General features: G+C 51.8%; 1 protein-coding gene across 3 annotated transcripts; it reads right to left on the reverse strand.

Annotated features, from left to right (window-relative positions):
- Positions 1-13969: 13969 nt before the first annotated feature.
- Positions 13970-95670, reverse strand: RRAS2 (RAS related 2). 3 transcript variants are annotated; one of them, XM_073545220.1, is made up of 6 exons: positions 95650-95670; positions 45998-46085; positions 17568-17670; positions 17320-17428; positions 16160-16278; positions 13970-14788 (listed from the first exon to the last, which is right to left on the reverse strand). In XM_073545220.1, exons 1-6 carry the CDS (start codon positions 95653-95655, stop codon positions 14701-14703), a joined length of 513 nt encoding a protein of 170 aa, XP_073401321.1. In that variant the 5' UTR covers positions 95656-95670; the 3' UTR covers positions 13970-14700. The 3 variants fall into 3 exon arrangements, with proteins under 3 accessions (XP_073401321.1, XP_073401320.1, XP_073401323.1); XM_073545219.1 differs by lacking the exon at positions 95650-95670 and adding an exon at positions 81087-81326; XM_073545222.1 differs by lacking the exon at positions 95650-95670 and adding an exon at positions 67216-67333.
- Between the last annotated feature and the right edge of the window lie 48509 nt (positions 95671-144179).

Here is a 144179-nt window from a genome sequence, read left to right on the forward strand (position 1 = left end):
CGTGCTCACTGCCTCGTGTCTGTGGGGTTACAATGTCAGTGCTGCGAAGTGGTCCCCAGCGTGCTCCCTGCCTCCTGTCTGTGGGGTTACAATGTCAGTGCTGCGGAGTGGTCCCCAGCGTGCTCACTGCCTCGTGTCTGTGGGGTTACAATGTCAGTGCTGCGGAGTGGTCCCCAGCGTGCTCCCTGCTCCTGTCTGTGGGGTTACAATGTCAGTGCTGCGAAGTGGTCCCCAGCGTGCTTCCTGCTCCTGTCTGTGGGGTTACAATGTCAGTGCTGCGGAGTGGTCCCTAGCATGCTCCCTGCCTCCTGTCTGTGGGGTTACAATGTCAGTGCTGCGAAGTGGTCCCTAGCGTGCTCCTTGCCTCGTGTCTGTGGGGTTACAATGTCAGTGCTGCGGAGTGGTCCCTAGCGTGCTCCCTGCTCCTGTCTGTGGGGTTACAATGTCAGTGCTGCGGAGTGGTCCCTAGCATGCTCCTTGCCTCGTGTCTGTGGGGTTACAATGTCAGTGCTGCGGAGTGGTCCCTAGCGTGCTCCCTGCTCCTGTCTGTGGGGTTACAATGTCAGTGCTGCGAAGTGGTCCCTAGCGTGCTCCCTGCCTCCTGTCTGTGGGGTTACAATGTCAGTGCTGCAGAGTGGTCCCCAGCGTGCTACCTGCTCCTGTCTGTGGGGTTACAATGTCAGTGCCGCAGAGTGGTCCCCAGCGTGCTGCCTGCTCCTGTGTGTGGGGTTACAATGTCAGTGCTGCGTAGTGGTCCCTAGCGTGCTCACTGCCTCGTGTCTGTGTGGTTACAATGTCAGTGCTGCGGAGTGGTCCCTAGCGTGCTCCCTGCTCCTGTCTGTGGGGTTACAATATCAGTGCCGCGGAGTGGTCCCCAGCGTGCTCCCTGCTCCTGTCTGTGGGGTTACAATGTCAGTACTGCGGAGTGGTCCCCAGCGTGCTCCCTGCTCCTGTCTGCGGTGTTATGTTAGTGCTGCGGATCGGTCCCCAGCGTGCTCCCTGCTCCTGTCTGTGGGGTTACAATGTCAGTGCTGCGGAGTGGTCCCCAGCGTGCTCCCTGCCTCCTGTCTGCGGTGTTATGTTAGTGCTGCGGATCGGTCCCCAGCGTGCTCCCTGCTCCTGTCTGTGGGGTTACAATGTCAGTGCTGCGGAGTGGTCCCTAGCGTGCTCCCTGCTCCTGTCTGTGGGGTTACAATGTCAGTGCTGCGGAGTGGTCCCTAGCGTGCTCCCTGCTCCTGTCTGTGGGGTTACAATGTCAGTGCTGCGGAGTGGTCCCCAGCGTGCTCCCTGCTCCTGTCTGTGGGGTTACAATGTCAGTGCCGCGGAGTGGTCCCTAGCGTGCTCCCTGCTCCTGTCTGTGGGGTTACAATGTCAGTGCTGCGGAGTGGTCCCCAGCGTGCTCCGTGCTCCTGTCTGTGGGGTTACAATGTCAGTGCTGCGGAGTGGTCCCCAGCGTGCTCCCTGCTCCTGTCTGTGGGATTACAATGTCAATGCTGCGGAGTGGTCCCCAGCGTGCTCCCTGCCTCCTGTCTGTGGGGTTACAATGTCAGTGCTGAGAAGTGGTCCCTAGCGTGCTCACTGCCTCGTGTCTGTGGGGTTACAATGTCAGTGCTGCGGAGTGGTCCCCAGCGTGCTCCCTGCTCCTGTCTGTGGGGTTACAATGTCAGTGCTGCGGAGTGGTCCCCAGCGTGCTCACTGCTCCTGTCTGTAGGGTTACAATGTCAGTGCTGCGGAGTGGTCTCCAGCGTGCTCCCTGCTCCTGTCTGTGGGGTTACAATGTCAGTGCTGCAGAGTGGTCCCAAGCGTGCTCCCTGCCTCCTGCCTGCGGGGTTATGTTAGTGCTGCAGAGTGGTCCCCAGCGTGCTCCCTGCCTCCTGTCTGCGGGGTTACAATGTCAGTGGTGCGGAGTGGTCCCCAGCGTGCTCCCTGCTCCTGTCTGTGGGGTTACAATGTCAGTGATGCGGAGTGGTCCCAAGCGTGCTCCCTGCCTCCTGTCTGCGGGGTTATGTTAGTGCTGCGGAGCGGTCCCCAGCGTGCTCCCTGCTCCTGTCTGTGGGGTTACAATGTCAGTGCTGCGGAGCGGTCCCTAGCGTGCTCCCTGCTCCTGTCTGTGGGGTTATGTTAGTGCTGCGGAGCGGTCCCCAGCGTGCTCCCTGCTCCTGTCTGTGGGGTTACAATGTCAGTGCTGCGTAGTGGTCCCCAGCGTGCTCCCTGCCTCCTGTCTGCGGGGTTACGTTAGTGCTGCGGAGTGGTCCCCAGCGTGCTCCCTGCTCCTGTCTGTGGGGTTACAATGTCAGTGCTGCGTAGTGGTCCCCAGCGTGCTCACTGCCTCGTGTCTGTGGGGTTACAATGTCAGTGCTGCGGAGTGGTCCCCAGCGTGCTCCCTGCTCCTGTCTGTGGGGTTACAATGTCAGTGCTGCGAAGTGGTCCCTAGCATGCTCCCTGCTCCTGTCTGTGGGGTTACAATGTCAGTGCTGCGTAGTGGTCCCTAGCGTGCTCACTGCCTCGTCTCTGTGGGGTTACAATGTCAGTGCTGCGGAGTGGTCCCCAGCGTGCTCACTGCCTCGTGTCTGTGGGGTTACAATGTCAGTGCTGCGGAGTGGTCCCTAGCGTGCTCCCTGCTCCTGTCTGTGGGGTTACAATGTCAGTGCTGCGGAGCGGTCCCTAGCGTGCTCCCTGCTCCTGTCTGCGGGGTTACGTTAGTGCTGCGGAGTGGTCCCCAGCGTGCTCCCTGCTCCTGTCTGTGGGGTTACAATGTCAGTGCTGCAGAGTGGTCCCTAGCGTGCTCCTTGCTCCTGTCTGCGGGGTTACGTTAGTGCTGCGGAGTGGTCCCCAGCGTACTCCATGCCTGTCTGTGGGGTCACAATGTCAGTGCTGCGGAGTGGTCCCCAGCGTGCTCCCTGCTCCTGTCTGTGGGGTTACAATGTCAGTGCTGCAGAATGGTCGCTAGCGTGCTCCCTGCCTCCTGTCTGTGGGGTTACGTTAGTGCTGCGGAGTGGTCCCCAGCGTGCTTCCTGCTCCTGTCTGTGGGGTTACAATGTCAGTGCTGCGGAGCGGTCCCCAGCGTGCTCTCTGACTCCTGTCTGCGGGGTTACGTTAGTGCTGTGGAGCGGTCCCCAGCATGCTCCCTGACTCGTCTGCGGGGTTACGTTAGTGCTGTGGAGCGGCCCCCAGCGTGCTCTCTGACTCCTGTCTGCGGGGTTACGTTAGTGCTGTGGAGGAACGGTCCCCAGCGTGCTCCTTGCCTCCTGTCTGCGGGGTTACGTTAGTGCTGTGGCGCGTTCCCCAGCGTGCTCCCTGCCTCCTGTCTGCGGGTTACAATGTCAGTGCTGCGGAGCGGTCCCCAGCGTGCTCCCTGACTCCTGTCTGCGGGGTTACGTTAGTGCTGCAGAGCGGTCCCCAGCGTGCTCCCTGACTCCTGTCTGCGGGGTTACGTTAGTGCTGCGGAGCGGTCCCCAGCGTGCTCCCTGACTCCTGTCTGCGGGGTTACGTTAGTGCTGTGGAGCGGTCCCCAGCGTGCTCCCTGACTCCTGTCTGCGGGGTTACGTTAGTGCTGTGGAGCGGCCCCCAGCGTGCACTCTGACTCCTGTCTGCGGGGTTACGTTAGTGCTGTGGAGCGGTCCCCAGCGTGCTCTCTGACTCCTGTCTGCGGGGTTACGTTAGTGCTGTGGAGCGGTCCCCAGCGTGCTCCCTGCCTCCTGTCTGCTGGGTTACGTTAGTGCTGTGGAGCGGTCCCCAGCGTGCTCCCTGCCTCCTGTCTGCGGGTTACAATGTCAGTGCTACGGAACGGTCCCCAGCGTGCTCCCTGACTTCTGTCTGAGGGGTTACGTTAGTGCTGTGGAGCGGTCCCCAGCGTGCTCTCTGATTCCTGTCTTCGGGGTTACGTTAGTGCTGTGGAGCGGTCCCCAGCGTGCTCTTTGACTCCTGTCTGCGGGGTTACGTTAGTGCTGTGGAGCGGTCCCCAGCGTGCTCCCTGACTTCTGTCTGCGGGGTTACGTTAGTGCTGTGGAGCGGTCCCCAGCGTGCTCTTTGACTTCTATCTGCGGGGTTACGTTAGTGCTGTGGAGCGGTCCCTAGCGTGCTCTCTGACTCCTGTCTGTGGGGTTACGTTAGTGCTGTGGAGCGGTCCCCAGCGTGCTCCCTGCCTCCTGTCTGCGGGGTTACGTTAGTGCTGTGGAGCGGTCCCCAGCGTGCTCCCTGACTCATGTCTGCGGGGTTACTTTAGTGCTGCGGAGCGGTCCCCAGCGTGCTCCCTGCCTCCTGTCTGCGGGTTACAATGTCAGTGCTGTGGAGCGGTCCCCAGCGTGCTCTGACTCCTGTCTGCGGGGTTACGTTAGTGCTGTGGAGCGGTCCCCAGCGTGCTCCCTGACTCATGTCTGCGGGGTTACTTTAGTGCTGCGGAGCGGTCCCCAGCGTGCTCCCTGCCTCCTGTCTGCGGGGTTATGTTAGTGCTGTGGAGCGGTCCCCAGCGTGCTCCCTGCTCCTGTCTGTGGGGTTACTATGTCAGTGCTGCGGAACGGTCCCCAGCGTGCTCCCTGCTCCTGTCTGCGGGGTTACGTCTGTGCTGTGGAGTGGTCCCCAGCGTGCTCCCTGCTCCTGTCTGCAGGGTTACGTTAGTGCTGTGGAGCGGTCCCCAGCGTGCTCCCTGACTCCTGTCTGTGGGGTTACTTTAGTGCTGTGGAGCGGTCCCCAGCGTGCTCCCTGCCTCCTGTCTGTGGGGTTACGTTAGTGCTGTGGAGCGGTCCCCAGCGTGCTTCCTGCCTCCTGTCTGTGGGGTTACGTTAGTGCTGTGGAGCGGTCCCCAGCGTGCTCCCTGACTCCTGTCTCCGGGGTTACGTTAGTGCTGTGGAGCGGTCCCCAGCGTGCTCCCTGACTCCTGTCTGTGGGGTTACTTTAGTGCTGTGGAGCGGTCCCCAGCGTGCTCCCTGCCTCCTGTCTGTGGGGTTACGTTAGTGCTGTGGAGCGGTCCCCAGCGTGCTTCCTGCCTCCTGTCTGTGGGGTTACGTTAGTGCTGTGGAGCGGTCCCCAGCGTGCTCCCTGACTCCTGTCTCCGGGGTTACGTTAGTGCTGTGGAGTGGTCCCCAGCGTGCTCGCTGACTCCTGTCTGTGGGGTTACGTTAGTGCTGTGGAGTGGTCCCCAGCGTGCTCGCTGACTCCTGTCTGTGGGGTTACGTTAGTGCTGTGGAGCGGTCCCCAGCGTGCTCCCTGCCTCCTGTCTGTGGGGTTACGTTAGTGCTGTGGAGCGGTCCCCAGCGTGCTCCCTGCCGGGTTACGTTAGTGCTGTGGAGTGGTCCCCAGCGTGCTCCCTGCTCCTGTCTGTGGGGTTACGTTACTGCTGTGGAGCGGTCCCCAGCGTGCTCCCTGCTCCTGTCTGTGGGGTTACGTTAGTGCTGTGGAGCGGTCCCCAGCGTGCTCCCTGCCTCCTGTCTGCTGGGTTACGTTAGTGCTGTGGAGCGGTCCCCAGCGTGCTCCCTGACTCCTTTCTGCGGGGTTACGTTAGTGCTGTGGAGCGGTCCCCAGCGTGCTCCCTGCCTCCTGTCTGTGGGGTTACGTTAGTGCTGTGGAGCGGTCCCCAGCGTGCTCCCTGCTCCTGTCTGTGGGGTTACTTTTGTGCTGTGGAGTGGTCCCCAGCGTGCTCCGACTCCTGTTTGCGGGGTTACAATGTCAGTGCTGCGGAGTGGTCTCCAGCGTGCTCCCTGCTCCTGTCTGTGGGGTTACGTTAGTGCTGTGGAGTGGTCCCCAGCGTGCTCCCTGCTCCTGTCTGTGGGGTTACAATGTTAGTGCTGCGGAGTGGTCTCCAGTGTGCTCCCTGCCTCCTGTCTGCGGGGTTACGTTAGTGGTGTGGAGCGGTCCCCAGCGTGCTCCCTGCCTCCTGTCTGCGGGGTTACGTTAGTGCTGTGAAGCGGTCCCCAGCGTGCTCCGACTCCTGTCTGCGGGGTTACGTTAGTGCTGTGGAGCGGTCCCCAGCGTGCTCCCTGACTCCTGTCTGTGGGGTTACGTCAGTGCTGTGGAGCGGTCCCCAGCGTGCTCCCTGCTCCTGTCTGTGGGGTTACAATGTTAGTGCTGCGGAGTGGTCTCCAGCGTGCTCCCTGCCTCCTGTCTGCGGGGTTACGTTAGTGCTGTGGAGTGGTCCCCAGCGTGCTCCCTGCTCCTGTCTGTGGGGTTACAATGTTAGTGCTGCGGAGTGGTCTCCAGCGTGCTCCCTGCCTCCTGTCTGCGGGGTTACGTTAGTGCTGTGGAGCGGTCCCAAGCCTGCTCCCTGCCTCCTGTCTGTGGGGTTACGTTAGTGCTGTGGAGTGGTCCCCAGCGTGCTCCGACTCCTGTCTGCGGGGTTACGTTAGTGCTGTGGAGTGGTCCCCAGCGTGCTCCATGCTCCTGTCTGTGGGGTTACAATGTCAGTGCTGCGGAGTGGTCTCCAGCGTGCTCCCTGCCTCCTGTCTGCGGGGTTACGTTAGTGCTGTGGAGCGGTCCCCAGCGTGCTCCCTGCCTCCTGTCTGCGGGGTTACGTTAGTGCTGTGGAGCCGTCCCCAGCGTGCTCCCTGCTCCTGTTTGTGGGGTTACGTTAGTGCTGTGGAGCGGTCCCCAGCGTGCTCCCTGCTCCTGTCTGCGGGGTTACGTTAGTGCTGTGGAGCGGTCCCCAGCATGCGCCCTGACTCCTGTCTGCGGGGTTACAATGTCAGTGCTGTGGAGCTTCGTCCCATTAGACGTTACATTGTGCACTTTCCGCGCAGTGGGGCAGTATTAGTGGCTCTCACTATGTGGCAGCATTAGTGGCTCTCACTATGTGGCAGTATTAGTGGCTCTCACTATGTGGCAGTATTAGTGCCTCTCACTATGTGGCAGCAGGTTTGCTGCGGGATCTTTCTACATATGACATATAGTAGATTCTTTGCTGCATTAGTTCCGGTCTCGCCCAGGATTTTGCGCTGTGGCGGAGTCGCGGAGATCAGTGGCGCCCACGTGTCGTGGCGTTACACAAAGCGCTCGTGACCGGCTCACAGGCCGCACGCTGGATGTGACGATTCTCCGCAGACTGGAGATGCCGCCCGGGGCCGAACGCACCAACTTCTGTCCCCATAGAAACCGCTGCACGCCTGATGGGAGCTGATCAGCGCTCAGGGGGTCTGCACCCTCCCCCAATAACGCGAAGATCAGAGCATGTTCCTATAAGATTATCAGTGCGCTCCACAGAGGGAGAGCAGGGCTGAGGGCACAGCTGCTGCAGAACATCTTCTGGAGAGTTTCAGATAAACGTTTTGTGTTCTGGAAGAGCACGGCCTCAGGGCAATGTATGGAGGTGGCTGGCTGCTCGGAGTCATTAGGTCTATGCACTGGTGGTGAGACAGAGGGGCTCATTTAGCTATTGAGCAGCCAGCCCCCTTCACACACCGCACTGACAACATGGCGACTCCTTTCTACAGCCAGGTCGCCCCGTTCTTCACCCGCAGTGCAGAGCAGAGAAGGGGGCTGGCTGACACAACGAGATGAAGACGAGCTGCTGCCGGTGGACCATGCTGACCTACAAGAAAGGGGCACAATCCTCAGCTACCCCAATCCTGGTAACCCCATCATGGCCCTACACCACTAGGATCCAGGGGTATCAGTATGAAAGCCCCATCCTGACCCTCTGCTCCCACGCACCGAGTGTCGGCGACTGCTGTCACATCGCGACCGACAGCAAGAAGCCGCAGGGCAACCTGGAAGCATCCGGGGGCCGAGAGTCTGACTCCCGTCATCTGACGCTGGTGGCCTGTAATGGGCCATTAATGTTGTAGGATTCACTGCTGAGGGTTTGTTACAAGGTATCATTGGAGCTTGGCTCTCAGCAGCCCCGTGGAAGCGCTGCACTCAGCTGACGGACGCTGGAGATGTCACCCGGCGACACCTGTTTCCTCTGATTTAGTCATTCTTATAAACAAACACTGCGGCCCCTGCTGCTGCAAATTGGCCCCTGGGGGCCCCGAAGCAGGTAGTAATGTCAGTCCCTACCCTCTAATTATACAGCCGAGCATGGAAACCTGCGCAGCAGGTGGAGGCACCGAGAGACAGCCAGAGGCACGGAGAGACAACCAGTCATAAAGAGACGGCCAGAGGCACCGAGAGACAACCAGTCATAGAGACACCAGCGGCACCGAGAGACGGCCAGCGGCACCGAGAGATGGCCAGAGGCACCGAGAGACGGCCAGTCATAGAGAGACGGCCAGAGGCACCGAGAGATGGCCAGAGGCACCGAGAGACAGCCAGTCATAGAGAGACGGCCAGAGGCACCGAGAGATGGCAACAGGCACCGAGAGATGGCAACAGGCACCGAGAGATGGCAACAGGCACCGAGAGATGGCAACAGGCACCGAGAGATGGCAACAGGCACCGAGAGATGGCAACAGGCACCGAGAGATGGCAACAGGCACCGAGAGACAACCAGTCAGAGAGACGGCCAGCGGCACCGAGAGATGGCAACAGGCACCGAGAGATGGCAACAGGCACCGAGAGACAACCAGTCAGAGAGACGGCCAGCGGCACCGAGAGACAGCCAGTCATAAAGAGACGGCCAGAGGCACCAAGAGACAACCAGTCATAGAGAGACACTAGAGGCACCGAGAGACGGCCAGCAGCACCGAGACGACCAGAGGCACCGAGAGATGGCAACAGGCACCGAGAGACAACCAGTCATAGAGAGACACCAGAGGCACCGAGAGACAGCCAGAGGCACCGAGAGACGGCAACAGGCACCGAGAGGCAACCAGTCATAAAGAGACACTAGAGGCACCGAGAGATGGCAACAGGCACCGAGAGACAACCAGTCATAAAGAGACGGCCAGCGGCACCGAGAGACGGCAACAGGCACCGAGAGACAACCAGTCATAGAGAGACGGCCAGAGGCACCGAGAGACAACCAGTCATAAAGAGACGGCCAGCAGCACCGAGAAACGGCCAGAGGCACCGAGAGGCGGCCAGAGGCACCGAGAGGCGGCAACAGGCACCGAGAGACAACCAGTCATAGAGAGACGGCCAGCGGCACCGAGAGACAGCCAGAGGCACCGAGAGATGGCAACAGGCACCAAGAGACAGCCAGAGGCACCGAGAGACAACCAGTCATAGAGAGACGGCCAGAGGCACCGAGAGACAGCCAGAGGCACCGAGAGACAGCCAGTCATAAAGAGACCAGTCATAGAGAGACGGCCAGAGGCACCGAGAGACGGCCAGAGGCACCGAGAGACGGCCAGAGGCACCGAGAGACAGCCAGAGGCACCGAGAGACAGCCAGTCATAAAGAGACGGCCAGCAGCACCGAGAGACGGCCAGCGGCACCGAGAGACGGCCAGCGGCACCGAGAGACGGCCAGAGGCACCGAGAGACGGCCAGAGGCACCGAGAGACGGCCAGAGGCACCGAGAGACGGCCAGAGGCACCGAGAGACAACCAGTCATAGAGAGACGCCAGAGGCACCGAGAGACAGCCAGAGGCACCGAGAGATGGCAACAGGCACCGAGAGACAACCAGTCATAGAGAGACGCCAGAGGCACCGAGAGATGGCAACAGGCACCGAGAGACAACCAGTCATAGAGAGACACCAGAGGCACCGAGAGACAGCCAGAGGCACCGAGAGACGGCAACAGGCACCGAGAGGCAACCAGTCATAGAGAGACACTAGAGGCACCGAGAGATGGCAACAGGCACCGAGAGACAACCAGTCATAAAGAGACGGCCAGCGGCACCGAGAGACGGCAACAGGCACCGAGAGACAGCCAGAGGCACCGAGAGATGGCAACAGGCACCGAGAGATGGCAACAGGCACCGAGAGACAGCCAGAGGCACCGAGAGATGGCAACAGGCACCGAGAGATGGCAACAGGCACCGAGAGATGGCAACAGGCACCGAGAGACAACCAGTCAGAGACACACCAGAGGCACCGAGAGACGGCCAGCGGCACCGAGAGACACTAGAGGCACCGAGAGACAGCCAGAGTCACTGAGAGACGGCCAGAGGCACCGAGAAGACCAGAGGCACCGAGAGATGGCAACAGGCACCGAGAGACAACCAGTCAGAGAGACACTAGAGGCACCGAGAGATGGCCAGCAGCACCGAGACGACCAGAGGCACCGAGAGATGGCAACAGGCACCGAGAGACAACCAGTCATAGAGAGACACCAGAGGCACCGAGAGACAGCCAGAGGCACCGAGAGACGGCAACAGGCACCGAGAGGCAACCAGTCATAGAGAGACACTAGAGGCACCGAGAGATGGCAACAGGCATCGAGAGACAACCAGTCATAAAGAGACGGCCAGCGGCACCGAGAGACGGCAACAGGCACTGAGAGACGGCCAGAGGCACCGAGAGATGGCAACAGGCACCGAGAGACACCAGAGTCATAGAGACACCAGAGGCACTGAGAGATGGCAACAGGCACCGAGAGACGGCCAGCGGCACCGAGAGACGGCAACAGGCACCGAGAGACAGCCAGAGGCACCGAGAGATGGCAACAGGCACCGAGAGACAACCAGTCATAGAGACACACCAGAGGCACCGAGAGACGGCCAGCAGCACCGAGAGACGGCCAGCGGCACCGAGAGACGGCCAGCGGCACCGAGAGACGGCCAGCGGCACCGAGAGACGGCAACAGGCACCGAGAGACAACCAGTCATAGAGAGACGCCAGAGGCACCGAGAGACAGCCAGAGGCACCGAGAGACAACCAGTCATAGAGAGACACCAGAGGCACCGAGAGACAGCCAGAGGCACCGAGAGACGGCAACAGGCACCGAGAGGCAACCAGTCATAGAGAGACACTAGAGGCACCGAGAGATGGCAACAGGCACCGAGAGACAACCAGTCATAAAGAGACGGCCAGCGGCACCGAGAGACGGCAACAGGCACCGAGAGACAGCCAGAGGCACCGAGAGATGGCAACAGGCACCGAGAGACGGCAACAGGCACCGAGAGACAGCCAGAGGCACCGAGAGATGGCAACAGGCACCGAGAGATGGCAACAGGCACCGAGAGACAACCAGTCAGAGACACACCAGAGGCACCGAGAGACGGCCAGCGGCACCGAGAGACACTAGAGGCACCGAGAGACAGCCAGAGTCACTGAGAGACGGCCAGAGGCACCGAGACGACCAGAGGCACCGAGAGATGGCAACAGGCACCGAGAGACAGCCAGAGGCACCGAGAGATGGCAACAGGCACCGAGAGACAACCAGTCATAGAGACACACCAGAGGCACCGAGAGACGGCCAGCGGCACCGAGAGACACTAGAGGCACCGAGAGACGGCCAGAGTCATAGAGAGACAGCCAGAGGCAATGAGAGATGGCAACAGGCACCGAGAGATGGCCAGAGGTACCGAAAGACGCTAGAGGCACCGAGACAAGAGGCACCGAGAGACGGCTCGAGACACGCCTAGAGGCACCGAGAGACGCTAGAGGCACCGAGAGATGGCAACAGGCACCGAGAGACGCTAGAGGCACGGAGAGATTGCTAGAGGCACTGAGAGATGGCAACAAGCACCGAGAGATGGCAACAGGCACTGAAAGATGCTAGAGGCACCGAGAGACAGCCAGAGGCACCGAAAGACGCTAGAGGCACCGAGACGGTAACAGGCATCAAGAGTTGGCAACAGGCACCGAGAGACAGCCAGAGGCACCGAGAGATGGCAACAGGCATCGAGAGACAGGCAACAAGAGACAGCCAGAGTTAAGTGACAGACGGAGAAACTGCTACTGTGGGATCAGGAGATACTTTGTTACATTGGACAAATGACATCTCTGCTGTCAATGAATGGAAAAATCATTTATTACATCCTGCCTAAGAAACACAGTGTTTTATCTACAGTGGTGCGCGACAGCCGAGGGCCCGTTACAGTGGTGCGAGACAGCAGAGTGCCCGGTACAGTGGTGCGCGACAGCCGAGGGCCCGGTACAGTGGTGCGCGACAGCCGAGGGCCCGGTACAGTGGTGCGCGACAGCCGAGGGCCCGGTACAGTGGTGCGCGACAGCCGAGGGCCCGGTACAGTGGTGCGTGACAGCCGAGGGCCCGGTACAGTGGTGCGCGACAGCCGAGGGCCCGATACAGTGATGCGCGACAGCCGAGGGCCCGGTACAGTGGTGCGCGACAGCCGAGGGCCCGGTACAGTGGTGCGCGACAGCCGAGGGCCCGTTACCGAGGAGCGCGACAGCCGAGGGCCCGTTACCGAGGAGCGAGACAGCCGAGGGCCCGGTACAGTGGTGCGCAACAGCCGAGGGCCCGGTACAGTGGTGCGCGACAGCCGAGGGTCCGTTACCGTGGAGCGCGACAGCCGAGGGCCCGTTACCGTGGAGCGCGACAGCCGAGGGCCCGTTACAGTGGAGCGCGACAGCCGAGGGCCCGTTACAGTGGAGCGCGACAGCCGAGGGCCCGTTACAGTGGAGCGCGACAGCCGAGGGCCCGTTACCGTGGAGCGCGACAGCCGAGGGCCCGTTACCGTGGAGCGCGACAGCCGAGGGCCCGTTACCGTGGAGCGCGACAGCCGAGGGCCCGTTACCGTGGAGCGCGACAGCCGAGGGCCCGGTACAGTGGTGCGCGACAGCCGAGGGCCCGTTACCGTGGAGCGCGACAGCCGAGGGCCCGGTACAGTGGAGCGCGACAGCCGAGGGCCCGGTACAGTGGAGCGCGACAGCCGAGGGCCCGGTACAGTGGAGCGCGACAGCCGAGGGCCCGGTACAGTGGAGCGCGACAGCCGAGGGCCCGGTACAGTGGAGCGCGACAGCCGAGGGCCCGGTACAGTGGAGCGCGACAGCCGAGGGCCCGGTACAGTGGAGCAGGATGGACCCTCAGCTACTACAATACACAAACATGTAGAGATTCACTCGCTCTGGTATTCATTAGCTTTAGGCAGCGTTCACACCGGCAATGCAGTTTTGGTCCAAACAGGTGCAGTGTTTATTGCTTTCCACAGGTGGCCCAGCACCAAAACAATACCATAAACAAAAATCCCGACCTTGTGCAGGCGGTATCTAAACAGCATTGACCCAGACTACTAACATACGACTGAGCTACCCCCAGCCGAATCCACAACAGCTATTGTCTATAGCAACGAGTGATACTTGCGGTTCTCTGCACACGGACTGTGCAGTCTCCTCTCAGCTCCAAGACACCTCCAGTCTGCTCTGCTTCCCCAGCAGACTGACACTTTTGCTGGTCACTCACACACTCGCCTCTGCTCAATATGTGGGAGAGCGCCACTCCATGAAGCTACTTTATGGTTCTTAGCAAAACTCTACAGGTGCATCTAATCAAGACCCTGCAGAGCTGGGATGTAACCTTGTCCTTCCCAGCGATGCTGCACAAGGCAGCAGCTGACCTGCTCCACCGTGTCTCAACAGCTGAGGTTCTGTGTTACAGAGTCATAAAGTAGTTATAAGCCATGAGCCTGGAGAACAGGGCAACGGACAGATTTGTGCAGCTCCTACGTTCAGTTCATACGGGAATATCTAGACTGATACACAGTACCAGACCCTCAGCTGAGAGGACAGGACCGAAGCAGGATGGGATTACCCTTTGGTTGTGACACAGGACAGTTCGTTATCACAATGTCTCCGAAACTGACACACTGTAACAAATGATCAGGCCGGGTTATATTGGTGCTGTACAGAGGACTGTCTGGAACGACACACTGAAACAAACACATGCTGTGTAATACACAACTAATTAAAACATAAAAATAAAATATTGTTGGAAAGTTGCAGAACGGATAACACGACCACTAGAGGAAGGAATCCGGGGTCTGCTCGTGTCCAGGGAGCGCGCCCCTCCTGTCACCGTGTGAAGCAGAACTGTAATACCAGACACAACTTGTTACTAGAAGGGGCGCTATTCAGGAAAAACTAACCCCCTTCTTTAATATTGGACAACATATAAGACTAAAAACGGATGTCGCCCATAGGACGCAGTGGGAATCACACAGCCGCCCGGGCGGAGCGGCGTCACTCCAGCATGTAACCAGTAAACTTTATTATGATCAGAATTTGGCAACGGATAAGACGCTCACCGCCCGCGTACGACGCCACACTCGCTCCTCCCGGGCAGAGTTCAGATCAGGCACTTGGTTTCTTGACCGCCATCTGTTTCGGCGGCTCGAGGGCGAGTGACATCACGGTACGTGGCTGACGGAAGGGCTGCTACATTACCGCTAGGAGAAGGCGGAAATAGTGGCACGGTGAAAAGCTGCCACGGACCCTCCACCCAACCACGTGCCAGCGAGCCGCCCCTGCGCCTCGGACAGCTCCAATACCAGCACAGGGAGATAAAACTACCACCGCCAGCTTTTAAAAAAAGGACACTTAAAAACGGATTCTTGGCCGATCAAAACCGGATCCTGAAAGTGAGAAGTGAACATGAAAAAAGTGGAAAAAAGTTAAAAGTTCCCAGTGGATATTGGGTAAGTCGCGGACACGTGCCACACACTGCGCCCTGCTGTCAGACCGCCGCCGCGGATAGAAAGAAAAAAAAAATCACAGCAATAGATTAAGAAAAAAAAATTCCGATTCGTGGCGAGTGACGCTGCGGAGGAGGTGGATTTCTGGGGAGACCTGCTCTCTCCTGGGTGGGGGGGCAAGGCTTCGAGGGACCGTCCAGTGTCCGGAGTCTCGTGGGCTAAGGCTATCCTGGTGACATGTACCGGATGGAGGAGACGGGGCCCCGACATCAGCACAGCCACGGACAGGCCTAGACAACCGCGCAGTGGCAGCCCTTCTTGTCCTTCTCCTTCCGCGTCGGCTCTGGAGACGGAGGACATTCCTGCTCCTGAAACTTCCTGTGGAGAGAGGAACATTCTCTGTGAGCTATGCACAGACGGGACACATCTGATTTGTTTCCACAGCAGTCCCATGTGCTCATGATCTCTGCTTGCTGTCTTACATCCTGAGATGCTTACAGCTGTGGGTTTGCTCCAGTTGCATCAGTCTGGACAATCGTGAGGTCATAATTCAGGCTGACACAATGTAACAAGCCATCAGGACTGGAGTCATGTATTCTGCCTGTTTAGCCCACAGTTCACACTGATACATTGTAACCAGAGTAGGGCGGGTGGAGGACTCCGGTCTATTGGTCAGGTCGGGAGTCTCGTGAATCTCTTACCTTCTGGGATTCCCGCTGTGGCTTCTCATTTTCCGCCATCACCTGAGCGTCACACTGAAATAATGACGTTGTGTCAGTCTGGCTAATGGAAGGCGCGACGGGGACTCCAGAAGGTCAAAAGTTTGCGAGCCCCCCCATCCAGAGAATACTGAGTGAGCCGACAGACCAGAGTCCCCTACAGCGGTCTGCCCAGCGCTGACCGTACAGCTCCGCCATGGCGGAGCACGACCAGCGACAGCAAGCAGAGATTGTCACAATGGTAAGTAATGCACCCAGCCAGTCTGTTGTGTAGAGGCCGGACCCTGTATGACCCAGGGATGAAACACCATAAACCGGTGAGGAGTATCGGTGCCTGCGCTGCCTGCCGCCTCCTCCATCTGCAGCCGCCTCCTCGCAGCCTCTTCCTGCTGCGCTGCCTGACGCCTCCTCCGCCTGCCGCCTCCTCCACCTGCAGCCACCAGCTCGCAGCCTCTTCCTCGGCCTGATATTCCTGCCGCCTCCTCCACCTGACCTGCCTGCTCCGCCTACCGCCTCCTCCACCACTACCTGCCGCCTCCTCCATCTGCAGCCACCACCTCGCAGCCTCTTCCTCCTGAGCCTCCTGCTGCCTCCTCGGCCTGATAAGCCTGCCACCTCCTCCACCGCTACCTGCCGCCTCCTCCTTCTGCAGCCACCACCTCGCAGCCTCTTCGGCCTGATATGCCTGCCACCTACTCCACCGCTACCTGCCGCCTCCTCCGCCTGAGCTGCCTGCCGCCTCCTCCACCGCTACCTGCCGCCTCCTCCTTCTGCAGCCACCACCTCGCAGCCTCTTCGGCCTGATATGCCTGCCACCTACTCCACCACTACCTGCCGCCTCCTCCGCCTGAGCTGCCTGCCGCCTCCTCCACCGCTACCTGCCGCCTCCTCAATCTGCAGCCACCACCTCGCAGCCTCTTCCTCCTGAGCCTCCTGCCACCTCCTCCACCGCTACCTGCCGCCTCCTCCATCTGCAGCCGCCTCTTCATTCTGTGCTGCTTGCCGCCTACTCCTCCACCTGCGCACTCACCTCACTACCCGCACTAGTTCATGGAAGGCTTGATCGACATTCATCCGGATTTTCGCCGACGCCTCCATGTACGTCAGTTTCAGCTGCCGCGCCAACTGGTGCCCTTCCTCCTGCGTCACCTGCCAGAACAAGAGCAGACGGCGCCGGACGTAACTGAGTGACCTGTGGACTTACCCAGCACACCGGAGCTCAGGCCAGAGTGCACCCCCAACACCACGCACCCACACAAAAATCCAGGTACTAGGCCCCCTCTGTAGCTCTGGGGGTGTAGCGGGTCTCTGAGTCCACGGTGCATTTCCGCCGGCCGAGGACCGCTGCTTTACAGATAACTATGCAGTGTAAGCAGCTGCAGTCACCCGACAAACAAGCAAAACAAGCGCTCGTCGGGTGAAAGGCCTTTTGTGTAAGAATAAAAGTCACAGTTCTCGGCAGCGCACAGTGCGGTTGTAATCAGTATGTGCTGCCGAGAACAGTGATCGTCTTTGTGGCTCATTATCGTCTGTGTATTATTAATAGTCCTGTCCCCGTAGGAACCGCAGTCGGCCGGTCTACATAGGAGAAGAAGCTACCGACGTTCGGCCAGGAAACAACTCATTTCCTTATACGGAGGGGCTGCGATAAGAAGGACCCCCTATAATATTCACACCACAGCCTTTACAAAGAGCAGACTGGACGGTGGAAGACCCCCTGGGCCACACCATCCCTCTCCGGAGTCTGTGCGGCACAGTGTGTATTTTCCACACAGCAGCTCTCACCTTACAGGACCCCGTGCACAACACGCAGACGCACAGCTGCGGGATACTGTACCGCCCTATAAGGCTTCACTTGAGAAGAAAGCATGGGTTAAGGGTAATGACTACTGATCGCCCCAATACTGCACCCATGGAGGGGTCAGTAACCCCTTTCCTGCACCCATCATACAGTGCCGCCACCAGCTGGGGAACATCAGGACTAGGCGTCCATGTGACGAAATCGCTTCCATCGTGCCCTCATTACAGAGTCTCCCAGTATAATGGACTCCAGGTACGAATCTATAGAGCCCAAGTGTCAGTCTTGAGTGTATATCTGAGAGTCATGAACCAGGAGGCTCAGGATGAACAGAGTCAGACGTCCCTCACCCGCCACTGACGCAGGGTCACTGAGTGCGGGGGCAGCCGTACCTGTCTCTGCTGCTCCAGATCCGCCTTGTTCCCAACCAGGATCATAGGAAACTCATCACGGTCCTTCACTCGGAGGATCTGTCTCTGGAATTTGTAGATTTCCTCAAAACTGAAAAACAAAAAGAAATCTTCATTATAAGGAGATAAACTGAGCTGGGGAGAAAGATGAAGAGACGGACTGCGGCTGCTGACAACTCGTCTGCGAGCCCGGTGAGAGTGGTTGTCAGCTGCCCCCGGTCTGGACGCACCTTCCCCGGTCTGTGACGGAGAACACGAGTAAGAAGCCCTCGCCGGTCCTCATGTACTGCTCCCGCATGGCTCCGAACTCCTCCTGCCCCGCCGTGTCCAGAACTGGAAGACACAGAGCAGCGTTAGTCAGGTGTGAGTGCCTGCATACACAGGATATACACCCGCATACAGGTGGCCGGGTCCAGCACAGGGTACTCACTGCCTGCATACACAGGATATACACCCGCATACAGGTGGTCGGGACCAGCACAGGGTACTCACTGTCTGTATACACAGTATATACACCCGCATACAGGTGGTCGGGTCCGGCACACGGTACTCACTGCCTGCATACACAGGATATACACCCGCATACAGGTGGCCGGGTCCAGCACAGGGTACTCACTGCCTGCATACACAGTATATACACCCGCATACAGGTGGCCGGGTCCAGCACAGGGTACTCACTGCCTGCATACACAGGATATACACCTGCAACCAGGTGGTCGGGACCAGCACAGGGTACTCACTGCCTGCATACACAGGATATACACCCACATACAGGTGGCCGGGTCCAGCACAGGGTATTCACTGCCTGCATACACAGGATATACACCCGCATACAGGTGGTCGGGACCAGCACAGGGTACTCACTGCCTGCATACACAGGATATACACCTGCAAAAAGGTGGTCGGGACCAGCACACGGTACTCACTGCCTGCATACACAGTATATACACCCGCATACAGGTGGTCGGGTCCAGCACAGGGTACTCACTGCCTGCATACACAGTATATACACCCGCATACAGGTGGCCGGGTCCAGCACAGGGTACTCACTGTCTGCATACACAGGATATACACCTGCAACCAGGTGGTCGGGACCAGCACAGGGTACTCACTGCCTGCATACACAGGATATACACCCACATACAGGTGGCCGGGTCCAGCACAGGGTATTCACTGCCTGCATACACAGGATATACACCCGCATACAGGTGGTCGGGACCAGCACAGGGTACTCACTGCCTGCATACACAGGATATACACCTGCAAAAAGGTGGTCGGGACCAGCACACGGTACTCACTGCCTGCATACACAGGATATACACCTGCAAAAAGGTGGTCGGGTCCAGCACAGGGTACTCACTGCCTGCATACACAGGATATATACCCGCATACAGGTGGCAGGGTCCAGCACAGGGTACTCACTGCCTGCATACACAGGATATACACCCGCATACAGGTGGTCGGGACCAGCACACGGTACTCACTGCCTGCATACACAGGATATACACCTGCAAAAAGGTGGTCGGGACCAGCACACGGTACTCACTGCCTGCATACACAGGATATACACCTGCAAAAAGGTGGTCGGGTCCAGCACAGGGTACTCACTGCCTGCATACACAGGATATATACCCGCATACAGGTGGCCGGGTCCAGCACAGGGTACTCACTGTCTGCATACACAGGATATACACCCGCATACAGGTGGCCGGGTCCAGCACACGGTACTCACTGCCTGCATACACAGGATATACACCCGCATACAGGTGGTCGGGACCAGCACACGGTACTCACTGCCTGCATACACAGGATATACACCTGCAAAAAGGTGGTCGGGACCAGCACACGGTACTCACTGCCTGCATACACAGGATATACACCTGCAAAAAGGTGGTCGGGTCCAGCACAGGGTACTCACTGTCTGCATACACAGGATATACACCTGCAAAAAGGTGGTCGGGTCCAGCACAGGGTACTCACTGCCTGCATACACAGGATATATACCCGCATACAGGTGGCCGGGTCCAGCACAGGGTACTCACTGTCTGCATACACAGGATATACACCCGCATACAGGTGGCCGGGTCCAGCACAGGGTACTCACTGCCTGCATACACAGGATATACACCCGCATACAGGTGGCCGGGTCCAGCACAGGGTACTCACTGCCTGCATACACAGGATATATACCCGCATACAGGTGGTCGGGTCCAGCACAGGGTACTCACTGCCTGCATACACAGGATATACACCCGCATACAGGTGGCCGGGTCCAGCACACGGTACTCACTGCCTGTATACACAGGATATACACCCGCATACAGGTGGCCGGGTCCAGCACAGGGTATTCACTGCCTGCATACACAGGATATATACCCGCATACAGGTGGCAGGGTCCAGCACAGGGTACTCATTGTCTGCATACACAGGATATACACCCGCATACAGGTGGCCGGGTCCAGCACAGGGTATTCACTGCCTGCATACACAGGATATATACCCGCATACAGGTGGCCGGGTCCAGCACAGGGTACTCACTGTCTGCATACACAGGATATACACCCGCATACAGGTGGTCGGGTCCAGCACAGGGTACTCGCTGCCTGCATACACAGGATATACACCCGCATACAGGTGGCCGGGTCCAGCACACGGTACTCACTGTCTGCATACACAGGATATACACCTGCAAAAAGGCGGTCGGGTCCAGCACAGGGTACTCACTGCCTGCATACACAGGATATATACCCGCATACAGGTGGCCGGGTCCAGCACAGGGTACTCACTGTCTGCATACACAGGATATACACCCGCATACAGGTGGCCGGGTCCAGCACAGGGTACTCACTGCCTGCATACACAGTATATACACCCGCATACAGGTGGTCGGGTCCAGCACAGGTTACTCACTGTCTGCATACACAGGATATACACCTGCAACCAGGTGGTCGGGTCCAGCACACGGTATTCACTGCCTGTATACACAGGATATACACCCGCATACAGGTGGTCGGGTCCAGCACAGGGTACTCACTGCCTGCATACACAGGATATACACCTGTAACCAGGTGGTCGGGTCCAGCACAGGGTACTCACTGCCTGCATACACAGGATATACACCTGCAACCAGGTGGTCGGGTCCGGCACAGGGTACTCACTGCCTGCATACACAGGATATACACCTGCAACCAGGTGGTCGGATCCGGCACAGGGTACTCACTGCCTGCATACACAGGATATACACCCGCAACCAGGTGGTCGGGTCCGGCACACGGTACTCACTGCCTGCATACACAGGATATATACCCGCATACAGGTGGTCGGCTCCGGCACACGGTACTCACTGCTTGCATACACAGGATATATACCCGCAAACAGGTGGTCGGGTCTGGCACACGGTACTCACTGCCTGCATACACAGGATATACACCTGCAACCAGGTGGTCGGGTCCAGCACAGGGTACTCACTGTCTGTATACACAGGATATACACCCGCATACAGGGGGTCGGGTCCGGCACACGGTACTCACTGCCTGCATACACAGGATATACACCCGCATACAGGTGGTCGGGTCCGGCACACGGTACTCACTGCCTGCATACACAGGATATACACCCGCATACAGGTGGTCGGGTCCGGCACACGGTACTCACTGTCTGCATACACAGGATATACACCCGCATACAGGTGGTCGGGTCCGGCACACGGTACTCACTGCCTGCATACACAGGATATACACCTGCATACAGGTGGTCGGGTCCAGCACAGGGTACTCACTGCCTGCATACACAGGATATACACCCGCATACAGGTGGTCGGGTCCGGCACACGGTACTCACTGCCTGCATACACAGGATATACACCCGCATACAGGTGGTCGGGTCCGGCACAGGGTACTCACTGCCTGCATACACAGGATATACACTCGCATACAGGTGGTCGGGTCCGGCACACGGTACTCACTGCCTGCATACACAGGATATACACCCGCATACAGGTGGTCGGGTCCAGCACAGGGTACTCACTGTCTGCATACACAGGATATACACCCGCATACAGGTGGTCGGGTCCAGCACAGGGTACTCACTGTCTGCATACACAGGATATACACCCGCATACAGGTGGTCGGGTCCAGCACAGGGTACTCACTGCCTGCATACACAGGACATACACCCGCATACAGGTGGTCGGGTCCGGCACACGGTACTCACTGCCTGCATACACAGGATATACACCCGCATACAGGTGGTCGGGTCCGGCACACGGTACTCACTGCCTGCATACAAAGGATATACACCCGCATACAGGTGGTCGGGTCCAGCACAGGGTACTCACTGCCTGCATACACAGGATATACACCCGCATACAGGTGGTCGGGTCCAGCACAGGGTACTCACTGTCTGTATACACAGGATATACACCCGCATACAGGTGGTCGGGTCCAGCACAGGGTACTCACTGTCTGTATACACAGGATATACACCCGCATACAGGTGGTCGGGTCCAGCACAGGGTACTCACTGCCTGCATACACTGGATATACACCCGCATACAGGTGGTCGGGTCCAGCACAGGGTACTCACTGCCTGCATACACAGGATATACACCCGCATACAGGTGGTCGGGTCCAGCACAGGGTACTCACTGTCTGTATACACAGGATATACACCCGCATACAGGTGGTCGGGTCCAGCACAGGGTACTCACTGCCTGCATACACAGGATATACACCCGCATACAGGTGGTCGGGTCCAGCACAGGGTACTCACTGCCTGTATACACAGGATATACACCTGCATACAGGTGGCCGGGTCCAGCACACGGTACTCACTGCCTGTATACACAGGATATATACCCGCATACAGGTCGTCGGGTCCAGCACACGGTACTCAGTCTGTATACACAGGATATACACCCGCATACAGGTGGTCGGGTCCAGCACAGGGTACTCACTGCCTGCATACACTGGATATACACCCGCATACAGGTGGTCGGGTCCAGCACAGGGTACTCACTGCCTGTATACACAGGATATACACCCGCATACAGGTGGTCGGTTCCAGCACAGGGTACTCACTGCCTGCATACACAGGATATACACCCGCATACAGGTGGTCGGGTCCAGCACACGGTACTCACTGCCTGCATACACAGGATATACACCCGCATACAGGTGGTCGGGTCCAGCACAGGGTACTCACTGTCTGTATACACAGGATATACACCCGCATACAGGTGGTCGGGTCCAGCACAGGGTACTCTCTGCCTGTATACACAGGATATATACCCGCATACAGGTGGTCGGGTACGGCACACGGTACTCACTACCTGCATACACAGGATATACACCCGCATACAGGTGGTCAGGTCCAGCACACGGTACTCACTGTCTGTATACACAGGATATACACCCGCATACAGGTGGTCGGGTACGGCACACGGTACTCACTACCTGCATACACAGGATATACACCCGCATACAGGTGGTCGGGTCCGGCACACGGTACTCACTGCCTGAATACACAGGATATACACCTGCATACAGGTGGTCGGGTCCAGCACAGGGTACTCACTGCCTGCATACACTGGATATACACCCGCATACAGGTGGTCGGGTCCAGCACAGGGTACTCACTGCCTGTATACACAGGATATACACCCGCATACAGGTGGTCGGGTCCAGCACAGGGTACTCACTGCCTGCATACACAGGATATACACCCGCATACAGGTGGTCGGGTCCAGCACACGGTACTCACTGCCTGCATACACAGGATATACACCCGCATACAGGTGGTCGGGTCCAGCACAGGGTACTCACTGTCTGTATACACAGGCTATACACCCGCATACAGGTGGTCGGGTCCAGCACAGGGTACTCACTGCCTGTATACACAGGATATATACCCGCATACAGGTGGTGGGGTACGGCACACGGTACTCACTACCTGCATACACAGGATATACACCCGCATACAGGTGGTCGGGTACGGCACACGGTACTCACTGCCTGCATACACAGGATATACACCCGCATACAGGTGGTCGGGTCCGGCACACGGTACTCACTGCCTGCATACAAAGGATATACACCCGCATACAGGTGGTCGGGTCCCGCACAGGGTACTCACTGCCTGTATACACAGGATATACACCCGCATACAGGTGGTCGGGTCCGGCACATGGTACTCACTGCCTGCATACACAGGATATACACCCGAATACAGGTGGTCGGGTCCAGCACAGGATACTCACTGCCTGCATACACAGGATATACACCCGCATACAGGTGGTCGGGTCCCGCACAGGGTACTCACTGCCTGTATACACAGGATATATACCCGCATACAGGTGGTCGGGTCCAGCACAGGATACTCACTGCCTGCATACACAGGATATACACCCGCATACAGGTGGTCGGGTCCCGCACAGGGTACTCACTGTCTGTATACACAGGATATATACCCGCATACAGGTGGTCGGGTACGGCACACGGTACTCACTACCTGCATACACAGGATATACACCCGCATACAGGTGGTCAGGTCCAGCACAGGGTACTCACTGTCTGTATACACAGGATATACACCCGCATACAGGTGGTCGGGTCCGGCACACGGAACTCACTGCCTGCATACACAGGATATACACCCGCATACAGGTGGTCGGGTCCGGCACACGGTACTCACTGCCTGCATACACAGGATATACACCCGCATACAGGTGGTCGGGTCCAGCACAGGGTACTCACTGCCTGCATACACTGGATATACACCCGCATACAGGTGGTCGGGTCCAGCACAGGGTACTCACTGCCTGCATACACAGGATATACACCCGCATACAGGTGGTCGGGTCCAGCACAGGGTACTCACTGCCTGCATACACAGGATATACACCCGCATACAGGTGGTCGGGTCCAGCACACGGTACTCACTGCCTGCATACACAGGATATACACCCGCATACAGGTGGTCGGGTCCAGCACAGGGTACTCACTGTCTGTATACACAGGATATACACCCGCATACAGGTGGTCGGGTCCAGCACAGGGTACTCTCTGCCTGTATACACAGGATATATACCCGCATACAGGTGGTCGGGTAAGGCACACGGTACTCACTACCTGCATACACAGGATATACACCCGCATACAGGTGGTCAGGTCCAGCACACGGTACTCACTGTCTGTATACACAGGATATACACCCGCATACAGGTGGTCGGGTACGGCACACGGTACTCACTGCCTGCATACACAGGATATACACCCGCATACAGGTGGTCGGGTCCGGCACACGGTACTCACTGCCTGCATACACAGGATATACACCTGCATACAGGTGGTCGGGTCCAGCACAGGGTACTCACTGCCTGCATACACTGGATATACACCCGCATACAGGTGGTCGGGTCCAGCACAGGGTACTCACTGCCTGTATACACAGGATATACACCCGCATACAGGTGGTCGGGTCCAGCACAGGGTACTCACTGCCTGCATACACAGGATATACACCCGCATACAGGTGGTCGGGTCCAGCACACGGTACTCACTGCCTGCATACACAGGATATACACCCGCATACAGGTGGTCGGGTCCAGCACAGGGTACTCACTGTCTGTATACACAGGCTATACACCCGCATACAGGTGGTCGGGTCCAGCACAGGGTACTCACTGCCTGTATACACAGGATATATACCCGCATACAGGTGGTCGGGTACGGCACACGGTACTCACTACCTGCATACACAGGATATACACCCGCATACAGGTGGTCAGGTCCAGCACACGGTACTCACTGTCTGTATACACAGGATATACACCCGCATACAGGTGGTCGGGTACGGCACACGGTACTCACTGCCTGCATACACAGGATATACACCCGCATACAGGTGGTCGGGTCCGGCACACGGTACTCACTGCCTGCATACAAAGGATATACACCCGCATACAGGTGGTCGGGTCGCGCACAGGGTACTCACTGCCTGTATACACAGGATATACACCCGCATACAGGTGGTCGGGTCCGGCACATGGTACTCACTGCCTGCATACACAGGATATACACCCGAATACAGGTGGTCGGGTCCAGCACAGGATACTCACTGCCTGCATACACAGGATATACACCCGCATACAGGTGGTCGGGTCCCGCACAGGGTACTCACTGCCTGTATACACAGGATATATACCCGCATACAGGTGGTCGGGTCCAGCACAGGATACTCACTGCCTGCATACACAGGATATACACCCGCATATAGGTGGTCGGGTCCAGCACAGGATACTCACTGCCTGCATACACAGGATATACACCCGCATACAGGTGGTCGGGTCCCGCACAGGGTACTCACTGCCTGCATACACAGGATATACACCCGCATACAGGTGGTCGGGTCCCGCACAGGGTACTCACTGTCTGTATACACAGGATATACACCCGCAACCAGGTGGTCGGGTCCAGCACACGGTACTCACTGCCTGCATACACAGGATATACACCCGCATACAGGTGGTCGTGTCCAGCACAGGGTACTCACTGCCTGCATACACAGTATATACACCCGCATACAGGTGGCCGGGTCCAGCACAGGGTACTCACTGTCTGCATACACAGGATATACACCTGCAACCAGGTGGTCGGGTCCAGCACAGGGTACTCACTGTCTGCATACACAGGATATACTCCCGCATACAGGTGGCCGGGTCCAGCACAGGGTACTCACTGTCTGCATACACAGGATATACACCTGCAACCAGGTGGTCGGGTCCAGCACACGGTACTCACTGCCTGCATACACAGGATATACACCTGTAACCAGGTGGTCGGGTCCAGCACAGGGTACTCACTGCCTGCATACACAGGATATACACCTGCAACCAGGTGGTCGGGTCCGGCACAGGGTACTCACTGCCTGCATACACAGGATATACACCTGCAACCAGGTGGTCGGATCCGGCACAGGGAACTCACTGCCTGCATACACAGGATATACACCCGCAACCAGGTGGTCGGGTCCGGCACACGGTACTCACTGCCTGCATACACAGGATATATACCCGCATACAGGTGGTCTGGTCCGGCACACGGTACTCACTGCCTGCATACACAGGATATACACCTGCAACCAGGTGGTCGGGTCCAGCACAGGGTACTCACTGTCTGTATACACAGGATATACACCCGCATACAGGTGGTCGGGTCCAGCACAGGGTACTCACTGTCTGCATACACAGGATATACACCTGCAACCAGGTGGTCGGGTCCAGCACAGGGTACTCACTGTCTGCATACACAGGATATACTCCCGCATACAGGTGGTCGGGTCCAGCACAGGGTACTCACTGCCTGCATACACAGTATATACACCCGCATCCAGGTGGCCGGGTCCAGCACACGGTACTCACTGCCTGCATACACAGGATATATACCCGCATACAGGTGGTCGGGTCCGGCACACGGTACTCACTGCCTGCATACACAGGATATATACCCGCATACAGGTGGTCGGGTCCGGCACACGGTACTCACTGCCTGCATACACAGGATATACACCTGCAACCAGGTGGTCGGGTCCAGCACAGGGTACTCACTGTCTGTATACACAGGATATACACCCGCATACAGGTGGTCGGGTCCAGCACAGGGTACTCACTGTCTGCATACACAGGATATACACCCGCATATAGGTGGTCGGGTCCAGCAAAGGGTACTCACTGCCTGCATACACTGGATATACACCCGCATACAGGTGGTCGGGTCCAGCACAGGGTACTCACTGCCTGCATACACAGGATATACACCTGCATACAGGTGGTCGGGTCCAGCACAGGGTACTCACTGTCTGTATACACAGGATATACACCCGCATACAGGTGGTCGGGTCCAGCACAGGGTACTCACTGCCTGCATACACAGGATATACACCCGCATACAGGTGGTCGGGTCCAGCACAGGGTACTCACTGCCTGTATACACAGGATATACACCTGCATACAGGTGGCCGGGTCCAGCACACGGTACTCACTGCCTGTATACACAGGATATATACCCGCATACAGGTCGTCGGGTCCAGCACACGGTACTCACTGCCTGTATACACAGGATATACACCCGCATACAGGTGGTCGGGTCCAGCACAGGGTACTCACTGTCTGTATACACAGGATATACACCCGCATACAGGTGGTTGGGTCCGGCACACGGTACTCACTGCCTGTATACACAGGATATACACCCGCATACAGGTGGTCGGGTCCAGCACAGGGTACTCACTGCCTGTATACACAGGATATACACCCGCATACAGGTGGTCGGGTCCAGCACAGGGTACTCACTGCCTGCATACACAGGATATACACCCGCATACAGGTGGTCGGGTCCAGTACACGGTACTCACTGCCTGCATACACAGGATATACACCCGCATACAGGTGGTCGGGTCCAGCACAGGGTACTCACTGTCTGTATACACAGGATATACACCCGCATACAGGTGGTCGGGTCCAGCACAGGGTACTCACTGCCTGTATACACAGGATATATACCCGCATACAGGTGGTCGGGTACGGCACACGGTACTCACTACCTGCATACACAGGATATACACCCGCATACAGGTGGTCGGGTCCCGCACAGGATACTCACTGCCTGCATACACAGGATATACACCCGCATACAGGTGGTCAGGTTCAGCACACGGTACTCACTGCCTGCATACACAGGATATACACCCGCATACAGGTGGTCGGGTCCAGCACAGGGTACTCACTGCCTGCATACACTGGATATACACCCGCATACAGGTGGTCGGGTCCAGCACAGGGTACTCACTGCCTGTATACACAGGATATACACCCGCATACAGGTGGTCGGGTCCAGCACAGGGTACTCACTGCCTGCATACACAGGATATACACCCGCATACAGGTGGTCGGGTCCAGCACAGGGTACTCACTGTCTGTATACACAGGATATACACCCGCATACAGGTGGTCGGGTCCAGCACAGGGTACTCACTGCCTGTATACACAGGATATATACCCGCATACAGGTGGTCGGGTACGGCACACGGTACTCACTACCTGCATACACAGGATATACACCCGCATACAGGTGGTCGGGTCCCGCACAGGATACTCACTGCCTGCATACACAGGATATACACCCGCATACAGGTGGTCAGGTCCAGCACACGGTACTCACTGTCTGTATACACAGGATATACACCCGCATACAGGTGGTCGGGTACGGCACACGGTACTCACTGCCTGCATACACAGGATATACACCCGCATACAGGTGGTCGGGTCCGGCACACGGTACTCACTGCCTGCATACACAGGATATACACCCGCATACAGGTGGTCGGGTCCCGCACAGGGTACTCACTGCCTGTATACACAGGATATATCCCCGCATACAGGTGGTCGGGTCCGGCACATGGTACTCACTGCCTGCATACACAGGATATACACCCGCATACAGGTGGTCGGGTCCAGCACAGGATACTCACTGCCTGCATACACAGGATATACACCCGCATACAGGTGGTCGGGTCCCGCACAGGGTACTCACTGCCTGCATACACAGGATATACACCTGCATACAGGTGGTCGGGTCCCGCACAGGGTACTCACTGTCTGTATACACAGGATATATACCCGCATACAGGTGGTCGGGTCCCGCACAGGATACTCACTGCCTGCATACACAGGATATACATCCGCATACAGGTGGTCAGGTCCAGCACACGGTACTCACTGTCTGTATACACAGGATATACACCCGCATACAGGTGGTCGGGTCCGGCACACGGTACTCACTGCCTGCATACACAGGATATACACCCGCATACAGGTGGTCGGGTCCGGCACATGGTACTCACTGCCTGCATACACAGGATATATACCCGCATACAGGTGGTCGGGTCCGGCACATGGTACTCACTGCCTGCATACACAGGATATACACCCGCATACAGGTGGTCGGGTCCAGCACAGGATACTCACTGCCTGCATACACAGGATATACACCCGCATACAGGTGGTCGGGTCCAGCACAGGGTACTCACTGCCTGTATACACAGGATATACACCCGCATACAGGTGGTCGGGTCCAGCACAGGATACTCACTGCCTGCATACACAGGATATACACCCGCATACAGGTGGTCGGGTCCCGCACAGGGTACTCACTGCCTGCATACACAGGATATACACCCGCATACAGGTGGCCGGGTCCAGCACACGGTACTCACTGTCTGTATACACAGGATATACAGCCGCATACAGGTGGTCGGGTCCAGCACAGGATACTCACTGCCTGCATACACAGGATATACACCTGCATACAGGTGGCCGGGTCCAGCACACGGTACTCACTGTCTGTATACACAGGATATAGACCCACATACAGGTTGTCACAGCGCTTTCCACGCGCGCTGTCCGGCGCGCTCCTGCCCCTCGGCGCGTCCCCGCGCCCGGCCTCCGGCTCCCTGCCCACGGCGCTCAGCCTCCTGGGTAGCTGACGCGCTAGGCCCCGCCCCCAAGGTGGCGGCTCCCACCGCTACATATGGCCGGCGTCAGTCCTGGTAAGACGCCTGATTATCTCATGCGGTGACGCTGTCCGCAGCTTCGCCCTCTGTGTCCTCAGGCCCCTCTTGTCCTCTGTCTCTGCTGCGTGTTGTACCGTGGTTCCTCCTGCCTAACCTCGGTCTGCTTTACTGTGCTCTGCCCTCCCTGTCTCCCTGGTCCTTTCCCTCCTCTGTCCTGCTGCCTACTTCCCTCTCCGTCTCGGTTATTTGCTGTACAGTCTGTATTCATTTGTTTGCTTCTATACATCTACAGCCTCCGTTCCTGTGCGCCCCTGGGTCCCCGGTTCCGCACCCACTAGGTTACTGCCTCACCCTATACGCTGCCTCCTGCTCTCCTACCTCAGTCGTCCCTTTGGTTCCGGCTCTATCCCCTGGAGGTCTGTCCCTAACACTCCCTGTATAGGGGTGGTCCTCACCTGGGCACTCGCCTCTGGGGGCTCTGGAGCCGTGACCCAGAGGGTCCACTTCCAGGTACTTCTTTGCTTTTCCGCCACACCGTAACAGCATAATCAGGCCATGGACCCCGATGGAGCCACGGCCGCTCGGAAGGAGTTAGTCTTTCTTCGGGAGAATCAGAAGCGCATGATGTCCTTCATGAAAACCATGGACTCACGTCTGTCCGCTCTCCAGTCCTCTGACCCTGGAAACGCCGCCCAGTTGGCTGGTCTACAACAAGAGTTGGCGCAGCAGCGAGACACCCAGTCGCAAATCCTCAGCTACATGGCTTTGGTGGACGGTCGGTTGCTCGCCTTGCAGGCGGCTGCATCTGCTCCCCCAGCCGCGGGTTCCCATCCTCCTCCGCGGTTAGCAAAACCTCCCCGATATAACGGAGACGCCAAGTTATGCCGGGGTTTTTTAAATCAGTGCCGTCTCCATTTTGAGTTGCTGCCCCAGCAGTTACCCCTCTGACCGAGCCAAGGTGGCCTTCATCATTTCCCATCTTGAGGGGGACGCGTTGGCTTGGGTCAATCCGCTCTGGGAACATGATGACCCGGTAGTTACTCAGCTTTCCGTGTTTTTGGATACGTTTCGTCGAGTTTTTGACGAACCGGGCCGTTTAGCCTCCACCACTGAGGCTTTATTTAACCTATGTCAAGGTTCTATAACGGTGGGCCAGTATGCCATCCAGTTTAGGACTCTTTCTTCTGACTTAGGTTGGAATAATGAGGCCTTGGTGGGCGCTTTTTGGCGAGGCCTCTCAAGTCGGATAAAAGATGAGCTCGCGGGTCGTGACACCCCCACAGCTCTCGAGGATTGGATCTCTCTAGCGACGCGAATTGACTTCCGCTTTCAGGAGCGTGCCAGGGAGAGAAGGGCTTCTCGTCCACTTTCTTCTATCCGCAGGCCACCCAGTCCTCGACCTAGGAGTCTCCCGTCACCTCCGACACCCGAACCTATGCAGGTGGATCGCCTGAAGCTGTCCGATCAGCGTCGTAGGGAGAGGAGCCTCCACGGTCAGTGCTTCTACTGCGGTAGCGGTTCCCACCTCATCCGAACTTGTCCCGAGCGTCCGGAAACCTTCTCCGCCTAGGCCAGGTAAGAGAGGCCTCCCTAGGTGCACATAATACCTCTCTTCCTCTCACTTTGTCCGTCCTCTTGAATGTTGGTGGGCAGCGGGCTTCTCTGGTGGCCTACGTGGACTCGGGTGCCAACGGGAATTTCATCAGGCTAGAGGAGGTTAATAAGCTGTCAGTTCCCGTCAGGCCCTTGAAAAAACCACAAATTCTCGCCTCCGTAGATGGTCGGCCCCTGCTAGAGATGGTTTCGTTAATTACTCATGAAGTGGTATTGCAAGTAGGGGCGCTGCACAAGGAGAAGATTACGTTTTACGTCTTAGCAGGCATTTCTCACCCTATCCTGCTTGGTCTTCCTTGGTTGCGACTTCACGAGCCCATCTTAGATTGGCATAATGGTAACGTCTTTCGCTGGGGGGAGTCCTGTCGGGCTCGGTGTCTACTGCCGCTGCGTCCCGTAGGTTACCCCCGTCCTTTGCCTGTTCCCCCAGGATTGCCTCCGGTGTACCATGATTTTTTGGATGTATTTGACAAGAGGGAGGCGGAGACTCTCCCTCCTCACCGCCCCTACGACTGCCCCATCGAGCTCGTCTCTGGTACTACTCCACCTCGTGGGAGAATTTATCCCCTCTCTCCAGCTGAGACCCAGGCCATGTCTGAATACATCCAGGACAATTTGGCCAGGGGTTTCATTCGGAAATCCTCATCCCCTGCTGGAGCAGGCTTCTTTTTCGTAAAGAAGAAGGATGGGTCCCTGCGGCCATGCATCGATTATCGTGGCTTGAATCGTATCACAGTGAAGAATAAGTATCCACTACCTCTCATCTCTGAACTTTTTGATCGCTTGAAGGGGGCACGAGTATTTACCAAGCTTGATCTTCAAGGGGCCTACAACCTGGTTCGGATACGCTCTGGGGACGAGTGGAAGATGGCATTCAACACGCGGGACGGGCACTACGAGTATTTGGTTATGCCCTTTGGACTTTGCAACGCACCAACGGTGTTCCAAAAACTCGTAAATGATGTCTTCAGAGATCTTCTCTACACCTGTCTCGTAGTCTATCTAGACGACATCTTGGTTTTCTCTTCTGATCTGGCCACACATCGCCGAGACGTCCGTCAAGTCCTTCTACGTCTCAGGGAGAATCATCTCTTTGCCAAGTTAGAGAGATGTCTCTTTGAGCAAAGGTCCTCGCCTTTTCTTGGTCTTATCGTTTCGGACTCGGGTCTGGAGATGGATCCTGCGAAAGTCTCGGCAGTTCTCAATTGGCCACGTCCTTCCGGAGTCAAGGCAATTCAGCGGTTTTTGGGCTTCGCCAATTATTATAGGCAATTTATCTCTCATTTCTCGTCTTTGGCCAAGCCCATCTCGGCTCTTGTCCGCAAAGGGGCCGATCCCAACCACTGGCCCTCTGAAGCTGAGGCGGCCTTCGCGGCCCTGAAATTAGAATTCGCCAAGTCTCCGGTACTTCATCGCCCGGATGACAGCAGGCCATTTATCCTCGAGGTGGACGCATCCTCGGTGGGAGCTGGAGCAGTTCTCCTGCATAAGTCTTCCTTGGGCCGCACCCTTACATGCGGCTTCTTCTCCAAAGCTTTCTCCGCTCCCGAACGTAACTATGCCGTTGGTGATAGAGAACTCTTGGCCATTAAGATGGCTCTTGAGGAATGGCGTCATCTTCTCGAGGGTGCCCTCCATCCGTTCATTTTTACGGATCACAAAAATTTGGCCTATCTTCAGTCCGCCCAAAGGCTCAACCCTCGACAAGCCAGATGGTCGTTATTTTTTGAAAGATTTGACTTTGAACTCCACTTCCGACCCGGGGAGAAAAACATCAAGGCGGACGCTCTTTCACGGTCCTTCCAGTCGGTAGACAAGGAGGAGGGTCCAAACCATATCATTGACCCTGCCAAGGTCCTTACCGTGGCCCCAGTAAGGCTGATCTCCCCACCTTCTGGTAAGACCTTTGTTCGAAGTGGAGATAGATTAAAGGTTCTACGGTGGAGTCACTCTTCAAAATTCTCTGGACATGCCGGAATTAGCAAGACTCTCTCGCTGGTCTCCCGCCATTACTGGTGGCCTTCGCTTCATAGAGCTGTTCAAGATTTTGCTCACCAAGACGACTGGGCCTCTCTCCTTCCTTGGGCGGAGTTCGCCTACAACAACTATCCTAGTGAAGCCTCCTCCAAATCTCCCTTTTTTGTGGTTTTTGGTCAACACCCAGGCATTCCTCTCCCCGTGTCCCCCACCTCGGGTGTGCCGGCGGCAGATTACTTGTCCGTGGACTTCTCTCAGATTTGGAGGGAGACCAAAGGGGCCCTTGAGAATGCCAGCCTCAGAATGAAGCGTTATGCCGACAAGAGGCGACTAGACGTTCCCCCGTATCACCCTGGGGATAAGGTTTGGTTAGCTTCCCGGTACATCAGGTTAAAAATCCCCTCCTACAAGTTAGGCCCACGTTACATTGGTCCCTTTGAGGTCTTAAGTCGGATCAACAACGTGGCTTACAAGTTGAGGTTACCCGCCTCACTTAAGATTCCCAACACCTTCCATGTGTCTCTCCTTAAACCAGCCGTGTTTAACCACTTTCATCCAGCACCCGCTCTAACCTCCCAACCATGAAGCTCGGATAACACCTTTGAGGTGCGGGATATTTTGGCTAGGAAGACTGTTAGAGGGAGAACTCTGTTTCTGGTTGATTGGAAGGGTTTTGGCCCCGAGGAGAGATCATGGGAACCCTCAGAGAATATTGATGCTCCCCACATCATGAGACGGTTCCTCTCCAACATTAGGAGGAGGGGGCGTAAGGAGGGGGGTACTGTCACAGCGCTTCCCACGCGCGCTGTCCGGCGCGCTCCTGCCCCTCGGCGCTTCCCCGCGCCCGGCTCCCTCGGCGCCGAGTTCCTGCCCACGGCGCTCAGCCTCCTGGGTAGCTGACGCGCTAGGCCCCGCCCCCAAGGTGGCGACACCCACCGCTACATATGGCCGGCGTCAGCCCTGGTAAGACGCCTGATTATCTCATGCGGTGACGCTGTCTGCAGCTTCGCCCTGGGTTACTGCCTCACCCTATATGCTGCCTCCTACTCTCTTACCTCAGTCGTCCCTTTGGTTTCGGCTGTCGCGGCTCTATCCTCGGGAGGTCTGTCCCTAACACTCCCTGTATAGGGGGTGGTCTTCACCTGGGCACTCGCCTCTGGGGGCTCTGGAGCCGTGACCCAGAGGGTCCACTTCCAGGTACACCTTTGCTTTCCCGCCACACCGTAACATAGGTGTTCGGATCCGGCACACGGTACTCACTGCCTGCATACACAGGATATACACCCGCATACAGGAGGTCGGGTCCGGCACACGGTACTCACTGCCTGTATACACAGGATATACACCCGCATACAGGTGGTCGGATCGAGCACACGGTACTCACTGCCTGTATACACAGGATATATACCCGCATACAGGTGGTCGGGTCCGGCACAAGGTACTCACTGCCTGCATACACAGGATATACACCCGCATACAGGTGGTCGGGTCCGGCACACGGTACTCACTGCCTGTATACACAGGATATACACCCGCATACAGGTGGTCGGGTCCGGCACACGGTACTCACTGCCTGCATACACATTATATACACCCGCATACAGGTGGTCGGGTCCGGCACACGGTACTCACTGCCTGTATACACAGGATATATACCCGCATACAGGTGGTCGGGTCCGGCACAAGGTACTCACTGCCTGCATACACAGGATATACACCCGCATACAGGTGGTCGGGTCCGGCACACGGTACTCACTGCCTGCATACACAGGATATACACCCGCATACAGGTGGTCGGGTCCGGCACACGGTACTCACTGCCTGCATACACAGGATATACAGTGGGGGCAAAAAAGTATTTAGTCAGTCAGCAATAGTGCAAGTTCCACCACTTAAAAAGATGAGAGGCGTCTGTAATTTACATCATAGGTAGACCTCAACTATGGGAGACAAACTGAGAAAAAAAAATCCAGAAAATCACATTGTCTGTTTTTTTTCATTTTATTTGCATATTATGGTGGAAAATAAGTATTTGGTCAGAAACAAGCAATCAAGATTTCTGGCTCTCACAGACCTGTAACTTCTTCTTTAAGAGTCTCCTCTTCCCTCCACTCATTACCTGTAGTAATGGCACCTGTTTAAACTTGTTATCATAGAATCGTAGAGTTGGAAGGGACCTCCTGGGCCATCTGGTCCAACCCCCTGCTCCAAGCAGGATTCGCTAAATCATCCCAGTCAGATGTCTGTCCAGCCTCTGTTTGAAGACTTCCATTGAAGGAGAACTCACCACTTCTCGTGGCAGCCTGTTCCACTCATTGATCACTCTAACTGTCAAAAAGTTCTTTCTAATATCTAATCTGTGTCTCCTCCCATTCAGTTTCATCCCATTGCTTCTAGTCTTTCCTTGTGCAAATGAGAATAAAGTTGATCCTTCTACAATGTGACAGCCCTTTAGATATTTGTAGACAGCTATTAAGTCTCCTCTCAGTCTTCTCTTTTGCAAACTAAACATTCCCAAATACTGCAACCTTTCCTCATAAGACAGGGTTTGCAGACCGGTCACCATTCTGGTCGCTCTTTTCTGAACTTGCTCCAGTTTGTTGATGCCTTTTTTAAAATGTGGCGCCCAAAACTGGACACAATATTCCAGATGAGGTCTGACCAAAGAGGAGTAGAGGGAAATAATGACTTCACGTGATCTAGACTGTATGTTTCTGTTAATACATCCTAGAATTGCATTTGCCTTTTTTGCTGCTGCATCACACTGTTGACTCATATTCAGTCTATATATCAGTATAAAAAGACACCTGTGCACACCCTCAAACAGTCTGACTCCAAACTCCACAATGGTGAAGACCAAAGAGCTGTCAAAGGACACCAGAAACAAAATTGTAGCCCTGCACCAGGCTGGGAAGACTGAATCTGCAATAGCCAACCAGCTTGGAGTGAAGAAATCAACTGTGGGAGCAATAATTAGAAAATGGAAGACATACAAGACCACTGATAATCTCCCTCGATCTGGTGCTCCACGCAAAATCCCACCCCGTGGGGTCAGAATGATCACAAGAACGGTGAGCAAAAATCCCAGAACCACGCGGGGGGACCTAGTGAATGAACTGCAGAGAGCTGGGACCAATGTAACAAGGCCTACCATAAGTAACACACTACGCCACCATGGACTCAGATCCTGCAGTGCCAGACGTGTCCCACTGCTTAAGCCTGTACATGTCCGGGCCCGTCTGAAGTTTGCTAGAGAGCATTTGGATGATCCAGAGGAGTTTTGGGAGAATGTCCTATGGTCTGATGAAACCAAACTGGAACTGTTTAGTATAAACACAACTTGTCGTGTTTGGAGGAAAAAGAATACTGAGTTGCATCCATCAAACACCATACCTACTGTAAAGCATGGTGGTGGAAACATCATGCTTTGGGGCTGTTTCTCTGCAAAGGGGCCAGGACGACTGATCCGGGTACATGAAAGAATGAATGGGGCCATGTATCGTGAGATTTTGAGTGCAAACCTCCTTCCATCAGCAAGGGCATTGAAGATGAAACGTGGCTGGGTCTTTCAACATGACAATGATCCAAAGCACACCGCCAGGGCAACGAAGGAGTGGCTTCGTAAGAAGCATTTCTAGGTCCTGGAGTGGCCTAGCCAGTCTCCAGATCTCAACCCTATAGAAAACCTTTGGAGGGAGTTGAAAGTCCGTGTTGCCAAGCGAAAAGCCAAAAACATCACTGCTTTAGAGGAGATCTGCATGGAGGAATGGGCCAACATACCAACAACAGTGTGTGGCAACCTTGTGAAGACTTACAGAAAACGTTTGACCTCTGTCATTGCCAAAAAAGGATATATCACAAAGTATTGAGATGAAATTTTGTTTCTGACCAAATACTTATTTTCCACCATAATATGCAAATAAAATGAAAAAAAAACAGACAATGTGATTTTCTGGATTTTTTTTTCTCAGTTTGTCTCCCATAGTTGAGGTCTACCTATGATGTAAATTACAGACGCCTCTCATCTTTTTAAGTGGTGGAACTTACACTATTGCTGACTGACTAAATACTTTTTTGCCCCACTGTACACCCGCATACAGGTGGTCGGGTCCAGCACACAGTACTCACTGCCTGTATACACAGGATATATACCCGCATAAAGGTGGTCGGGTCAAGCACAGGGTACTCACTGCCTGCATACACAGGATATACACCCGCATACAGGTGGTCGGGTCCGGCACACGGTACTCACTGCCTGCATACACAGGATATACACCCGCATACAGGTGGCCGGGTCCAGCACACGGTACTCACTGCCTGTATACACAGGATATACACCCGCATACAGGTGGTCGGGTCCAGCACACAGTACTCACTGCCTGTATACACAGGATATATACCCGCATAAAGGTGGTCGGGTCCAGCACAGGGTACTCACTGCCTGCATACACAGGATATACACCCGCATACAGGTGGTCGGGTCCGGCACACGGTACTCACTGCCTGCATACACAGGATATACACCCGCATACAGGTGGCCGGGTCCAGCACACGGTACTCACTGCCTGTATACACAGGATATACACCCGCATACAGGTGGTCGGGTCCAGCACAGGGTACTCACTGTCTGTATACACAGGATATACACCCGCATACAGGTGGTCGGGTCCAGCACAGGGTACTCACTGCCTGTATACACAGGATATACACCCGCATACAGGTGGTCGGGTCCAGCACAGGGTACTCACTGTCTGTATACACAGGATATACACCCGCATACAGGTGGTCGGGTCCAGCACAGGGTACTCACTGTCTGTATACACAGGATATACACCCGCATACAGGTGGTCGGGTCCAGCACACGGTACTCACTGCCTGCATACACAGGATATACACCCGCATACAGGTGGTCGGGTCCGGCACACGGTACTCACTGCCTGTATACACAGGATATACACCCGCAACCAGGTGGTCGGGTCCGGCACACGGTACTCACTGCCTGCATACACAGGATATACACCCGCAAACAGGTGGTCGGGTCCGGCACACGGTACTCACTGCCTGCATACACAGGATATACACCCGCATACAGGTGGTCGGGTCCAGCACAGGGCATTCACTGCCTGTATACACAGGATATACACCCGCATACAGGTGGTCGGGTCCAGCACAGGGTACTCACTGCCTACATACACAGGATATATACCCGCATACAGGTGGTCAGGTTCAGCACAGGGTACTCACTGCCTGTATACACAGGATATACACCCGCATACAGGTGGTCGGGTCCAGCACAGGGCATTCACTGCCTGCATACACAGGATATACACCCGCATACAGGTGGTCGGGTCCAGCACAGGGTACTCACTGCCTGCATACACAGGATATACACCCGCATACAGGTGGCCGGGTCGAGCACAGGGTACTCACTGCCTGCATACACAGGATATACACCCGCATACAGGTGGCCGGGTCCAGCACAGGGTATTCACTGCCTGCATACACAGAATATACACCCGCATACAGGTGGTCGGGTACGACACACGGTACTCACTACCTGCACACACAGGATATACACCAGCATACAGGTGGCCGGGTCCAGCACAGGGTACTCACTGCCTGCATACACAGGATATACACCTGCATACAGGTGGTCGGGTCCAGCACAGGGTACTCACTGCCTGCATACACAGGATATACACCCGCATACAGGTGGTCGGGTCCAGCACAGGGTACTCACTGCCTGTATACACAGGATATACACCCGCATACAGGTGGTCGGGTCCGGCACACGGTACTCACTGCCTGCATACACAGGATATACACCCGCATACAGGTGGTTGGGTCCAGCACAGGGTACTCACTGTCTGTATACACAGGATATACACCAGCATACAGGTGGTTGGGTCCAGCACACGGTACTCACTGCCTGCATACACAGGATATACACCCGCATACAGGTGGTTGGGTCCAGCACACGGTACTCACTGCCTGCATACACAGGATATACACCAGCATACAGGTGGTCGGGTCCAGCACAGGGTACTCACTGTCTGTATACACAGGATATACACCCGCATACAGGTGGTCGGGTCCGGCACACGGTACTCACTGCCTGCATACACCGGATATACATCCGCATACAGGTGGCCGGGTCGAGCACAGGGTACTCACTGCCTGCATACACAGGATATACACCCGCATACAGATGGCCGGGTCCAGCACAGGGTATTCACTGCCTGCATACACAGGATATACACGAGCATACAGGTGGCCGGGTCCAGCACACGGTACTCACTGCCTGCATACACAGGATATACACCCGCATACAGGTGGTCGGGTCCAGCACAGGGTACTCACTGCCTGTATACACAGGATATACACCCGTATACGGGTGGTCGGGTCCAGCACACGGTACTCACTGCCAGCATACACAGGATATATACCCGCATACAGGTGGTCGGGTCCAGCACAGGGTACTCACTGTCTGCATACACAGGATATACACCCGCATACAGGTGGCCGGGTCCAGCACAGGGTATTCACTGCCTGCATACACAGGATATACACCCGCATACAGGTGGTTGGGTCCAGCACAGGGTACTCACTGCCTGCATACACAGGATATACACCAGCATACAGGTGGTCGGGTCCAGCACAGGGTACTCACTGTCTGTATACACAGGATATACACCTGCATACAGGTGGTCGGGTCCAGCACAGGGTACTCACTGCCTGCATACACAGGATATACACCCGCATACAGGTGGTCGGGTCCAGCACAGGGTACTCACTGTCTGTATACACAGGATATACACCTGCATACAGGTGGTCGGGTTCAGCACACGGTACTCACTGCCTGCATACACAGGATATACACCCGCATACAGGTGGTCGGGTCCAGCACAGGGTACTCACTGCCTGTATACACAGGATATACACCCACATACAGGTGGTCGGGTCCAGCACAGGGTATTCACTGCCTGCATACACAGGATATACACCCGCATACAGGTGGTCGGGTCCAGCACACGGTACTCACTGCTTGCATACACAGGATATACACCCGCATACAGGTGGTCGGGTACGGCACAGGGTATTCACTGCCTGCATACACAGGATATACACCCGCATACAGGTGGTCGGATCCGGCACACGGTACTCACTGCCTGTATACACAGGATATATACCCACATACAGGTGGTCGGGTCCAGCACAGGGTATTCACTGCCTGCATACACAGGATATACACCCGCATACTAGTGGTCGGGTACGGCACACGGTACTCACTGCCTGCATACACAGGATATACACCCGCAAACAGGTGGTCGGGTTCGGCACAGGGTACTCACTGCCTGTATACACAGGATATACACCCGCATACAGGTGGTCGGGTCCGGCACACGGTACTCACTGCCTGCATACACAGGATATACACCCGCATACAGGTGGTCGGGTTCGGCACAGGGTACTCACTGCCTGTATACACAGGATATACACCCGCATACAGGTGGTCGGGTCCGGCACACGATACCCACTGCCTGCATACACAGGATATACACCCGCATACAGGTGGTCGGGTCCGGCACACGGTACTCACTGCCTGCATACACAGGATATATACCCGCATACAGGTGGTCGGGTCCGGCACAGGGTACTCACTGCCTGCATACACAGGATATACACCCGCATACAGGTGGCCGGGTCCAGCACAGGGTACTCACTGCCTGCATACACAGGATATACACCCGCATACAGGTGGCCGGGTCCGGCACACGGTACTCACTGCCTGTATACACAGGATATACACCTGCATACAGGTGGTCGGGTCCAGCACATGGTACTCACTGCCTGTATACACAGGATATACACCCGCATACAGGTGGCCGGGTCCAGCACAGGGTACTCACTGCCTGCATACACAGGATATACACCCGCATACAGGTGGCCGTGTCAAGCACAGGGTACTCACTGCCTGCATACACAGGATATACACCCGCATACAGGTGGTCGGGTCCGGCACACGGTACTCACTGCCTGCATACACAGGACATACACCCGCATACAGGTGGTCGGGTCCAGCACACGGTACTCACTGCCTGCATACACAGGATATACACCCGCATACAGGTGGTTGGGTCCAGCACACGGTATTCACTGCCTGTATACACAGGATATATACCCGCATACAGGTGGTCGGGTCCCGCACACGGTACTCACTGCCTGCATACACAGGATATACACCTGCATACAGGTGGCCGGGTCCAGCACATGGTACTCACTGCCTGCATACACAGGATATACACCCGCAAACAGGTGGCCGGGTCCAGCACAGGGTACTCACTGCCTGCATACACAGGATATATACCCACATATAGGTTGCCGGGTCCAGCACAGGGTACTCACTGCCTGCATACACAGGATATACACCCGCATACAGGTGGCCGGGTCCGGCACACGGTACTCACTGCCTGCATACACAGGATATACACACGCATACAGGTGGCCGGGTCCGGCACACGGTACTCACTGCCTGCATACACAGGATATACACCTGCATACAGGTTGCCGGGTCCAGCACACGGTACTCACTGCCTGCATACACAGGATATACACCCGCATACAGGTTGCCGGGTCCAGCACACGGTACTCACTGCCTGCATACACAGGATATACACCTGCATACAGGTTGCCGGGTCCGGCACACGGTACTCACTGCCTGCATACACAGGATATACACCCGCATACAGGTTGCCGGGTCCAGCACACGGTACTCACTGCCTGCATACACAGGATATACACACGCATACAGGTGGCCGGGTCCGGCACACGGTACTCACTGCCTGCATACACAGGATATACACCTGCATACAGGTGGCCGGGTCCAGCACACGGTACTCACTGCCTGCATACACAGGATATACACCTGCATACAGGTGGTCGGGTCCAGCACAGGGTACTCACTGCCTGTATACACAGGATATATACCCGCATACAGGTGGCCGGGTCCAGCACAGGGTACTCACTGCCTGCATACACAGGATATACACCCGCATACAGGTGGTCGGGTCCAGCACAGGGTACTCACTGCCTGTATACACAGGATATACATCCGTATACAGGTGGTCGGGTCCGGCACACGGTACTCACTGCCTGCATACACAGGATATACACCCGCATACAGGTGGTTGGGTCCAGCACAGGGTACTCACTGTCTGTATACACAGGATATATACCCGCATACAGGTGGTCGGGTTCAGCACACGGTACTCACTGCCTGCATACACAGGATATACACCCGCATACAGGTGGTCGGGTCCAGCACAGGGTACTCACTGCCTGTATACACAGGATATATACCCACATACAGGTGGTCGGGTCCAGCACAGGGTATTCACTGCCTGCATACACAGGATATACACCCGCATACAGGTGGTCGGGTCCGGCACACGGTACTCACTGCCTGCATACACAGGATATACACCCGCATACAGGTGGTCGGGTACGGCACAGGGTATTCACTGCCTGCATACACAGGATATACACCCGCATACAGGTGGTCGGGTACGGCACAGGGTATTCACTGCCTGCATACACAGGATATACACCCGCATACAGGTGGTCGGGTCCGGCACACGGTACTCACTGCCTGTATACACAGGATATATACCCACATACAGGTGGTCGGGTCCAGCACAGGGTATTCACTGCCTGCATACACAGGATATACACCCGCATACTAGTGGTCGGGTACGGCACACGGTACTCACTGCCTGCATACACAGGATATACACCCGCATACAGGTGGCCGGGTCCAGCACAGGGTACTCACTGCCTGCATACACAGGATATACACCCGCATACAGGTGGCCGGGTCCGGCACACGATACTCACTGCCTGTATACACAGGATATACACCTGCATACAGGTGGTCGGGTCCAGCACACGGTACTCACTGTCTGTATACACAGGATATACACCCGCATACAGGTGGTCGGGTCCGGCACACGGTACTCACTGCCTGCATACACAGGATATACACCCGCATACAGGTGGTCGGGTCCAGCACAGGGTACTCACTGTCTGTATACACAGGATATATACCCGCATACAGGTGGTCGGGTTCAGCACACGGTACTCACTGCCTGCATACACAGGATATACACCCGCATACAGGTGGTCGGGTCCAGCACAGGGTACTCACTGCCTGTATACACAGGATATATACCCACATACAGGTGGTCGGGTCCAGCACAGGGTATTCACTGCCTGCATACACAGGATATACACCCGCATACAGGTGGTCGGGTCCGGCACACGGTACTCACTGCCTGCATACACAGGATATACACCCGCATACAGGTGGTCGGGTACGGCACAGGGTATTCACTGCCTGCATACACAGGATATACACCCGCATACAGGTGGTCGGGTACGGCACAGGGTATTCACTGCCTGCATACACAGGATATACACCCGCATACAGGTGGTCGGGTCCGGCACACGGTACTCACTGCCTGTATACACAGGATATATACCCACATACAGGTGGTCGGGTCCAGCACAGGGTATTCACTGCCTGCATACACAGGATATACACCCGCATACTAGTGGTCGGGTACGGCACACGGTACTCACTGCCTGCATACACAGGATATACACCCGCATACAGGTGGCCGGGTCCAGCACAGGGTACTCACTGCCTGCATACACAGGATATACACCCGCATACAGGTGGCCGGGTCCGGCACACGATACTCACTGCCTGTATACACAGGATATACACCTGCATACAGGTGGTCGGGTCCAGCACATGGTACTCACTGCCTGTATACACAGGATATACACCCGCATACAGGTGGCCGGGTCCAGCACAGGGTACTCACTGCCTGCATACACAGGATATACACCCGCATACAGGTGGCCGGGTCACGCACAGGGTACTCACTGCCTGCATACACAGGATATACACCCGCATACAGGTGGTCGGGTCCGGCACACGGTATTCACTGCCTGTATACACAGGATATACACCCGCATACAGGTGGTCGGGTCCAGCACACGGTACTCACTGCCTGCATACACAGGATATACACCCGCATACAGGTGGTCGGGTCCAGCACACGGTATTCACTACCTGTATACACAGGATATACACCCGCATACAGGTGGTCGGGTCCAGCACACGGTACTCACTGCCTGCATACACAGGATATACACCCGCATACAGGTGGTCGGGTCCAGCACACGGTACTCACTGCCTGCATACACAGGATATACACCCGCATACAGGTGGTCGGGTCCCGCACACGGTACTCACTGCCTGCATACACAGGATATACACCTGCATACAGGTGGTCGGGTCCAGCACAGGGTACTCACTGCCTGCATACACAGGATATACACCCGCATACAGGTGGCCGGGTCCAGCACATGGTACTCACTGCCTGCATACACAGGATATATACCCACATATAGGTTGCCGGGTCCAGCACACGGTACTCACTGCCTGCATACACAGGATATACACCTGCATACAGGTGGCCGGGTCCAGCACAGGGTACTCACTGCCTGCATACACAGGATATACACCTGCATACAGGTGGCCGGGTCCAGCACACGGTACTCACTGCCTGCATACACAGGATATACACCCGCATACAGGTGGCCGGGTCCAGCACAGGGTAGTCACTGTCTGCATACACAGGATATACACCTGCATACAGGTGGCCGGGTCCAGCACATGGTACTCACTGCCTGCATACACAGGATATACACCCGCATACAGGTGGCCGGGTCCAGCACAGGGTAGTCACTGTCTGCATACACAGGATATACACCTGCATACAGGTGGCCGGGTCCAGCACATGGTACTCACTGCCTGCATACACAGGATATACACCCGCATACAGGTGGCCGGGTCCAGCACAGGGTAGTCACTGTCTGCATACACAGGATATACACCTGCATACAGGTGGCCGGGTCCAGCACATGGTACTCACTGCCTGCATACACAGGATATACACCCGCATACAGGTTGCCGGGTCCAGCACACGGTACTCACTGCCTGCATACACAGGATATACACCTGCATACAGGTGGCCGGGTCCAGCACAGGGTACTCACTGCCTGCATACACAGGATATACACCTGCATACAGGTGGCCGGGTCCAGCACATGGTACTCACTGCCTGCATACACAGGATATACACCCGCATACAGGTGGCCGGGTCCAGCACAGGGTAGTCACTGTCTGCATACACAGGATATACACCTGCATACAGGTGGCCGGGTCCAGCACAGGGTAGTCACTGCCTGCATACACAGGATATACACCTGCATACAGGTGGCCGGGTCCAGCACATGGTACTCACTGCCTGCATACACAGGATATACACCCGCATACAGGTGGCCGGGTCCAGCACAGGGTACTCACTGCCTGCATACACAGGATATACACCCGCATACAGGTGGTCGGGTCAGGAAGACACAGGGTACTCACTGTCCAGCCGTGCGGCGCGCTCATCGATAACGCACTGCTTGGTGTAGGAATCCTCGATGGTCGGGTCATAGTCTGTCACAAAGTAGGACTGCGGAGAAAGAAGAGAGCGGAGCGTCACTGCCAGCATCATGTAATGACCGAGCTCACCAGCAGGAGGCAGCAACACATCAGTCACCTGCAGGAAGTAAACACAATAATGGCAAACATCACTGCCCCATCAGATACACACACTAAATACATTACGCTAGCACATTCATTTTCGTTTTCCATCTACTGACCAGCTAACAGCTGTGCGCTCTCCCGACTGACCCCGCCGGACACAATAGAGACAGGAGCACTTTATGACTTCACGCCACAGAGCTTTAATATCCCCGGACGGCACATAATGAATTTCCCGATCAATCTGCTGTGTCTAGACGAGATCTGTCTGGAAGCAGCGACTGACGGCAGAGGAAAGACACCGATTCATCTACATGAATATATAATACTGCCCCTATGTACAAGAATATAACTACTATAATACTGCCCCTATGTACAAGAATATAACTACTATAATACTGCTCCTATGTACAAGAATATAATTACTATAATACTGCCCCTATGTACAAGAATATAACTACTATAATACTGCTCCCTATGTACAAGAATATAACTACTATAATACTGCCCCCTATGTACAAGAATATAACTACTATAATACTGCTCCTATGTACAAGAATATAGCTACTATAATACTGTCCCCTATGTACAAGTATATAACTACTATAATACTGCTCCTATGTACAAGAATATAACTACTATAATACTGCTCCTATGTACAAGAATATAACTACTATAATACTGCTCCTATGTACAAGAATATAACTACTATAATACTGCCCCTATGTACAAGAATATAACTACTATAATACTGCCCCCTATGTACAAGAATATAACTACTATAATACTGCTCCTATGTACAAGAATATAGCTACTATAATACTGTCCCCTATGTACAAGTATATAACTACTATAATACTGTCCCCTATGTACAAGAATATAACCACTATAATACTGCTCCTATGTACAAGAATATAACCACTATAATACTGCTCCTATGTACAAGAATATAATTACTATAATACTGCCCCTATGTACAAGAATATAACTACTATAATACTGCCCCCTATGTACAAGAATATAACTACTATAATACTGCCCCCTTTGTACAAGAATATAACTACTATAATACTGCCCCCTATGTACAAGAATATAACTACTATAATACTGCTCCTATGTACAAGAATATAGCTACTATAATACTGTCCCCTATGTACAAGTATATAACTACTATAATACTGCTCCTATGTACAAGAATATAACTACTATAAAACTGCTCCTATGTACAAGAATGTAACTACTATAATACTGCCCCCTATGTACAAGAATATAACTACTATAATACTGCTCCTATGTACAAGAATATAACTACTATAAAACTGCTCCTATGTACAAGAATATAACTACTATAATACTGCCCCCTATGTACAAGAATATAACTACTATAATACTGCCTCCTATGTACAAGAATATAACTACTATAATACTGCTCCTATGTACAAGAATATAACTACTATAATACTGCTCCTATGTACATGAATATAACTACTATAATACTGCCCCTATGTACAAGAACATAACTACTATAATACTGCTCCTATGTACAAGAATATAACTACTATAATACTGCTCCTATGTACAAGAATATAACTACTATAATACTGCCCCTATGTACAAGAATATAACTACTATAATACTGCTCCCTATGTACAACAATATAACTACTATAATACTGCTCCTATGTACAAGAATATAACTACTATAATACTGCCCCTATGTACAAGAATATAACTACTATAATACTGCCCCTATGTACAAGAATATAACTAATATATTACTGCTCCTATGTACAAGAATATAACTACTATAATACTGTAATACTGCCCCTATGTACAAGAATATAACTACTATAATACTGCTCCTATGTACAAGAATATAACTACTATAATACTGCTCCTATGTACAAGAATATAACTACTATAATACTGCTCCTATGTACAAGAATATAACTACTATAATACTGCCCCCTATGTACAAGAATATAACTACTATAATACTGCTCCTATGTACAAGAATATAACTACTATAATACTGCTCCCTATGTACAAGAATATAACTACTATAATACTGCTCCTATGCACAAGAATATAACCACTATAATACTTCCCCTATGTACAAGAATATAACTACTATAATACTGCCCCTATGTACAATAATATAACTACTATAATACTGCCCCTATGTACAAGAATATAACTACTATAATACTGCTCCTAAGTACAAGAATATAACTACTATAATACTGCTCCTATGTACAAGAATATAACTACTATAATACTGCTCCTATGTACAAGAATATAACTACTATAATACTGCCCCTATGTACAAGAATATAACTACTATAATACTGACCTCTATGTATAAGAATATAACTACTATAATACTGCCCCTATGTACAAGAATATAACTACTATAATACTGCCCTATGTACAAGAATATAACTACTATAATACTGCCCCCTATGTACAATAATATAACTACTATAATACTGCTCCTATGTACAAGAATATAACTACTATAATACTGCTCCTATGTACAAGAATATAACTACTATAATACTGCCCCTATGTACAAGAATATAACTACTATAATACTGCCCCCTATGTACAGGAATATAACTACTATAATACTGACCTCTATGTATAAGAATATAACTACTATAATACTGACCTCTATGTATAAGAATATAACTACTATAATACTGCCCCTATGTACAAGAATATAACTACTATAATACTGCCCTATGTACAAGAATATAACTACTATAATACTGCCCCCTATGTACAATAATATAACTACTATAATACTGCTCCTATGTACAAGAATATAACTACTATAATACTGCTCCTATGTACAAGAATATAACTACTATAATACTGCCCCTATGTATAAGAATATAACTACTATAATACTGCTCCTATGTACAAGAATATAACTACTATAATACTGCCCCCTATGTACAGGAATATAACTACTATAATACTGACCTCTATGTATAAGAATATAACTACTATAATACTGACCTCTATGTATAAGAATATAACTACTATAATACTGACCTCTATGTATAAGAATATAACTACTATAATACTGCTCCTATGTACAAGAATATAACTACTATAATACTGCTCCTATGTACAAGAATATAACTACTATAATACTGCCCCTATGTACAAGAATATAACTACTATAATACTGACCTCTATGTATAAGAATATAACTACTATAATACTGCTCCTATGTACAAGAATATAACTACTATAATACTGCCCCCTATGTACAATAATATAACTACTATAATACTGCTCCTATGTACAAGAATATAACTACTATAATACTGCTCCTATGTACAAGAATATAACTACTATAATACTGCCCCTATGTACAAGAATATAACTACTATAATACTGCCCCCTATGTACAAGAATATAACTACTATAATACTGGCCCTATGTACAAGAATATAACTACTATAATACTGCCCCTATGTACAAGAATATAACTACTATAATACTGCCCCTATGTACAAGAATATAACTACTATAATACTGCCCTTATGTACAAGAATATAATTACTATAATACTGCCCCCTATATACAAGAATATAACTACTATAATACTGCCCCTATGTACAAGAATATAACTACTATAATACTGCCCCTATGTACAAGAATATAACTACTATAATACTGCCCTTATGTACAAGAATATAATTACTATAATACTGCCCCCTATATACAAGAATATAACTACTATAATACTGCCCCCTATATACAAGAATATAACTACTATAATACTGCTCCTATGTTCAAGAATATAACTACTATAATACTGCCCCTATGTACAGGAATATAACTACTATAATACTGCCCCCTATGTACAAGAATATAACTACTATAATACTGCTCCTATGTACAAGAATATAACTACTATAATACCGCTCCTATGTACAAGAATATAACTACATTAATACTGCCCCTATGTACAAGAATATAACTACTATAATACTGCCCCTATGTACAGGAATATAACTACTACAGTACTGCTCCTATGTACAAGAATATAACTACTATAATACTGCCCCCTATGTACAAGAATATAACTACTATAATACTGCTCCTATGTACAAGAATATAACTACTATAATACTGCCCCTATGTACAGGAATATAACTACTATAATACTGCTCCTATGTACAAGAATATAACTACTATAGTACTGCTCCTATGTACAAGAATATAACTACTATAATACTGCCCCCTATGTACAAGAATATAACTACTATAATACTGCTCCTATGTACAAGAATATAACTACATTAATACTGCCCCTATGTACAAGAATATAACTACTATAATACTGCCCCTATGTACAGGAATATAACTACTATAATACTGCCCCTATGTACAAGAATATAATTACTATAATACTGCCCCCTATATACAAGAATATAACTACTATAATACTGCCCCCTATATACAAGAATATAACTACTATAATACTGCTCCTATGTACAAGAATATAACTACTATAATACTGCCCCTATGTACAAGAATATAACTACATTAATACTGCCCCTATGTACAAGAATATAACTACTATAATACTGCCCCTATGTACAGGAATATAACTACTATAGTACTGCTCCTATGTACAAGAATATAACTACTATAATACTGCCCCCTATGTACAAGAATAAAACTACTATAATACTGCTCCTATGTACAAGAATATAACTACTATAATACCGCTCCTATGTACAAGAATATAACTACTATAATACTGCTCCTATGTACAAGAATATAACTACTATAATACTGCCCCTATGTACAGGAATATAACTACTATAATACTGCCCCCTATGTACAAGAATATAACTACTATAATACTGCTCCTATGTACAAGAATATAACTACTATAATACCGCTCCTATGTACAAGAATATAACTACATTAATACTGCCCCTATGTACAAGAATATAACTACTATAATACTGCCCCTATGTACAGGAATATAACTACTATAGTACTGCTCCTATGTACAAGAATATAACTACTATAATACTGCCCCTATGTACAAGAATATAACTACTATAATACTGCTCCTATGTACAAGAATATAACTACTATAGTACTGCTCCTATGTACAAGAATATAACTACTATAATACTGCCCCCTATGTACAAGAATATAACTACTATAATACTGCTCCTATGTACAAGAATATAACTACTATAATACTGCCTCCTATGTACAAGAATATAACTACATTAATACTGCCCCTATGTACAAGAATATAACTACTATAATACTGCTCCTATGTACAAGAATATAACTACTATAATACTGCCCCCTATGTACAAGAATATAACTACTATAATACTGCTCCTATGTACAAGAATATAACTACTATAATACTGCCCCCTATGTACAAGAATATAACTACTATAATACTGCTCCTATGTACAAGAATATAACTACTATAATACTGCTCCTATGTACAAGAATATAACTACTATAATACTGCCCCTATGTACAAGAATATAACTACTATAATACTGCTCCTATATACAAGAATATAACTACTATAATACTGCCCCTATGTACAAGAATATAACTACTATAATACTGCTCCTATGTACAAGAATATAACTACTATAATACTGCCCCTATGTACAAGAATATAACTACTATAATACCGCCCCTATGTAGCAGACGTGCTTTCTGCGGCATTATCTGAGGACGCTCTGGTCTTATACCGTCTATAGATGTGATCGGCGTCAGCGTTGTCGGCGGCTTCCGTTTTCTGACACAGATTACAGATTATTTCAGGAAAGAGATTAAGATTCCAGAGTCTAATTAAAGTCCCTGTGTGATCAGATCCTGGGGTCTCCGGGGTACGAGGACCCTGAGCTTGTAGCAGTAAACAGCTGTGGTCCCTCCATAGACTCCGTCTGGCATCGCCGGAATGTGGAAGCGAGACGTGAGAGTGGGGAGCGGAGTACAACATCATCTCATCGGCAGGTAGGATAATGATCCAGGGCAGGAGGAACAAGGCAGAAAAAATGCATGCAGCCTACAAAATTGTCAATATAATGACCGCAGCTCTGGAGGTGACTGGAGCACAGGGAAGGCTGTGACTGCAGCTCTGGAGGTGACTGGAGCAGAGGAGAGGATGTGGCCACAGCTCTGGAGGTGACTGGAGCAGAGGGAAGGATGTGACCGCAGCTCTGGAGGTGACTGGAGCACAAGAGAGGATTTGACCGCAGCTCTGGAGGTGATGGGTGCACAGGAGAGGATGTGACCGCAGCTCTGGAGGTGACTGGAGCAGAGGAGAGGATGTGACCACAGCTCTGGAGGTGACTGGAGCAGAGGAGAGGATGTGACCACAGCTCTGGAGGTGACTGGAGCAGAGGAGAGGATGTGACCACAGCTCTGGAGGTGACTGGAGCAGAGGAGAGGATGTGACCACAGCTCTGGAGGTGACTGGAGCACAGGGAAGGATGTGACCGCAGCTCTGGACGTGACTGGCGCACAGGACAAGATGTGCCCGCAGCTCTGGAGGTGACTGGAGCACAGGAGAGGATGTGACTGCAGTTCTGGAGGTGACTGGAGCAGAGGAGAGGATGTGACTGCAGCTCTGGAGGTGACTGGAGCAGAGGGAAGGATGTGACCGCAGCTCTGGACGTGACTGGCGCACAGGACAAGATGTGCCCGCAGCTCTGGAGGTGACTGGAGCACAGGAGAGGATGTGACTGCAGTTCTGGAGGTGACTGGAGCAGAGGAGAGGATGTGACTGCAGCTCTGGAGGTGACTGGAGCACAGGGAAGGATGTGACCGCAGCTCTGGAGGTGACTGGAGCACAGGACAGGACCGCAGCTCTGGAGGTGACTGGAGCAAAGGACAGGATGTGACCGCAGCTCTAGAGGTGACTGGAGCACAGGGAAGGATGTGATCGCAGCTCTGGAGGTGACTGGAGCACAGAACAAGATGTGCCCGCAGCTCTGGAGGTGACTGGAGCAGAGGAGAGGATGTGACCACAGCTCTGGAGGTAACTGGAGCACAGGGAAGGATGTGACCGCAGCTCTGGAGGTGACTGGAGCACAGGACAGGACCGCAGCTCTGTAGGTGACTGGAGCACAAGAGAGGATGTGACCACAGCTCTGGAGGTGACTGGAGCACGAGAGGATGTGACCGCAGCTCTGGAGGTGACTGGAGCACAAGAGGATGTGACCGCAGCTCTGGAGGTGATGGGTGCACAGGAGAGGATGTGACCGCAGCTCTGGAGGTGACTGGAGCACAGGAGAGGATGTGACTGCAGTTCTGGAGGTGACTGGAGCAGAGGAGAGGATGTGACTGCAGCTCTGGAGGTGACTGGAGCAGAGGGAAGGATGTGACCGCAGCTCTGGAGGTGACTGGAGCACAGGACAAGATGTGGCCGCAGCTCTGGAGGTGACTGGAGCAGAGGAGAGGATGTGACCACAGCTCTGGAGGTGACTGGAGCAGAGGAGAGGATGTGACCACAGCTCTGGAGGTGACTGGAGCAGAGGGAAGGATGTGACCGCAGCTCTGGAGGTGACTGGAGCACCGGACAGGATGTGACCGCAGCTCTAGAGGTGACTGGAGCACAGGGAAGGATGTGACCGCAGCTCTGGACGTGACTGGCGCACAGGACAAGATGTGCCCGCAGCTCTGGAGGTGACTGGAGCACAGGAGAGGATGTGACTGCAGTTCTGGAGGTGACTGGAGCAGAGGAGAGGATGTGACTGCAGCTCTGGAGGTGACTGGAGCACAGGGAAGGATGTGACCGCAGCTCTGGAGGTGACTGGAGCACAGGACAGGACCGCAGCTCTGGAGGTGACTGGAGCAAAGGACAGGATGTGACCGCAGCTCTAGAGGTGACTGGAGCACAGGGAAGGATGTGATCGCAGCTCTGGAGGTGACTGGAGCACAGGACAAGATGTGCCCGCAGCTCTGGAGGTGACTGGAGCAGAGGAGAGGATGTGACCACAGCTCTGGAGGTAACTGGAGCACAGGGAAGGATGTGACCGCAGCTCTGGAGGTGACTGGAGCACAGGACAGGACCGCAGCTCTGTAGGTGACTGGAGCACAAGAGAGGATGTGACCACAGCTCTGGAGGTGACTGGAGCACAAGAGAGGATGTGACCGCAGCTCTGGAGGTGACTGGAGCAGAGGAGAGGATGTGACCACAGCTCTGGAGGTGACTGGAGCAGAGGAGAGGATGTGACCGCAGCTCTGGAGGTGACTGGAGCAGAGGAGAGGATGTGACCGCAGCTCTGGAGGTGACTGGAGCAGAGGAGAGGATGTGACCGCAGCTCTGGAGGTGACTGGAGCAGAGGAGAGGATGTGACCGCAGCTCTGGAGGTGACTGGAGCAGAGGAGAGGATGTGACCGCAGCTCTGGAGGTGACTGGAGCAGAGGAGAGGATGTGACCACAGCTCTGGAGGTGACTGGAGCAGAGGAGAGGATGTGACCACAGCTCTGGAGGTGACTGGAGCAGAGGAGAGGATGTGACCACAGCTCTGGAGGTGACTGGAGCAGAGGAGAGGATGTGACCACAGCTCTGGAGGTGACTGGAGCAGAGGAGAGGATGTGACCACAGCTCTGGAGGTGACTGGAGCAGAGGAGAGGATGTGACCACAGCTCTGGAGGTGACTGGAGCAGAGGAGAGGATGTGACCACAGCTCTGGAGGTGACTGGAGCAGAGGAGAGGATGTGACCACAGCTCTGGAGGTGACTGGAGCAGAGGAGAGGATGTGACCACAGCTCTGGAGGTGACTGGAGCAGAGGAGAGGATGTGTCCACAGCTCTGGAGGTGACTGGAGCAGAGGAGAGGATGTGACCACAGCTCTGGAGGTGACTGGAGCAGAGGAGAGGATGTGACCACAGCTCTGGAGGTGACTGGAGCAGAGGAGAGGATGTGACCACAGCTCTGGAGGTGACTGGAGCAGAGGAGAGGATGTGACCACAGCTCTGGACGTGACTGGGGCACAGGGAAGGATGTGACCGCAGCTCTGGACGTGACTGGCGCACAGGACAAGATGTGGCCGCAGCTCTGGAGGTGACTGGCGCACAGGAGAGGATGTGACTGCAGTTCTGGAGGTGACTGGAGCAGAGGAGAGGATGTGACTGCAGCTCTGGAGGTGACTGGAGCAGAGGAGAGGATGTGACCGCAGCTCTGGAGGTGACTGGAGCACAGGGAAGGATGTGATCGCAGCTCTGGAGGTGACTGGAGCACAGGACAAGATGTGCCCGCAGCTCTGGAGGTGACTGGAGCAGAGGAGAGGATGTGACCACAGCTCTGGAGGTGACTGGAGCAGAGGAGAGGATGTGACCACAGCTCTGGAGGTGACTGGAGCAGAGGAGAGGATGTGACCACAGCTCTGGAGGTGACTGGAGCAGAGGGAAGGATGTGACCGCAGCTCTGGAGGTGACTGGAGCACCGGACAGGATGTGACCGCAGCTCTAGAGGTGACTGGAGCACAGGGAAGGATGTGACCGCAGCTCTGGACGTGACTGGCGCACAGGACAAGATGTGCCCGCAGCTCTGGAGGTGACTGGAGCACAGGAGAGGATGTGACTGCAGTTCTGGAGGTGACTGGAGCAGAGGAGAGGATGTGACTGCAGCTCTGGAGGTGACTGGAGCACCGGACAGGATGTGACCGCAGCTCTAGAGGTGACTGGAGCACCAGGAAGGATGTGACCGCAGCTCTGGAGGTGACTGGCGCACAGGACAAGATGTGCCCGCAGCTCTGGAGGTGACTGGAGCACAGGAGAGGATGTGACTGCAGCTCTGGAGGTGACTGGAGCACAGGGAAGGATGTGACCGCAGCTCTGGAGGTGACTGGAGCAGAGGACAGGACCGCAGCTCTGTAGGTGACTGGAGCACAAGAGAGGATGTGACCACAGCTCTGGAGGTGACTGGAGCACAAGAGAGGATGTGACCGCAGCTCTGGAGGTGACTGGAGCAGAGGAGAGGATGTGACCACAGCTCTGAAGGTGACTGGAGCAGAGGAGAGGATGTGACCGCAGCTCTGGAGGTGACTGGAGCAGAGGAGAGGATGTGACCGCAGCTCTGGATGTGACTGGAGCAGAGGAGAGGATGTGACCGCAGCTCTGGAGGTGACTGGAGCAGAGGAGAGGATGTGACCACAGCTCTGGAGGTGACTGGAGCAGAGGAGAGGATGTGACCACAGCTCTGGAGGTGACTGGAGCAGAGGAGAGGATGTGACCACAGCTCTGGAGGTGACTGGAGCAGAGGAGAGGATGTGACCGCAGCTCTGGAGGTGACTGGAGCAGAGGAGAGGATGTGACCGCAGCTCTGGAGGTGACTGGAGCAGAGGAGAGGATGTGACCGCAGCTCTGGAGGTGACTGGAGCAGAGGAGAGGATGTGACCGCAGCTCTGGAGGTGACTGGAGCAGAGGAGAGGATGTGACCATAGCTCTGGAGGTGACCACAGCTCTGGAGGTGACTGGAGCACAGGAGAGGATGTGACCACAGCTCTGGAGGTGAATGGAGCAGAGGAGAGGATGTGACCACAGCTCTGGAGGTGACTGGAGCAGAGGAGAGGATGTGACCACAGCTCTGGAGGTGACTGTAGCACAGTAGAGGATGTGACCGCAGCTCTGGAGGTGACTGGAGCTCTGGAGGTGACTGGAGCAGAGGAGAGGATGTGACCGCAGCTATGGAGGTGACTGGAGCACAGGAGAGGATGTGACCGCAGCTCTGGAGGTGACTGGAGCACAGGAGAGGATGTGACCGCAGCTCTGGAAGTGACTGGAGCACAGGAGAAGATGTGACTCCCGCTGCGATGCTCCTCCATGTTGCTGTCACTATTGGCAGCGGCATCACACGGGTTAATCGTTCGTGATCGGTGCTAGTGCCGATCCTGGATGTTGCTGCAGATCTCACACAGCCGGCACCAGCACCCGATCGCAGCGCCGTACATGTACAGTGCATGTCAAGAAGGGGTTTAGGCAGCGTGTATCAGCTGCCAGGTACCAGCTAACAGGCATCAGCTGACAGGCGGCCAGGTATCAGCTGCCAGGTACCAGCTAACAGGTATCAGCTGCCAGGTACCAGCTAACAGGCATCAGCTGACAGGCGGCCAGGTATCAGCTGCCAGGTACCAGCTAACAGGCATCAGCTGACAGGCGGCCAGGTACCAGCTGACAGGTATCAGCTGACAGGCTGCCATTTCTAAGGAATTGACTCTGAAGAGCGGAATAGAAGGAAAGACCTAGGAAGTCATCAATAGCTCCGACACAGAGAACCGCTGCAGCGTGAACGGGAGAACGGACGATTTCCCGCAGAGCCGCGGAGGCAGACAGGGCGGCAGCCCAACGCTCGATGACATCTACAGCAACAAGCGGCCTCCGCTCTGGAATCCTCCCAGCACCAGGTCTCCCCCTCCATGACATTATAGGGCCCAGGGACTACAGGCAGTGTCAGGTCAGCGCCAGTCTACTGATCACACCGACACCTGGGGACGGAATTTTCAGTTCTGAGTTAATGGTCTGCTCGAGCTCCGGGCGGCCTGTGGGGGTCGGCCTGTGGGGGTCGGCCTGTGGGGGTCGGCCTACGTGTTCATCTGTATGGCTCATCACAGGTCACTGACCGCCCCTTATTTTACATAATGATTATAGTGGAAAAAAAAAGTTGCCTCCTCCAAGATGTCGCCAGCGCTGCCGCATGCCCGCATCTACAATGTGTACATCATTTTTTTATTTGATGGTATCTACAAAAAAACTGTTTGAAAATGGCGCCAGCCGCCTGGCAGTGGCATCTGACAGGTCATTGATCCCCCAGTCACCGGCCCCCTATTTTACATAATTCATAGCTAATATAGTGTTAAAAAAAAAAATCACCTGCAGCAGGAGCCGGAAAACAAACTATCCTCCTCCAAGATGGCGGGGTTCTGTAGCCCCCCCCAATCACGGCCTTCCGTAGCCCCCCCATCACGGCCTTCCGTAGCCCCCCCATCACGGCCTTCCGTAGCCCCCCCATCACGGCCTGCCGTAGCCCCCCCCATCACGGCCTTCCGTAGCCCCCCCATCACAGCCTTCCGTAGCCCCCCCCATCACGGCCTTCCGTAGCCCCCCCCATCACGGCCTTCCGTAGCCCCCCCATCACAGCCTTCCGTAGCCCCCCCCTCACGGCCTTCCGTAGCCCCCCCCTCACGGCCTTCCGTAGCCCCCCCCATCACGGCCTTCCGTAGCCCCCCCCATCACGGCCTTCCGTAGCCCCCCCCATCACGGCCTTCCGTAGCCCCCCCCATCACGGCCTTCCGTAGCCCCCCCATCACAGCCTTCCGTAGCCCCCCCCATCACGGCCTTCCGTAGCCCCCCCCATCACGGCCTTCCGTAGCCCCCCCCATCACGGCCTTCCGTAGCCCCCCCCATCACGGCCTTCCGTAGCCCCCCCCATCACGGCCTTCCGTAGCCCCCCCCATCACGGCCTTCCGTAGCCCCCCCATCACAGCCTTCTGTAGCCCCCCCCATCACGGCCTTCCGTAGCCCCCCATCACAGCCTTCTGTAGCCCCCCCATTCACACCCAAAGCAGATGGGGGGTACCACGGCCCCCCGAGGCTGGTCGCCCCCGACAGGGGTCCGAGGTCTTATTAAGGCGTCTGGATACCGCAGTGACTTGGGACGTTGATCTTTTCCCTCCTGAGGCTGCTCACAGCTGAGGGCTTGTTACAGGGTGTCAGCAGGAGATTTCCTGCACTGATCCACTGTTACGAGCTCCCAGCTGTGCGAGCCATCAGCCGGTTTCTCTGCAGCAGCCAGGAGATTGCACTCCTCAGGGGGTAAGGCCGATTATCAAGAATTGCGCCATCTTGGTGGTCGGCTCGTCGCTCGCGGCCGTCATCTTATGAAATCTGCGCTGACGACAGAAGAAGCCAGAACTAAACAGGTCAAAGGTGAGGACGAGACCCTCAGCACCAAACGACCCACCCGCCAGAGCCCCTCCAGGAAAAACTCTACATGGTGAAGCAGGAGGCTCAGGATGAACAGCTGTATGCACTCTGCTCACATGTTGGAGTACTGCACTTCATTAACACATCCCATTCATGAACCAGGAGGCTCAGGATGAACAGCACTTCATGCCCCTTCACTTGGATTACTGCATGAGGAGCCGGCCGCTCCATCGCCTGGTTAATATTTTCTCGTCTTCTCGGTAACGGATCAATGTTCCAGAAGAGCCGGCGCCGCTCCACAAGGTCACCGCTCAGCCGCCCTAGAAATAACCTGCTCCCCCGACTCCGGGGACCGCCGCCGCTGCCATGATGGCTGTCACCCCACAAGCCAGGACCCCAGGAGGACAGGTGACACCCAAATCACCAACAAGGCTCCAGGCACATACAGATCTGCAACCAGCCCGGGACAAGAACCATATGGTAATGGCAGAATTGTGAATGCAGCTCTGGGTGTGAGTGCAATATAAATAATGGCAGAATTGTGAATGCAGCTCTGGGTGTGAGTGCAATATAAATAATGGCAGAATTGTGAATGCAGCTCTGGGTGTGAGTGCAATATAAATAATGGCAGAATTGTGAATGCAGCTCTGGGTGTGAGTGCAATATAAATAATGGCAGACTTGTGAATGCAGCTCTGGATGTGAGTGCAATATAAATAATGGCAAAATTGTGAATGCAGCTCTGGGTGTGAATGCAATATAAGGTAATGGCAGACTTGTGAATGCAGCTCTGGGTGGGTGTGCGTGCAATATAAGGTAATGGCAGACTTGTGAATGCAGCTCTGGGTGTGCGTGCAATATAAGGTAATGGCAGACTCGTGGATGCAGCTCTGGATGTGAGTGCAATATAAATGGCAGACTTGTGAATGCAGCTCTGGATGTGAATGCAATATTAGGTAATGGCAGAATTGTGAATGCAGCTCTGGGTGTGAGTAGAGAATTTTCAGTATTGAGAAAAATTCATTCATATAAATTGAAGATAAAAACTTCTGAGAAGGAAAACTGTGTAAATCAGGGGGTCTCCATCTAAACCCCAAGTCCTGGCATATGGGGGTCTGTCCAGATCACACGGGTGTTAAAAATGACTGGACAAGATGGCGGCGGGTGAGAGGGGGCAGGTCAGCGAGTGACAGCTGGCAGCACGAGCCCTGAGCAACAACAGCTGCGTCCACCCCAACCACAGGACATGGCGCCCGATGCCGAACATTGGGAACCGGACACAAGGCAAGGGTGGACCCGGCCCGGCTGCAGGCGCTGCTGGCCTCCAATACATCTGTTGCAATCAATCTAAGCCTCCGCTTGCTGTCAGTGTATGTGAGCGATGTACATCCAGGGGCCGAGACCGGAAAGGGGGCAGTGGGGGTTGACAGAGATGGGGGGGGGGACAGACAGAGGCACCTGGGGGGAGGGGTCAGAGACTCCTGGGGGGGGAGGGGGTCAGAGACACCTGGGGGGGAGGGGGGGGGGTCAGAGACACCTGGAGGGGAGGGGGGGGGTCAGAGACACCTGGAGGGGAGGGGGGGGGGTCAGAGACACCTGGAGGGGGGTAGGGGGGTCAGAGACACCTGGAGGGGGTAGGGGGGGTCAGAGACACCTGGGTGGGAGGGGGTAGGGGGGTCAGAGACACCTGGGTGGGAGGGGGGGGGTCAGAGACACCTGGAGGGGGTAGGGGGGTCAGAGACACCTGGGTGGGAGGGGGGGGGTCAGAGACACCTGGGTGGGAGGGGGGGGGTCAGAGACACCTGGGGGGGAGGGGGGGGGGTCAGAGACACCTGGGTGGGAGGGGGGGGGGGTCAGAGACACCTGGGGGGGAGGGGGGGGGGTCAGAGACACCTGGGGGGGAGGGGGGGGGTCAGAGACACCTGGGGGGGGAGGGGGGAGGGGGGGGGTCAGAGACACCTGGGGGGGAGGGGGGGTCAGAGACCATCCTCTGAGAGATTAAGTCTGGACTGATACATTGTAACAATCGCATTATTCAGATGACAGAAGCGGGAGGTCAGGATGATTGTTAGGAGCTGGACGTGAACAAGACCCGATCCTGACGGCGGGCGGAGACCTGACACCGCTACTCACTCGTCAGCACTGAAATGGCCGCACCAAGATGATGTCGGGAATTGTGGAAATTACCGGATGGAGAAGTCAGGGATCTGCAGGAGGTGAAAAAGTGGAAACATTCACAAAACTTCTGTATTATTCAGTCCATAGTCTGAGCCTCGTGCAGAAATCCTGGCACCTCCAGCCTCATGCAGAAATCCTGGCACCTCCAGCCTCATGCAGAAATCCCGGCACCTCCAGCCTCATGCAGAAATCCCGGCACCTCCAGCCTCATGCAGAAATCCCGGCACCTCCAGCCTCATGCAGAAATACCGGCACCTCCAGCCTCGGCTGCTGTTACTGAGGCCATTAATGGTCGTCTGAGGAAGGGTCTGCCATTGAATGTGCAAATCATCAAGATCCTCTGCTGGCAGCTCCTAAGTAATCACCGACCAATGATGTCCCCGATGGAGACAAGACCGGAGACACTACAGCCACGGGAGCGGCTCACAGTAGTATGAGGAACACACAGCCTGGGGTTGTTTTGTGGAAAAGTGACTTCAGCGGATCCTGATGATTTGTACACTTAGCAGCAGGACCTTCCTCAGACGACCATTAATGACCTGCATTACTAATGACTGTGGGGAGCGGGATGAGTGGCCCCAATCCATCCGGGGACCAAGGGAGATGATCCCTACACACCACACAGCTGATCCCAATACAGCTCATCCCTACGCCCCACACGGCTCATCCCTACGCCCCACACGGCTCATCCCTACGCCCCACACGGCTCATCCCTACGCCCCACACGGCTCCTCCCTACGCCCCACACGGCTCCTCCCTACGCCCCACACGGCTCCTCCCTACCCTCCACACGGCTCATCCCTACCCTCCACACGGCTCATCCTACGCCCCACACGGCTCATCCCTACGCTCCATACGGCTCATCCCTACGCTCCACACGGCTCATCCCTACGCTCCACACGGCTCATCCCTACCCTCCACACGGCTCATCCCTACGCTCCACACGGCTCATCCCTACGCTCCACACGGCTCATCCCTACGCTCCACACAGCTGATCTTGCCCCACCAATATCGGACATGTCCTAAACCCAACAACAAGGTAATAATGTGTGACCCCACACCGCGACACACATTCCTCATCCTGTGGAGGCAAGAAATACACCGCCAGAATGTGCACAGATGAGATGGCGCACCAGTAACCAACCACCGCCACCACAAAACGAGGGCTACCAGTCCCGACCACCACAGGACAAAGGGAACCAGTCCCCGACCACCACCACAGCACAAAGGGTACAAGTCCCCGACCACCACCACAGGACGAGGGGTACCAGTCCCCGACCACCACAGGACTTATATTGTGTAGGTTCCCCTCATTGTGTCATCTCTTCCCAGGTAAGTGACGCACCTGACCATCCACATGGAAGAAAAAGGTCTCATTGGACGAGGCGCCATATTACATTGCTACGGTCCAGTTCTGATATTCATGTGTCATTACCGGAAACACCCCCCACAAGAGCAGCAGTATACCGGGACCATCCCCCCCCCACAAGAGCAGCAGTATACCAGGACCATCCCCCCCCCCCCATAAGAGCAGGAGTATACCGGGACCATCCCCCCCACAAGAGCAGCAGTATACCAGGACCATCCCCCCCACAAGAGCAGCAGTATACCGGGACCATCCCCCCCACAAGAGCAGCCGTATACTGGGACCATCCCCCCCCCATAAGAGCCGCCGTATACCGGGACCATCTCCCCCCAGACAAGAGCCGCCGTATACCGGGACCATCTCCCCCCACACAAGAGCCGCCGTATACCGGGACCATCCACCCCCCCACAAGAGCAGCAGTATACCGGGACCATCCACCCCCCCACAAGAGCAGCAGTATACCGGGACCATCCCCCCCCACAAGAGCAGCAGTATACCGGGACCATCCCCCCCCCCACAAGAGCAGCAGTATACCAGGACCATCCCCCCCCCCCCATAAGAGCAGGAGTATACCGGGACCATCCCCCCCACAAGAGCAGCAGTATACCAGGACCATCCCCCCCACAAGAGCAGCAGTATACCGGGACCATCCCCCCCACAAGAGCAGCCGTATACTGGGACCATCCCCCCCCCATAAGAGCCGCCGTATACCGGGACCATCTCCCCCCAGACAAGAGCCGCCGTATACCGGGACCATCTCCCCCCACACAAGAGCCGCCGTATACCGGGACCATCCACCCCCCCACAAGAGCAGCAGTATACCGGGACCATCCCCCCCCCACAAGAGCAGCAGTATACCAGGACCATCCCCCCCCCCCCATAAGAGCAGCAGTATACCGGGACCATCCCCCCCGCAAGAGCAGCAGTATACCAGGACCATCCCCCCCACAAGAGCAGCAGTATACCGGGACCATCCCCCCCACAAGAGCAGCCGTATACTGGGACCATCCCCCCCCCATAAGAGCCGCCGTATACCGGGACCATCTCCCCCCAGACAAGAGCTGCCGTATACCGGGACCATCTCCCCCCACACAAGAGCCGCCGTATACCGGGACCATCCACCCCCCCACAAGAGCAGCAGTATACCGGGACCATCCACCCCCCCACAAGAGCAGCAGTATACCGGGACCATCCCCCCCCACAAGAGCCGCCGTATACCGGGACCATCTCCCCCCAGACAAGAGCCGCCGTATACCGGGACCATCTCCCCCCACACAAGAGCCGCCGTATACCGGGACCATCCACCCCCCCACAAGAGCAGCAGTATACCGGGACCATCCACCCCCCCACAAGAGCAGCAGTATACCGGGACCATCCCCCCCCACAAGAGCAGCAGTATACCGGGACCATCCCCCCACAAGAGCAGCAGTATACCGGGACCATCCCCCCCACAAGAGCAGCAGTACACCGGGACCATCCCCCCCCACAAGAGCAGCAGTATACCGGGACCATCCCCCCCACAAGAGCAGCAGTATACCGGGACCATCCCCCCCCCCCCCCACAAGAGCAGCAGTATACCGGGACCATCCCCCCACAAGAGCAGCAGTATACCGGGACCATCCCCCCACAAGAGCAGCAGTATACCGGGACCATCCCCCCACAAGAGCAGCAGTATACCGGGACCATCCCCCCCCACAAGAGCAGCAGTATACCGGGACTATCCCCCCCCACAAGAGCAGCAGTATACCGGGACCATCCCCCCCCACAAGAGCAGCAGTATACCGGGACCATCCCCCCCCACAAGAGCAGCAGTATACCGGGACCATCCCCCCCCCCCACAAGAGCAGCAGTATACCGGGACCATCCCCCCACAAGAGCAGCAGTATACCGGGACCATCCCCCCCACAAGAGCAGCAGTATACCGGGACCATCCCCCCCCCCCCCACAAGAGCAGCAGTATACCGGGACCATCCCCCCACAAGAGCAGCAGTATACCGGGACCATCCCCCCACAAGAGCAGCAGTATACCGGGACCATCCCCCCCCCCCCCACAAGAGCAGCAGTATACCGGGACCATCCCCCCCCACAAGAGCAGCAGTATACCGGGACCATCCCCCCCACAAGAGCAGCAGTATACCGGGACCATCCCCCCCCCCCCCCACAAGAGCAGCAGTATACCGGGACCATCCCCCCACAAGAGCAGCAGTATACCGGGACCATCCCCCCACAAGAGCAGCAGTATACCGGGACCATCCCCCCACAAGAGCAGCAGTATACCGGGACCATCCCCCCACAAGAGCAGCAGTATACCGGGACCATCCCCCCCCCCCCACAAGAGCAGCAGTATACCGGGACCATCCCCCCCACAAGAGCAGCAGTATACCGGGACCATCCCCCCCCCCCCACAAGAGCAGCAGTACACCGGGACCATCCCCCCACAAGAGCAGCAGTATACCGGGACCATCCCCCCCCCCCCCCACAAGAGCAGCAGTATACCGGGACCATCCCCCCCCCCCCCCACAAGAGCAGCAGTATACCGGGACCATCCCCCCCACAAGAGCAGCAGTATACCGGGACCATCCCCCCCCCCCCCCCACAAGAGCAGCAGTACACCGGGACCATCCCCCCACAAGAGCAGCAGTATACCGGGACCATCCCCCCCCCCCCCCACAAGAGCAGCAGTATACCGGGACCATCCCCCCCCCCCCCCACAAGAGCAGCAGTATACCGGGACCATCCCCCCCACAAGAGCAGCAGTATACCGGGACCATCCCCCCCCCCCCCCACAAGAGCAGCAGTATACCGGGACCATCCCCCCCCCCCCCCACAAGAGCAGCAGTATACCGGGACCATCCCCCCCCCCCCCCACAAGAGCAGCAGTACACCGGGACCATCCCCCCACAAGAGCAGCAGTATACCGGGACCATCCCCCCCCCCCCCACAAGAGCAGCAGTATACCGGGACCATCCCCCCCCCCCCCCACAAGAGCAGCAGTATACCGGGACCATCCCCCCCACAAGAGCAGCAGTATACCGGGACCATCCCCCCCCCCCCCACAAGAGCAGCAGTACACCGGGACCATCCCCCCACAAGAGCAGCAGTATACCGGGACCATCCCCCCCCCCCCCCACAAGAGCAGCAGTATACCGGGACCATCCCCCCCCCCCCCCACAAGAGCAGCAGTATACCGGGACCATCCCCCCCACAAGAGCAGCAGTATACCGGGACCATCCCCCCCCCCCCCACAAGAGCAGCAGTATACCGGGACCATCCCCCCACAAGAGCAGCAGTATACCGGGACCATCCCCCCACAAGAGCAGCAGTATACCGGGACCATCCCCCCACAAGAGCAGCAGTATACCGGGACCATCCCCCCCCCCCCCACAAGAGCAGCAGTATACCGGGACCATCCCCCCCACAAGAGCAGCAGTATACCGGGACCATCCCCCCCCCCCCCACAAGAGCAGCAGTACACCGGGACCATCCCCCCCCACAAGAGCAGCAGTATACCGGGACCATCCCCCCCCCACAAGAGCAGCAGTATACCGGGACCATCCCCCCCACAAGAGCAGCAGTATACCGGGACCATCCCCCCCCCCCCACAAGAGCAGCAGTATACCGGGACCATCCCCCCCCACAAGAGCAGCAGTATACCGGGACCATCCCCCCCCCACAAGAGCAGCAGTATACCGGGACCATCCCCCCCACAAGAGCAGCAGTATACCGGGACCATCCCCCCCCCCCCACAAGAGCAGCAGTATACCGGGACCATCCCCCCCACAAGAGCAGCAGTATACCGGGACCATCCCCCCCACAAGAGCAGCAGTATACCGGGACCATCTCCCCCCCACAAGAGCAGCAGTATACCGGGACCATCCCCCCCCCCCCCCCACAAGAGCAGCAGTATACCGGGACCATCCCCCCCCCACAAGAGCAGCAGTATACCGGGACCATCCCCCCCCCACAAGAGCAGCAGTATACCGGGACCATCCCCCCCACAAGAGCAGCAGTATACCGGGACCATCCCCCCACAAGAGCAGCAGTATTCAATAATGTGATTGATTGTATGTGGCCTCCGGGCAGATTTTCATCGGTTACCCTTGGCAACCAATCACAGGTCAGCTATCATTTCACTGCCTGTATCAGTGAGGTGCAAGCAGTGCTGTGATTGGTTACTACGGATAACAGGCTTCTATTTGCCTCATAATCGAGGTTCGCGGCCTCAGCGCACGTCTGTGCCGTCTACACAAGGGGGCGCTGCACACCGCAGCCGGAATCGGAGTGGAAGTAGGCGGCTCAGCCCCGTATAAGCTCCACCCACAGAAACAGGACTTATGGAAAAAGAGCAAAAAGTCACATTGTTATACAAAAATACACTACACGCGACACCCTCCCCCCCCACACACGACACGCAACACCCCCCCACACACACACACAGCACCCCCCCAACACACGACACCCCCCCACACACACGACACGCAACACCCCCACACACACACACAGCACCCCTCTCCGACACGGCACCCCCACTACACACACGACACCCCCACTGTTACACCGCTCCGCCATACTCACCCGGCCGCCGCTCCCACGCCGCAGCCTCTCTCCACCCGACGGCCGCGGCGGTCACCTGAGACAGGCCCGCGACCGATGCCTTCCCTGCATGCTATGCGCCATAGGCCGCGCCTCCTTCCTGCTTCTTATGCTCCGGCTGTGCCCTGACCCGGAAGCACCTTTGGACCAATGGCTGACCAGACGGGGCCATATCAGGCCGCTTCCCCCTGAGGGAGGCGCCTGATCGTTGTGTTTCCTGACACTCTGGCCTCGCTCCATCGTGCACACTCTGCTCCTGCAGTTCCTGTCTCGGCTGCTCCTCACAGCAGCTTCTCAGTCCTGCTACCCGTGTTCCTGCCGTCCTACTCCAGTCCTGCCTTCAGTGTTCCTGCCGTCCTACTCCAGTCCTGCCTTCAGTGTTCCTGCCGTCCTACTCCAGTCCTGCCTTCAGTGTTCCTGCCGTCCTACTCCAGTCCTGCCTTCAGTGTTCCTGCCGTCCTACTCCAGTCCTGCCTTCAGTGTTCCTGCCGTCCTACTCCAGTCCTGCCTTCAGTGTTCCTGCCGTCCTACTCCAGTCCTGCCTTCAGTGTTCCTGCCGTCCTACTCCAGTCCTGCCTTCAGTGTTCCTGCCGTCCTACTCCAGTCCTGCCTTCAGTGTTCCTGCCGTCCTACTCCAGTCCTGCCTTCAGTGTTCCTGCCGTCCTACTCCAGTCCTGCCTTCAGTGTTCCTGCCGTCCTACTCCAGTCCTGCCTTCAGTGTTCCTGCCGTCCTACTCCAGTCCTGTCTTCAGTGCTCCTGCCGTCCTACTCCAGTCTCAGTCTTACTCCGGTCCATCCTGAGCCGCCCCTCTCGGTACCGGCTACCGTGGTACTCGAACCCCTGGGCCTGCTCCTAACGGTCCCTGTATAGGGGTCGGTTCCACCTGGCAGCTCGCCCGGGGTCCCTCGGTGCCACGGTCCAGAGGGTCCACTCTCAGAGTTCCCGCTCCTGACCACCCGCGCTAACAGTACGATCAGGCCATGGACTCCGCCGGTACTACGGCTGCTACCCAGAAAGAGTTGCTATTCCTACGGGAGAATCAGGGGCGCATTATGTCAATCATGAAGTCGATGAACACCCGTTTGTCGGCCTTACAGGTGGCCGATCCTGGAAATGCCACTCAGCTGGTCAGTCTCCAACAGGAGCTGGGTCAGCAGCAAGATACTCAAACCCGCATTTTGTCCTACATGGCCTCCTTTGATAGTCGCTTGTCGGCCCTCCAGGCTGCCGCTGCAGTGCCGACTCCTCCCCCTGCGTCTACTGCTCCTCCGACGCCCCGCCTCGTTTCACCGGGGATCCCAAGCTCTGTAGGGGGTTCTTAAATCAGTGTAGTCTCCACTTTGAATGGCTGCCGCAGCAATATCCCTCGGACCGGGCCAAAGTGGCCTTCATCATGTCCCATCTGGAGGGAGAGGCCCTTTCTTGGGTAAACCCGCTCTGGGAGCGTGACGACCCGGTCGTTTCGAGTTTCCCGGTTTTCCTGGATACGTTTCGTAAGGTTTTCGATGAGCCGGGCCGGTTAGCCTCTCTCACCGAGTCACTCTTTAACTTACACCAGGGCTCTCTCACGGTCGGACAGTACGCTATTCGCTTTCGCACTATTTCCTCCGAGCTTGGCTGGAATAGCGCAGCTTTGGTGGGGGCATTCTGGTGCGGCCTTTCTAGTAAAATAAAGGATGAACTCGCAGGTCGAGATACCCCGTCCACCTTAGAGGACCTTATCTCGCTGGCTACCCGCATTGACCTGCGCTTCCTGGAGCGCGCTCGGGAGTCAGTGAGAGACAGGCGCTCCTCCAGGTCAGTTTCTCCTTTCACTCAGTCGGCCAGCTCACGCTCAGTCGGATCTTCTTCCCTCTCTTCGGGTGAGCCCATGCAGATAGATCATCTCAGGTTGGCCGAGTTACGTCAGAGAGAGAGACGGGAACAAGGTCTGTGCCTCTATTGCGGTCATTCGTCACACTATATCCGCACCTGTCCTAAGAGACAGGGAAACGACTCCACCTAGGTCAGGTTAGAGAGGCCTTCCTAGGTGATGATGATGATTCCTCTCAACCCCTTACGATTTCTGTGCTTTTGGTTTCAGGAGGGAGGCGTGGTTCCGAGGTGGCCTACGTGGATTCGGGCTCAGCGGGTAACTTCATTCGGCCGGAAAAGGTAGACAAATACCAAATTCCTGTAGTCACTCTATCTAACCCAATTCAGATTGCCACCGTGGATGGCAAACCGCTACAGGTGACCGTCACCTTGGTCACTGAAGAGGTGGAATTGAAAATCGGAGCCTTACATCGAGAGAAGATAGCCTTTTACGTTTTACCTAAGCTCTCTCACGCCATTCTACTCGGTCTTCCATGGTTAAGGACTCATCAGCCTGTTCTCGACTGGTCTGCAGGGGAGATACTCCGCTGGGGGCACCCGTGCCAAGCTCGCTGTCTGACTCCTGTCCGCCTGGCGGCCGCTCCACGGTCACCTCCAGACCTCCCGGGTCTTCCTCCAGCTTACAGCTCCTACGCCGATGTTTTTGATAAGAAGGAAGCGGAGGTCCTCCCTCCACACCGGCCGTTTGACTGCCCAATTGAACTTGTTTCTGGTTCAACCCCCCCAAGGGGCAGAATCTACCCTCTGTCTCCCGCGGAGACCACCGCCATGTCTGAGTACGTCCGAGAGAACCTCGCCAAAGGCTTTATACGGAAATCCTCTTCGCCCGCGGGAGCCGGGTTCTTCTTCGTCAAAAAGAAGGACGGTACTCTACGGCCATGCATTGACTATAGGGGCTTGAATCAGATTACCATCAAGAACAGGTACCCTCTTCCACTCATTCCGGAACTGTTTGACCGTCTCAGAGGGGCTCAGGTCTTTACCAAGCTGGACCTCAGAGGAGCCTACAATCTGGTCCGTATCCGTGCAGGTGACGAGTGGAGGACCGCTTTCAACACTCGAGATGGCCATTACGAGTACCTGGTCATGCCCTTCGGTCTTTGCAATGCTCCTGCAGTCTTTCAAGAGTTCGTCAATGAGATCTTCCAGGATCTCTTGTACTCCTGTGTGGTCGTGTACTTAGACGACATCCTCGTCTTCTTGCCGGACCTCTCGTCCCACAGAAAGAGTGTCCGCCTGGTGCTTCAGCGTCTTCGGGAGAACCGTCTGTATGCAAAGATCGAGAAATGTCTCTTCGAACAGACCTCTCTGCCATTTCTGGGATACATTATCTCCGACGCTGGTCTAAGGATGGATCCCGAGAAGTTGTCTGCCATCCTCAAATGGCCTCGCCCCGTCGGATTAAAGGCGATACAACGATTCCTCGGGTTCGCCAACTATTACCGGCAATTTGTCTCCCACTTCTCCGCGATCACAAGACCCATTTCTGTGCTCACCCGTAAAGGGTCTACTTCCAAGGATTGGTCTCCTGAGGCAGAGGAGGCCTTTCTGACTCTAAAACGGGCTTTCTCCACGGCTCCGGTCCTGCATCGCCCAGAGCGATCGACCTTTTGTACTCGAGGTGGACACTTCCTCGACTGGTGCCGGGGCAGTTTTGTCCCAGAGATCCGCCTCCGGTCGTCTGCACCCTTGTGGCTTCTTCTCGAAGGCCTTTTCTCCATCCGAGTGTAACTACTCGATCGGTGACCGGGAACTTTTGGCCATCAAGTTGGCCTTGGAGGAATGGCGCCACCTCCTGGAAGAGCTGTCCATCCTTTTGTCATCTTCTCGGACCACAAGAATCTGGCCTATCTCCAGTCTGCCCAGAGACTAAACCCTCGCCAGGCCAGATGGTCTTTATTTTTTGCCAGATTTGATTTCGAGCTCCGACTCCGTCCCGGCAACAAGAATTCCAAAGCCGACGCCCTGTCCAGGGTCTTCCAACCACATGAATCCACGGAGGAACCGTCACATATCATTGATCCCACTAGGATCATCACCGTGGCTCCAGTGAACTGGCTTACTCCTCCGCCTGGCAAGACGCTTGTGCCAGAGAATCTCAAGCAAAAGGTTCTTCTATGGGGGCACTCCTCCAAACTGGCCGGCCATGCCGGAACTAAGAAGACTCTTGACCTTATCAAACGTCACTACTGGTGGCCCTCACTTCGCCAAGATGTACTCGACTTTTTGGCTTCTTGTCCATCCTGTGCAAAAAAACAGGGTGCCACAGAGATCTCCATCCGGCTTGTTGCTTCCGTTGCCTGTCCTTACGGTTCCTTGGGAGAACATCGCCATGGATTTCATCACCGACCTACCCCGCTCTGCGGGCTGCACAGTCATCCTGGTGGTGGTGGATCGTTTTTCCAAGATGGCTCACTTCATCCCTCTGCCCGGTCTTCCCTCAGCGCCAGAGCTGGCCGAAATCTTCATTCATCAAGTCTTCAGGCTTCATGGACTACCTCGACGCATTGTGTCTGACCGAGGGGTTCAGTTTACCTCCAAGTTCTGGCGTTCGCTTTGTAAGCTCATGAACGTTTCCCTCGACTTCTCCTCGGCCTACCATCCACAGTCCAACGGACAAGTAGAGCGTACCAACCAGACGCTTACGGGATACTTACGCCACTTCTCTAACGCCCACCAGAACGATTGGGTCAACTTACTCCCCTGGGCAGAGTTCGCTTATAACAACCATGCTGGTGAGTCTTCGGCCAAGTCTCCGTTTTTCATTGTTTTTGGCAGACATCCTGGTGTTCCTCTTCCGATAACCCCTGCCTCTGAGGTACCCGCGGCCAATGCCTTGTCCTCGGAATTTTCTAAGATTTGGGCTGAGACCAACACATCACTCAAGAGATCCGCTGATCAGATGAAGAACTATGCAGACAAAAAGAGGTTGGATTCTCCTCCGTATCGTGTTGGCGACAAGGTCTGGCTCTCCTCCAAATTCGTCCGACTAAAACTGCCCTCCTACAAGTTGGGTCCACGCTACATTGGTCCGTTTGAAATTCTGGGACGTATTAACGAAGTTGCCTACAAATTGAGGTTGCCTGCTTCGCTCCGGATCCCGAACACCTTTCACGTCTCTCTCCTGAAGCCTGTGGTGCTGAATCGTTTCCATTCCTCGCTTGATCTTGGTCCTCAGCCGGTGGGTGCCAACAACATTTTTGAAGTGCAGGACATCCTCGCTGTGAAAAGGGTTAGAGGTAGGACTTTCTTTCTCGTTGATTGGAAGGGCTTTGGTCCTGAGGAGAGATCCTGGGAGCCTCGGGAGAATATTAATGCTCCCCGTATCCTCAAGAGGTTTCTTGTTAACCTCCGGGGGGGCGGCTTAGGGGAGGGGGTACTGTTACACCGCTCCGCCATACTCACCCGGCCGCCGCTCCCACGCCGCAGCCTCTCTCCACCCGACGGCCGCGGCGGTCACCTGAGACAGGCCCGCGACCGATGCCTTCCCTGCATGCTATGCGCCATAGGCCGCGCCTCCTTCCTGCTTCTTATGCTCCGGCTGTGCCCTGACCCGGAAGCACCTTTGGACCAATGGCTGACCAGACGGGGCCATATCAGGCCGCTTCCCCCTGAGGGAGGCGCCTGATCGTTGTGTTTCCTGACACTCTGGCCTCGCTCCATCGTGCACACTCTGCTCCTGCAGTTCCTGTCTCGGCTGCTCCTCACAGCAGCTTCTCAGTCCTGCTACCCGTGTTCCTGGTTACCTACTCCAGTCCTGCCTTCAGTGTTCCTGTCGTCCTACTCCAGTCCTGCCTTGTGTTCCTGCCGTCCTACTCCAGTCCTGCCTTCAGTGTTCCTGCCGTCCTACTCGTCCTGCCTTCAGTGTTCCTGCCGTCCTACTCCAGTCCTGCCTTCAGTGTTCCTGCCGTCCTACTCCAGTCCTGCCTTCAGTGTTCCTGTCGTCCTACTCCAGTCCTGTCTTCAGTGCTCCTGCCGTCCTACTCCAGTCTCAGTCTTACTCCGGTCCATCCTGAGCCGCCCCTCTCGGTACCGGCTACCGTGGTACTCGAACCCCTGGGCCTGCTCCTAACGGTCCCTGTATAGGGGTCGGTTCCACCTGGCAGCTCGCCCGGGGTCCCTCGGTGCCACGGTCCAGAGGGTCCACTCTCGGAGTTCCCGCTCCTGACCACCCGCACTAACACCCACACGGCACCCTCCTCTGACACATGACACGCGATAACCTCCCCCCACACACACACGGCACCCTCCCCCCCCCCACACACACACGGCACCCTCCCCCCCCCACACACACACACACGGCACGCGACACCCTCCCCACACACGACACCCCCCCCCCACACACACACACACACGGCACCCCCTCCGACACGACACCCCCACACACACACGGCACCCCCCCGACACACGACACCCCCACACACACATGGCACCCCCCTCCGACACACGCACACACACACACACGGCACCCCCCTCCGACACATGACACGCGATACCCCCCCCCACACACACACACGGCACGCGATACCCCCCACACACACGGCACCCTTCCCCCACACAGCACCCCCCTCCGACACATGACATGCAATACCCTCCCCCCACACACACACGGCACCCCCCTCCGACACCCTCCCCCCCACACACACACGGCACCCCCCTACGACACACGACACCCCCCACGCGACACCCCCCTCCGATACACGACACCCCCCACGCACACACAGCACCCCCCTGCGATACACGACACGCGATACCCCCACACACACACACACGGCACCCCCCTCCGATACACAACACGCGATACCCACACACACACACACGGTACCCCCCTCCGACACGCGACACCCCTCACACACACATGGCATCCCCCACACACACGCGATACCCCCCCACACACACGCGACGCCCCCCCCCACACACACACGGCACCCCCCTCCGACACATTACACCCCCCACACGGTACCCCCCTCCGACACGCGACACCCCTCACACACACGGCACCCCCCTCCGACACGCGACACCCCTCACACACACACGGCACCCCCCTCCGACACACGACACCCCCCATGCACACACGGCACCCCCCTCCGACACACGACACCCCCACACACGGCACCCCACTCCGACACACCACACCCCCCATGCACACACGGCACCCCCCTCCGATACACGACACGCGATACACACACACGGCACCCCCCCGACACACGCACACACACACACACGGCACCCCCCTCCGACACATGACACGCGATACCCCCCCCCCCCCACACACACACACGGCACGCGATACCCCCCACACACACACACACGGCACCCTTCCCCCACACAGCACCCCCCTCCGACACATGACATGCAATACCCTCCCCCCACACACACACGGCACCCCCCTCCGACACCCTCCCCCCCACACACACGGCACCCCCCTACGACACACGACACCCCCCACGCGACACCCCCCTCCGATACACGACACCCCCCACGCACACACAGCACCCCCCTGCGATACACAACACGCGATACCCCCACACACACGGCACCCCCCTCCGATACACAACACGCGATACCCACACACACACACACTGTACCCCCCTCCGACACGCGACACCCCTCACACACACATGGCATCCCCCTCCGACACGCGATACCCCCCCACACACACACACGCGACGCCCCCCCACACACACACACGGCACCCCCCTCCGACACATTACACCCCCCACACGGTACCCCCCTCCGACACGCGACACCCCTCACACACACGGCACCCCCCTCCGACACGCGACACCCCTCACACACACACGGCACCCCCCTCCGACACACGACACCCCCCATGCACACACGGCACCCCACATGCACACACGGCACCCCCCTCCGATACACGACACGCGATACACACACACGGCACCCCCCCCCCGACACGCGACACCACACACACGGCACCCCCCCCTCCGACACGCGACACCCCTCACACACACACACGGCACCCCCCCCTCCGACACGCGACACCCCTCACACACGGCATCCCCCTCCGACACGACACGCGACACCCCCCCCCCACACACGGCACCCACCTCCAACACCGCATCTGAGGCATTTTCATCTCCCAGGTCTCTATTTGCGGTCAGTGAATGGAAACCATCTACACTCGGATTCTCCTATTCGCTGACAGCGGGAAGAACCTAAACCGGTGAGGAAGATACACAAAGTGCAGCCACTGACGGAGGCAGGACAACTCGGAAGATGGGGGTTATAGTAGTAGTGATCCATGGAGCGAATGGAATGATCCAGAAAAGGATTGAACTACAACTCCCAGCATGGCCACAGACAGAGGTCAGAGCACCGATACCCCCAGACGTGGCGCCAACCACAGCGTGTGCGAAACCAACAGATATGAAAGCGATTGTTGGCCACACCCCCTCATTAGCATAAAAAAAGTCGCTGGAAAATCAGAACACACAAACCAGTAACAACACAAGCACCGGACTCCTGTTCCTGTCGCCCCACGAGCACCGGACTCCTGTCCCTGTCGCCCCACGAGCACCGGCCTACTGTCCCTGTCGCCCCACGAGCACCGGCCTACTGTCCCTGTCGCCCCACGAGAACCGGCCTACTGTCCCTGTCGCCCCACGAGCACCGGCCTACTGTCCCTGTCGCCCCACGAGCACCGGCCTACTGTCCCTGTCGCCCCACGAGCACCGGCCTACTGTCCCTGTCGCCCCACGAGCACCGGCCTACTGTCCCTGTCGCCCCACGAGCACCGGCCTACTGTCCCTGTCGCCCCACGAGCACCGGCCTACTGTCCCTGTCGCCCCACGAGCACCGGCCTACTGTCCCTGTCGCCCCACGAGCACCGGCCTACTGTCCCTGTCGCCCCACGAGCACCGGCCTACTGTCCCTGTCGCCCCACGAGCACCGGCCTACTGTTCCTGTCGCCCCACGAGCACCGGCCTACTGTTCCTGTCGCCCCACGAGCACCGGCCTACTGTCCCTGTCGCCCCACGAGCACCGGCCTACTGTCCCTGTCGCCCCACGAGCACCGGCCTACTGTTCCTGTCGCCCCACGAGCACCGGCCTACTGTCCCTGTCGCCCCACGAGCACCGGCCTACTGTCCCTGTCGCCCCACGAGCACCGGCCTACTGTCCCTGTCGCCCCACGAGCACCGGCCTACTGTCCCTGTCGCCCCACGAGCACCGGCCTACTGTTCCTGTCGCCCCACGAGCACCGGCCTACTGTTCCTGTCGCCCCACGAGCACCGGCCTACTGTTCCTGTCGCCCCACGAGCACCGGCCTACTGTTCCTGTCGCCCCACGAGCACCGGCCTACTGTTCCTGTCGCCCCACGAGCACCGGCCTACTGTTCCTGTCGCCCCACGAGCACCGGCCTACTGTTCCTGTCGCCCCACGAGCACCGGCCTACTGTTCCTGTCGCCCCACGAGCACCGGCCTACTGTTCCTGTCGCCCCACGAGCACCGGCCTACTGTTCCTGTCGCCCCACGAGCACCGGCCTACTGTTCCTGTCGCCCCACGAGCACCGGCCTACTGTTCCTGTCGCCCCACGAGCACCGGCCTACTGTTCCTGTCGCCCCACGAGCACCGGCCTACTGTTCCTGTCGCCCCACGAGCACCGGCCTACTGTCCCTGTCGCCCCACGCGCACCGGACCACACGAAGGCGCGGGAGCGCCGATGTACAGAGCACCATAAGATCTCCCCTGTACCTATATGATTAAGACCCCGGCAGTGATCCTTTCCTCGCTCTCCGCCTGTAAAGGTTCCCGCTCGTTCTCTATTTTTTTATATTTTCTCATGCACTAAATGTGAAATAAACCTGCTACTATAAATTAATCAAGGGTCTGAGAATATTATATACTACATAACCTGCCCGGACTCCGGGCCCACGTCATCGATAGATGGGTAGGTAGCTGGCTTAGTGATAGAAAGCAAAGAGCGGTTATTAATGGGGCATCCTCAGATTGGGCCAGGGTTACTAGTGGGGGACCACAGGGGTCTGTATTGGGCCCCCTACTATTTAATATATTTATTAGTGATCTAGTGGATGGCTTACACAGTAAAATATCAGTATTTGCAGATGATACAAAACTATGTAAGGTAGTTACCACAAAGGAGGACAGTTTGCAACTACAGACAGATTTGAGTAAATTGGAGAATTGGGCTGAAAAATGGCAAATGAGGTTTAGCACAGATAAGTGTAAGGTTCTGCACATGGGAAGGAGAAACAGAGGCTACAATTACTTACTAAATGGGAAACTGCTGGGGAAATCAGACAAGGAAAAAGACTTAGGCATCTTAGTCAATAAGAAGCTAAATTGGAGTGCCCAGTGTCAGGCAGCTGCCACCAAAGCAAATAGGGTCATGGGATGCATTAGAAGAGGTCTGGGGGCACGAGATGAAAACATAATTCTCCCTCTGTACAAATCACTCGTCAGACCACACTTGGAGGATTGTGTGCAATTTTGGACGCCGGTGCTCAAGAAAGACATTACTGAATGTTACGTGTTACAGAACCACTCAGCACCCAGAATATGTTGTGGAGTTATATGTATGTATAATAGGTTCTATGTGAGATGCATGTCCCTAATGCATCAGCCCACAGGCTGCGCCCCTGGGCAGAGGAGACACGATATTCTCCTTTTGTCCGCCCTCCCCCCACCTTTGTAATTTCCACAGTAAACATCGGCAGGCTCCAGCCACCTGCGGCTTTTGTAATCTATGTCTGGCCTGCCGCTTTTCTATTGGCCAGCCCTCTGTATCTGTGTGATATATTCTGTGTCCTGTGAGTAAAGTGTTGTCAGACTGGAAATACGTGGAGAAGCAGTGATCTTTTATATGCGCCCATGTAACCAAGGAATTCCAGCCAGCGTCATTCATTCAGACTCCAGCCAATGCAGAGCGGACCTCCGAAAACACGGGGTGGTACTGAAAGAAGTACCCCAGCTTGGGTAGACCCCGTTACACTGAACTTGAAAGGGTTCAAAGGCGGGCTACTAAAATGATAAATGGAGTTGGTTCACTACAATACCCAGAAAGGTTATCAAAATTAGGTCTATTTACTCTAGAAAAGAGAAGACTTAGGGGAGACTTAATATATATGTACAAGTATATCAGAGGGCAACACAGAGATCTCTCCAATGAACTGTTTGTACCAAGGACTGTGACAAGAACAAGGGGGCATTCTCTTCGCTTGGAGGAAAGACAATTTCTGCACCAGCATAGAAGAGGGTTCTTCACGGTAAGAGCAATGAGGCTCTGGAATTCTCTTCCTGAAGAAGTGGTGATGGCCAACTCACTGAATGAATGTAAGAAAGGAATGGAGGCTTTTCTTGTGAGTAACAGTATAGAAGGTTACGAATAACAGAATATTATAGGTAGATGGGTGACCCAGCTTAGGGGAAGGAATCTTTTTCCCTATGGAGAAAATTGGCTTCTACTCTGTGGGTGTTTTGTCTTCCCCAGGATCAACAATGCAGAACATCTGCACTAAAAATAGGCTGAACTAGATGGACATAAGGTCTTCAGCCTTCAAAACTATGTTACCTGCCCGGACTACGGCCCCCGTCATGGCCCCTGCCCGGACTACGGCCCCCGTCATGGCCCCTGCCCGGACTACGGCCCCCGTCATGGCCCCTGCCCGGACTACGGCCCCCGTCATGGCCCCTGCCCGGACTACGGCCCCCGTCATGGCCCCTGCCCGAACTACGGCCCCCGTCATGGCGCCTGCCCGGACTACGGCCCCCGTCATCGCCCCTGCCCGGACTACGGCCCCCGTCATCCCGCCTGCCCGGACTACGGCCCCCGTCATCCCGCCTGCCCGGACTACGGCCCCCGTCATCCCGCCTGCCCGGACTACGGCCCCCGTCATCGCCCCTGCCCGGACTACGGCCCCCGTCATCCCGCCTGCCCGGACTACGGCCCCCGTCATCCCGCCTGCCCGGACTACGGCCCCCGTCATCCCGCCTGCCCGGACTACGGCCCCCGTCATCCCGCCTGCCCGGACTACGGCCCCCGTCATCCCGCCTGCCCGGACTACGGCCCCCGTCATCCCGCCTGCCCGGACTACGGCCCCCGTCATCGCCCCTGCCCGGACTACGGCCCCCGTCATCGCCCCTGCCCGGACTACGGCCCCCGTCATCGCCCCTGCCCGGACTACGGCCCCCGTCATCGCCCCTGCCCGGACTACGGCCCCCGTCATCGCCCCTGCCCGGACTACGGCCCCCGTCATCCCGCCTGCCCGGACTACGGCCCCCGTCATCGCCCCTGCCCGGACTACGGCCCCCGTCATCGCCCCTGCCCGGACTACGGCCCCCGTCATCCCGCCTGCCCGGACTACGGCCCCCGTCATCCCGCCTGCCCGGACTACGGCCCCCGTCATCGCCCCTGCCCGGACTACGGCCCCCGTCATCGCCCCTGCCCGGACTACGGCCCCCGTCATCCCACCTGCCCGGACTACGGCCCCCGTCATCGCCCCTGCCCGGACTACGGCCCCCGTCATCGCCCCTGCCCGGACTACGGCCCCCGTCATCGCCCCTGCCCGGACTACGGCCCCCGTCATCGCCCCTGCCCGGACTACGGCCCCCGTCATCCCGCCTGCCCCGACTACGGCCCCCGTCATCCCGCCTGCCCGGACTACGGCCCCCGTCATCCCGCCTGCCCGGACTACGGCCCCCGTCATCCCGCCTGCCCGGACTACGGCCCCCGTCATCGCCCCTGCCCGGACTACGGCCCCCGTCATCGCCCCTGCCCGGACTACGGCCCCCGTCATCGCCCCTGCCCGGACTACGGCCCCCTTCATCCCGCCTGCCCGGACTACGGCCCCCGTCATCGCCCCTGCCCGGACTACGGCCCCCGTCATCGCCCCTGCCCGGACTACGGCCCCCGTCATCGCCCCTGCCCGGACTACGGCCCCCGTCATCGCCCCTGCCCGGACTACGGCCCCCTTCATCCCGCCTGCCCGGACTACGGCCCCCGTCATCCCGCCTGCCCGGACTACGGCCCCCGTCATCCCGCCTGCCCGGACTACGGCCCCCGTCATCGCCCCTGCCCGGACTACGGCCCCCGTCATCGCCCCTGCCCGGACTACGGCCCCCGTCATCGCCCCTGCCCGGACTACGGCCCCCGCTATCCCGCCTGCCCGGACTACGGCCCCCGTTATCCCACCTGCCCGGACTACGGCCCCCGTTATCCCACCTGCCCGGACTACGGCCCCCATTATCGTACAACCCTGCCCGGACTACGGCCCCCGTCATCCCACCTGCCCGGACTACGGCCCCCGTCATCCCGCCTGCCCGGACTACGGCCCCCGTTATCCCGCCTGCCCGGACTACGGCCCCCGTCATCGCCCCTGCCCGGACTACGGCCCCCGTCATCGCCCCTGCCCGGACTACGGCCCCCGTCATCCCACCTGCCTGGACTACGGCCCCCGTCATCCCACCTGCCTGGACTACGGCCCCCGTCATCCCGCCTGCCCGGACTACGGCCCCCGTTATCCCACCTGCCCGGACTACGGCCCCCGTCATCGCCCCTGCCCGGACAACGGCCCCCGTTATCCCGCCTGCCCGGACTACGGCCCCCGTCATCGCCCCTGCCCGGACTACGGCCCCCGTCATCGCCCCTGCCCGGACTACGGCCCCCGTCATCCCACCTGCCTGGACTACGGCCCCCGTCATCCCACCTGCCCGGACTACGGCCCCCGTTATCCCGCCTGCCCGGACTACGGCCCCCGTTATCCCACCTGCCCGGACTACGGCCCCCGTTATCCCACCTGCCCGGACTACGGCCCCCGTTATCCCACCTGCCCGGACTACGGCCCCCGTTATCCCGCCTGCCCGGACTACGGCCCCCATTATCGTACAACCCTACCGCACCCCCTGATCTAGAGCCTCAGTCCACATTGCGGACACTAGGACCCAGGGCGGCCGCTCCTCACATTCCAGCACTAGGGCCCCGCGGTCACCCACCTGGATGAACTGGATAGTGAGGGCAGACTTGCCCACGCCGCCGCCGCCCACAACCACCAGGCGGTACTTGTCCTGCACCGCGCCGTCCTTCCAGCCGGACATCCCGGGCCGGGTCCCTCCGACACTGACGTCCGTGCGAGGAGCCACGGCAGCGCTGCCGCTAGGGGGCGGGGCTATGCTAAATTTCGAGAACAGGGCTATAGCCAAAAAATCTGCATATTCCATTATAGGGCGGAGCCTAAAGGGTTCCATCACGAACTAGGGGAGGAGCTGCTTGTCACAGGCTGAAGCCCCGCCTCCAACTCATGCTAAATAGCTGAGAGGCGGAGCTCTGCTCTGTTATCGAGTGCTCCGCGCTCTGCTCCAGCGCCTCAACGCAGCAGTCACATGACCCACGATGACGTCACGGAACGGCTGCCGCAAAGCATCGCGTCAGTACGACGGCAACCTATAGCTGACCTCAGAGCGACGTACGGCGACGTCACAGCTAGGTGTAATGTATATACACAGTGACTGCACCAGCAGAATAGTGAGTGCAGCTCTGGAGTATAATACAGGATGTAACTCAGGATCAGTAATGTAATGTATGTACACAGTGACTGCACCAGCAGAATAGTGAGTGCAGCTCTGGGGTATAATACAGGATGTAACTCAGGATCAGTAATGTAATGTATGTACACAGTGACTGCACCAGCAGAATAGTGAGTGCAGCTCTGGAGTATAATACAGGATGTAACCCAGGATCAGTAATGTAATGTAAGTACACAGTGACTGCACCAGCAGAATAGTGAGTGCAGCTCTGGGGTATAATACAGGATGTAACTCAGGATCAGTAATGTAATGTATGTACACAGTGACTGCACCAGCAGAATAGTGAGTGCAGCTCTGGGGTATAATACAGGATGTAACTCAGGATCAGTAAAGTATGTACACAGTGACTGCACCAGCAGAATAGTGAGTGCAGCTCTGGAGTATAATACAGGATGTAACTCAGGATCAGTAATGTAATGTATGTACACAGTGACTGCACCAGCAGAATAGTGAGTGCAGCTCTGGGGTATAATACAGGATGTAACTCAGGATCAGTAATGTATGTACACAGTGACTGCACCAGCAGAATAGTGAGTGCAGCTCTGGGGTATAATACAGGATGTAACTCAGGATCAGTAATGTAATGTATGTACACAGTGACTGCACCAGCAGAATAGTGAGTGCAGCTCTGGGGTATAATACAGGATGTAACTCAGGATCAGTAAAGTATGTACACAGTGACTGCACCAGCAGAATAGTGAGTGCAGCTCTGGAGTATAATACAGGATGTAACCCAGGATCAGTAATGTAATGTATGTACACAGTGACTGCACCAGCAGAATAGTGTGTGCAGCTCTGGAGTATAATACAGGATGTAACTCAGGATCAGTAATGTAATGTATGTACACAGTGACTGCACCAGCAGAATAGTGAGTGCAGCTCTGGAGTATAATACAGGATGTAACCCAGGATCAGTAATGTAATGTAAGTACACAGTGACTGCACCAGCAGAATAGTGAGTGCAGCTCTGGGGTATAATACAGGATGTAACTCAGGATCAGTAATGTAATGTATGTACACAGTGACTGCACCAGCAGAATAGTGTGTGCAGCTCTGGAGTATAATACAGGATGTAACTCAGGATCAGTAATGTAATGTATGTACACAGTGACTGCACCAGCAGAATAGTGAGTGCAGCTCTGGAGTATAATACAGGATGTAACCCAGGATCAGTAATGTAATGTAAGTACACAGTGACTGCACCAGCAGAATAGTGAGTGCAGCTCTGGGGTATAATACAGGATGTAACTCAGGATCAGTAATGTAATGTATGTACACAGTGACTGCACCAGCAGAATAGTGAGTGCAGCTCTGGAGTATAATACAGGATGTAACCCAGGATCAGTAATGTAATGTATGTACACAGTGACTGCACCAGCAGAATAGTGAGTGCAGCTCTGGAGTATAATACAGGATGTAACCCAGGATCAGTAATGTAATGTAAGTACACAGTGACTGCACCAGCAGAATAGTGAGTGCAGCTCTGGGGTATAATACAGGATGTAACTCAGGATCAGTAATGTAATGTATGTACACAGTGACTGCACCAGCAGAATAGTGAGTGCAGCTCTGGGGTATAATACAGGATGTAACTCAGGATCAGTAATGTATGTACACAGTGACTGCACCAGCAGAATAGTGAGTGCAGCTCTGGGGTATAATACAGGATGTAACTCAGGATCAGTAATGTAATGTATGTACACAGTGACTGCACCAGCAGAATAGTGAGTGCAGCTCTGGGGTATAATACAGGATGTAACTCAGGATCAGTAAAGTATGTACACAGTGACTGCACCAGCAGAATAGTGAGTGCAGCTCTGGAGTATAATACAGGATGTAACCCAGGATCAGTAATGTAATGTATGTACACAGTGACTGCACCAGCAGAATAGTGTGTGCAGCTCTGGAGTATAATACAGGATGTAACTCAGGATCAGTAATGTAATGTATGTACACAGTGACTGCACCAGCAGAATAGTGAGTGCAGCTCTGGAGTATAATACAGGATGTAACCCAGGATCAGTAATGTATGTATGTACACAGTGACTGCACCAGCAGAATAGTGAGTGCAGCTCTGGGGTATAATACAAGATGTAACTCAGGATCAGTAATGTAATGTATGTACACAGTGACTGCACCAGCAGAATAGTGTGTGCAGCTCTGGAGTATAATACAGGATGTAACTCAGGATCAGTAATGTAATGTATGTACACAGTGACTGCACCAGCAGAATAGTGAGTGCAGCTCTGGAGTATAATACAGGATGTAACCCAGGATCAGTAATGTAATGTAAGTACACAGTGACTGCACCAGCAGAATAGTGAGTGCAGCTCTGGGGTATAATACAGGATGTAACTCAGGATCAGTAATGTAATGTATGTACACAGTGACTGCACCAGCAGAATAGTGAGTGCAGCTCTGGAGTATAATACAGGATGTAACCCAGGATCAGTAATGTAATGTATGTACACAGTGACTGCACCAGCAGAATAGTGAGTGCAGCTCTGGAGTATAATACAGGATGTAACCCAGGATCAGTAATGTAATGTAAGTACACAGTGACTGCACCAGCAGAATAGTGAGTGCAGCTCTGGGGTATAATACAGGATGTAACTCAGGATCAGTAATGTAATGTATGTACACAGTGACTGCACCAGCAGAATAGTGAGTGCAGCTCTGGGGTATAATACAGGATGTAACTCAGGATCAGTAATGTATGTACACAGTGACTGCACCAGCAGAATAGTGAGTGCAGCTCTGGGGTATAATACAGGATGTAACTCAGGATCAGTAATGTAATGTATGTACACAGTGACTGCACCAGCAGAATAGTGAGTGCAGCTCTGGGGTATAATACAGGATGTAACTCAGGATCAGTAAAGTATGTACACAGTGACTGCACCAGCAGAATAGTGAGTGCAGCTCTGGAGTATAATACAGGATGTAACCCAGGATCAGTAATGTAATGTAAGTACACAGTGACTGCACCAGCAGAATAGTGAGTGCAGCTCTGGGGTATAATACAGGATGTAACTCAGGATCAGTAATGTAATGTATGTACACAGTGACTGCACCAGCAGAATAGTGAGTGCAGCTCTGGGGTATAATACAGGATGTAACTCAGGATCAGTAATGTATGTACACAGTGACTGCACCAGCAGAATAGTGAGTGCAGCTCTGGGGTATAATACAGGATGTAACTCAGGATCAGTAATGTAATGTATGTACACAGTGACTGCACCAGCAGAATAGTGAGTGCAGCTCTGGGGTATAATACAGGATGTAACTCAGGATCAGTAAAGTATGTACACAGTGACTGCACCAGCAGAATAGTGAGTGCAGCTCTGGAGTATAATACAGGATGTAACCCAGGATCAGTAATGTAATGTATGTACACAGTGACTGCACCAGCAGAATAGTGAGTGCAGCTCTGGGGTATAATACAGGATGTAACTCAGGATCAGTAATGTAATGTATGTACACAGTGACTGCACCAGCAGAATAGTGAGTGCAGCTCTGGGGTATAATACAGGATGTAACCCAGGATCAGTAATGTATGTACACAGTGACTGCACCAGCAGAATAGTGAGTGCAGCTCTGGAGTATAATACAGGAGATAACTCAGGATCAGTAATGTAATGTATGTACACAGTGACTGCACCAGCAGAATAGTGAGTGCAGCTCTGGAGTATAATACAGGATGTAACCCAGGATCAGTAATGTATGTACACAGTGACTGCACCAGCAGAATAGTGAGTGCAGCTCTGGAGTATAATACAGGAGGTAACTCAGGATCAGTAATGTAATGTATGTACACAGTGACTGCACCAGCAGAATAGTGAGTGCAGCTCTGGGGTATAATACAGGATGTAACTCAGGATCAGTAATGTAATGTATGTACACAGTGACTGCACCAGCAGAATAGTGAGTGCAGCTCTGGGGTATAATACAGGATGTAACTCAGGATCAGTAATGTAATGTATGTACACAGTGACTCCACCAGCAGAATAGTGAGTGCAGCTCTGGGGTATAATACAGGATGTAACTCAGGATCAGTCATGTAATGTATGTACACAGTGACTGCACCAGCAGAATAGTGAGTGCAGCTCTGGAGTATAATACAGGATGTAACTCAGGATCAGTAATGTATGTACACAGTGACTGCACCAGCAGAATAGTGAGTGCAGCTCTGGAGTATAATACAGGAGGTAACTCAGGATCAGTAATGTAATGTATGTACACAGTGACTGCACCACCAGAATAGTGAGTGCAGCTCTGGGGTATAATACAGGATGTAACTCAGGATCAGTAATGTAATGTATGTACACAGTGACTCCACCAGCAGAATAGTGAGTGCAGCTCTGGAGTATAATACAGGATGTAACTCAGGATCAGTAATGTAATGTATGTACACAGTGACTGCACCAGCAGAATAGTGAGTGCAGCTCTGGGGTATAATACAGGATGTAACTCAGGATCAGTAATGTAATGTATGTACACAGTGACTCCACCAGCAGAATAGTGAGTGCAGCTCTGGGGTATAATACAGGATGTAACTCAGGATCAGTCATGTAATGTATGTACACAGTGACTGCACCAGCAGAATAGTGAGTGCAGCTCTGGAGTATAATACAGGATGTAACTCAGTATCAGTAATGTAATGTATGTACACAGTGACTCCACCAGCAGAATAGTGAGTGCAGCTCTGGGGTATAATACAGGATGTAACTCAGGATCAGTAATGTAATGTATGTACACAGTGACTGCACCAGCAGAATAGTGAGTGCAGCTCTGGAGTATAATACAGGATGTAACTCAGGATCAGTAATGTATGTATACAGTGACTGCACCAGCAGAATAGTGAGTGCAGCTCTGGGGTATAATACAGGATGTAACTCAGGATCAGTAATGTAATGTATGTACACAGTGACTCCACCAGCAGAATAGTGAGTGCAGCTCTGGGGTATAATACAGGATGTAACTCAGTATCAGTAATGTAATGTATGTACACAGTGACTCCACCAGCAGAATAGTGAGTGCAGCTCTGGAGTATAATACAGGATGTAACCCAGGATCAGTAATGTAATGTAAGTACACAGTGACTGCACCAGCAGAATAGTGAGTGCAGCTCTGGGGTATAATACAGGATGTAACTCAGGATCAGTAATGTAATGTATGTACACAGTGACTGCACCAGCAGAATAGTGAGTGCAGCTCTGGAGTATAATACAGGATGTAACCCAGGATCAGTAATGTAATGTAAGTACACAGTGACTGCACCAGCAGAATAGTGAGTGCAGCTCTGGGGTATAATACAGGATGTAACTCAGGATCAGTAATGTAATGTATGTACACAGTGACTCCACCAGCAGAATAGTGAGTGCAGCTCTGGGGTATAATACAGGATGTAACTCAGGATCAGTCATGTAATGTATGTACACAGTGACTGCACCAGCAGAATAGTGAGTGCAGCTCTGGAGTATAATACAGGATGTAACTCAGGATCAGTAATGTATGTACACAGTGACTGCACCAGCAGAATAGTGAGTGCAGCTCTGGAGTATAATACAGGAGGTAACTCAGGATCAGTAATGTAATGTATGTACACAGTGACTGCACCACCAGAATAGTGAGTGCAGCTCTGGGGTATAATACAGGATGTAACTCAGGATCAGTAATGTAATGTATGTACACAGTGACTCCACCAGCAGAATAGTGAGTGCAGCTCTGGAGTATAATACAGGATGTAACTCAGGATCAGTAATGTAATGTATGTACACAGTGACTGCACCAGCAGAATAGTGAGTGCAGCTCTGGGGTATAATACAGGATGTAACTCAGGATCAGTAATGTAATGTATGTACACAGTGACTCCACCAGCAGAATAGTGAGTGCAGCTCTGGGGTATAATACAGGATGTAACTCAGGATCAGTCATGTAATGTATGTACACAGTGACTGCACCAGCAGAATAGTGAGTGCAGCTCTGGAGTATAATACAGGATGTAACTCAGTATCAGTAATGTAATGTATGTACACAGTGACTCCACCAGCAGAATAGTGAGTGCAGCTCTGGGGTATAATACAGGATGTAACTCAGGATCAGTAATGTAATGTATGTACACAGTGACTGCACCAGCAGAATAGTGAGTGCAGCTCTGGAGTATAATACAGGATGTAACTCAGGATCAGTAATGTATGTATACAGTGACTGCACCAGCAGAATAGTGAGTGCAGCTCTGGGGTATAATACAGGATGTAACTCAGGATCAGTAATGTAATGTATGTACACAGTGACTCCACCAGCAGAATAGTGAGTGCAGCTCTGGGGTATAATACAGGATGTAACTCAGTATCAGTAATGTAATGTATGTACACAGTGACTCCACCAGCAGAATAGTGAGTGCAGCTCTGGAGTATAATACAGGATGTAACCCAGGATCAGTAATGTAATGTAAGTACACAGTGACTGCACCAGCAGAATAGTGAGTGCAGCTCTGGGGTATAATACAGGATGTAACTCAGGATCAGTAATGTAATGTATGTACACAGTGACTGCACCAGCAGAATAGTGAGTGCAGCTCTGGAGTATAATACAGGATGTAACCCAGGATCAGTAATGTAATGTAAGTACACAGTGACTGCACCAGCAGAATAGTGAGTGCAGCTCTGGGGTATAATACAGGATGTAACTCAGGATCAGTAATGTAATGTATGTACACAGTGACTGCACCAGCAGAATAGTGAGTGCAGCTCTGGAGTATAATACAGGATGTAACCCAGGATCAGTAATGTAATGTAAGTACACAGTGACTGCACCAGCAGAATAGTGAGTGCAGCTCTGGGGTATAATACAGGATGTAACCCAGGATCAGTAATGTAATGTAAGTACACAGTGACTGCACCAGCAGAATAGTGAGTGCAGCTCTGGAGTATAATACAGGATGTAACCCAGGATCAGTAATGTAATGTATGTACACAGTGACTGCACCAGCAGAATAGTGAGTGCAGCTCTGGGGTATAATACAGGATGTAACTCAGGATCAGTAAAGTATGTACACAGTGACTGCACCAGCAGAATAGTGAGTGCAGCTCTGGAGTATAATACAGGATGTAACCCAGGATCAGTAATGTAATGTAAGTACACAGTGACTGCACCAGCAGAATAGTGAGTGCAGCTCTGGGGTATAATACAGGATGTAACTCAGGATCAGTAATGTAATGTATGTACACAGTGACTGCACCAGCAGAATAGTGAGTGCAGCTCTGGGGTATAATACAGGATGTAACTCAGGATCAGTAATGTATGTACACAGTGACTGCACCAGCAGAATAGTGAGTGCAGCTCTGGGGTATAATACAGGATGTAACTCAGGATCAGTAATGTAATGTATGTACACAGTGACTGCACCAGCAGAATAGTGAGTGCAGCTCTGGGGTATAATACAGGATGTAACTCAGGATCAGTAAAGTATGTACACAGTGACTGCACCAGCAGAATAGTGAGTGCAGCTCTGGAGTATAATACAGGATGTAACCCAGGATCAGTAATGTAATGTATGTACACAGTGACTGCACCAGCAGAATAGTGAGTGCAGCTCTGGGGTATAATACAGGATGTAACTCAGGATCAGTAATGTAATGTATGTACACAGTGACTGCACCAGCAGAATAGTGAGTGCAGCTCTGGGGTATAATACAGGATGTAACCCAGGATCAGTAATGTATGTACACAGTGACTGCACCAGCAGAATAGTGAGTGCAGCTCTGGAGTATAATACAGGAGATAACTCAGGATCAGTAATGTAATGTATGTACACAGTGACTGCACCAGCAGAATAGTGAGTGCAGCTCTGGAGTATAATACAGGATGTAACCCAGGATCAGTAATGTATGTACACAGTGACTGCACCAGCAGAATAGTGAGTGCAGCTCTGGAGTATAATACAGGAGGTAACTCAGGATCAGTAATGTAATGTATGTACACAGTGACTGCACCAGCAGAATAGTGAGTGCAGCTCTGGGGTATAATACAGGATGTAACTCAGGATCAGTAATGTAATGTATGTACACAGTGACTGCACCAGCAGAATAGTGAGTGCAGCTCTGGGGTATAATACAGGATGTAACTCAGGATCAGTAATGTAATGTATGTACACAGTGACTCCACCAGCAGAATAGTGAGTGCAGCTCTGGGGTATAATACAGGATGTAACTCAGGATCAGTCATGTAATGTATGTACACAGTGACTGCACCAGCAGAATAGTGAGTGCAGCTCTGGAGTATAATACAGGATGTAACTCAGGATCAGTAATGTATGTACACAGTGACTGCACCAGCAGAATAGTGAGTGCAGCTCTGGAGTATAATACAGGAGGTAACTCAGGATCAGTAATGTAATGTATGTACACAGTGACTGCACCACCAGAATAGTGAGTGCAGCTCTGGGGTATAATACAGGATGTAACTCAGGATCAGTAATGTAATGTATGTACACAGTGACTCCACCAGCAGAATAGTGAGTGCAGCTCTGGAGTATAATACAGGATGTAACTCAGGATCAGTAATGTAATGTATGTACACAGTGACTGCACCAGCAGAATAGTGAGTGCAGCTCTGGGGTATAATACAGGATGTAACTCAGGATCAGTAATGTAATGTATGTACACAGTGACTCCACCAGCAGAATAGTGAGTGCAGCTCTGGGGTATAATACAGGATGTAACTCAGGATCAGTCATGTAATGTATGTACACAGTGACTGCACCAGCAGAATAGTGAGTGCAGCTCTGGAGTATAATACAGGATGTAACTCAGTATCAGTAATGTAATGTATGTACACAGTGACTCCACCAGCAGAATAGTGAGTGCAGCTCTGGGGTATAATACAGGATGTAACTCAGGATCAGTAATGTAATGTATGTACACAGTGACTGCACCAGCAGAATAGTGAGTGCAGCTCTGGAGTATAATACAGGATGTAACTCAGGATCAGTAATGTATGTATACAGTGACTGCACCAGCAGAATAGTGAGTGCAGCTCTGGGGTATAATACAGGATGTAACTCAGGATCAGTAATGTAATGTATGTACACAGTGACTCCACCAGCAGAATAGTGAGTGCAGCTCTGGGGTATAATACAGGATGTAACTCAGTATCAGTAATGTAATGTATGTACACAGTGACTGCACCAGCAGAATAGTGAGTGCAGCTCTGGAGTATAATACAGGATGTAACTCAGGATCAGTAATGTAATGTATGTACACAGTGACTGCACCAGCAGAATAGTGAGTGCAGCTCTGGAGTACAATACAGGATGTAACTCAGGATCAGTAATGTAATGTATGTACACAGTGACTGCACCAGCAGAATAGTGAGTGCAGCTCTGGGGTATAATACAGGATGTAACTCAGGATCAGTAATGTAATGTATGTACACAGTGACTGCACCAGCAGAATAGTGAGTGCAGCTCTGGAGTACAATACAGGATGTAACTCAGGATCAGTAATGTAATGTATGTATACAGTGACTGCACCAGCAGAATAGTGAGTGCAGCTCTGGGGTATAATACAGGATGTAACTCAGGATCAGTAATGTAATGTATGTACACAGTGACTCCACCAGCAGAATAGTGAGTGCAGCTCTGGGGTATAATACAGGATGTAACTCAGGATCAGTAATGTAATGTATGTACACAGTGACTCCACCAGCAGAATAGTGAGTGCAGCTCTGGAGTATAATACAGGATGTAACTCAGGATCAGTAATGTAATGTATGTACACAGTGACTGCACCAGCAGAATAGTGAGTGCAGCTCTGGAGTACAATACAGGATGTAACTCAGGATCAGTAATGTAATGTATGTACACAGTGACGGCACCAGCAGAATAGTGAGTGCAGCTCTGGAGTACAATACAGGATGTAACTCAGGATCAGTAATGTGTGTACACAGTGACTGCACCAGCAGAATAGTGAGTGCAGCTCTGGAGTACAATACAGGATGTAACTCAGGATCAGTAATGTAATGTATGTACACAGTGACTGCACCAGCAGAATAGTGAGTGCAGCTCTGGAGTATAATACAGGAGATAACTCAGGATCAGTAATGTAATGTATGTACACAGTGACTGCACCAGCAGAATAGTGAGTGCAGCTCTGGAGTATAATACAGGATGTAACCCAGGATCAGTAATGTATGTACACAGTGACTGCACCAGCAGAATAGTGAGTGCAGCTCTGGAGTATAATACAGGAGGTAACTCAGGATCAGTAATGTAATGTATGTACACAGTGACTGCACCAGCAGAATAGTGAGTGCAGGTCTGGGGTATAATACAGGATGTAACTCAGGATCAGTAATGTAATGTATGTACACAGTGACTGCACCAGCAGAATAGTGAGTGCAGCTCTGGGGTATAATACAGGATGTAACTCAGGATCAGTAATGTAATGTATGTACACAGTGACTCCACCAGCAGAATAGTGAGTGCAGCTCTGGGGTATAATACAGGATGTAACTCAGGATCAGTCATGTAATGTATGTACACAGTGACTGCACCAGCAGAATAGTGAGTGCAGCTCTGGAGTATAATACAGGATGTAACTCAGGATCAGTAATGTATGTACACAGTGACTGCACCAGCAGAATAGTGAGTGCAGCTCTGGAGTATAATACAGGAGGTAACTCAGGATCAGTAATGTAATGTATGTACACAGTGACTGCACCACCAGAATAGTGAGTGCAGCTCTGGGGTATAATACAGGATGTAACTCAGGATCAGTAATGTAATGTATGTACACAGTGACTCCACCAGCAGAATAGTGAGTGCAGCTCTGGAGTATAATACAGGATGTAACTCAGGATCAGTAATGTAATGTATGTACACAGTGACTGCACCAGCAGAATAGTGAGTGCAGCTCTGGGGTATAATACAGGATGTAACTCAGGATCAGTAATGTAATGTATGTACACAGTGACTCCACCAGCAGAATAGTGAGTGCAGCTCTGGGGTATAATACAGGATGTAACTCAGGATCAGTCATGTAATGTATGTACACAGTGACTGCACCAGCAGAATAGTGAGTGCAGCTCTGGAGTATAATACAGGATGTAACTCAGTATCAGTAATGTAATGTATGTACACAGTGACTCCACCAGCAGAATAGTGAGTGCAGCTCTGGAGTATAATACAGGATGTAACTCAGGATCAGTAATGTAATGTATGTACACAGTGACTGCACCAGCAGAATAGTGAGTGCAGCTCTGGAGTATAATACAGGATGTAACTCAGGATCAGTAATGTATGTATACAGTGACTGCACCAGCAGAATAGTGAGTGCAGCTCTGGGGTATAATACAGGATGTAACTCAGGATCAGTAATGTAATGTATGTACACAGTGACTCCACCAGCAGAATAGTGAGTGCAGCTCTGGGGTATAATACAGGATGTAACTCAGTATCAGTAATGTAATGTATGTACACAGTGACTCCACCAGCAGAATAGTGAGTGCAGCTCTGGAGTATAATACAGGATGTAACTCAGGATCAGTAATGTAATGTATGTACACAGTGACTGCACCAGCAGAATAGTGAGTGCAGCTCTGGAGTACAATACAGGATGTAACTCAGGATCAGTAATGTAATGTATGTACACAGTGACGGCACCAGCAGAATAGTGAGTGCAGCTCTGGAGTACAATACAGGATGTAACTCAGGATCAGTAATGTGTGTACACAGTGACTGCACCAGCAGAATAGTGAGTGCAGCTCTGGAGTACAATACAGGATGTAACTCAGGATCAGTAATGTAATGTATGTACACAGTGACTGCACCAGCAGAATAGTGAGTGCAGCTCTGGGGTATAATACAGGATGTAACTCAGGATCAGTAATGTAATGTATGAACACAGTGACTGCACCAGCAGCATACTGAGTGCAGCCCTGTACACGCCCAGGAAGAGGAGGAGCGTCTGTGCTGAGCTCTGCAGGCTGGGGTTTTGCTAAGCTCCTGGGAAGGGAGGTTTTTTTTCCTGCAAGGACTTTCCATCTGCCCCCTTCCCAGGAAAGAGGACTCTCCCTGGGACTGAGCGCCGGGGCTGTGCCCCTGGCTCCCACCCTCCGGCAAGCCAGCTGGGGGTGGGGGGCCTCATCCACCACAAGGAGGCCCAAGGCACAGCCAGCAAGTCCCAGGGATGGGGAAAAAGCGGACCCCAGGGGGCCGCAAGGCTCCAGGGTCCGGGACCCCCGAAGTGAAGGCTGTGGCGGGCCCTTCCCCCGGAGGTGCAGCAGCCGGCAGAGGTGAGGCGGGGCCCCCCCTTAACATCTGGGGCTCCAAGGTTGCGGGAGAGCCAGCTACCACCTACGCCTCCCGCATTCATGCCCACCTCTCCGAGTACGAGGAGGCCGGCAAGCAGCTCAGGAGACTCCGGGGGGAGTTGGAGGGAGCCCGGGTCATCAGTTAAAACAGGCTCCCTGCCTCAAAGAGAGCGGAGGTCACCGCCACGGTCAAGCGGCTGAAAGGGGAGATTCGGGCCCTGGAGGACAGGCGAAGTTCCATCATGGCCGGCAGCGGCCCCTTCCAGGAAAAGCTGCAGAACGAGGACCGGTTCAGGGCCATGGCCGGTGGGTCTCCTGGGGGGTCAGGAGTCCCCATCCAGGTGGAGGAAAGCGAGGAGGAGGAAGAGCAAGATGGCGCCCACACCACACCCGGGCCGCCTCCACCTGAAGACCTGGCGGACACCAGCGTGAGTCAGGTAACATGCAGCGGGATAGCCCCCGAGCAGGTGGCCCTCCCGCTGGACTCCAGTAACGCGGAGGAAAGCGGGAGCGAGGGGGAGGATGGAGGGAGCGGGAGTAGTTCTGAGGGGGGCTGCCTCATCCTTAAACAAGTACGGCAGACTGAATCCCCAGCACGGTTTGGCACGCTGTTGTTTGGGTATGAAGTCTGCCCGGAGGATGAGGCAACCGGGAAGAGGAGAAACAGGAGGCGCAGGCGTAAGGCCTCTGAAGGCGTGGAGGAACAACTGGTTTTTGCTCCTCTTCCCGGGGCCCCTCTGTCCTGCTGTGTGGAACCCGCTACCCACCCCGGCTCGGGCCCTGTGGTGGGTCCGCAGCGAGGGAGCGGGGAGAGAGATGACTGTTGTGACCTGACTGTCGCATCTGGTGACAGTTCAGACCAGGGCAGCGACATGGAGGTCGGTGCTGGTTGTGGTGGTGGTGTCCAGGCTCAGCCCTCGGTGGCAGGGGGGGCTGGCCTGGCACCAGGTAAAGTTGGTACAGCCAGGGCCGCACCTCCGGCGGCGAGTGCTGGGGCTTCTGGACCCCCCACGTACGGATCCGCTAAGTCTGGATCGCTAGTGGGGGTCCAGAAGCCTAGGAAGGGCGAACAGAACATCAAGCAGCAGCTGAGGCGGTGCAAAGTGCTGGTCGCTCCCATGTCGGCGCCTGTGGTGAGAGCGGGGTCTCCGGCACGTCGACCCAAAAAGGGGTCCGTGCAGGGGGCTCCGCCGCCGCTGGGCGACGAGGGGGAGTGGCCGGCCTTGCCTGTCTCAAGTGGTGGGCATGGGGTGGCGGCGGTGGTCCGTGAGGGGGGCGTGGCCTCCCCGAGTGTTGCCCGGCCTGCAAAGGCTGTGGCGTGCGGGGGGGGCATGTCCTCCTCGGCCGTCGTCCCACCCGCTGCGTCTGCGTCGCCCGGGGGGGCGTGGCCTCGCAAGGGGTCGCTGCTCTGCCCGTGGTGGCTGTGGCTGGCGGGGGGGCGTGGCCTCAGCGGTCGCGGCTCCGCCCGCTGTGCTCGCGTCACCCGGGGGGGCCGTGGCCTCGCAGGGGGCCGCGGCTCTGCCTGGGGTGGCTGCGACCGGCGGGGGGGGCGTGGCCGCTGCGGGCCCGCTGCCCTGTGTCCCACCCACCCTTCCAAGTAATGCTGTGCTGCCCCCAAAAGCTGGCGGGGAGTTGTCGGGGTCCCCGGCCCACCTACCTTCATCTGAGGGTGCGGGGACTCTGGCGCTCCCTGGCAAGCCGGCGGCGGGGGTGAAGAAAAGTGCAGGGCAGGGAGCGGTGCCAGTGGCCGTCCCTGCCCAGAGCAAGGAAACCTTAGAAAAAGGAAAAAAAATGGAGCTGAAACCAGGAGCTGCTGTTGCTCCTAGGCCCAGCCAGGGCAGGGTGCATGATGTCATCTGCACTGAGGCATTTAAAGGGGCAGCAGCGCTCCTGGACAGGAGCTGGAGTAGCTCCCAGCAAGAGAGCTCAGGGCCCCCAGCAGGCAAAGAGAGGAACTACACTGGTTTGGGAAATGTTAAAAATGTAAAAAATGTAAATAATGTTGCTATGTTCACCAATAGTGAGAGTGAGTACGAAAGCGGAGTGGACATATTTGAGGAGATGTTTGCTGAAGTGAATGGTGATATGAGTGACATGGATGAGGGAGTGAGTGCTACTGTGAATGTGGGTGAGTGTGCTGGAGTGAATGCAAATAATAAAAGAGTGAATGGGAGAGTGAGTGGGAGGACGAATGAGGGTGCTGGCACAAGTGGTGGGAGGGCTGGCCCGTCTGCCCCCCTGGCCGCAAGACCCCAACATAGTTATGCGGGGGCCGCGGCTGGGGGTCGGGGTGGTCCTCGGGGTGGTCCTGGGGGGGTCTCCTCGCCTCCGGGCTCCAGGGACGGCGCTTTGCACCACCGTTTCCTGGAGGCCCTCAAAAAAGGAGAAAGGTCGATAGTGGTAGAGGGGAGGACAGTGGACTTGTCTTTCTGGATAGAGAGACACGGCCTTGCTGCCTTCCAAAACCAAAGGGAGGGAGGGACTGTTTGGTCTCTCCCCACAGCCGGGCAGGGGCCGCCAAGGAGGAATGTGGTCCGTCTTAGGTGGGGGGGCAGTGAAGCTGTTCCACCTAGGAGCAAGGTGGTGGAGCTCCTCCTTAAGATGGGCTTCGGGGCGAATGACATCTTTGCCCTGATACATCCTTCGGCGTCCCGCTTCTTCGACGTCAGCTTTGTGCGGCCAGAGGGGCTTGAGCTCTTCTGGTCTAACTATGAGCTGGTGCGGGAAGAGCCCGGATGGCGAGACTTCGTTGCGCAAGCGGTGTCTCGCCAAAATTCCGTCAAGCGAGTGACCGTGGTCACTTGTAATGAGTCACTTGCCGGCGTGGACATTATGACGTGGCTTTCCCGTTACGGGGAAGTCACCGAGGTCCCCAAAAAGAACAGGGACGAATTCGGCATCTGGTCGGGGGGCTGGACCTTCATGGTTAAACTGAAGGTTTCCGGCGGCACGGTCACCCACATCCCTTCCTCGGCGTTCCTGGGAAGGGACAGGATCCTGGTCTTCTACCAGGGGCAACCGAAGGTCTGCCACAAGTGCGGCGACCCCACTCACTTCAGCGCTAGCTGCAAGGTACAGAAATGTGCCTTGTGTGGTGGGGTAGGTCATCTGGCCGCCTCGTGTAAAGACATTCGGTGTCACTTGTGTGGTGACCTGGGTCACCCTCTCAGCCGCTGCCCTCGCTCCTTTTCTAATGCCGCTGCAGGCCCGGCGGGAGGAGTCCGTGAGGGAGAAACCTCTGGCGGCGCTCCTGCAGCTGTGGCAGGTGGTGGCGGAGGGGAAGGGGCTGAGGGACCGGTGAGGAAGGGCAATGCCAAGGTGAGGGGCCCCGCGTATGTGCGGAGGCAAGAAAAACGCCATGGGGGTGGGGGGCAGGTGAAGTCTCGGGCAACCGGGTCGATGCCTGCTCCTCCCTCCAGGCCCGTGGCAAAAGCCTCTGAGGTCCTGAGGGAGAGTGTGGTGAGAGAGGAGATCAGGAGGATGGAGAGGGAGGATAAAGCGGCTGACTCGGACGGGTCCTCACAGTATGAAAGTGTTGATGAGGAGGTCCAGGAGCAGCCTACAGCAGCGGGTGGCAAAAGTAAACGTGCCAATCGTAACAAATCGGGGGGGAAGAAGGCTGGCAAGCCTTCAAAATCTCCCCCGCCCCCGACCACCAGGGTGCGCACGGAAGGGCCCGCTGACCCCCCTCTGATTGATCTCTCCAACCGGTTCAGCGTCCTCGGAGGCTCGGATGCTGGGCCGCAAGACGAGGATGCTGGGCCGGGGGTACCACCGGAGGGTCCTTCGGGGGATGGTGGGGTCCGTCCCTCAGGGGGCAGTGTTCCTCCTGGGGGGGGGACAGACCTGGAACCCGGGGGCGAGGACACCGGGGGGGGTGGGATGGACACAACGGGAGCTTCCCTGAAAAGGAAGGTGTCCGACCCCTCCCCAGGAGGAGGTGATAGCAGTGGTAAGAAGTTGGCCATCCAACTCGATCACCCATGATGGCTGAACTCGCCCCGTTGACGCTGGCATCTATTAATGTTGCCAGCATAAAGTCAGATGCGGCTCGCTTCACGGCCTTTGATTTTTTCTCCCGGATTGAGGCAGAAATTTTATTCTTGCAAGAGACCAGACTAACAGACATGGGGGCCATCTATAAAGCACGGAGGGAGTGGAGGTGCGGGCCCTCATACTGGTCTCTTGCGGCCGAGCCGTATAGCGGGGTGGCAGTCCTTTTTAAGACTGCAGCTGTTGAATGCCGACGGGTTACTGAGTTGGAAATGGGGAGGTGCCTGATCCTAGATGTCTTCATGAGGGGACAAGAGCTCCGGCTCATCAACATCTACGGCCCGCAGTCCAAGTGGGACCGCAAATGTCTCTTCCTGAGGATCAAGCCCTTTCTTTTTACGAGCCAGCAGGTGGTCTTCGGTGGGGACTTCAACACCATTACGAGGTCCCGTGACCGGGGGGGTCCCGGAGATCGCCTGGCTTATGATAGCGTCGCGTTGAATAGCATAGCCAGCGAAGCTCGCCTGGTGGATGTCCACATCCGGCACACCCCAGGTCACGGGGGTTTCACCTACCATAGGGGTAGCAGTAGGTCTAGAATAGACAGGTTTTTTTTTGAAGGAGGACGCCATCTTTTCTGCTGTGTCCGCCGTTGAGGTGGAGTTCTCCGATCACTGTCTAATTTTCTTTTCTCTGAATGTTGCAGAGACTCATCGGATGGGAAGAGGGCTGTGGAAGCTCAATTCGTCCCTGCTGGAAGAAGCGGAGGTGAGACAATCCTTCGAGGACTTTCTTCAGAGCCAGGTACCGCTGTTGGATCTCTGTAGTAGTAAGTCAGAGTGGTGGGAGATCTTCAAAAAGCGGGTGGCGGGGTTCTTCCGTCAGCTCTCGAGCCTCAGGAGTCTGAACAGGCACCGCTTGTACCAGGCTCTGGGGAGGAAACTCGAGCAGCTTGTCTCGACTGGAGGTGACCGAGAGGAAATCTCCAGAGTGAAGTCTTTGCTCAAGAGGTGTCAGTATGATAGGCACACATCCTTGGTTTTTGAGAGGGACTTCGGGAAGTACCGCTCGCCCGACCCTTACAGAAACTGTAAGATGTCAGTGAATTGTAAGATGGTGACAGGACTGATCGACAGTACGGGGTCCCTGAACAGATCCAAATCAGGGATCCTGGAGGTGGTCAGATCCTTCTACTCACACCTCTTGGAAAAGAAGGATCTGGATCGGGACAGGATGTCGGCTTTCCTGGCTGAAGCCATCCCTGAGCCAGGGGGTGACCCCTCTCTTGGTGTTTTGGCAGAAGAAATCAGGGAAGAGGAAGTGAGACTGGCCATTGATGGGCTTCGGCCCAAGAAATCGCCAGGTCCGGATGGCTTAACATCCGAGTTCTATAAGACTTTTAGGGACTCCTTGGTCCCCCTCTTGACAGGGGTATTTAATGAGTGTCTCTCCTCGGGCACTCTTCCCGACTCAATGAGGAAGTCAGCCCTCATTATTCTGTCAAAGGGTAAGGATCCGTCCCGTATCGAGAATTGGCGTCCCATAGCGCTTCTCGATACGGACCGGAAGGTTCTGGCCAAGGTGCTGTTTAATCGGCTGGTGAAGTTTGCACCCCGGCTCCTTTCAGGGGCCCAGCATTGCTCTGTTCCAGGCCGCAGTACTTTTAGTGCTGTGCTCGGTGTCCGAGAGGCAGTGGAGCAGGGTAGGGCAGGTCACTGGAAGGGGTACTTGCTGTCATTAGATCAAGCGAAAGCCTTTGACCGTGTCAACCACGAGTACCTCTGGTCCGTCCTTTTGAGGTATGGTCTGCCTGGGAGGTTTGTAAAATGGTTAGAGATCTTGTACCAAGGGGCTGAGACTTTTCCGCTGGTGAACGGTTGGTCAGGTCGCCCTTTTGAGGTGGGTTCTGGGGTCCGTCAGGGCTGTCCGCTGAGCCCGCTTTTATACGTGTTCGCGATCGATCCCTTCCTAAGGAGGGTAGATCGTGGACCGTTGGCGGGAGTCGGGATGGACCAGGCGGGCTCTGGGTCCTCTCTGAGGGTGGTGGCGTATGCCGATGATGTTTCCCTTTTCGTGTCCTCGAGAAGGGAGGCGGATTGGGTCATGTCGGAGGTAGTGCGCTACTCGGAGGCATCCGGGTCCATGATCAACCGGGATAAGTGTGAAAGTCTCTGGCTGGGAGGGGGAGATCCCAGGTTTGATCTCCCGGACACCCTTCCAGGGCCCCAGGCCACCGCCAAAATTCTAGGCATCGAATTTGGCCCCGGGGATTACCCCCAGCAAAATTGGGAGGGCAGACTTAAGATCGCCGCCCAAAAGGTGGACCAATGGAAGGGTTGGTCTTTAACCCTGAGGGAAAGGGTTGCCCTGGCTAAAGGCTTTCTGCTACCTTTATTAATATACCTGGGCAGTGTGTGCATCTTGCCGGAACCTCTCTGGACACGGGTCTATAGCCTGTTCTTCCAATTGTTATGGGGGAATAGGCTTAACCTAATCAAGAGGGAGGTTACATACCGTACGAGGAGACTAGGCGGGTTGGGTATGGTCAACCCGGTGGTGTTTCTAGTAAACACCTTTCTTAAGACTAACATCTCCAACCTCTGGCTAGAGAGGGCTCCTCCGTGGGTAGTCTCCTGCAAGGGTTGGCTTTGGCCTTTCTTCCAGGAATGGGAGACAGGAGGGCAGGTGAAGGACCTACGCACACCTCATGGGCATCTCCCGGCTTACGCTACCCCGGTTCTGAAGGTGATCCGCCGGTGGGGTCTGGGAATGTGGGAAATCAGGACCATGTCGAGGCAATGCCTTGACAGGAGGGTCCTGTTGACACATTTCCAGAAGCCCCTGGCCCTTAAGGATTGCCCAGGCCGGGATCTGGAGGTCGGGCTGGGGCTTTTAAATTCTAAGCGGATCCCCATGAAGTTTTGGGACTTGACCTGGCGCTGCTTCCACGGGAGGCTGTATGTAAAGGATAACTTGAAGTGCAGGAAATCCGATGATCGGGGTTGTCCCCGTGAGGAGTGTGGCGACGTGCTGGAAAGCATGGAGCACTTCCTGCTTCATTGTCCCTTTAATGCAGAGGTTTACAACAGGGTGGGTGCTTCCATATGGGCCTATGGAGCGTTCAGATCCCTGGGTGGCCGGGACCCGTGCACTTTATTCCTAGTCAGTGTAGTGGTTAGGTTCTACACTTGGAATGCACGGTGCCTAGTTTCGACGCGGAAAAAAACCCTCCCAAGGGATGAGGTGGTAGGAAACATCTTGGGTGACCTGGTGAAGGTCCGTTCTTTGGAGTTCGAAAGGTTGGGTGTGAGCAAGGCCTCTTGGCTTTGGAGGGGCCTCTCCTTTTAGAAACGCACTCAAGGGAGAGCTAGCTCCGTGTGAATGAGGGTAGGGATAGCATAAGTTTCACTGGGTGTTAGGGACAGAATTAGGGGCAGATAGGGACAGGCACTGAGGGACAGATAGAGAGTTAGTTATGATAAGTTAGGTAGAGTAGGGGCAGGTAGGGACAGATAGGGACAGTTTTTTTTTAGGGACAGAAGTAGGGACAGTCTTAGTTGTTGAGGGACAGGGTGAATGTGTTAGTGAGGGATGGGGCCTCTAGAACTCCTTTCCTGGTGTTGGGCTGGTGCATGTCACTTTAGCTTTTTGTTTTGGAAGCATGAAATTTAATGGATATTGGGCTTGCAGGCACCAAACTTGGGCCTGTGGCAAGGTTTTTGGAAATGTGGTTAATGCTTATTGTTTGGGTAATATTATCGCTGGTTATAGCAGGTCGTATCTTAGGTGTATAACAAGTGTAGTATGTGCTTTTTGTGTATCTGTACATGTATGCAGTATTGTATGTATGTCGCTAGGATGGTGCTTTTAAAAAAAAAAATAAAAAAAAAAAAAAAAAAGTATATATTATAGTTAGGAAAGGGGGAAGGGGTACAGTCAGGTTGGGTGGGGGTTTCTTGCGGGAGGGAGGGGGGAAGTTTGGACCCTGGAATGGACCCTGAGAAATCAAGGGCCGAAGATCAGAAGGAGATGGCCTGGGAACTACACCAAGGACCATGGGAAATATATAAGGAAATGTAGATACGGGCCATAAACTTTCCTGGACCCTGAGGTGCTGTTTTTTTTTCTGAGGCCATAAACTTTCATGGACCTAGGTGTGGAAAAGGCTACGAACTTGTGGACCTGTGGTGTGGGTGGTGGGAAAAAAAAAAAAAAGGAAAAAGGGGGGTGGTTTCTTGCTGTGTTGAGGGGAAGTAGTTGAGGGTCTGCCAAGATGGCTGTTTTTTCTGTTTAAGGCAGTGGGCCAGAAAAAGTGTTTACTTTCCTGTTTTAAATCCAGTATATAGGAATGAATGGGAGCATGAGTGAAGGTGTGAATGGGGTTGAATGTGAAGGAATGGATTTTTGTTTGTTTTCTTTGTTTTTTTTTTTTTTTGGAGGTTCCTGCTGGGGGTCCCTCAGGCTGCAAAGCCTGGAGACACTGCACTATGTTCTTCAGAGATGGACTGTCGTAAACTAGCATATTTGCACAAGTTTTTTTTTTTTTGTATGTCGGTGTGGTTTATTTTAGTTCATGTATCGTGGTTTTTGATTTCTGGAATGTTGTTTTTGTCTGTCTTATGTATTGTGTTTTTGATATTTTTATAATAAAAGAGATACAGGATGTAACTCAGGATCAGTAATGTATGTACACAGTGACTGCACCAGCAGAATAGTGAGTGCAGCTCTGGGGTATAATACAGGATGTAACTCAGGGTCAGTAATGTAATGTATGTACACAGTGACTGCACCAGCAGAATAGTGAGTGCAGCTCTGGAGTATAATACAGGATGTAACTCAGGGTCAGTAATGTAATGTATGTACACAGTGACTGCACCAGCAGAATAGTGAGTGCAGCTCTGGAGTATAATACAGGATGTAACTCAGGATCAGTAATGTAATGTATGTACACAGTGACTGCACCAGCAGAATAGTGAGTGCAGCTCTGGGGTATAATACAGGAGGTAACTCAGGGTCAGTAATGTAATGTATGTACACAGTGACTGCACCAGCAGAATAGTGAGTGCAGCTCTGGAGTATAATACAGGATGTAACTCAGGGTCAGTAATGTAATGTATGTACACAGTGACTGCACCAGCAGAATAGTGAGTGCAGCTCTGGAGTATAATACAGGATGTAACTCAGGATCAGTAATGTAATGTATGTACACAGTGACTGCACCAGCAGAATAGTGAGTGCAGCTCTGGGGTATAATACAGGAGGTAACTCAGGGTCAGTAATGCAATGTATGTACACAGTGACTGCACCAGCAGAATAGTGAGTGCAGCTCTGGAGTATAATACAGGATGTAACTCAGGGTCAGTAATGTAATGTATGTACACAGTGACTGCACCAGCAGAATAGTGAGTGCAGCTCTGGAGGAAAATACAGGAGGTAACTCAGGATCAGTAATGTAATGTATGTACACAGTGACTGCACCAGCAGAATAGTGAGTGCAGCTCTGGAGGAAAATACAGGATGTAACTCAGGATCAGTAATGTAATGTATGTACACAGTGACTGCACCAGCAGAATAGTGAGTGCAGCTCTGGGGTATAATACAGGATGTAACTCAGGATCAGTAATGTAATGTATGTACACAGTGACTGCACCAGCAGAATAGTGAGTGCAGCTCTGGAGTATAATACAGGATGTAACTCAGGATCAGTAATGTATGTACACAGTGACTGCACCAGCAGAATAGTGAGTTCAGCTCTGGAGGAAAATACAGGATGTAACTCAGGATCAGTAATGTAATGTATGTACACAGTGACTGCACCAGCAGAATAGTGAGTGCAGCTCTGGAGTATAATACAGGATGTAACTCAGGATCAGTAATGTATGTACACAGTGACTGCACCAGCAGAATAGTGAGTGCAGCTCTGGGGTATAATACAGGATGTAGATCAGGATAAGTAATGTAATGTATGTACACAGTGACTGCACCAGCAGAATAGTGAGTGCAGCTCTGGAGTATAATACAGGAGGTAACTCAGGATCAGTAATGTAATGTATGTACACAGTGACTGCACCAGCAGAACAGTGAGTGCAGCTCTGGAGTATAATACAGGATGTAACTCAGCATCAGTAATGTATGTACACAGTGACTGCACCAGCAGAATAGTGAGTGCAGCTCTGGAGTATAATACAGGAGGTAACTCAGGATCAGTAGTGTAATGTATGTACACAGTGACTGCACCAGCAGAATAGTGAGTGCAGCTCTGGAGTATAATACAGGATGTAACTCAGGATCAGTAATGTAATATATGTACACAGTGACTGCACCAGCAGAATAGTGAGTGCAGCTCTGGGGTATAATACAGGATGTAACTCAGGGTCAGTAATGTAATGTACATACACAGTGACTGCACCAGCAGAATAGTGAGTGCAGCTCTGGAGTATAATACAGGAGATAACTCAGGATCAGTAATGTAATGTATGTACACAGTGACTGCACCAGCAGAATAGTGAGTGCAGCTCTGGGGTATAATACAGGATGTAACTCAGGGTCAGTAATGTAATGTATGTACACCGTGACTGCACCAGCAGAATAGTGAGTGCAGCTCTGGAGTATAATACAGGAGATAACTCAGGATCAGTAATGTAATGTATGTACACAGTGACTGCACCAGCAGAATAGTGAGTGCAGCTCTGGAGTATAATACAGGATGTAACTCAGGATCAGTAATGTAATGTATGTACACCGTGACTGCACCAGCAGAATAGTGAGTGCAGCTCTGGAGTATAATACAGGAGATAACTCAGGATCAGTAATGTAATGTATGTACACAGTGACTGCACCAGCAGAATAGTGAGTGCAGCTCTGGAGTATAATACAGGAGATAACTCAGGATCAGTAATCTAATGTATGTACACAGAGACTGCACTAGCAGAATAGTGAGTGCAGCTCTGGAGTATAATACAGGAGATAACTCAGGATCAGTAATGTATGTACACAGAGACTGCACCAGCAGAATAGTGAGTGCAGCTCTGGAGTATAATACAGCATGTAACTCAGGGTCAGTAATGTAATGTACATACACAGTGACTGCACCAGCAGAATAGTGAGTGCAGCTCTGGGGTATAATACAGGATGTAACTCAGGATCAGTAATGTAATGTAAGTACACAGTGACTGCACCAGCAGAATAGTGAGCGCAGATCTGGAGTATAATACAGAAGATAACTCAGGATCAGTAATGTAATGTATGTACACAGTGACTGCACCAGCAGAATAGTGAGTGCAGCTCTGGAGTATAATACAGGATGTAACTCAGGATCAGTAATGTAATGTATGTACACAGTGACTGCACCAGCAGAATAGTGAGTGCAGCTCTGGAGTATAATACAGGACGTAACTCAGGATCAGTAATGTAATGTACGTACACAGTGACTGCACCAGCAGAATAGTGAGTGCAGCTCTGGAGTATAATACAGGATGTAACTCAGGGTCAGTAATGTAATGTACATACACAGTGACTGCACCAGCAGAATAGTGAGTGCAGCTCTGGAGTATAATACAGGATGTAACTCAGGATCAGTAATGTAATGTATGTACACAGTGACTGCACCAGCAGAATAGTGAGTGCAGCTCTGGAGTATAATACAGGACGTAACTCAGGATCAGTAATGTAATGTACGTACACAGTGACTGCACCAGCAGAATAGTGAGCGCAGCTCTGGAGTATAATACAGGAGATAACTCAGGATCAGTAATGTAATGTATGTACACAGTGACTGCACCAGCAGAATAGTGAGTGCAGCTCTGGAGTATAATACAGGAGGTAACTCAGGATCAGTAATGTATGTACACAGTGACTGCACCAGCAGAATAGTGAGTGCAGCTCTGGAGTATAATACAGGATGTAACTCAGGATCAGTAATGTAATGTATGTACACAGTGACTGCACCAGCAGAATAGTGAGTGCAGCTCTGGGGTATAATACAGGATGTAACTCAGGATCAGTAATGTATGTACACAGTGACTGCACCAGCAGAATAGTGAGTGCAGCTCTGGAGTATAATACAGGATGTAACTCAGGATCAGTAATGTAATGTATGTACACAGTGACTGCACCAGCAGAATAGTGAGTGCAGCTCTGGAGTATAATACAGGAGGTAACTCAGGATCAGTAATGTATGTACACAGTGACTGCACCAGCAGAATAGTGAGTGCAGCTCTGGAGTATAATACAGGATGTAACTCAGGATCAGTAATGTAATGTACATACACAGTGACTGCACCAGCAGAATAGTGAGTGCAGCTCTGGAGTATAATACAGGAGATAACTCAGGATCAGTAATGTAATGTATGTACACAGTGACTGCACCAGCAGAATAGTGAGCGCAGCTCTGGGGTATAATACAGGAGGTAACTCAGGATCAGTAATGTAATGTATGTACACAGTGACTGCACGAGCAGAATAGTGAGTGCAGCTCTGGAGTATAATACAGGATGTAACTCAGGGTCAGTAATGTAATGTACATACACAGTGACTGCACCAGCAGAATAGTGAGTGCAGCTCTGGAGTATAATACAGGAGATAACTCAGGATCAGTAATGTATGTACACAGTCACTGCACCAGCAGAATAGTGAGCGCAGCTCTGGGGTATAATACAGGAGGTAACTCAGGATCAGTAATGTAATGTATGTACACTGTGACTGCACCAGCAGAATAGTGAGTGCAGCTCTGGGGTATAATACAGGATGTAACTCAGGATCAGTAATGTAATGTATGTACACAGTGACTGCACCAGCAGAATAGTGAGTGCAGCTCTGGAGTATAATACAGGACGTAACTCAGGATCAGTAATGTAATGTATGTACACAGTGACTGCACCAGCAGAATAGTGAGTGCAGCTCTGGAGTATAATACAGGATGTAACTCAGGATCAGTAATGTAATGTATGTACATAGTGACTGCACCAGCAGAATAGTGAGTGCAGCTCTGGAGTATAATACAGGATGTAACTCAGGATCAGTAATGTAATGTATGTACACAGTGACTGCAGCAGCAGAATAGTGAGTGCAGCTCTGGGGTATAATACAGGATGTAACTCAGGATCAGTAATGTAATGTATGTACACAGTGACTGCACCAGCAGAATAGTGAGTGCAGCTCTGGAGTATAATACAGGATGTAACTCAGGATCAGTAATGTAATGTATGTACACAGTGACTGCAGCAGCAGAATAGTGAGTGCAGCTCTGGGGTATAATACAGGATGTAACTCAGGATCAGTAATGTATGTACACAGTGACTGCACCAGCAGAATAGTGAGTGCAGCTCTGGAGTATAATACAGGATGTAACTCAGGATCAGTAATGTAATGTATGTACACAGTGACTGCACCAGCAGAATAGTGAGTGCAGCTCTGGAGTATAATACAGGAGGTAACTCAGGATCAGTAATGTATGTACACAGTGACTGCACCAGCAGAATAGTGAGTGCAGCTCTGGAGTATAATACAGGATGTAACTCAGGATCAGTAATGTAATGTACATACACAGTGACTGCACCAGCAGAATAGTGAGTGCAGCTCTGGAGTATAATACAGGAGATAACTCAGGATCAGTAATGTAATGTATGTACACAGTGACTGCACCAGCAGAATAGTGAGCGCAGCTCTGGGGTATAATACAGGAGGTAACTCAGGATCAGTAATGTAATGTATGTACACAGTGACTGCACGAGCAGAATAGTGAGTGCAGCTCTGGAGTATAATACAGGATGTAACTCAGGGTCAGTAATGTAATGTACATACACAGTGACTGCACCAGCAGAATAGTGAGTGCAGCTCTGGAGTATAATACAGGAGATAACTCAGGATCAGTAATGTATGTACACAGTGACTGCACCAGCAGAATAGTGAGCGCAGCTCTGGGGTATAATACAGGAGGTAACTCAGGATCAGTAATGTAATGTATGTACACAGTGACTGCACGAGCAGAATAGTGAGTGCAGCTCTGGAGTATAATACAGGATGTAACTCAGGATCAGTAATGTAATGTATGTACACTGTGACTGCACCAGCAGAATAGTGAGTGCAGCTCTGGGGTATAATACAGGATGTAACTCAGGATCAGTAATGTAATGTATGTACACTGTGACTGCACCAGCAGAATAGTGAGTGCAGCTCTGGGGTATAATACAGGATGTAACTCAGGATCAGTAATGCAATGTATGTACACAGTGACTGCACCAGCAGAATAGTGAGTGCAGCTCTGGAGTATAATACAGGATGTAACTCAGGATCAGTAATGTAATGTATGTACACAGTGACTGCACCAGCAGAATAGTGAGTGCAGCTCTGGAGTATAATACAGGAGGTAACTCAGGATCAGTAATGTAATGTATGACTGCACCAGCAGAATAGTGAGTGCAGCTCTGGAGTATAATACAGGATGTAACTCAGGATCAGTAATGTAATGTATGTACATAGTGACTGCACCAGCAGAATAGTGAGTGCAGCTCTGGAGTATAATACAGGATGTAACTCAGGATCAGTAATGTAATGTATGTACACAGTGACTGCAGCAGCAGAATAGTGAGTGCAGCTCTGGGGTATAATACAGGATGTAACTCAGGATCAGTAATGTATGTACACAGTGACTGCACCAGCAGAATAGTGAGTGCAGCTCTGGAATATAATACAGGATGTAACTCAGGATCAGTAATGTAATGTATGTACACAGTGACTGCACCAGCAGAATAGTGAGTGCAGCTCTGGAGTATAATACAGGAGGTAACTCAGAATCAGTAATGTAATGTATGTACATAGTGACTGCACCAGCAGAATAGTGAGTGCAGCTCTGGAGTATAATACAGGATGTAACTCAGGATCAGTAATGTATGTACACAGTGACTGCACCAGCAGAATAGTGAGTGCAGCTCTGGAGTATAATACAGGAGGTAACTCAGGATCAGTAATGTAATGTATGTACATAGTGACTGCACCAGCAGAATAGTGAGTGCAGCTCTGGAGTATAATACAGGAGGTAACTCAGGATCAGTAATGTAATGTATGTACATAGTGACTGCACCAGCAGAATAGTGAGTGAAGCTCTGGAGTATAATACAGGAGGTAACTCAGGATCAGTAATGTAATGTATGTACACAGTGACTGCACCAGCAGAATAGTGAGTGCAGCTCTGGAGTATAATACAGGAGGTAACTCAGGATCAGTAATGTAATGTATGTACATAGTGACTGCACCAGCAGAATAGTGAGTGCAGCTCTGGAGTATAATACAGGATGTAACTCAGGATCAGTAATGTAATGTATGTACACAGTGACTGCACCAGCGGAATAGTGAGTGCAGCTCTGGAATATAATACAGGCTGTAACTCAGGATCAGTAATGTAATGTATGTACACAGTGACTGCACCAGCAGAATAGTGAGTGCAGCTCTGGAGTATAATATAGGAGGTAACTCAGGATCAGTAATGTAATGTATGTACACAGTGACTGCACCAGCAGAATAGTGAGTGCAGCTCTGGAGTATAATACAGGATGTAACTCAGGATCAGTAATGTAATGTATGTACACAGTGACTGCACCAGCAGAATAGTGAGTGCAGCTCTGGGGTATAATACAGGATGTAACTCAGGATCAGTAATGTAATGTATGTACACAGTGACTGCACCAGCAGAATAGTGAGTGCAGCTCTGGAGTATAATACAGGATGTAACTCAGGATCAGTAATGTATGTACACAGTGACTGCACCAGCAGAATAGTGAGTGCAGCTCTGGAGTATAATACAGGAGGTAACTCAGGATCAGTAATGTAATGTATGTACACAGTGACTGCACCAGCAGAATAGTGAGTGCAGCTCTGGAGTATAATACAGGATGTAACTCAGGATCAGTAATGTATGTACACAGTGACTGCACCAGCAGAATAGTGAGTGCAGCTCTGGAATATAATACAGGATGTAACTCAGGATCAGTAATGTAATGTATGTACACAGTGACTGCACCAGCAGAATAGTGAGTGCAGCTCTGGAGTATAATACAGGATGTAACTCAGGTTCAGTAATGTAATGTATGTACACAGTGACTGCACCAGCAGAATAGTGAGTGCAGCTCTGGAGTATAATACAGGATGTAACTCAGGATCAGTAATGTATGTACACAGTGACTGCACCAGCAGAATAGTGAGTGCAGCTCTGGAATATAATACAGGATGTAACTCAGGATCAGTAATGTAATGTATGTACACAGTGACTGCACCAGCAGAATAGTGAGTGCAGCTCTGGAGTATAATACAGGATGTAACTCAGGTTCAGTAACGTAATGTATGTACACAGTGACTGCACCAGCAGAATAGTGAGTGCAGCTCTGGGGTATAATACAGGAGGTAACTCAGGATCAGTAATGTAATGTATGTACATAGTGACTGCACCAGCAGAATAGTGAGTGCAGCCCTGGAGTATAATACAGGATGTAACTCAGGATCAGTAATGTAATGTATGTACACAGTGACTGCGCCAGCGGAATAGTGAGTGCAGCTCTGGAATATAATACAGGATGTAACTCAGGATCAGTAATGTAATGTATGTACACAGTGACTGCACCAGCAGAATAGTGAGTGCAGCTCTGGAGTATAATACAGGATGTAACTCAGGATCAGTAATGTAATGTATGTACACAGTGACTGCACCAGCGGAATAGTGAGTGCAGCTCTGGAATATAGTACAGGATGTAACTCAGGATCAGTAATGTAATGTATGTACACAGTGACTGCACCAGCAGAATAGTGAGTGCAGCTCTGGAGTATAATATAGGAGGTAACTCAGGATCAGTAATGTAATGTATGTACACAGTGACTGCACCAGCAGAATAGTGAGTGCAGCTCTGGAGTATAATACAGGATGTAACTTAGGATCAGTAATGTAATGTATGTACACAGTGACTGCACCAGCAGAATAGTGAGTGCAGCTCTGGAGTATAATACAGGATGTAACTCAGGATCAGTAATGTATGTACACAGTGACTGCACCAGCAGAATAGTGAGTGCAGCTCTAGAATATAATACAGGATGTAACTCAGGATCAGTAATGTAATGTATGTACACAGTGACTGCACCAGCAGAATAGTGAGTGCAGCTCTGGAGTATAATACAGGATGTAACTCAGGTTCAGTAATGTAATGTATGTACACAGTGACTGCACCAGCAGAATAGTGAGTGCAGCTCTGGAATATAATACAGGATGTAACTCAGGATCAGTAATGTAATGTATGTACACAGTGACTGCACCAGCAGAATAGTGAGTGCAGCTCTGGAGTATAATAGAGGAGGTAACTCAGGATCAGTAATGTAATGTATGTACACAGTGACTGCACCAGCAGAATAGCGAGTGCAGCTCTGGAGTATAATACAGGATGTAACTCAGGATCAGTAATGTAATGTATGTACACAGTGACTGCACCAGCAGAATAGTGAGTGCAGCTCTGGAGTATAATACAGGAGGTAACTCAGGATCAGTAATGTAATGTATGTACACAGTGACTGCACCAGCAGAATAGTGAGTGCAGCTCTGGAGTATAATACAGGATGTAACTCAGGATCAGTAATGTAATGTATGTACACAGTGACTGCACCAGCAGAATAGTGAGTGCAGCTCTGGAGTATAATACAGGATGTAACTCAGGATCAGTAATGTATGTACACAGTGACTGCACCAGCAGAATAGTGAGTGCAGCTCTGGAATATAATACAGGATGTAACTCAGGATCAGTAATGTAATGTATGTACGCAGTGACTGCACCAGAAGAATAGTGAGTGCAGCTCTGGAGTATAATACAGGATGTAACTCAGGTTCAGTAATGTAATGTATGTACACAGTGACTGCACCAGCAGAATAGTGAGTGCAGCTCTGGGGTATAATACAGGATGTAACTCAGGGTCAGTAATGTAATGTATGTACACAGTGACTGCACCAGCAGAATAGTGAGTGCAGCTCTGGGGTAGAATACAGGATGTAACTCAGGGTCAGTAATGTAATGTATGTACACAGTGACTGCACCAGCAGAATAGCGAGTGCAGCTCTGGGGTATAATACAGGATGTAACTCAGGATCAGTAATGTAATGTATGTACACAGTGACTGCACCAGCAGAATAGTGAGTGCAGCTCTGGAGTATAATACAGGATGTAACTCAGGATCAGTAATGTATGTACACAGTGACTGCACCAGCAGAATAGTGAGTGCAGCTCTGGAATATAATACAGGATGTAACTCAGGATCAGTAATGTATGTACACAGTGACTGCACCAGCAGAATAGTGAGTGCAGCTCTGGAATATAATACAGGATGTAACTCAGGATCAGTAATGTAATGTATGTACACAGTGACTGCACCAGTAGAATAGTGAGTGCAGCTCTGGAGTATAATACAGGATGTAACTCAGGATCAGTAATGTATGTACACAGTGACTGCACCAGCAGAATAGTGAGTGCAGCTCTGGAATATAATACAGGATGTAACTCAGGATCAGTAATGTAATGTATGTACACAGTGACTGCACCAGCAGAATAGTGAGTGCAGCTCTGGAATATAATACAGGATGTAACTCAGGATCAGTAATGTAATGTATGTACACAGTGACTGCACCAGTAGAATAGTGAGTGCAGCTCTGGAGTATAATACAGGATGTAACTCAGGATCAGTAATGTATGTACTCAGTGACTGCACCAGCAGAATAGTGAGTGCAGCTCTGGAATATAATACAGGATGTAACTCAGGATCAGTAATGTAATGTATGTACACAGTGACTGCACCAGCAGAATAGTGAGTGCAGCTCTGGAGTATAATACAGGATGTTACTCAGGTTCAGTAATGTAATGTATGTACACAGTGACTGCACCAGCAGAATAGTGAGTGCAGCTCTGGAGTATAATACAGGATGTAACTCAGGATCAGTAATGTATGTACACAGTGACTGCACCAGCAGAATAGTGAGTGCAGCTCTGGAGTATAATACAGGATGTAACTCAGGATCAGTAATGTAATGTATGTACACAGTGACTGCACCAGCAGAATAGTGAATGCAGCTCTGGAGTATAATACAGGATGTAACTCAGGATCAGTAATGTAATGTATGTACACAGTGACTGCACCAGCAGAATAGTGAGTGCAGCTCTGGAGTATAATACAGGATGTAACTCAGGATCAGTAATGTATGTACACAGTGACTGCACCAGCAGAATAGTGAGTGCAGCTCTGGAGTATAATACAGGATGTAACTCAGGATCAGTAATGTAATGTATGTACACAGTGACAGCACCAGCAGAATAGTGAGTGCAGCTCTGGAGTATAATACAGGATGTAGATCAGGATAAGTAATGTAATGTATGTACACAGTGACTGCACCAGCAGAATAGTGAGTGCAGCTCTGGGGTATAATACAGGATGTAACTCAGAATCAGTAATGTACTGTATGTACACAGTGACTGCACCAGCAGAATAGTGTGTGCTGCTCTGGGGTATAATACAGGAGGGAACTCAGGATCAGTAATGTAATGTATGTACACAGTGACTGCACCAGCAGAATAGTGAGTGCAGCTCTGGGGTATAATACAGGATGTAACTCAGGATCAGTAATGTAATGTATGTACACAGTGACTGCACCAGCAGAATAGTGAGTGCAGCTCTGGAGTATAGTGCAGGATGTAACTCAGGATCAGTAATGTAATGTATGTACACAGTGACTGCACCAGCAGAATAGTGAGTGCAGCTCTGGGGTATAATACAGGAGGTAACTCAGGATCAGTAATGTAATGTATGTACACAGTGACTGCACCAGCAGAATAGTGAGTGCAGCTCTGGGGTATAATACAGGATGTAACTCAGGATCAGTAATGTATGTACACAGTGACTGCACCAGCAGAATAGTGAGTGCAGCTCTGGGGTATAATACAGGATGTAACTCAGGATCAGTAGTGTAATGTATGTACACAGTGACTGCACCAGCAGAATAGTGAGTGCAGCTCTGGAGTATAATACAGGATGTAACTCAGGATCAGTAGTGTAATGTATGTACACAGTGACTGCACCAGCAGAATAGTGAGTGCAGCTCTGGAGTATAATACAGGATGTAACTCAGGATCAGTAATATAATGTATGTACACAGTGACTGTACCAGCAGAATAGTGAGTGCAGCTCAGGGGTATAATACAGGATGTAACTCAGGATCAGTAATGTAATGTATGTACACAGTGACTGCACCAGCAGAATAGTGAGTGCAGCTCTGGAGTATAATACAGGAGGTAACTCAGGATCAGTAATGTATGTACACAGTGACTGCACCAGCAGAATAGTGAGTGCAGCTCTGGGGTATAATACAGGATGTAACTCAGGATCAGTAGTGTAATGTATATACAGTGACTGCACCAGCAGAATAGTGAGTGCAGCTCTGGTGTATAATACAGGATGTAACTCAGGGTCAGTAATGTAATGTATGTACACAGTGACTGCACCAGCAGAATAGTGAGTGCAGCTCTGGGGTATAATACAGGATGTAACTCAGGATCAGTAGTGTAATGTATATACAGTGACTGCACCAGCAGAATAGTGAGTGCAGCTCTGGTGTATAATACAGGAGGTAACTCAGGATCAGTAATGTAATGTATGAACACAGTGACTGCACCAGCAGAATAGTGAGTGCAGCTCTGGAGTATAATGCAGGATGTACAGTGGGGCAAAATAGTATTTAGTCAGTCAGCAATAGTGCAAGTTCCACCACTTAAAAAGATGACAGGCGTCTGTAATTTACATCATAGGTAGACCTCAACTATGGGAGACAAACTGAGAAAAAAAAATCCAGAAAATCACATTGTCTGTTTTTTTTTTTCATTTTATTTGCATATTATGGTGGAAAATAAGTATTTGGTCAGAAACAAGCAATCAAGATTTCTGGCTCTCACAGACCTGTAACTTCTTCTTTAAGAGTCTCCTCTTCCCTCCACTCATTACCTGTAGTAATGGCACCTGTTTAAACTTGTTATCATAGAATCGTAGAGTTGGAAGGGACCTCCTGGGCCATCTGGTCCAACCCCCTGCTCCAAGCAGGATTCGCTAAATCATCCCAGTCAGATGTCTGTCCAGCCTCTGTTTGAAGACTTACATTGAAGGAGAACTCACCACTTCTCGTGGCAGCCTGTTCCACTCATTGATCACTCTAACTGTCAAAAAGTTTGTTCTAATATCTAATCTGTGTCTCCTCCCATTCAGTTTCATCCCATTGCTTCTAGTCTTTCCTTGTGCAAATGAGAATAAAGTTGATCCTTCTACAATGTGACAGCCCTTTAGATATTTGTAGACAGCTATTAAGTCTCCTCTCAGTCTTCTCTTTTGCAAACTAAACATTCCCAAATACTGCAACCTTTCCTCATAAGACAGGGTTTGCAGACCGGTCACCATTCTGGTCGCTCTTTTCTGAACTTGCTCCAGTTTGTTGATGTCTTTTTTAAAATGTGGTGCCCAAAACTGGACACAATATTCCAGATGAGGTCTGACCAAAGAGGAGTAGAGGGAAATAATGACTTCACGTGATCTAGACTGTATGCTTCTGTTAATACATCCTAGAATTGCATTTGCCTTTTTTGCTGCTGCATCACACTGTTGACTCATATTCAGTCTATATATCAGTATAAAAAGACACCTGTGCACACCCTCAAACAGTCTGACTCCAAACTCCACTATGGTGAAGACCAAAGAGCTGTCAAAGGACACCAGAAACAAAATTGTAGCCCTGCACCAGGCTGGGAAGACTGAATCTGCAATAGCCAACCAGCTTGGAGTGAAGAAATCAACTGTGGGAGCAATAATTAGAAAATGGAAGACATACAAGACCACTGATAATCTCCCTCGATCTGGTGCTCCACGCAAAATCCCACCCCGTGGGGTCAGAATGATCACAAGAACGGTGAGCAAAAATCCCAGAACCACGCGGGGGGACCTAGTGAATGAACTGCAGAGAGCTGGGACCAATGTAACAAGGCCTACCATAAGTAACACACTACGCCACCATGGACTCAGATCCTGCAGTGCCAGACGTGTCCCACTGCTTAAGCCTGTACATGTCCGGGCCCGTCTGAAGTTTGCTAGAGAGCATTTGGATGATCCAGAGGAGTTTTGGGAGAATGTCCTATGGTCTGATGAAACCAAACTGGAACTGTTTGGTAGAAACACAACTTGTCGTGTTTGGAGGAAAAAGAATACTGAGTTGCATCCATCAAACACCATACCTACTGTAAAGCATGGTGGTGGAAACATCATGCTTTGGGGCTGTTTCTCTGCAAAGGGGCCAGGACGACTGATCCGGGTACATGAAAGAATGAATGGGGCCATGTATCGTGAGATTTTGAGTGCAAACCTCCTTCCATCAGCAAGGGCATTGAAGATGAAACGTGGCTGGGTCTTTCAACATGACAATGATCCAAAGCACACCGCCAGGGCAACGAAGGAGTGGCTTCGTAAGAAGCATTTCAAGGTCCTGGAGTGGCCTAGCCAGTCTCCAGATCTCAACCCTATAGAAAACCTTTGGAGGGAGTTGAAAGTCTGTGTTGCCAAGCGAAAAGCCAAAAACATCACTGCTCTAGAGGAGATCTGCATGGAGGAATGGGCCAACATACCAACAACAGTGTGTGGCAACCTTGTGAAGACTTACAGAAAACGTTTGACCTCTGTCATTGCCAACAAAGGATATATCACAAAGTATTGAGATGAAATTTTGTTTCTGACCAAATACTTATTTTCCACCATAATATGCAAATAAAATGAAAAAAAAAACAGACAATGTGATTTTCTGGATTTTTTTTTCTCAGTTTGTCTCCCATAGTTGAGGTCTACCTATGATGTAAATTACAGACGCCTCTCAACTTTTTAAGTGGTGGAACTTTCACTATTGCTGACTGACTAAATACTTTTTTGCCCCACTGTAACTCAGGATCAGTAATGTAATGTATATACAGTGACTGCACCAGCAGAATAGCGAGTACAGCTCTTGAGGATAGTATAGGATGTAACTCGGGATCAGTAATGTAATGTATGTACACAGTGACTGCACCAGCAGAATAGCGAGTACAGCTCTGGAGTATAATACAGGATGTAACTCAGGATCAGTAATGTAATGTATGTACACAGTGACTGCATCAGCGGAATAGTGATTACAGCTCTTGGGTATAATACAGGAGGTAACTCAGGATCAGTAATGTAATGTATGTACACAGTGACTGCACCAGCAGAATAGTGAGTGCAGCTCTGGAGTATAATACAGGATGTAACTCGGGATCAGTAATGTAATGTATGTACACAGTGACTGCACCAGCAGAATAGCGAGTACAGCTCTGGAGTATAATACAGGATGTAACTCAGGATCAGTAATGTAATGTATGTACACAGTGACTGCACCAGCAGAATAGTGAGTGCAGCTCTGGAGTATAATACAGGATGTAACTCAGGATCAGTAATGTAATGTATGTACACAGTGACTGCACCAGCAGAATAGTGAGTGCAGCTCTGGAGTATAATACAGGATGTAACTCAGGATCAGTAATGTAATGTATGTACACAGTGACTGCATCAGCGGAATAGTGATTACAGCTCTTGGGTATAATACAGGAGGTAACTCAGAATCAGTAATGTATGTACACAGTGACTGCACCAGCAGAATAGTGAGTGCAGCTCTGGAGTATAATACAGGAGGTAACTCAGGATCAGTAATGTAATGTATGTACACAGTGACTGCACCAGCGGAATAGTGAGTGCAGCTCTGGAGTATAATACAGGATGTAACTCAGGATCAGTAATGTAATGTATGTACACAGTGACTGCACCAGCAGAATAGTGAGTGCAGCTCTGGAGTATAATACAGGATGTAACTCAGGATCAGTAATGTAATGTATGTACACAGTGACTGCATCAGCGGAATAGTGATTACAGCTCTTGGGTATAATACAGGAGGTAACTCAGAATCAGTAATGTATGTACACAGTGACTGCACCAGCAGAATAGTGAGTGCAGCTCTGGAGTATAATACAGGAGGTAACTCAGGATCAGTAATGTAATGTATGTACACAGTGACTGCACCAGCAGAATAGTGATTACAGCTCTTGGGTATAATACAGGAGGTAACTCAGGATCAGTAATGTAATGTATGTACACAGTGACTGCACCAGCAGAATAGTGATTACAGCTCTTGGGTATAATACAGGAGGTAACTCAGGATCAATAATGTAATGTATGTACACAGTGACTGCACCAGCAGAATAGTGAGCGCAGCTCTTAAGATAGTATAGGATTGTACACTTTGTTGCCGCCGTCTCCTGTTCTTGGATGTTTTATGATTTCATCCTTCAGTTATTCTGTGACTCGTGCACAGCACTGAGATCTTTGTCGGGTATGTGTCTTTTAGGATTTCAGTCATAAAGAGAAGGCTGGTAGTGCAATAAGAGACTGCGCTGCTGTGGTAAAATTCAAGATATCTTTATTGCCAACGCGTTTCCTGAGCCAGTCCCAGCTATCTTGAATTCTACCACAGCAGCGCAGTCTCTTATTGCACTACCAGCCTTCTCTTTGTACCAAGTCCTTGGACCTCGTGCAGACTGCTGCCGCTGTTTTATGCGATTATAGGTGTTGTGACTCTCACAACCCTATCAGGTGAGCCTAACACTTGCTGTGGACTCATCTACTTTCCATACAGACCTACGCATTGGAAGCGCCCTGTCTCCCCCTTTTCTTTTCATAGGACTTCAGTCATTGCAGCTCGGTGATGTCTTTACATCAGATTCTGCTCTGCTGTCGTCATCTTTTGATGTCTCCACCCTGGATCATCTTGCATCGGGGCGCTGCTCGTCTGGCAACTGATCTGAGGTGAAGTCAGGAAGCTTGCAGTGTAGTTACTGAGCATTCATCCCAATTTACATGGGCCCAGTTAACTCACAGAGCAGCCACCCTACAACTTGTGAAGTATTCCTGTCCCCTAGTAGGGAAAGATGGGAATGTGCGCCCACAAGCAGCTCTTCTCTGGGATGAGCAGGAAAGTGAGTCTCCGTGAGTGCAATCACATGTACATGGGCACATATTTGGCATTGCCTCTCACGCTTGTCAGGTGCCCCTGGACCACGGGCTCCTTCCCTGTACGTAACACTAAGGGGGTCCAAGCTCACTCTTTTCCCCGGATTACTTCTGATGGTGAAGATGCCGGGGCCACATTCCTTGCCTTATCTCCTGCAACCATGCCCTCAGTCAGTACCCTTCCACCACCCACGGAATAGGGGAGTAGTAGTATACAGTAGTACACCAACCAGACTAACAAGGTAATACGAACAGGGATAAAGGAAAATGCTAATTATACATATACTCACACATATAACAGAGGCTGGACAGACATCTAACTGGGATGATTTAGCGAATCCTGATTTGAGCAGGGGGTTGGACCAGATGGCCCAGGAGGTCCCTTCCAACTCTACCATTCTATGATTCTATGAATTCATCAGGGAGTGGAGGATGGGGTAAAACAAAAGTAGGAGAAGAAAGGGAATTATCACACACTCAAAACCTAGTAACAGATAAATCCACTAAATGCCTTCTCCAGTAACAACCACCAACAACCTCCAGTCATGCAGCATAAGCTGGCTCTCACAATGAGTGCCAGCCAGGGCCCAGATTATAGAGGAGATGGGAGGGGCGGATAGTGCACAGCTGAGAGCCTTAATGCAGAAAAGCTTCCAGGAGCTCTCAACTGAGCAGATTAACCCCTGCACTGCTAAAATGAACTTACACCATTTAATATGAAGATGAAGTGCTTCTAATCAGTGGAAGAGTAGGAGAAATCAGGCGCTGCCATCTTTTGGCTTCTCTTTGTCAAGGTAAACCCATAACAGTGCCCCTGCCGTGTATGGGGGGGCCCTGGAACCCAGGTGTTGGCTGCAGGAGCTGAAATCGATAATAGCAGAAGATATCCTCTATTTTTCTCCTTTGCATTCATCTCTCGGGCGCTTGCTCTCTATCACATTTGCTCTTTCACCCTTAGGCTGTGTGCACACGCTGCGGATTTAGGTGCGGATTCATCCGCGCGGATTTTGCCCTGCGGTTTTTCATCTCCTCAATGGAGGAGATGGCAAACCGCAGCGGAATCTGTAGAAAGAATTGATATGTTAATTTTTTCTGCGGATTGAAAACCGCAGATAATCTGCGCGGAAAATTCCGCACCGTCTGCACAGCGGTTTTTGATTCCCATAGGGAATCATGGTACTGTACACCGCAGCAAAAACTGCAGCGGGTCCGCAGCGGCCGGAATCGCAGCAAAATCCGCAGCGTGTGCACACAGCCTAACTCTTTGGCTCCCATCTCTTATATGAGGATCATTCTCTCATGCTCACTCTCTTGCTCATTGTCTGCCATGCTTTTTGTGCTCACTGTCTTTTGCTCCCATTTCTCTCTTGTTTTTTCACATCGCTGTATTTTGTGCTTGTTCTCTTACTTTCTTCCCTAAAGGTACTGTCACACTTAGCGATGCACCAGCGATCCCGACCAGCGATATGATGTGGTCAGGATCGCTGGTACATCGCTAAGTGGTCGCTAGTGAGCTGCCACCAGTGGCGTAGAGGGGGGGGGGTCCTCCCCAGGCGGCACATGTGTGGGGGCGGCGCGGCAGCAGCAGTAATTCCTCTCTGTGGGAGAAGCGCGGAGGCACAGTGCAGTGCAACAGTGGGCAGGGAGCAATCACAGCAGCTCCGCTGCCTGCAAGCGGGAATAGCAGGAGCGGAGCTGCAAGGACCCGTCCTGCTTCCTGCCCGGAGGCCGCGCTTCCTGTTTGACACAGAGAAGCGCCGCTGAATGACGTCATCATTCAGAGGCCACTGCTGTGTGAGCGAGGAAGCGCACGCGATGCTGCGGACAGGTGAGAGGAGAGAGGTGGTGTCTGTGTGTATGTATGTCTGTGTGTGTATGTCTGTGTCTGTGTGTGTAGGTTAGCCTGGCCCTGGAGGAGATGGGGACATGAGAAGACCGTGATGGGGAGAGAAGGCCATAATGCCTGGGGTGATGGGAGAAGACAATGATGGGGTGATGGAGCAGGCAGTGATGGGGTGAAGGAGAAGGCAATGATGGGGGTGATGGAGCAGACAATGATGGGAGTGATGGAGAAGGCAATGATGGGGGTGATGGAGCAGACAATGATGGGAGTGATGGAGAAGGCAATGATGGGGTGATGGAGAAGGCAATGATGGGGGTGATGGAGAAGGCAATGATGGGGGTGATGGAGAAGGCAATGATGGGGGTGATGGAGAAGGCAATGATGGGGGTGATGGAGAAGGCAATGATGGGAGTGATGGAGAAGGCAATGATGGGAGTGATGGAGAAGGGAGTGATGGAGAAGGCAGTGATGGAGAAGGCAATGATGGGGGTGATGGAGAAGGCAATGATGGGGGTGATGGAGAAGGCAGTGATGGGGTGATGGAGAAGGCAGTGATGGGGTGATGGAGAAGGCAGTGATGGAGTGATGGAGAAGGCAATGATGGGGTGATGGAGAAGGCAATGATGGGAGTGATGGGGAGAAGACAATGATGGGGTGATGGAGCAGGCAGTGATGGGGTGATGGAGCAGACTATGATGGGGTGATGGAGAAGGCAATGATGGGAGTGATGGGGAGAAGACAATGATGGGGTGATGGAGCAGGCAATGATGGGGTGATGGAGCAGGCAATGATGGGAGGGCGGCACGGTGGCTCAGTGGATAGCCTTGATGTTGTCCTTGGTGGGTTCGAATCCCACCAAGGACAACATCTGCAAGGAGTTTGTATGCTCTCCCCGTGTTTGCGTGGGTGTGGGTTTCCTCCGGGTACTCTGGTTTCCTCCCACATTCTAAGGACATACTAATAGGGAATTTAGATTGTGAGCCCCATCGGGGACAGTGATGATAATGTGTGCAAACTGTAAAGCGCTGCGGAATATGTTAACGCTATATAAAAATAAAGATTATTATTAGTGATGGGGTGAAGGAGAAGGCAATGATGGGGAGAAGGCAAGGGTGGGGGTGATGGAGAGGGCAATGATGGGGTGGTGGGGGAAAAATAAATGATGATGGGGTGGTGGGGGAGGAGGAAATGATGGAGGTGGTGGAATGGGCAAAGATGGGAGTGGTGGGGGAGAAGAAAATGATGGAGGTGGTGAAGAGGGCAATGATGGGGTGGGGGAGAGGACAATGAGGGGTGTGGGGGATTGGGATGGGAGGAAGGGGGACTTAGGAACAGGGGGAGATGGAGGAAGACTATCGTTTATTATGTCTAACACAGTCCCTTAGTATATAGTGTACTCACTATGTCTAACACAGTCCCTTAGTATATAGTATACTCACTAATTCTGTATAACACCATCCTTAGTTACATAGTTTCCTCTTATTATGTATAATACCATCCCTTATTATAGTTATATATGATGCCGTCCCTTATTATATAGCTTCCTCTGCTGTTATGTATAGTGCTGTCTCTTACATAGTGTATTCTTGTTAATTTTATTATTTACAGTGCCCTCTTTTATTACATAGTCCCCTCTCTTTTTAGAAATAAAATGACTGATGATCGAGGAGCCGGTGACCAAACTACCAGTCCATCAGCTCCTCCATTAGAAAGGAATCTTTCCCATGCTCCATTAGCCATCATTGCATTATACAGCTAACAAGACAGGACGGTATTTAATAAAAAACAGGGCTCTATATAATCCAATATGTAAGGTCTGTCACATTATTAAAAATTATTATTAAAAAAGCCATTAGGTCTTCATCCAGCATCATCAAGCTAATACATACATATATATATATAGAGAACTGCAAGAAGATGAAAGTCTAGAAATAATAACAGCAGAGTTAGTAGCAGACTAAAAATTAGATCTTTGAGTGTAGTGTGGGCTCTTCGGATGCTTCCGTGTTGTGAGCTCATTTTCTTGTTCACCTTTGATGTCCGATGAACTCCCTCTGCTGGTGAAAGGAGGTGGTGAAACAGATTTGGATGGGAGAAACCTGTCATCTGAACAGGTGGATTGCGATTGGACATCCGGAATCTCTGAGTGGATATAAGGCAGCCGACACCCTGTAAGGTTGCTGGTGATTTCTCTGCTCCGAGTTCTGGCCTCCAGTTCAGTTCCTGTCTTCTGAAAGCTAAGTGTTGCTCTGTTATTGTTCCATGAGATTTTGTCTGATTTGCTTAGTTTTGTGTTATGGATGAGTCACAGAAGGAGGAAAAAACAAAAATAATAGCTAAGTCCAGAAAACCAGAGAAGTTGGAAGCTATCGGATTGCAGACCCCTGAACCTATCAACATAACCTGCAGTAGCCGTGGGGGGTTCCTACGGTGCCCTAGACCCCTCGATCACAGCCGGAGAACTAAATTAGCCTAAAGACTGAAAGGGGAAATCTAAACTGCCCCAGAGCAGACCCCAACATATAATGACTGTAAAGCAAGATGAAAAACACTAACACAGATAGAAAGATAGGTTGAGCAAATGATGGGGCCCAAGCTAACTAAATAGGACAGGATAGAAAAGCTGCTGTCTGCAATCCGCAAAAACCCTACCCAAAAATGAACCAACAGACTGATAGGAAAAACAGGCCCTGAAGTCGCTAGGCTTCAAAAAGACTATATCAGCACTCAGGTATATTCTGAAGACAGAGCCAGAGATCAACAGATCAGAGACAAAAATGGAATTCAGCTCACCCCCGGCCGGGGATGGCTGAACTCCAAAAAACAAGGCAAACAAAACCAGAACTAAAGTGTACAAAAGGCAGAGCAAACCTTAGCTTTGAGAAGCAGAAATCAGACTGGTCTCCAAGAATCCAGCAGGAAGATCACCAGCAAGGCAGCAGGGCGTCGGCTGCCTTATATCCAGTCATCAGTTCCTGTGACCCAGTCATCATCTACCTGCTCAGCTGTTTGGTAATCAGCCTCACTACCTTCCTTTGCCAGAAGAGGGAGTTCATCAGACCTCACTGGTGAAGGGAAAAATGAACAACAGTTTTGTGTTCAGCCAGCCCGGGCTGGGGCTCTGCTGAATTTCCATTTTTGTCCCTGATCGGTTAAATCTCTTTTGCTCTGTCTTCAGAATATATCGGAGTGCTGATATAGGGATTTTGAAGTCTAGTGACTTCAGGGCCGTTTTTCCTATCAGACGTGTTGGGACATTTTTGGTAGGGTTTTTGCGGATTGCAGCCAGCATCTTTTCTGTCCTTTCCTATCTAGTTAGATGGGCCCCATCGTTTATCTGCCTGTCTTTCTGTCTGTGTTTTCATCTGCTTTTCACCGACAATACATGTTGGGGGCTGTCTATTGCTTTGGGGTCTGCTCTGGGGCAGTTTAGATTTCCCCTTTCTTTCTTTAGCCTTATTTAGCTCTCCGGCTGTGACGAGGTGTCTAGGGCACCGTAGGAACCCCCCACGGCTACTGTTAGTTGTGTGAATAGGATCAGGGGTCTGCAATCCGTTAGCTGCCAACGTTTCCGGTTTTCTGGACTTAGCTTGCATTTTTGTTTTTTCCTCCTCCGGTGACTCATTCATAACAGAATCACCAGCCATACCGCAGATTCTAGGGTACTCAATAGAAGGAAAGAATGGTAAAAAACAAAAAAAAAGGTGTCAGAATTTTTTTTTTTCCCATAAATGTGTTTATTAAACTTTTCAAAATAAGGTACAACAATCCAGAAAGATGATATACATATGAATACATCAGAATATACAGACAGGTAAGATACAACATTGTGAGGAACAAAACAAGCTTGTAATCCTAGATATCTCAAATCAGACACGTCATGTCCATTCACATTTTAGTAACCTTTGGACTAATTATTCTGAGATTTTGTAGGAAAAAAGGCAGATATAGAGAAATAAAGTCAAGAAGAGGGAAAGAGAATAGAGAAAGTGGGTAAGAAATGGGGGAAGGGGAAATAAACCAACCTCGGTCCCAGCTACCCTACGAAAACTATGGAAACTCAGTTAACCAGCCCGGAAACTCCGAACTCTCCTTGAATGTCTCCCAGAGGAACCACATTTGTCCCCGCTCGGTCACAGATTCATCATCTTGAGCCATCAGCGACTCCATTCGGTTCACTCTATCCATCTCAGACACCCACTCCACCGCAGACGGAACCCCTGTCGCTCTCCAGTACCGGGGAATAATTGTTCTGGCCGCTATTAAGCAGAACCTCATAATCCCTTTATGGTTGTTATAGACCCAGGAATCAATGAAAGGAGAGCTATTTAAGGGGATGGCTCACAGCGAACGCCCGTCATCAAGTGAAAGGCTCCAAAAACAGCTTCCCAAAATGGACGTAGAAGACTGCAAGACAACCATATAAGAAGCATAGACCCCTCCTCATTGTCACATCTCCAGCATAAGTTTGAAATTGCAGGATTTATTTTATGGAGGAGCACAGGACACCTATACCAACGCGTTAATATTTTATAATTTTTCTCTTGTGATCTGCAAGATATAGAGGTCTTGTGGGTAAGGGTAAAGATCTTCAGACGGTCTGCCTCAGAGAGGGTGATCCGCAGATCCCTCTCCCAAGCTGTAATAAAGCGGGGGGTGTCAATAGATAACGTTTCCAGGATCAAGCTGTAAAGCAAGGAGACTGTGTGGGTAGGACCCTCCGCGGCCAGCATCAAGGACTCAAATCGGGTCGATGTGTTAAAGGAAATACCCGAAAGGAAGTCCTTCAACTGAGCAAATTCAAGCCAAGATAGCGATTTGCTATGGCAGGTGTCCCGCAACCCCCCCACAGTGGAGAGCCCAGAGAGTCTGTCCGCCACCTTGCCCGGTCTCACCCGACCGACAGATCTCCAGCATAGAAACACAGTCCTGTCCACTGCTGGAGGGAAAGCAATGTTGTCAAACGGGGCCCAGTCTACTCGGAATGTTACAAAGTCTCAGTCTCCCCCGATTTCTATCCCAAAATCTCAACACTATCTGTGTAAGAGGTGGAAAGTCCAAGATCGGGGGCCTAAAATTGGCACCACACCATGGTATCCAGTATAGAGAGCAAGGAGAGAGGAGTTTTTCTAAAATCACCCACTGTTTATGTAAGTCGCTGTATCTCCAGTCAGCTATTCTAGTCAGGAGAATGGCATGATCATAGAATGGTAGAGTTGGAAGGGACCTCCTGGGCCATCTGGTCCAACCCCCTGCTCAAAGCAGGATTCGCTAAATCATCCCAGTCAGATGTCTGTCCAGCCTCTGTTTGAAGACTTCCATTGAAGGAGAACTCACCACTTCTCGTGGCAGCTTGTTCCACTCATTGATCACACTGTCAAAAAGTTTTTTCTAATATCTAATCTGTGTCTCCTCCCATTCAGTTTCATCCCATTGCTTCTAGTCTTTCCTTGTGCAAATGAGAATAAAGTTGATCCTTCTACAATGTGACAGCCCTTTAGATATTTGTAGACAGCTATTAAGTCTCCTCTCAGTCTTCTCTTTTGCAAACTAAACATTCCCAAATCCTGCAACCTTTCCTCATAAGACAGGGTTTGCAGACCGGTCACCATTCTGGTCGCTCTTTTCTGAACTTGCTCCAGTTTGTTGATGTCTTTTTTAAAATGTGGTGCCCAAAACTGGACACAATATTCCAGATGAGGTCAGACCAAAGAGGAGTAGAGGGAAATAATGACTTCAAGTGATCTAGACTGTAAGCTTCTGTTAATACATCCTAGAATTGCATTTGCCTTTTTTGCTGCTGCATCACACTGTTGACTCATATTCAGTCTGTGATCTATTAGTATACCCAAGTCTTTTTCACATGTGCTGTTGCTTAGCCCTATTCTTCCCATTCTGTATATGCTTTTTACATTTTTATTGCCCAGATGTAGTACTTTGCATTTTTCCCTGTTAAAAACCATTCTGTTAGTTGCTGCCCACTGCTCCAGTTTATTTATATCTTTTTGAATCCTCTCTCTCTCTTCTCTGGTGGTGTTCAACCTAAGTTTCTTCTGGCAATTACTCTGATCTGCTCCCTGTCCACATTTTCCGCTAAGGCTTTTGTGGATTCAGGAGCGGCTCTGAACCTGATGGACTTGGATTTTGCTAAACGTTGTGGTTTTTCCATGATGCCTCTGCGGACGCCTATCCCTTTGAGGGGTATTGATGCTACTCCTTTGGCGAAGAATAAACCTCTGTTTTGTACCCAGGTGGTAATGTGGGTTGCCCCAGACCACCAAGAAAATTGCAGTTTTTGGTGTTGCATAATCTGCATGATACCATTGTTCTGGGGTTTCCCTGGTTACAAATCCATTATCCAGTTTTGGATTGGAAATCTTTGTCTGTGGTGAGTTGGGGTTGTCAGTGTGCTCTTAGTGACACTCCTGTTTTCTCCACCTCTCCCCAGTTGCATGATGTTCCTATTTGGCGGACTACTATGATGTATTTAGTGAGAATGAGTCTGCGTCTCTGCCTCCTCATAGGAGTTATGACTGTGCAATTGAACTGAGCCCGGGGTGTAAATTTCCCAAGGGTCGGCTTTTCAATTTATCTGTACCCGAGCACGAGGCTATGCGATCTTATTAAGGAGTCGTTGGAGAAGGGTCATATTAAACCATCCTCTTCACCCTTGGGTGCTGGGTTTTTTTTCGTGGCCAAGAAAGATGGTTCATTAAGGCCTTGTATTGATTATCGTGCCCTCAACAAAATTACTATTAAATATCAGTATCCGTTACCCCTGATTTCTGATCTATTCTCCAGAGTTAAAGGTGCTTGCTGGTTTACCAAGCTTGACCTCAGGGGGGCGTATAATCTTATTCGCATTAAGCATGGGGATGAATGGAAGACGGCGTTTAATACTCCGGGAGGGACATTTTGAGTACCTGGTGATGCCTTTTGGGCTCACTAATGCCCCTTCTGTCTTCCAGTGCTTCATGAATGATGTTTTCCGGGACTTTGTGGATAAATTTTTGATCATCTATCTGGATGATATTTTGATCTTTTCCAGGGATTGGGACTCTCATGTGGAACATGTTCGGACTGTGTTCCGGATTTTGAGGGAGAATTCCCTGTATGTTAAGGGATTGAAATGCCTTTTTGGTGTACAGAGGATTTCATTTTTGGGATTTATTTGGTCTCCGTCAACTACTGAAATGGACCCGGCCAAGGTACAGGCCATTTATGATTGGGTTCAGCCTACTTCTTTGAAGGCCCTCCAGAAGTTTTTGGGTTTTGCTAATTTTTATCGTAAATTTATAGCTAATTTTTCTGGTATTGCCAAACCATTGACTGATTTGACTAGGAAGGGTGCTGATGTGTTAAATTGGTCTCCGGAGGCTGTTTCTTCCTTTCAGGAGCTGAAGCGAAGATTTACCTCCGCCCCGGTTTTGCGGCAACCTGATGTCTCACTCCCGTTCCAGGTAGAGGTGGACGCTTCTGAGATTGGTGCAGGAGCTGTTTTGTCCCAAAAAGATCCGGTAACATCTAAAATGAATCCCTGTACTTTCTTTTGCCAAAAGTTCTCCCCATCTGAACACAACTATGATGTGGGGAATCGGGAACTGTTAGCCATGAAATGGGCATTTGAGGAGTGGAGACATTGGTTGGAGGGAGCTAGACATCAAGTCGTGGTCCTCACTGACCACAAGAATTTGATTTAACTGGAGTCGGCCAAACGCTTGAATCCTAGACAGGCTAGGTGGGCCTTGTTTTTCACACGTTTTGATTTTGTGGTCTCTTTTCTTCCAGGCACTAAGAATGTCAAGGCAGACGCCCTCTCTAGGAGTTTCTTTGCTGATTCTCCTATTGTGACCAAGCCTGCTACCATCTTAGGTGAGGGGGTAGTTCTTTCTGCCATCTCGCCCGATTTGAGACGTGCTCTAGAAGAGTTTCAGTAGGACAAACCTGAGCATTGTCCCATTGGAAAATTGTATGTTCCTGACCAGTGGAGAAAGAGAGTAATGTCTGAAGTTCATTGCTCCGCATTGGCTGGCCATCCAGGTATTTTTGGTACTAGAGATTTGGTGAGTCGGTCTTTTTGGTGGCCCGCCTTATCTCGTGATGTCAGGAATTTTGTGCAGTCCTGTGGGACTTGCTCCCAGTCTAAACCTTGTTCTCGCTCTAGTGGGTTGTTGATGCCTTTGCCGGTGTCCAGGAGGCCATGGACCCATATTTCAATGGATTTTATTTCTGATCTGCCTGTCTCTCAGAGAATGACTTATCTGGGTGATTTGTGATAGATTCTCTAATATGGTCCATCTTGTACCACTCCCTAAGTTGCCATCTTCCTCAGAGTTGGTGCCCTTGTTTTTGCAACAGGTGGTTCGCTTGCATGGGATTCCTGAGAGCATTGTATCTGACAGAGGAGTTCAGTTTGTCTCTAGATTTTGGAGGACTTTTTGTTCCAAGCGGGGAATTCAGTTGTCCTTCTCCTCTGCGTTTCACCCTCAGACCAATGGGCAGACGGAGAGAACAAACCAGACTTTTGAGTCTTATTTGAGATGTTTTATCTCTGCTGATCAGGATGATTGGGTCTCATTTTTGCCCTTAGCCGAACTTGCTTTAAATAGTAGAGCTAGTTCTGCCACTTTGATGTCACCTTTTTTTTGTAACTTTGGGTTTCATCCTCGATTCTCTTCAGGGCAGGTGGAGTCTTCTGCCTGCCCAGGTGTTGACACTGTGGTGGAGAGAATGCACCATATTTGGGACCAAGTGGTGGATAAGTTGTCTCTCTCCCAGGAAAAGGCCCAACGGTTTTCCAACCGGCATAGGACCATTGGTCCCCGGTTTAAGGTGGGTGATATGGTTTGGTTGTCAAAGAATATCTCTATGAAGGTGGCTTCTCCAAAGTTTAAACCTAGATTTATTGGACCTTACAAGATTTTGGAGATTCTTAATCCGGTCTCTTTTCGATTGGCTCTTCCTCTTACATTTAAGATCCATAACGTGTTTCATAAGTCTCTGTTGAAGAGGTTTGTTGAGCCAGTAGTTCCTGTGGTGGCACCTCCTGACCCTGTATTGGTTGAAGGTAATGTGGAATATGAGGTTGAGAAGATACTGGATTCTCGTCTGGCTAGACAGAGACTCCAGTATTTGGTTAAGTGGAAGGGTTATGGACAGGAGGATAATTCTTGGGTCTCTGCATCTGATATTCATGCCGAAAGATTGGTGTGTGGTTTTCATCGGGCCCATCCTGATCGGCCTGGTGGCGTGGATGAGGATTCGGTGACCCCTCAAGGGGGAGGTACTATTGTGAGCTCATTTTCTCGTTCACCTTTGATGTCCGATGAACTCCCTCTGCTGGTTAAAGGAGGTGGTGAAACTGATTTGGATGGGAGAAACCTGTCATCTGAACAGGTGGATTGCGATTGGACATCCGGAATCTGAGTGGATATAAGGCTGCTGACACCCTGTAAGGTTGCTGGTGATTTCTCTGCTCTGAGCTCTGGCCTCCAGTTCAGTTCCTGTCTTCTGAAAGCTAAGTTTTGCTCTGTTATTGTTCCATGAGATTTTGTCTGATTTGCTTAGTTTTGTGTTCAGCCGGCCCCGGTTGGGGCTTTGCTGAATTTCCATTTTGTCCCTGATCGGTTAAATCTCTTTTGCTCTGTCTTCAGAATATATCAGAGTGCTGATATAGGGATTTTGAAGTCTAGTGACTTCAGGGCCGTTTTTCTTATCAGACGTGTTGGGACATTTTTGGTAGGGTTTTCGCGGATTGCAGCTAGCATATTTTCTGTCCTTTCCTATCTAGTTAGTTGGGCCCCATCGTTTGCTCTGCCTGTCTTTCTGTCTGTGTTTGTGTTTTCACCGACAATACATGTTGGGGGCTGTCTATTGCTTTGGGGTCTGCTCTGGGGCAGTTTAGATTTCCCCTTTCATTCTTTAGGCTTATTTAGCTCTCCGACTGTGACGAGGGGTCTAGGGCACCGTAGGAACACTCCACGGCTACTGTTAGTTGTGTGAATAGGATCAGTTACCAACCTCTCCGGTTTTCTGGACTTGCATTTTTGTTTTTTTTCTCCGGTGACTAATTCATAACACTTCCGGATTATCAGCGACCAAAGGGGCGGCAAATTTTTCGACCGCCCCGAGCGCCACAAACATTTGCTACGCCACTGGCTGCCACACAGGCAGATCTCACCAGCGATATCGCTGGGGCCGGGGGTCGCTACTTACCTGTCACACTAGGCGATCCGGCGTCCTCCCGCCCGGCTCCACGCTAGTCTCTCCACAGGAAGAGCCGCAGGAAGCTGACGACGAGAAACGGTCCTGGACGTTCTCGCGCGATCAGCGATAACCAGCGGGGGAGCGGGTTGTAGGTAAGTATCAGACACAACGATATCGCTAGCGATATCTCTTAGTGTGACAGGCCCTTAAGGCTCAATCTCTCTCTCCCCCGTACACTCTGTTGCTCTGTCTATCTCTCATGGCTGGGTCTTCCAGCAAGACAATGACCCAAAACATACAGCCGCGGCACCAAAGCAGTGGCTGAAAAAGAAGCACATTAAGGTCCTGGAGTGGCTAGCTAATCTCCAGACCTTATTCCCACAGAAAACTTATGGAGGGAGGTGAAGCTCCGAGTGGCCAAGTGACAGCCTCAAAATCTTCATGCTTTAGAGATGATCTGTAAAGAGGAATGGAGCAAAACTCCCCCTGACATGTGCGCAAACCTCATCATCAACTACAAGACACGTCTGACTGCTGAGCCTGCCAACAAAGGTTTTACCACCAAGTATTAAGTCTTGTTTGCCAGAGGGATCAAATACTTATTTCTCACTGCAAAATGCGAATAAGTGTATATAATTTATACAATGTGATTTTCTGGATTTTATTTTTGATGTTCTATCTCTCAATGTTAAAATTAACCGACCCTTAAAATTATAGACTGTTCATGTCTGTCAGTGGGCAAACTTATAGAATCAGCAAGGGTTCAAATACTTATTTCCTTCTCTGTATATAGGGATCTAGATTTGTGTGTAGGTGTTAGGTTGGGTGGTGGGAAAAGGGGGGAGGTGGGTTTATCTTGTGGGACTATGGGGTGTTTGGGGAAACACTGGCACTGCCTGGTGTGGCCTATGGACGTTGGACATGGACTGAGGCATGAGACGCAGGGCCAGCTCTCAGGTCAGTGCGGGGGTTGGGAATGGTGGGCTTGATTGTGGGGTCTTTAGTGTAGTCTTGTATATATTTGTATAGTTTGTGTTTATATATAAAAAAGTTTATGTATATAATTTTAGTTTGATATTTTATTTGTTTGGTGACCGAACCTCTCTCTCCCGCCCACTCTGTTGCTCTCCCTCATACACTGTTGTTCTCTCCCCGTGCACTGTTGCTCTGTCTTCTGCACTCCCTCTTGCTCTCCTGCATCCTCACTTGCTCTCTTCCCCATACACTCTGTTGCTCTCTTCTGCACTCTTGTTTTCCCTCTCTTCTTTACACTCTTGCTCTCTTCCACACTCTCTTGTTCTCCCACTCACTTGCTCTCTCCTCTGTACACTTTTGCTCTCTCGCCTGCACTCTTCTCTCCCGCACCCTCTTGTTCTCTCTTCCGTACACTCTGTTGCTCTCTCTCCTGCACACTCCATTGCTCGCTCTGCCCCCTGCTTATTCACGTTCCTTCTTCCATCGCTCTCCTGCCTTTTCTCTTTCATGCTCTCACTGTTTTGCTCTTGCTCTTCTGTGCTCGCTCCTTTGCTACTTTTTGCACACGCGCTTTACCTCATTCTTTGTCACATAATATTTCTGACATTTTAGACAAAATCCGTTTTGCCCTGTTTCCATAGAAACATGCTATTTTTGCAGCTTTCCCTCGCGTTGTGGTAGCGTCATGGCCTCAGTTTTCAGGTAACCTATGACACTTCACTGCATTCAGACAGGCAACACTCGCATTCAAATCTGCCCTCACCTCTGCTAAACAGGCCTACTTCACAACCCTCGTATCTTCCCTATCCTACAATCCCAAACAGTTACTCAAGTCTTCACTCCCTCCTCCGCCCCCTCCAACCTCCCTCATCTCTGCCGAGGACTTGGCCACACACTTCAAAAATAAGATCGACCAAACAAGGCAAGTCTTCCTTGTTCAACCACCACAACCCCTTTGTATACCAGACCAATGCCCAAACCCCATAACCTCACTCTCCAACATCACTGAAGGGGAGCTTAATCGTCTCTTCTCCAAATCGCACCTCACAACCTGTGCACTCGACCCCATCCCATCTCCTCCCCAACCTCACCACCACACTTATCCCATCCCTAAACCATCTCTTCAACCTATCGCTAACGTCCGGTACATTCCCTTCTGCTTTCAAGCATGCCACAATCACACCTATCCTTAAAAAGCCAACCCTCGACCTAACCGCTATGTCCAGCTATCGCCCAATATCGCTGCTCCCATTCGCTTCCAAACTCCTGGAACAGCACGTCCACACTTAACTTTCCTCCCACCTATCATCTAACCTGCTCTTTGACAATCTACAATCTGGTTTCCGCCCCCATCATTCCACTGAAACAGCCCTGACCAAAATTACTAACGACCTACTTACAGCCAAAGCTAACGGGCAATACTCTATTCTCCTTCTAGACCTGTCCTCTGCATTTGACACAGTTGACCACTGCCTCCTACTACAGATCCTCTCCTCCTTTGGCATCAAAGAACTCGCCCTATACTGGATCTCCTCATACCTTTCCAACCGCACATTCAGCGTCTCCCACTCCCACACCACCTCCTCATCCCACCCTCTCTCTGTTGGAGTCCCCCAAGGCTCTGTTCTAGGACCCCTACTCTTCTCAATCTACACACTTGGCCTGGGGCAACTCAAAGTCCCACGGATTGCAGTACCACCTTTATGCCGATGACACTAAGATCTACCTCTCTGACCCAGACGTCACCTCTCTGCTGCCCGGAATCCCAGAGTGTCTATCAGCTATATCCTCCTTCTCCTCTCGCTTCCTCAAGCTCAATGTGGACAAATATTTACTCCTCATCTTTCCTCCATCTCACAGATCTTCCTTGCCTATCTATCACAAATAACGACATCATGCTTTCCCCAGTACCGGAGGTCCGCTGCCTCCGAGTAACTTTTGACTCTGCCCTGTCCTTCAAACCGCACATCCAAGCTCTTTCTACCTCCTGTCGCCTCCAGCTCAAAAATATTTCCAGAATCCGTCCCTTCATCAACCCTCAATCTACTAAAACGCTTGTGCATGCCCTCATCATCTCCCGCCTCGACTACTGCAACATCCTTTTCTGTGGCCTCCCTGCTAACACTCTCGCACCTCTCCAGTCCATCCTTAACTCTTCTGCCCCACTAATTCATCTCTCTCCTCGCTACTCCTCCGCTTCTCCCCTCTGCAAATCTCTTCACTGGCTCCCATTCCCTCAGCGTGTCCAGTTCAAATTACTAATACTGACCTACAAGGCCATCTATAACCTGTCTCCTCCATACATCTCTGAACTAATCTCCCTATACCTTCCCTCATGTAATCTCCGGTCCTCCCAAGACCTCCTTCTCTCCTCCACACTTATTCACTCCTCACCCAACTGCCTCCAAGACTTCTCCCGAATAGCCCCAATCCTCTGGAATTCTTTGCCCCAACAAGTCCGACTATCAACCACACTCGGATCCTTCAGACGGAACCTGAAAGCCTACAGCCTGCAATGACCCCGCTACCTCCTTCTCTCTCACCACTACCGGTGATATCACATCAACCATCACCGGAACTGCTGCAACCCACCAACCTACTGTCTCCTTCCCCACCATCCTGTAGAATGTAAGCCCGAAAGGGCAGGGTCCTCTCTCACCTCTGTATCAGTCTGTCATTGTTAATTTGTTAACTGTAAGTGATATCTGTAATTTGTATGTAACCCCCTCTCATGTACAGCACCATGGAATCAATGGTGCTATATAACAATAATAAATAATACTACCGAGAGGGGTCTTCAACCAGGTGCAGTACTAAATAATTATTCCCTCTCTTCCTCGTGGCCCATAGGAAGCAGAATGGCTTCTAGACCCCAGCCAGCAGAGGCTTAAGAGATCTGCTGCATAGCTCCCATAGAAGTGAATGGGGTAACGGAAAGCGTGTAGTAAAGTGAGAGATGCCCTGTGTCCGCAGCTCAGGAGACGCAGTGCAGTTGCGCTCAGCGGTTTTTCTGCCCCTCATCCTGGTGGCCAGGACCTGATGAAGTTATTACAATCGACCATGAAAGTCAGAGGTGGGAATGACCATTTTTCAGCTCGACCACAGAGCTGACACTCGGTATTCTGTGGGATTTCTGCACCATACTCTGTATCCTGTGGAAGTTGCCCTCTTTTAGGGTAGATTTTGAGACAGGAAACCTCGTTTTTGCAGTCTCCTCCCTTTTCCATTGCCGTATCGAGGCATGCAGTGTTCTCTGTGCTGAATGCCCTCATTATCAAAACTAAGGTAGAAGAGAGACATGCCAAAAAGGGGATGCGCCTTAAATTGACCATTTTTTTTAGTGATATAGACAAAAGGCAGATAACACCTGCCATTAGAATCAAAAACCCAAAGAAGCAATCATACCACAATAATTCCTGACCTGCTCATGATGAAGCGAGTGTCAGAGGCCCAGTACCACCTGTGCATTAGAAATCACAAGTCTAGATAGGAATTAACCCCCTATATAAATATCCTGCACATAGTACAAAGATATTAAATATCAAAACACGATTCCAACTAGAATGTCACTAGGATATAAATGCTAAAAAACAGTTTGTACAATGTGCAGCAAGAAAATAAGACACTTGTCACGACTCTTGTCAGATAATCCGGGGCAAGGGACTCCTTCCCTGTCCCTAAAGCTAGGGGCGCCCTAGCTATCCCTGTTCCCCAGATTCATTATGATGGTGTAGACGCCGGGGCCACATATCTTTCCTTTGTTCCTGAATCAGCCCTATATCTGTCCCCCTCCCCCACCTAGGGAAGTGGGGAGTAATAGTGTTTGTATATACACAAACCAGAATAACAAGGGAGGACGTACAGGGATAAAAGAAAAATACCAATCATACAAATATGCACTCACAGACAACAAAGGGGAACACTGTGGAGAAAAGATAGGAAACCTCAATAGGAAAGTATGGAGGATTGCACACAGCCAAAACAAGCAACAGTCACAGATCAACACTCCAAACGTCTCTACCAACAGCCATATCCTTCACTCCACACCAGGCAATACAAGACTAACACTGGTAATCCAGTATAGATAGGAGAGGCCGACACTGAACAGCTGAGATCATAGAATCGTAGAGTTGGAAGGGACCTCCTGGGCCATCTGGTCCAACCCCCTGCTCAAAGCAGGATTCGCTAAATCATCCCAGTCAGATGTCTGTCCAGCCTCTGTGTGAAGACTTCCATTGAAGGAGAACTTACCACTTCTCGTGGCAGCCTGTTCCACTCATTGATCACTCTGTCAAAAAGTTTTTTCTAATATCTAATGTGTCTCCTATTCAGTTTCATCCGATTGCTTCTAGTCTTTCCTTGTGCAAATGAGAATCAAGTTGATCCTTCTACAATGTGACAGCCCTTTAGATATTTGTAGACAGCTATTAAGTCTCCTCTCAGTCTTCTCTTTTGCAAACTAAACAATCCCAAATCCTGCAACCTTTCCTCATAAGACAGGGTTTGCAGACCGGTCACCATTCTGGTCGCTCTTTTCTGAACTTGCTCCAGTTTGTTGATGTCTTTTTTAAAATGTGGTGCCCAAAACTGGACACAATATTCCAGATGAGGTCTGACCAAAGAGGAGTAAAGGGACATAATGACTTCACGTGATCTAGACTGTATGCTTCTGTTAATACATCCTAGAATTGCATTTGCCTTTTTTGCTGCTGCATCACACTGTTGACTCATATTCAGTCTGTGATCTATTAGTATACCCAAGTCTTTTTCACATGTGCTGTCACTTAGCCCTATTCCTCCCATTCTGTATATGCTTTTTTCATTTTTATTGCCCAGATGTAGTACTTTGCATTTTTCCCTGTTAAAAACCATTCTGTTAGTTGCTGCCCACTTCTCCAGTTTATTTAAATCTTTTTGAATCCTCTCTCTCTCTTCTCTAGTATTAGCTATCCCTCCTAGCTTTGTGTCATCAGCAAATTTAGTCAGTTTACCCTCAATTCCTTCATCTAAATCGTTGATAAAGATGTTGAACAATACAGGGGCCAGGACAGAGCCCTGTGGTACCCCTCTTGAGACATTCTTCCAACTGGATGTGCAGCCATTTACGAGCACTCTTTGGGTCCGATCACTAAGCCAGTTATGAATCCACCTAACAGTTGCCTTGTCCATTCCATACTTAGTCATTTTTTCAATAAGGATTGTATGAGATACTTTGTCAAATGCTTTGCTGAAGTCAAGATATACTATATCTACAGCATTTCCTTGATCCACCCAATCAGTGATTCCGTCATAGAAGGAAATTAAGTTAGTCTGACATGACTTATTAGTTACAAACCCATGCTGACTCTGTTTAATCACTTCATTCTTATCCAGGTACTGACATACATGTTGTTTAATAATTTGTTCAAAGATCTTTCCTGGTATAGAAGTCAGACTCACCGGCCTATAGTTGCCTGGGTCCACCTTCTTCCCCTTTTTGAAGATAGGAACAACATTTGCTCTTCTCCTGTTCTCCAAGAATTTTCAAAGATTATGGAGAGGGGTTCAAAAATGTTTTCTGCTATCTCCTTCAGTACTCTGGGGTGTAATTCATCTGGACCTGGAGACTTGAATTCATATAGGTTAGCTAAGTGTTTCCTCACTATCTTTCTGTTTATAGATATCCTGTAAAAATCCTATAGCATCTTTGACTTTTCTTTTACTTTTGACATATCCCCAAAATCCTTTATTATTGCTTTTGATATCTCTTGCAAGCCTCAATTCATTGTCAGCTTTAGATAATCTGATTTGTGCCCTGCAGGTTCTGCAGACATCATTATATTCTTCTTTAGATATGCCTCCCTCTTTCCATTTTATAAACATTTTTTTCTTCCTTTTTAGCATGTGCTTAAGTTCTGTGTTCATCCATCCTGGTTTCCTTAAATGCCTCCTATTCTTCCCTCTTTTTGGAATTGTTAACAATTGTGCTTTGAGAATTTCATTTTTCAAGATTTCCCATCCTTCCTGGACATTTTTGTCTTTAAGGATATCCAGCCATTGGATCCCTCCAATTCTCTTTCTGAATCCCTTAAAATCTGCCTTTCTGAAATCTAACCTTGACGTCTGAGTCTTCACAGGTCTTCCGCCTCTAGTTATCCAAAATTCTAAAATAGCATGGTCACTACCTCCTAGGGTCCCAGCCACTTTTACCTCCTCAACCATTTCCTCCCTGTTTATAAGGATTAGATCCAAGGTAGCAGATCCCCTTGTTTTCTCCCCTACCTTTTGGAAGATAAAGTTGTCAGCAAGAGAGGATAAGAATTTCCTTGACCTGTTAGTTTTGCCTGAGAGAGATTCCCAACAAATGTCTGGATAGTTGAAATCTCCCATGACAACTATGTCATATTTTTTGGAGAACTTGGCCATTTGATGCATAAAGAGTTCATCCATATCTTCAGCTTGCACAGGCGGCCTGTAGTAAATGCCTACAATGGTGTCCTTTCCATTGTTCTGTCCTTGTATTCTTACCCAAACAGTTTCCACAGAACTCCCAGTCTCTGAAGCTTGGATCTCTGTGCAGATATACGCGTTTCTAACATACAATGCGACACCCCCTCCTCGTTTATCAAGTCTGTTTCTTGTAAATAAGTTGTATCCTTCTAGTCTTGTATTCCAATCATGTGTATTGTCCCATCAAGTTTCAGTGATTCCAATGACATCATATTTCTTTTCCTGCGTTAGTAGTTCCAATTCTCCTTGTTTGTTGCCCATGCTTTGTGCATTAGTATAGAAACATTTTAGTTTGTGATTGGTTTCTCTTTCTCCAATATTTTTATTAATTAGATTCTTTCGTCTTTGTTCTTCCTTTCCACTTCTAATAGCAGAGTTCTCAATAGCATTTGTCAGGTGTATGGCTTTTTCTGGTCTTTTGCTTCCCTTCCCATGTTGTTCTAGTTTAAAGCTCTCCTTACAAGTGTAGCAAGGCGACTTCCAAATACATGCTTTCCAGTCTTCGTAAGGTGCACCCCATCTCTAGCAAGTAGTCCATCGTATAAGTAATTCACTCTGTGATCCATAAATCCAAATCGTTGCTGACGGCACCATCGACGTAGCCAGTTGTTCACCTGCAGAATCTTATTCCACCTCCTTGTTCCATGGCCTTCCACTGGGAGGATGGAAGAGAAGACCACCTGCGCTCCCAGTTCTTTCACTTTCTTGCCTAAGTCTTCATAGTCTCTGCAGATGGTTTCCAGGTCGTTCCTTGCGGTGTCATTTGTCCCCACATGTAGTAGCAGGAATGGGTAGTCATCTGTAGGTCTGAAGAGTCCTGATATCCTGTCAGACACATCTTTAATTTTTGCACCTGGAAGACAACACATTTCTCTTGAAGTTATATCCGGTCTGCAGATAGCGGCCTCTGTTCCTCTCAACAGGGAATCCCCCATGACCACCACTCTCCGTTTCTTCTTCACAACATTTTTCTTTCTCCATCCAGGAGGACTCTGAAGGCGTACAAGGTTGCTGTTTGTGGGTAAAGTCTTATCCTGATGTATTTCTTCATCATTTTCCTGCGTGAGAGCCTGGTACTGGTTCCTGAGCAGTATGGGTGCTGACTGCCTCCTGATCCTCCTGCTTCTCTGGGTCACGTGTCTCCATTTCTCTGTTTCTTCAGGTGCACTTCGAATTTCTTCTCTTTCTGTAACATGAAGAGATTATTCTGCTCTGTCTAAGAACTCTTCACCTTCCTTAATGATCTTCAACGTAGCTAACCTCTCTTTGAGATTTTGCAACTTTTCCTCCAACAGGGACACAAGCTTGCATTTGTGGCATGTGAAGTTTGGCTTTTCCACTGGTAAATCTGTGAACATGTAGCAAGAAATGCAGCTCACCAAATGGCTCCTGGCCTCTTCCATATTGAGATTTCTTAAAAACGATGAAAGATGACCCTATCGTTACATCCAAGCACAGGAAGCTACAGAGACTCCAAGCTGAACAGATTAACCCCTACACTGTTAGCAGAAACCTGCACTGTTTAATATGAAGGAGATGTGCTGCTAATCAGTGCAGAAGTATGCAAAATCTGACAACACGGTGACAGAACACCCCCCCCCTTCTGCAATGGACCTCTGGAACCTCAGGTCCCGGTTTTTTAGGGTGTTCTCCGTGAAAGGACTGGACCAACCTGACAGCATGGACATCAGATGCTGGTACCCACATCCTCTGTTCAGGACAGTATCATTTCTGGGTGGAACGCCGCGAGATTGGCAGCATCCAATTGTGTGATACGTAGAGCAATGAACTATGGTCAGGAGTGCGCCAAGGACAAGAAGGGAATCTGATGTCTTTATTCCACAACGCGCATCAACAGTACCTTGTTGAAACACGTTGTGGAATAAAGACATCAAACAGATTCCCCTCTTGTCCTTGACGCACTCCTGACCGCAGTTCATTGCTGTACAGTTACTGTCCCTCAACGAGGGTCTGCGGCTGGTGCTGCCTTGGGCTTGTCATCTACCGTCCTCCCCACTGGTGTGGCTCACGCCAGCACTCCATGTAGACCGCTTTTCATTTTATCCAAGTGTGTGATATGCACACTCCCTGCCACATTCTGACTAGACGTGTCTCAATGTAAGTGCATGAGAAAGGCACGAAAGTCTAGTTGGACATCGCCAGGACATATCACACACTTGCAGTCACAAAACTCCCCACTCCCCTCACCAGAGGAACCACAAGGCTGCAGAGCTGTAACCTAAAGCCAGACAAGCCTTACAATACTGTGCAAAATAAAGGCCGATACTGGAGCCGAGAGGAACACGGCATTTACCAACCCTGGCCGCTAACCAGACCAACAGAACATACAGTTCATAAATCTGCTCTACTTATACAATGACCAGCAGCTCCCAACACAGTACGATGCCCCCACAGTACATCCCACACACACGATACGATGCCCCACAGTACATCCCCCCCACACACACGATACGATACCCCACAGTACAACCCCCCACAAACACACGATACGATGCCCCCACAGTACATCCCCCCACACACACGATACGATGCCCCACAGTACATCCCCCCCACACACACGATACGATACCCCACAGTACAACCCCCCACAAACACACGATACGATGCCCCCACAGTACATCCCCCCCACACACACGATACGATGCCCCACAGTATATCCCCCCACAAACACACGATACGATGCCCCACAGTATATCCCCCCCACACACACGATACGATGCCCCACAGTATATCCCCCCACAAACTCACGATACGATGCCCCCACAGTACATCCCCCCCACACACACACGATACGATGCCCCCCCAGTACATCCCCCCACACACACACGATACGATGCCCCCACAGTACATCCCCCCCACACACACACGATACGATGCCCCCACAGTACATCCCCCCACACACACACACGATACGATGCCCCCACAGTACATCCCCCCCACACACACACACGATACGATGCCCCCACAGTACATCCCACACACACCATACGATGCCCCCACAGTACATCACACACACACGATACGATGCCCCCACAGTACATCCCACACACACGATACGATGCCCCCACAGTACATCCCACACACACGATACGATGCCCCACAGTACATCCCCCCACAAACACACGATACGATGCCCCCACAGTACATCCCCCCCCACACACACACGATACGATGCCCCCACAGTACATCCCACATACACGATACGATGCCCCCACAGTACATCCCACACACACGATACGATGCCCCCACAGTACATCCCACACACACGATACGATGCCCCCACAGTACATCCCCCCACAAACACACGATACGATGCCCCCACAGTACATCCCCCCCACACACACACACGATACGATGCCCCCACAGTACATCCCCCCACACGATACGATGCCCCCACAGTACATCCCCCCACACGATACGATGCCCCCACAGTACATCCCCCCCACACACACACACGATACGATGCCCCCACAGTACATCCCCCCCACACACACACACGATACGATGCCCCCACAGTACATCCCCCCACACACACATGATACGATGTCCCCAGAGTACATCCCCCCCACACACACACACGATACGATGCCCCCACAGTACATCCCCCCACACACGATACGATGCCCCCACAGTACATCCCCCTCTCACACACACGATACGATGCCCCCACAGTACATCCCCCACACACACACACGATACGATGCCCCCACAGTACATCCCCCCCACACACACACGATACGATGCCCCCACAGTACATCCCCCCCACACACACACGATACGATGCCCCCACAGTACATCCCCCCCACACGATATGATGCCCCCACAGTACATCCCCCCACACGATACGATGCCCCCACAGTACATCCCCCCAACGCACACACGATACGATGCCCCCACAGTACATCCCCCCAACGCACACACGATACAATGCCCCCACAGTACATCCCACACACACGATACGATGCCCCCACAGTACATCCCACATACACGATACGATGCCCCCACAGTACACCCCCCCCACACACACACGATACGATGCCCCCACAGTACATCCCACATACACGATACGATGCCCCCACAGTACATCCCACACACACGATACGATGCCCCCACAGTACATCCCACACACACACGATACGATGCCCCCACAGTACATCCCACACACACGATACGATGCCCCCACAGTACATCCCACACACACGATACGATGCCCCCACAGTACATTGTATGAGAGCATTTGACAAAGTCTCTCATACAATCCTTATTGAAAAAATGACTAAGTATGGAATGGACAAGGCAACTGTTAGGTGGGTTCATAACTGGCTTAGTGATCGGACCCAAAGAGTGGTCGTAAATGGCTGCACATCCAGTTGGAAGAATGTCTCAAGTGGGGTACCACAGGGCTCTGTCCTGGGCCCTGTATTGTTCAACATCTTTATCAACGATTTAGATGAAGGAATTGAGGGTAAACTGATTAAATTTGCTGATGACACAAAGCTAGGAGGGATAGCTAATACTAGAGAAGAGAGAGAGAGAGGATTCAAAAAGATATAAATAAACTGGAGCAGTGGGCAGCAACTAACAGAATGGTTTTTAACAGGGAAAAATGCAATGTACTACATCTGGGCAATAAAAATGAAAAAAGCATATACAGAATGGGAGGAATAGGGCTAAGTGACAGCACATGTGAAAAAGACTTGGGTATACTAATAGATCACAGACTGAATATGAGTCAACAGTGTGATGCAGCAGCAAAAACGGCAAATGCAATTCTAGGATGTATTAACAGAAGCATACAGTCTAGATCACGTGACGTCATTATTTCCCTCTACTCCTCTTTGGTCAGACCTCATCTGGAATATTGTGTCCAGTTTTGGGCGCCACATTTTAACCCCTTTCTGCCATCCGACGTACTATCCCGTCCATGGGACCTGGGCCCCTATGCCCATGGACGGGATAGTACGTCGGCGCGATCAGCGGCGCCCACGTGGTGAGCGCCGCTGATCGCGGCCGGGTGTCAGCTGATTATCACAGCTGACACCTAGCACAATGTGTCAGGGGCAGTCACGGACCGCCCCCGACACGTTAACCCCTTGCACACCGCGATCAAACATGATCGTGGTGTACCGGGGGTTAAAGGGAAGCATCGGCAGGGAGGGGGCTCCCTCCGTGCTTCCCTGAGCCCCCCACGGCAGCGCAATATGCAGCGCTGCTGCGGGGGACTCCCTTCCTCCAGGCCCCCGAATCCAAGATGGCGACGGGGGCCTTCGGGGGCCTGCGGAAGCTGGCTTCCTCAGTGCCTGCAAAGTGCAGGCATGAGGAAGCCTTCTGCAGTGCCTGTGTCAGATCGCTGATCTGTCACAGTGATCTGTGATGTGACAGATCAGCGATCTGTCACAGGACAGTGATGTCCCACCTGGGACTATTTAATAAAGTAAAAAAAAATAAAAAAAAGTGTTAAAATAATTAAAAAAAAAAAAAAAATCGCCAAATAAATTAGAAAAAAAAAAAAAAAATATTCCCCCAATAAATCCATTTTTTGG

The sequence above is a fragment of the Dendrobates tinctorius genome, unplaced genomic scaffold (assembly GCF_039654945.1).
Source record: "Dendrobates tinctorius isolate UK_male_01 unplaced genomic scaffold, ASM3965494v1 ptg000142l, whole genome shotgun sequence".
NCBI lineage: Eukaryota > Metazoa > Chordata > Amphibia > Anura > Dendrobatidae > Dendrobates > Dendrobates tinctorius.

Bases quoted from the DNA above. Each gene is read 5' to 3' on its own strand.
- RRAS2 (XM_073545219.1), bottom strand. From the start codon at position 81,311: ATGGAATATGCAGATTTTTTGGCTATAGCCCTGTTCTCGAAATTTAGC. The intron at 46,086-81,086 runs GTGGGTGACCGC...CTTTCTCCGCAG, and splicing joins TCACTATCCAGTTCATCCAG to TCCTACTTTGTGACAGACTA. The intron at 17,671-45,997 runs GTGAGTACCCTG...TGTGTCTTCCAG, and splicing joins GCGCGCCGCACGGCTGGACA to TTCTGGACACGGCGGGGCAG.